At 39.6% G+C, this 128131-nt stretch overlaps 6 protein-coding genes across 9 annotated transcripts; 3 read left to right on the top strand and 3 right to left on the bottom strand.

The window, feature by feature from the left end:
* Positions 1-11875: 11875 nt before the first annotated feature.
* DYDC1 (DPY30 domain containing 1) lies at positions 11876-19803 on the bottom strand. Its single transcript, XM_014250536.2, has 7 exons — positions 19583-19803; positions 18514-18970; positions 17590-17742; positions 17375-17485; positions 16027-16107; positions 15073-15150; positions 11876-14042 (listed from the first exon to the last, which is right to left on the bottom strand). Exons 1-7 carry the CDS (start codon positions 19801-19803, stop codon positions 13995-13997), a joined length of 1149 nt encoding a protein of 382 aa, XP_014106011.2. The 3' UTR covers positions 11876-13994.
* Positions 19804-20208: 405 nt separating this feature from the next.
* EXOSC3 (exosome component 3) lies at positions 20209-23211 on the top strand. The gene is made up of 4 exons (XM_005520473.3): positions 20209-20475; positions 20608-20757; positions 21339-21490; positions 22902-23211. Exons 1-4 carry the CDS (start codon positions 20209-20211, stop codon positions 23101-23103), a joined length of 771 nt encoding a protein of 256 aa, XP_005520530.1. The 3' UTR covers positions 23104-23211.
* Positions 23212-30142: 6931 nt separating this feature from the next.
* Positions 30143-40378, top strand: PRXL2A (peroxiredoxin like 2A). Of its 2 annotated transcripts, none has more exons than XM_014250124.2 (6): positions 30143-30277; positions 36227-36406; positions 36770-36861; positions 38701-38841; positions 39601-39765; positions 39898-40378. In XM_014250124.2, exons 2-6 carry the CDS (start codon positions 36229-36231, stop codon positions 39994-39996), a joined length of 675 nt encoding a protein of 224 aa, XP_014105599.1. In that variant the 5' UTR covers positions 30143-30277; positions 36227-36228; the 3' UTR covers positions 39997-40378. The 2 variants fall into 2 exon arrangements, with proteins under 2 accessions (XP_014105599.1, XP_005520529.2); XM_005520472.3 differs by lacking the exon at positions 30143-30277 and adding an exon at positions 33435-33568.
* Positions 40379-44122: 3744 nt separating this feature from the next.
* Positions 44123-46104, bottom strand: LOC148183770 (uncharacterized). Its single transcript, XM_088059649.1, has 2 exons — positions 45533-46104; positions 44123-45086 (listed from the first exon to the last, which is right to left on the bottom strand). The coding sequence occupies exons 1-2, from the start codon at positions 46102-46104 to the stop codon at positions 45008-45010; spliced, it is 651 nt and encodes a 216-aa protein (XP_087915775.1). The 3' UTR covers positions 44123-45007.
* On the top strand, positions 45430-80773 carry TSPAN14 (tetraspanin 14). Of its 3 annotated transcripts, none has more exons than XM_088059648.1 (9): positions 45430-45547; positions 60013-60110; positions 67132-67182; positions 71760-71906; positions 72712-72882; positions 73439-73564; positions 74755-74799; positions 75310-75429; positions 77139-80773. In XM_088059648.1, the coding sequence occupies exons 2-9, from the start codon at positions 60030-60032 to the stop codon at positions 77208-77210; spliced, it is 813 nt and encodes a 270-aa protein (XP_087915774.1). In that variant the 5' UTR covers positions 45430-45547; positions 60013-60029; the 3' UTR covers positions 77211-80773. The 3 variants fall into 3 exon arrangements, with proteins under 3 accessions (XP_087915774.1, XP_005520528.1, XP_014105977.1); XM_005520471.3 differs by lacking the exon at positions 45430-45547 and adding an exon at positions 46041-46201; XM_014250502.2 differs by lacking the exon at positions 45430-45547 and adding an exon at positions 59890-59907.
* A 138-nt stretch (positions 80774-80911) lies between these two features.
* LOC102106979 (rap1 GTPase-GDP dissociation stimulator 1-like) lies at positions 80912-112107 on the bottom strand. Its single transcript, XM_014250168.2, has 13 exons — positions 111959-112107; positions 99746-99856; positions 98777-98899; positions 98493-98618; positions 96771-96899; positions 95501-95626; positions 94617-94760; positions 90867-91001; positions 89161-89286; positions 86047-86186; positions 85034-85160; positions 83874-84002; positions 80912-82650 (listed from the first exon to the last, which is right to left on the bottom strand). The coding sequence occupies exons 1-13, from the start codon at positions 111960-111962 to the stop codon at positions 82517-82519; spliced, it is 1554 nt and encodes a 517-aa protein (XP_014105643.2). The 5' UTR covers positions 111963-112107; the 3' UTR covers positions 80912-82516.
* Positions 112108-128131: the final 16024 nt, after the last annotated feature.

The raw sequence follows: 128131 nt of genomic DNA, 5'->3' as shown, positions 1-128131 counted from the left end.
TAGTTTACTTCAAAACCTTAGCCAATATTATTATTATTGTTGTTGCTGTTGTTTTGTTGTTATTGTTACTGTTGTTATTGTTGTTGTTGTTATATCCTCAAGATGGTTCCTTGCATTCAAATTTCTGCACTGCTACATATTTATGTAAGAATTCATTAGATTTTTCACTTTCTGCCTACATTCCTGAAAACAATAACCAATGCCTGTGAATGTTCACCAGTAATCTGCTGCAGCATTGGCTCCTCTCTAATTATCATCATCATGCAATCGTTCATTTCAAATACCCTCTCTTGCTCTTCTATTGTACAGAATTCATCTCATGGAATGATGAGCACTGGTTGCACCTAAAAAATTCCACAAATTCACACATCAGATACACACTACAAGGCACAGCATTACGAGGTGCCACATTACGAGGCACAGTAAACTGTGGTCACCCCACTGACATGAAGACAGTATCCCAGCTTGAATAAATTACACATTAACACCACCCAGAAAAATACAATTTGTAAAAAAAAAAAAAATATATAAAACCAAAGAGTAACTAACCATATTAAACCTAGTTAATATGTAACACTCAAAAATTATATTAACTTTTAAAGTAAAATAACACCAGTGATAAGCGCTCATTCTTAAATGTAAATGTTTTCTTCTTCCTTATGGAGGCACCAAAAGACACAATGGGAATGGATGAAACAAAAAGCGCTTTTTGTATGTATTTTCTTTCTGATTCTACAAACAAATCATACAACAAAAGCAAACAAGACTGCTTTTCATCAGCCTGTGTGTTCCACTCTCCCTTGCTTCTGGTTTTGCTTTTTCTTGGTTTTCCATGCCACTTAAGAGAGAAATTGTATTTTGGGAACCAGCACTCATGTTTTTAAGGTAACACTTCAGGAGAATGCAGGCCTCTCACATAATCCTCTTATCACATATAAAAATAAAAAACCCACAAGCTCTCAAAATGCTGAAGAGCACAAGTATTTGACATACATGAGGAATGAGTTTGCAGGACCATTGCTTATTTTGCTTTCACAGTTCTTTTTGGACTTGCTTCTGTCTAGTTAAATACACTGGGCCTTGTGACCTTTGGAGTCATTTTTATTTCATTAAAAACCTCCCTAGTACTAGTACTCCAGGATTGTTGCCCAGCTGCATTTCACATTAACTTGTGTAAAACCTCCAATTTGAACTTCTTCCAGCTGTGATTTTACTATCAAGAGCAGTACATTTGCTTTACGACCATGAAGCACCTCAGCATATTCTCTTCTGGGACATCTGTGACCAATGCTAAAGCATTGTAGGGTTATGTAATGTTTAATCTGGCTTCCCTTCCCAGACAATTTGACTTTTTAAATATTTGTAAAAAGGTAAGATAGTGCTTTACCATCATGGCTTTTTGGCATAGCACTTCTGTCTATGAAAAAAAAAAAAAAGGATGATACTTAGAGAATGAATGATATCAGCATTTTTCCTTATTCCATTTTATTGATGATGACTCATCACTCAGTGTAACAGGATTCCAAATTTTCTGTTAATTTTATTGCCATACTCACCTGGACTGAACCCTAATAAAGTTTCTCTGTAAATTTTTTTATAATTCATGTATTGTCCATCATTGTATCATCTTTTGACCATATTCTACAATCTTGAGCCAGAAGATACCTACTGATGAAATCTTCCAAATCAGTATGACTCCTGTGCTTTAAAATGAGGCTAAAGACAGAAAAAAACTTGATGTAAAAACAACACTGCCCCTCTGTACTTCTCTGTATTGTCCATAATGTCAATTGAAACCACTGTTTCAATTGGAATAGCAATGCAAATCTTTCTACTGACTGTAAGAGTCTTCGTGTTTGGCACCATCCGATAGTTTTGCTGCTTTTGCTCACAACAGTTCTGCAAGACCACCCTTCTTCTAGTTCATATAACGAAAATCAACAAGAAGGCAGAGATTTACTGTGGCCTTGAGAAAGCCCTGGAAATCAGTGAACAAGACTTAACTGACAAAAACTTTTATGAATTATTGCTATTGATGGTGCTGATTCTCTAGAAAGATGACTGATAAATTGTCTTGACCCTAGACCGATCATTCTCATCACATTGTTTTACCTGCTCATTTTCTCCTTTTCTACATTTATTTGCCTTTCTCCCCCTCCCTCATTTTGTCTCACTTATATTCATTTAGTTAAACACATTTCCTTTTCTTCCTTTTTTTTTCTTTTCTCCTTTTATTTGTGCATTTCCATCTCGCTTCTTGTCACTACTGCTATCCCATTCAGGTTATAAACCACTGAAAATGGAGCTTACATGGCTGAATGATATCTGTAGAAGTGAGAAAACAAGTTTGAGCTAATAAATTACAGACAAAACACTAGGACAGCAGAAGGGGAAAGAAGAAAGCAGGTATCTCTAAGACAGGCATCCTCACTTCAGCTGCAGGAGAATCAAGCTTTCCCCAGCAAGCAGTACAGGCTCCTTCACTCACACAGTTTCACCACCGTGGTAACTTTACTGTGACTTCTTTTGAGTGAGGATTCTATCAATAGAATCAGTTATGGGAAGACTATTTCTTAAGCTCTATTATCATATCTTTCAAATATTAAGGATAACGATATGTAGAGATCACACACTTTTACTACATTAGCTTAAAATTACAATTCCACTACATTAAAGAACCAAAACATGCTTAAGTGTAGTAATATACAGAAATACTTCATAAATACAAATAATATGTAGGAAGGTGTTTTCCTAAATGCTTCTGTTTTGTTCTCTCACCTTTATTTTCAGATATGATTTTACCAAGTTATCTGTTTAACAGGCAAATGGTTTATATTTCTTATTTGGCTATTTTATTCTCACTTCATGCAAGGAATTTACTCCTAATTAATGCCTGTGAAACAATTTTTCAGGTGTTTACAAAAACAACTTTAATACTAATTTCACTTTTGCTATTTACTATTAGTAGTTTGTATGATACAAATAATGTGTTTTCAAGGAGTTACTGCAGTCCATCTTTTTTTTCCTATTGGAAATGAGCAGTAAATTACGCAAGCCTCGTGGGAATATCCTTGAGAGCTTTTTGGTTGGTTGGTGAAAAGCCTTGACTGAGCCTGTACATTTTGGTTAGGGGGAGGTAGCTGTTTTGGTTTGTTTCTAGAGTTAACATAAGGAAGATTTGTTAAGATGTCTTTATTTCCTTTGCATGAAGAATGACAAACCTGATCAAAGCAAGAGTTTGAACATGGGGAATTCAAAACTCACTACCCACCTGCTTCAACAACACTCTCACCTCTATCTAGTATTATCTGAAAATGAGAGTGGCTCAAGGCCTCTCAAATGTGCAGGTGTAGATTTCACTGGTCCATAAACATTCAGGGTAAAATAAATATTGCAGAACAGTAAAAAAAGGTTGTGACTGTAGAAGGAAAGAAGGTAGTGTGTGCCCTGCCCAAATCATCCAGCATTTATTCTTTCATCTCATCTTTCACCTTCTCCAGACTGGACTATTGGACCTCCTGCACATGACCATGAGCAACTTTTTCATTCTGGAGGGCTTTTATGACTTTTTGAGTAAATACAAATTCCAGTCAGAGCAATTTCTTGGTGTGCATTCTGTGTAACTCATTCCACAGTAACTTCATCTTCAAAGAGATCCTCTGCTGCATCTCCCATCTGCTATCCCCACCATTTCCTAAGTAGTCTTTCCAGGTTCTTCCATTACTAATATCAGAGAAAATAATTAATTTTGCTTGTCTCCCCTGTGCCTGTCCTTTTTGCATCTGTTTGACTTCAAATTCTCTATTCCAATACCTCACTGAATCACAATGTTTGAAGCTGGACAATCTCTACTCTCCAACTTTCTGCTCAAAGCAGGACCACCTTGAACAGGTTGCTCATGGCCATGTTATAAAGGAATATGTGCCAGATCTTTATACATGAAGCATCAGCTTTTAGCTTCTTATGAAACAATTAAAGCTACCGTGGGACCAAATTAGACTTTCATTAAAATATATATTGGTGTTATTTTCACTGGGAGCACTATTTCTTTAAAACTAAGCAGAAATGAATATAAAATAATTTTTTTATTTATTCACTAGTATTAGCAGTTCATGCCTCAACCCTGAAATAATAATAAATTAAAAATTCCTTTTTTCTAATCAGTCTTCACAAATAAGCCTTGCTGTATCAGAAATGGTGCAAAAATAGATAGATTAGTTGAAGTTTAAAGTTTTCCACTGATTGGTTACTATTGCTTCATTTAAACAATATTAAACCATACTGGTATATAATTAGTTCTGCCTTTAGTTTTTGGCAGTTTTCCTGTTTAAGTTACAAGCTCTGTAGAGCAATGCACAAGTATTTGTTTGTGTTAGATACTTATGTGAAGTATTACAACAGAATCACAAGTTCTTTGTACCCTTCACAAATGATGAGAGGGTAGAAGGGAAATAATAGAGCCCTGTTCCATAGTCACCTCACAAATTAAAATTTTCAATTTGCAAAGGTAGCAGTGTACAACATAAAGATTTAGCATTTTACTCATAAGCCACCATAAGAAATTTAGTAAATTCATTGTTAAAATTATGCCTTAGAAAGGTATGGAAAAGTCTTCAATTAGAAAAGGTCTCCCTTTAACCTTACAAAAAAAAAAAATCTATATATTGTACTGGAAGCTTTTTTTCCAGCTGCTATGGTCAGTTGTTTGGCTAGGGAAAGATTGTCATCTGACATGTAACAAAGTACAACTCTTAATTTCAATTGCATGGGGTGTGACCACACACGAGGTCCACAGGCAGCCACCATTCCTTTCTGTGGGAGTAGTCACAGGGCTCTTTGCTGTGAATGACAGGTCTGATCACCTGCCCAGACTAAACCCCACTGCAGCCATAGATCTGTATCTCAGCTTGGCTAGGGAACTTCAGCTGGCTTCCAGCAGCTTGGGCTCTGTACGATCTTCTGCTTTCCCATGTCTTGTGACATTATTAGTGTATATATGTAAACCATTAGGATTTCCTCAGTACCTTAGGAAAGAGACTGATGCATTTAAACAGCTATTACCCAAGAGGTTTTGCCACAGTGTTTCACAGATGTTTAGAGTACAGGTGGTCTTTGGACTTTGAAACAAATATTGACTTTAGTACATGAAGTCAGATTTCAGAAACCTATCTGCAAGAACAGTTGTGGAATTCATTAATTCTGGCTTTCTGACAAGGAACATTAGGTTAAATTCAGACACATCTGACTTTTTCAAGATATAATGCCAGAAGATACTTCTCCTTCATCTGGTATAAAACTGTAGTTACTTCTCTGGACCAAAACCCTTTAAAAGTCTTCCCTTTATGTATAGTATATATGAAACAATAACCAATATTTGCAGATGTACCTCTTCTATGCTTGCAATGAAAATATTTACATACTTAAACTGCTTGATACAGGCAAACATCTACTCAAACACTCACTACTAATCTAGTAAATAATGCATAGCATAATTTTACATGCATTTTGCATGACTGAAAATAACTACATGATGCTGCGAGCTCAAGAATTAGGCTTGTATGGCTATCAGAAGAAAAAGATACTGCACACATCCAACATCCATTTTATCCATGATTCCCATCCATGGTTATTCACAGCCTTTTCAGAAATTCTCCCACTGTCACTGCTACAGAGCTCAAACGCTCTACTGGTGCTGTGAGGTCTGCAGGAAACTCTTAACTGAATCAACTGATTGGTGACATCTTTCAAAAATCCTCCAACCTGACCTTGTTACTACAGTAGATCCAGACTGGGAAGGTTGCCACTTAAGTAGCAATTTCACATACCTCACCCAGACAAATACATTAGCAAAGATTATTATCTTTCATCTCTGAAAGATTTCACTGCAGTTGGCCATTTAGCAGTTTCAGAGAGGCAGGTCTGAACTAAAACATGGCCAAAAATATTCATAGATCTCTGTCTAAACAGGGGATATTAAATAATGAATGAAGGGTATGTAGGATCAACTAACACAAGTATATAAACAGGACTACACAAAAATTCATACAGCAATCACAACACATCAATATTTTTAGATTCCTGTTAACAGGTTGAATATGGAATGGAAAACGGATCTCACCAAAAGATCCTTAGACTTATAAACATAATTACCCTCTCACAGTTTAATTATGATACTCTTCCTCTTTTTTTTTCTTCCAAGTCCTTTACCCTGAAACAAATTTAAAAGCTCTGCACTGTGTTACAATCTTGCTTTAACCCATAGCAACAAGAATACTTTTAGCAATGAGAAATATCAGTACCTGGAATGTTACATCTTACCTGCTGTACTAAAACATGCAAAATTATTCAAATGACCAAAAAAAGCCCCCAAAAAATCTCCTGAATATGATCATTGTTTGCAATGTGAATTAAGACCATAAACTTCAAAATTTTATTCTTAAGGTTTAACTTTTTCATTCTTGCAATGGAGAGTATTTAAGTTATGCACAAATCTCACTACTCCAGAAACTAAGCCAGCAACACTAAATCATCTCAAGGAAGAAGACAGTTTTAGTCCTTTAAGTGGAAACTGAAGCTCTACTAGGCAGGGAAAGAGAAGAACAAACCTATTCTCTTTACCATTTTAACCCTACCCTACATAGGTATATAGGCTCCCCACAGGTAAAGCTCATAGCTAAACATGTGGAAGAGCTGCTCTTAGGGTGTATCTCTAGCTTCTCCTCCAATATTTTCTTACCCTTGATTCTTCTTTTTTCCCTCTTCCAGGTTTTCCTACGAATTGATTTAAGGAGCACCTAAATTTCCTACATTTATACCAATCACTGATTCAACTTCTCTGCAGAGGATTCTTTCCTGTTTCTTGACAGAAGGTTGACAACTTACAGGTTTCCTGCTACTGCTTCTTTTTTATGTCCACAAATCTGTGTTGCTTGTAATTAAACACCAGTGTTGCCTTTGGCCTCTCAACAGTTTGATAAGTCAGCCAGAAAACAGAGATCAGAGCAGACCTACCACAATCAAAACCTATCAACTACTCCTATTGACTCTGAGAAGAAAAAATGTTTGACTCACACATATTAGAAGGTTTATCCAGTGAAGTGAAGCATCTCAATTCTCTGCTTTTGAAAACTGGTATTGAAATCGGCACCTAGCATAAGCCAGCTCCTCTCAGGTATCCTCTTTTCTGTGTTTTTAGAAATCCTGGCTAATGAGAAAACTAATGGCAAGTTTATACTGCAGCTTATTGTTAAATTCTTCCCAGTTGCTACTAATGGCTTAGAATCCCAAGAGCAGCAGTTGGAGGTTTTGGGTAGTCAGTTCTAGTTTGTTCCCTCTCCACCTCTGCATAAAACATGTCACTGGGATTTGTAAGTCTTTACAGGCAAGGTCAGCAAGGTGACTTCAATGTGTAATTATTTTTAAGACACATATAGATATTCCCACGCAGTTGACACCAGTGTTTTACTAGGACTCGAGTGGGATTCCTGCCAGCAAATTCAGTAAGCACAGACCTGATCTCCTTAGAAACTAAAATATGAAATTCATTACCAGATTTTGAGTTCAAAAATATGTGAACCTATTGAAAGCTGTAGGTTTCATTTTTATGGTGTTTATAACTATGAAATACTGTAAGCAATAAAAAATTATTTTACTTAACACTAGGAATTCACTTATCCTACCAAACAAAGCACAACTGAGGGAAGTCAGTGGACATTTCTCTCAAGGTTAGATGACCCTTTGATTTAAAGAAGTATGAAAAGGAATACTGTTGTATTGCTGCCAGCTGCATGTGCTTACCACACACAAAAGTGGTGACTTTCTTGTAGTCACAGAATAATGAAAGAGTTGTAGCTGCTGGAGAGACTTTTGAAGAAACTGCACCAAAACAAAGAAGCCTGCCTTTGTCAAGAGTATAAATGTATAAAAATAGAAATATATAGGTCTGGCTGTATTTCCTGATTTTTTGTGCCATGCAAAGCTTGGAAAAATTAATAGACAGATAAACACACTGTAGCTATGCTGAGTTTCTAAGTGATAGCTAAAAGAAAACAACCTAGAAAAGTCATATAAGGAGTGCAAGGGGAAAACATGCTACAGGTAACAGTGACCTACATGTGAGCAGTGGAAAAACCATTTATCCTAAAGATACTAAGAGGCAGGTGTCCATAAACACAAACTTTTGAGGTAAGAGAATACTTAGTGTTTTAGTATAGTGCTTTAATATATCATCAGTGGTAGTTTTTGTAGGGTTCATAATTCTTAACAATGAATCTGACTCAGTAGTTTTAAAATAAAAGCAAATACAATAACATTCAACCCAAGTTCAAGTGAGAAACAAAATACTGGTGCATTTTCACTAGAGGCTCCTCTTAGACACATATGCCCACAGGAAAAAATGTTGAAGAGCAGCTGTCTCAGAACTGCACCACAGTCCCAGCCCTAGAAATTTTCAGCTGTCAGGGCCTGAGGGTAACTTTTCAGTGCAGCCTGGCTTACAATGAAACAAACAGATCCTGTTTCCAGGGTTACAATTATCAGCTAAATAAATATAATTTTTTTAACTTATCTACTAAACACATCAGTGGCAAAACCGCAATTGCTTAAGATAATGAACCAAATACAGGTGTGTCAGTGTGCAGCCAGTCATTTCTGGAAGAAAGTATATCCAAGAGGTGGAGTAGAAATTAAGCAGAATGATTGGAGAAGCCTAACACGCTCCCAGGAATGTGACTTGAAACAGAGCAAAAGAGAGCTGCAGTGCCCCTCTGCTGAAATGGGAATGATTTATTATTTTATTATTTCCTGTCTCCAACCCTCCCCACAATTAAGCTATTTTATTTCTGTGGTATCTGCCTTGCATACAATTTGAGGCTATTAATTCTCTCCTGTTGCAATATTAAGTATGTTAAAAGTTTAATACCAAGAGATGGCTTCTCACAGGTAGAACGCCTTGTTAGTTGAGAGCTCAATCCTCTTACGGTTTCAACCACAACTTTTTCAGCAATGAGACCAAGACTCTCAGTCTTGGAATGCATCTTCAGTGCACCAAAAAAGGGTTTGCCACATTTTTTTTTTAAATAAAACAACAACAATCAGCTCTACAATAGAGCTGAAAATATGACTCAGCTCATTAAGAAAAATAGACTAACCAAAATACTGATCAAGTTCAAACACACATCCTCCTCCTCCACCAGGAAAAGCCAATTCCTTTATCTGGCATCTACTAGATAACATCTGAATTATGGAGGAACCACTGAATAAAAGAATTTACTGAACCCAAACACCAGTTGATTCTTGCATCAAACTAAATCACATTTTTCATGAGTACTTTCCCATGATTTTTGGAAGAAAAACCCAAAACTTTCATGATGTTGTCCTGGGGTGACCCCTAAACCAGGACAGATATCAACTTCTATTGAGATCCATGAATGACTACATAAAGAAAATAGCAGAATTCCCAAGGGGAGTTCATTGAAAAATTCCTAAACCTTCTAAATGCCCTTAGAGAAGCTAGGATTATTCAGATAACTTTGGTATGATATGCCTAAATATCAATTTTTATTTCTAAATCAAATCCAAGCTTCATATCATCATTTAAAGTACATTGAAATTTTAAATTGTCATGGATGAAAGTAATGGGGGAAATTTGGAATTTTTAGTGAAGCATATATTTCTGTAGCAGTATAGAAATGTCAATACAACCTTTGAAATAGGCAACTCAAAAAAGATGAATCAACAAGAACCAAATGGCAACCTTCTCTGCTCATTACATCACTTGACAGTATCAATGTGCATTTACTTTCAGGTGATAAAAAAAATGCCCAGTATTAATAATAAAATTATTTGAATTTTTGGGCATTGATTTTGGATGACCTACACCTAAAGAAAAAATGGAAACAATTTTCCAGTATCTTCAGACAGGCTCTAATGAATGTAATTTTTCATGATGTAGTATCTTCTAATATATTTAAAATAAAAAAACAGCATAGATTACAAAAATTCTTATCTAAGTTAGACACTGATTTTGGTTAATGATGATGATTCCATGATGTACAAGTTAACAGGGAAGACCCACAGGATTGAAGTTGCATATACATCAGAGAACTCTCAAATTCTGGGCATGAGTCTTCTGCTTAGCTTCCCAAAACTGCTACACTGACACAGCTCAAAAAAAGGGCACCTTCCTATACCCAGCCTTTCTTCCATTCCTATTAACCGAGTGCCTGTACAAATGCTTCTAACAGTGTAACTTATTCCATTGTATGAACTATAACAAATACACAAGTATAAAACACAATGCCTGCATGAAGGTTTATAATGGCAGTGCCAGAAAACAAACAAAAGCAACAAAACTAAGCAAACAAACTCCCCCACAAAAAAAAACCTCAAACAAAAACCCCCCAAAAAACAGCACCTCACAAACAAAACTGAAAAAGCAAACAAGTGTACTGGTAAGTTATTTTAAAAAGTACATCAGTCCTTATCAGCAAATAACAGGCTTAGACTCTTTTCTAGCTGTAGTCAATAGACAACACTGCTCTTTTTCTAACCTAAGTACAGGAAAGTCTTCAAAGAAGTAAAGCAATTAATAACTGACTTCAAACATGAGTAAGCTGTATTAGCAAACTTTAGAGGAATTAAATTTAACATTTAATCCAGACTAATTCATCTGGCTCCCATTACAATTAGCAAATTACTGTATAAAACTTTTGCTTACAAAAAGATAAGTTAGTTTCTTTAGACTATGAAGGAAAGCCATTCATCATAAAGGGGACTGTAAACTTAATAAAACTTATTTTATTAAAACTTTAAAAGGAAACTTTTAAAATGTGCCTTTTGCAACACATATTTCTCCATGCAAGAGAAGGTTCTCACACTGCAGAACTGTTTTCACCTCTGTGAGCAGACTGATAGTTAATCTGAATAATTTTGTCCTATTCTGGGCTTCCTATCTGTTTTCATCCTTGTGTTTCAGTATTGCTGGAATGAGAACAGCTGTGAATGGGCATGTTACTACCAGCATGTTTTCTGAAGGATCTGAACATGACCTGCTCACAGCCTAAAAAAGACTGCTCTTACTATGAAAAAAAGGAAAAATGACAATTTCGTAAGTATTCTGTCAGTATTTAGCACCTTATTTTCAGTGACAATTTTCATAATTTGTCTATGAATTTATCTTCTTCATTCCATGAAAGTTTATTCAAAGGGAGTGTAAACTGCAGATGAAGTTACATTTTATAATTGCTTTTTTTTCCTTCCAACGTACAATTTTACATTTTATGCAGAGGTTAAATTGTGTTAACACTTCTGAAATCACATCATGTGCAGTAACTAAAATAGCCATCTGTCCTCCTCCAGACTAGCTTGCTATACTCCAAAGAAGGTGAAAGTTCAGGAAGAGAAGGCAAAAATTATTTTAAGCTGTCTTAATTTCCTTCCAGGTTTAGACAACCAAGGAGAACTCATCTTTGTTGTGAACTATGTTTTTGAGTAACCTACAGGCAGGTTTGCATCTCAAGAAAGCACTGAGACAAAAACTGTTTACGTCTTGTCCCATATCCAAGATAAGAATTTCTATAAAGCTGTAGAAGGGGAATAATGCACCAGGTCTGTGCACATCAGATCCTGAAAAATATGGGCATTTCTATGGATAGCTTTTTAACAACAAATGTTTTCTGTACCTAACAATAAAGAAACAGGTAAATTGGAATCTACCACTATATTTTGACCTTTGTTCAGTAATTTTCTGATAAAATTTTCCATCCAAAACTTCCTACCTTGAAATAAATGAGGAATATAGACTGCAGCATCACAAAGAAAAAGTCATAGTTAAAAATAAGCTGAAACAAAATGACAAACAGAAGTTGTAGTTTTCATGGGCTATAATTGACAGTTTCCAGTGTGTTTATTTAGGATGCACTCTAGTGGACGCATGTATAACAAAATCAAACAAAGATACAAACAATATGAAATGATAAGAAAATGAAAGCAACACGTCCTTATAATTAATTTCTAGTATATTTTAAAATAGTATCTTACATTTTGAAGGCTCTATGAAAGTTAAAATTTTCATGGTTAACATGACTGGACATTAAGTGTAAATGGACAAAGAGTTACCAGTTTTTGGAAGTGTTAATCTAAATATTAAGAATCATATACATATTGGTTTAAAAGACAAACTCCATCTGTTTATCCATTTACTCCTTTGAGATTGGCCCAAGAGGCTGCTGGGAATGCAGTGTTAACAGGTGTAATTAGAACTGCGGTGTCAAAGTGTGTCCTTAAATTATTCCATTTTAACTGTTACTAACAAACATAATCGTAAACTGTCAAAATCTGTCTCCTAAAACATCAACCACAAAGGTGTATTCATGCCACTGGAAAGGTTCTGACGATCACAGAAACTGCAAACCAATCAGAATTATTGTAGATAACAAAGCCTGAATACTCAGACACAAAAGCAGTTCCATTTTTTCATGACGCCAAAAGTTACACAAACATTTCTAAGTATTTATACCTGGTGACATTTTCCTCTTTTGACTTTAAAGATGCTCATATAGATGTGGTTATTAGCATCCAAAAAACAATGTAGCAATAAAATGAGCACAGGATTCTTTTAATAAAGGTACTTCATCTTTAAGGAAAAAATAATATATTACTATATGAAAAATCAATAGTGCTCATGTTTTTAAAATTTGGTAAGATTATTCTTAGTCTGATCTACATGATCAAAACAAGTTATTCAGAGCAGGAAAATATTTATTATGTGATTGACCCTTGTCTGTTAGGTGAATAGATATTTTTAACAGTTTGCCAAGCACAGCAAACCCCTTAGACTAAGCTATACTATTAAAAAATTGAAGTGAAATTATCAGAAAAATCTCTTTCATCCCAAGACTGAAGAATGCAGTGAATACATTAACCATGTACTGATTTTGTAATGAAAGGTATTTTCAGTATTGGCCATGACCATCTAACCTGTAGCAGAAGACAGAGATGTAAAGGCACATGTTATTGAAGAAGCACAGGATTTCTTAATGTTGATGCTTTTTCCATTTGTCATGAAGAGACACAGAACATTCTTAATAACCTATACCAAGATATCAGTGATTACAAACATCTGTTCTTGTAAAAATGCATTTTTAAGGATTATAGAACTTATTTTTATGGATAACCATGGATTGAGCTAAATATTCTTCTAAATTTTTAGAAAATAAGTTTTGAGAAATTATAATGGTACTTAGTAGAGAACATAGATTTGATTTCTTGGTTTACAAATTCAAGGAAAATGCAGAAAAGATTAAAAATGTTACTAATCAAAACTAATATGCAGACACAGCTTACCTTGTACCACACAATACCCAAAAAGACTCTAATAATAACTATAATATTAAATATATTTATCTAATAATAAAACCTAGAGCAAACACCTCATGTTACAAAGACCACCTCACTTCTAGGAGACAAGATCTTCTAGTATATACTGAGTCAGAGTGAAATCTACATCTTTCAAATACATTTGGGAAATCTGATTGGATTTTTGCACCAAGTTTGATGTCCAGAACACTCTCTCCATCTTTTAATCTGTAGAGCATCCCCTTTTTCTATCAGAAACCATGCAAATTTTTGGAAAATCATTTTCAGTAAGATTTTATTCTTTTGATTCAAATTACCATATTGTAGCATCTATTCCTCAAATCATATTGACATATTAGTTATATTTATATTTATTACGGTTACTTCGATATGCAATAAGTAGAAAATATATTTGCTGCAGTTTTCTTCCTGCAAATCAGCCATGTTAGCTACAATGGTTTAAAAACAAAAAGAGTTAGTGTCAGAATTAAGAGACTTTATACAAACACCTTAGAAACAGACACTGGAAAAACAGGCATGTAAATCAGTTCTATTTATAAAATACATAAATCAAGATACTACACTTGAGGATCGGCAAGTAATGAGCAGAAAATATATTTACTGCTTTCAGGTCAGTTCTAACTTTCTTCTTCTTCTTCTGTTACTGTTGGGAGATCTGTTTGACTCTGAAAAACAACAACAAAAAAATTCTATCACTTACCAGCATTCACTGAACTTTGTAAAAAGGAAAATGGGAAAAACTGCCCATGATAGACAAGCTGTTACTTATCAATATAAGCATGTATTCTTCCATTCAATAGAATGAATAAAATGAATGTTATCACCAGATTTCTACTATAAAATCCAGCAAATTTGGATGAAGCATTGCGATTCTGAGGGCAGAATCAATAATACAGGCCTATATGTCTTATTTTATCAATCTGTTCTTAATTTGTAGCAAATGTATCACTGTAAAACCTGAAATAAAGGTTTTATAACCTGAAATAAACCCCAAAGGCCAATGTAATCTAATGCCTTTAGGCATGAAAACTTGGCACATGTAGGAAGCAGCAGGTACTACTGACGACTCATTTTCACTTCTGGTTTTGCAATTTTCTTAATAAGAACTCATAAAATAGGCCCAAAGCCTCAATAATATTTTAAAATATGTAATTATCAGAAAATTATAAAAAATTGGGCTATATGAGATATTGCATACACGTCTGATTTACCTCAGTGGAAAAAACACCTGTGAGAAGCTGACCCTAAGAACAGTGACAAGCATTTTCAAAAATCTATTGAGAGAACACTTCTAAAACAGGCTGCTATTAAAGCAACCTTAAGAATAAAACATATTAATAGAACAACATAAATTCTGAGCTAGAATTTCACAACTGATACCAGAAATGATTTAGTACTTGTTGTACATAACTGTTCACACAGCACAGAAAGGCTGCCTCCGCCTTAAATATATTCATGCTTTAGTCAGTAACACATTTGAATACAAAAGGGTGTTTTAAATCTTGAGGATTTAGTGAGGTAATACCACAGAGTCTTCTAGAATGGCTGAACTCCTTTACCAGAGTGCAGCTATGGGCAGTTTGGAGGTTGTAGCCAAAATACCATCCCTTAAACAGTTTTAACCTCTTGATAGGTCAGCAGAGAAAAGCAAATCTGTAACAATCAATCATTAATAATCTCTTTCTAAATACTGACCAGTTCACTTGCATCTGGCTCCTCAGAAGTAGGTGTTCCAGGTCTATCTGTAATTTCAGATATTGTGTTTTCATCTTCCTGTGGCAATGAAAACCAGTTTTCAGTTAAAACGTCCCATGTCATGAAATCACATTTCAGATGTGTTAAAATGACATTATGTATTAATATAAAGAGAATACTTTAGGTAAGTGCTATACAAATTTAGTAGTATGGGAATACGGTCTTTGTACGCTTAGCCCTATTTTTTATATATTTTTTTTAATTAACAGCAATTTAATTCTTTTCATATTCATTGTTTCTGTCGCATTCATACTCTCATCATCCTACAATAACATTCTGTCAGTATTATAAGAGTTTTCTAAAAACTTAGTATTTATAAAATACTCTGTGGTCCACAGAGTACTTGAAAGCTTTAGGGAGATAAACATGCCAATTATCCATGTATGTTTCTAAGGAAGCAGCATTTAAAGACCATAAACACAAATATCTGTATACGCACTCTTCTCTTAGTATAAATTCCCATACACCACTAAGATATATGAATCCAGAGGCACTGTAAACCCAAAGCACAGTTCTTTTTCCAGGTATAGTAAATGGATTTTGTGCTAACACCCTGTAAAACATTACTGTCTTGATACTTAAATTAGACATGCTTATTTTATAAAACTTTCTAATAAATACCATCAAGGAATGTGGAAGAATCAGCTAAGCTGACCTTATGCTGGATTTTTGCAATAAATTTATGTTTTTTTCTGACCAAAATTCAAGTATAAAACCCAGACTGCAAAAGCCAAGCATAAGACATTTCCCCCTATCTACACTCCTGTTTCTTTAATTATGTGTTAATTCAACACCCATGGGCTTCTGCTTTGTGTTTTGTAATTGATGCCTGCATCTGGAAAAAGTGGCTGATAAATGGCATTTTCAAACCAACAACTAAGCATTAGCTTAAACCTCTTGATCCTCCTGCTCCAACTGCTTTTCAGCTTCTATAATCTGTGCTTCCAGCTCTGCACGTTCTTTCTCCAACTGAGCCTGCAATCAGTTTAAGAATGGTCAAATTAGAAAGAAAAAAACCCCACATTTATCTTTTTCACCACTTTGTTTACGATGAATTTATTATTGAAATAATAAATAAAAAGTAAGCATAAAACATAGCTGCTATGTTAATAACAAAGTCCTTTCAGTATCATCTGGTTTAACATTTTCAAAGGTTTGAGACTCTTATGGATAAAAAGGCTTCATTACCAAGAGGAAGAATAAACAGTTAACTGAAGTTAGTGTACACCCTTCAGATCCTGTCTTATTACACATGCTCTTTATCAGTCTGTATCAGTTATCTCCTACGCTTTGGATTAAGCTCTTTGATACTTTGTGTAATACCTAGCACAGACGGATGAATCAATATGGAATCAAAACTATAGAAAAATTTGGCAAGCAGTGTCATTAATGTTAATCATGTCTATCAGCAACCTTTTCTATTTACAACAGGAAACATCTAACAGGAAGTGTTTATTAATTGTGAACATAAGTCCTATTACATCAAAACTTCAGAAACTGCATCATCTAAGTATTTACATTTACAACTCTAGAAAATACTGTTTGCTCTTGCATTTTGTGAGCAGTTACAAGTATGGTCATAGTTTTCTGTTCCTTTTTGGTACGTAAAAGCAAAACTTACCTCACTATTTGACTATAGCCAAAAAAGAGATTAAAAAAATATGCATCTGAGTATTGTTCAACATCTTTCCCACAGCTTACGTGATTTATTTAATTCTCAGTGAATTATCTCTACACACAATCTCTATTTTTATTTATTATTTTACATCACTCATGAAACCCTTAAGCACATTATGTTTTGTTTGCAAATAATTAAACTCCAAATGAAATAAAATGAATGCATCTTACACTAGAGCTGGGCATAATATGATCAGCATAAATTTAAAATTAAGCTTTTGATTTTAACATCGTGAAAGTCATCCATACAAAAAAATCCAGTTAGGTCACATCAATATCACCACAGCAACACTGAGTTCACATGTCTCTTTTATAAAGAATGGCTAGAAACATAGATACTGTATTTATTTCTCATACTATAAGCTCAAACAGTATTTTCAGTTACTTCTCACATAAGTCCTAAATTGGCTGCTTTTTACCTTAACAGTCATCATTTTTTAATAATATTTTACCACATAGGATGTAAGTTTTCCTACCCGTGTGCTGATTAATAATTTCAGTTACTCAGAAAAGTGAGATAAAAGTGAGCATTGCCTAGAATTATCTATTATTAAGTATTCATAACCTGACGTTGTTCTTCAAGTTTCCGCTGCTCTTCCTCCTGGATTCTCAACCTTTCAAGTTCTGCTAGGGCTGCCTCCCGTTCTTGTTCCAGCTCAGCTCTCTCCAGCACTCTCTATTTCAGAGGTAATATAGAATCAATTGAACATAAAAATGAAAGATATATTAAATAGCATCAACTATATTGCAGCAATCTTTTTTTGCCTAAGTTGGATCCACCTTTTTTTCTTCATCTAAGTTTCTTCTGTAATTGTAAATCCAGTGTGCAAGATACTCGATGGGATCTGCCGGCTGATGCTCTACAATCTCTGCCAGCCCCTTCTTCAAGCAACTTCCCAGGCATTGCTTCAGATACTGAGACTCCATCCAAATCTACAGACAATAAGCAGACAGATATTGGACATCAATTAAGTTAGGGGGTTTAAAAATTCTTGCTTCAGGCACCAAACACTGACTATGACATTACTTTTACTAAGCTTGCAATTTATACAGGTTATTTTAATAGTGGTTTAGTTCTTAAAAGCTCCAGTGACAGGTCAGTTATATCAATCACTGCAGAAAAAAAAATGCTCAAACCCCACCTTACAGTTTAGACATGTATAATTCATAAACTACTTGGAAACATGCTGCTAATTCTAGGTCTGCATGATAACAAAAACAAACAAATTGAAAACCACAACAGGACATAGAAAACTTATACACAGATACTCGGAGAACATGGGAGTAGTTCTAAAGACGATTAAAGGATAATTTTAGTTTGAACCGTCAAAGCACTTTTCAAGATGTGTCTGCAAGGCGAGGGCCTGAAGCACTCACTCTACAGTTACAAAAGGCACAGATCTCCGTGCACACACTTTACTAGCCCAGTTTAAGTAAACACGAGCCCTCCTTTGCTGTCAAGGGGGCTGAATCCGTGTGGGGCAGCCGTGGCCCGGCGGGGCAGAGCGCCCGGGCACTTGGCACAGCATCGGATCCTGTCCCATCCTCCACCTTCACGGCGGCTCCGGGTGACCTTAATGGTGCCCACCCCCTTAACCCGGACCCGCCACCCGCGCCCTCTTGCCCGGGCTCCACATGAGCACAGGCTGGGCCTCTCCCCTTCCCCTTCGCTCCGGGAAGGGCGGGCCCGCTCCTTATCCCTACGCCTGGTGTTGGGAATCCGGGGAGGATCTGCTCCTTATCCCTACGCCTGGTGTTGGGAATCCGGGCAGGGCCTGGCCGGTCAGCCCGTCTCGCCCCGTGCTCCGCGCCAGTCACTGGCAGCCGGTGCTGTCGCTGCCCTGCTTCTGGCGCCGCGGGGCTGCGCTGTAGCCGCTCGCCTTCCCTCGGAGAGCAGCCCCGCTCCGGCTCCTTGCTGGCAGCAGCTCCCAGAGCCCCGGGACGCAGCCCTCGGCACGGCCCGCTCCCAGCGCCCGGCCCCGGCCCCGAAGGCGCGGGGTTGCTCTGCAACAGCGCCGCGAGCGCAGCGGGCCCCAGCGCCGCCCGCGGGAGCTGATGGACGGGTGAAGGGCCTCTCGGAAAGGTCACCGATGGCACAGAACCGGGAGGAGGGGCCGAGACCCCAGAGGGTGTTGTGGCCCTTGAGAGAGACCTCGACAGGCTGGAGGGATGGGCAGAAGAAGAACCCGAAATTCAACAACGGCAGATGCAGGGCTCTGCACCTGGGGAGGAGTAACCCTGAGCACCGGGGGAAGCTGGGGACTCAGCTGCTGGAGAGCAGCTCTGTGGAGAGGAACCTGGGGTCCTGGTGGACAAGATCTCCATGAGCCAGCAGTGCCCTTGTGGCCAAGAAGGCCAGTGGTATCCTGAGGTGCATTAGGAAGAGCATTGCCAGCAGGTCAAGGGAAGTGATCCTGCCCCTCTGCTCAGCCCTGGTGAGGCTCCGCCTGGAGCGCTGTGTCCAGTTTTGCGCTCCCCAGTGAGAGAGAGAGATGGAGACATGGAGTGGGTCCAGCAGAGGGCTATGAAGATGATTAAGGGACTGGAGCATCTCTGGTACAAGGAAAGGCTGAGAGGGCTGAGCCTGTTCAGCCTGGAGAAGAGATGATTGATAGGGAGCCTCATTAATATGCATAAATATCTAGAGGGGAGGTGCTAAGCTCTGCTCCGAGGTACCCACCAGTAGGACATCAGGCAGTGGTCAGAAACCGATGCATAGGAAGTTCCATCTGAACAGGAGGCAGAACTTTATTTTGTGCAGATGACCACACACGCTGGGACAGATTGCCCAGAGAGGCTGTGGAATCTCTCTGGAGGTACTGAAAACTGTGTGGACGCAGTTGTGTGCATGTGCTTTAGAACGACTCTGCTTAAGCGGGGGGGACGGAGCAGATGACCCACTGTGATCCTTTCCACCTGTTTTAGTGCCATCTCTTCTGTGAGCAGATTCCCTTCACAACTGACGTGATCTTTTCTGCTCCCTGCCACACTCATCGGCTGACGTTCACCTCAAATTTGACCAGCTGTTTGTTTTACTGTCGACTTCTAATCGGGTATTAAAAAGCCCTGAAAACAACTGCAGCTGGAAGAATTAACTCCGTGTGTTTATTAATTGCGACGCATAGGTGCACCGGCATTATCTTGGCCTCTCCTTGGCAGAAAAGGAAGGGGGCTGCTTCCCTGAAGGAAAGGCAGCTGGCGGAGGTGCCGAGAGCGGTGTGGAGCCGGCTGCGGCAGCTCTGGGATCGAACGGGTTGGGCACGGCTGTTGCGGCCTGGGCCGTGCCGGCCGGGGGGTGTCGCTGGCGGCCCGCGAACGCTCCGCGCAGGCCGCAGAGCGCAGCCGCCCGCAGAGCGCAGCCGCCCGGCCGGGCCTGAGGGGCCCTGCGCCGGCGCGGCCATGGCGGCGGAGCGCGGCACGGCGGCCGAGGCCCTCGTGGGGCAGGTGGTGCTGCCCGGGGACCTGCTGCTGCTCCCCGCGCACTACGACGAGGACGCGGAGGGCGAGCGGCTGCGACTGAGCGCGGGCGCGGCGCCGCAGGGGCGGCTGCTGTGCGGGCCGGGGCTGCGGCGCAGCGGGGCCGGGCTACTGGTGACCAAGTGCGGGCTGCTGCGGCATCGGCCCGCGGGCGGCGGTGCCTACTGGGTGGACTCGCAGCAGAAGCGGGTAGGGGCGCGGTGGGACCCGGGTGTCCGTGTCCATGTCCATGTGTGTGTGTATGTGTGTGTGTGTGTGTGTGTGTTAGACCCGGTCTCGCCCGCGCTCCCCTGACCCCTCTGTCCCCCTCCCCCGCTGCAGTACGTGCCGGTGAAGGGCGACCACGTCATAGGGATCGTGACGGTCAAAGCGGGGGACGTCTTCAGACTGGACGTGGGCGGCAGCGAGCCGGCGTCCCTGTCCTACCTGGCCTTCGAAGGCGCCACGAAGAGGAACAGGCCGAACGTGCAGGTGGGTGCCCTGGGTAGCTGGCGGTAGCGCTCCAGCCGCGTCGTTTGGTGGCGCTTCTGTTGCGTTCCAGTAGCTTTTCTTAGGGGAAGTGTTTCCATAAGCCCACGTTACAGGAGGTGTGCGGGTCTAGTTGTAATGGTTTCGCCTTGGTCCTTTTCGGAGGGTTTTGCACCATTAGGCCGCGGCCTTTCTGGGGTTTCTTGGGAGGACAGACTAGCGTGGTGTGCCCTCTCTCAGGTGGCTGGGTGCTTCACTCTCATGTTTTCATTTGCTCATAGTGCTGCCAGGAGCAGCTCAGTTCACGAATAAGGTGCATCCGAAAGCACACTCCGATGTTAAGGTTTTAAAAGATGTGACGCTGGTAGAAAATGTTAGTTGTGTGAGTTTTTTAACAGCACTATTATGAATTGTAGTGTTGCGCATGCGTGCCATAGTTTCTGCTCTTGGATGAAATGCCTTTACCAGAATGGTAAAGGAACTGTAAAGAAAAACAAAATAGACCAGTGTGGTATTTGTTATTGATGTCCTGCTAAATGATTATAAGAGGTTATACTTTTGTTTTTTGATGCTGTTTTGTTTAGGTGGGAGATCTTATTTACGGTCAGTTTGTTGTAGCAAATAAAGACATGGAGCCAGAGATGGTCTGTATAGACAGCAGTGGAAAATCAAGTGGAATGGGAATAATTGGACAAGACGGCTTCCTCTTTAAAGTCTCCTTAGGTCTAATAAGAAAGTAAGTACTAAAAAACATCAGTGGTCGCTCTCATGTGTAAGATTGCCACAACTGTTTCTTCTGAGCAGTGGGGACAGTTTGGTAAATCAGACTGTGTAATTCTTGTAGTGCATTTAAACCACTTTTACTGAATAGAGTATGGATTGATCTAGAAGGAAAGTTTATTTTTCCTTTTAAGGGGCTTAGAAGGTCTTTTGTGTAGTGTTGCATGACTTTTTTAAAAAAAATGATGTGGTTGCCAAGGCAGTATAGGAAACAGAAGTAGTGACCTGGGGAAGTCAAACATTCAGGATAGTGTTTCAGGTGTATGTACGTAGTACCTTGGAGTTTAAAATTTGTCAATGCTTATTGCCCTTTTTCTGTTTAATGGGGTAGTGAAGGGTGTATGTTTTGCTGATAGCTGATTAAAGGGATCTTTACATGACTTTCTGATTTCCAAAGAAAAATAAATAGCATTGAAATAAGGATACAGATGAAAGTAAATGTAGGATTTTAGTTTAAAACTGACACATTAATCCAGGAACTGTTTCCTAAGATTTTAAATATATTATGAACTTGAGAGTTGCTTATGCTGATGCAAATGTAAGACTTTTTTTATGACTGTCAAAGAATACCAGACTAGTTGGATAAACAGCAGTCAAACTTTGTTGTTGCTTTTTGGGTGGAGTTTTTTGTTTTTTGTTCTTTGGATAAGCAATCAGGCAAAGCAGAGCAGCTTTTCCCTAATTGTAATTGTCTGATTTATATGTCCCGTCAGAAGTCAGTGTGAGTTGATACAAAAACTTTTTGCAGCCATTCTGTTTTCCAAATTTTGTCTGTATGAAAGTTAAAGAGTAACAGCATATTACAAGTAGACTGCTAAACCATGATATGCTTTTAGTTTTTGTGAATACTTGTTCAAGCTTGATTTAATCCTAGACATATTACAGTATTTAGTATGCTGTCATCTAATAAAAATGAAGTAGTCTGTTTATTGCTGTTAATATTGTTTCGTGAAGTAGAAGGGAAGTCCTGTTTTGAAAGACATATCTGGGGCATCACATTTATAAATAGCACTTAAAAATGCCATTTTGTTGAACAATGTACTTTTAGAATTTATTAGATCATAGAATTGTTGTAAAAGTATCAACTCACTTAAAACTTGCTAGGGATTGCTTCTGAATCTGGTGAGAAAAAAACCTAAATTTACAATGGTTTTATTTTTTAGGTGCATGTATTTTATATGATAGAAACCTTGAAAATCTGATACTGGATTGCTATTTTGGATGTATATACAGCTTAATCATCTTCCAGTGTTTCTTAAATATCTCCTATAATAGCAGTACTGCTGGAGTTACTGGTCAATAATAATGTGGTGTCTGTAAGTGTGAGCACTTCTTCCTCTGACTTTTTTTTTTGGTCTTGTTCACAGGCTCTTGGCTCCCAAATGTGAAATAATTCAAGAGTTGTCACAGTTGTACCCATTTGAGCTGGTGGTGGGAATGAATGGAAGAATATGGGTAAAAGCAAAAACAGTTCAACAGACTTTAATTATAGTAAATATTTTGGAAGCCTGTGAGTATATGACTGCAGAACAGAGAAAACAAGCGCTTGCCAAACTGTCAGGGAACTGATAAGAGAAAACCTTGGGGATTTGTTTGTGATTACTGTAGGGTGTTTTGGTTATTTTTGTATTCAGATTTATATTAAAAGCCTTTTTTTAAGTAAAGTACTAGACCTTGGTTGTTCTTCTTTCCCTTCTTTATCCATTCAACTTGTTTTTGTGTTAAGGAGTTTGTTTCAACTTATCTTTATAGTTTTGAAGCCCTGTTTATGTTCATGAATTTTCTGACTAATGGGAAGATGGTCTCTAGAAGCTTTCATTAGCTCTGAATTCTGAAGTGTAACAACTTAGGTCTTCTTTAAAAAACTGTTCATTTTTTTTGAGCTTGCATGTATTTTTTTTAATAGTTATTAAAATTTCAAACAATCCATGTTTACTTGGGGTAGCAAAAAGTATCCCATGAGTCATTAATTTTGGTTGGGTGCTCTATTTGTACAGTGACATGAAGTAATGATTAATATGTTATGAAATTTGGGAATAGAAATGCAGGTAGAGAATACCAGAAAATAATTGCAGGGTGTAGCATAAAAGAATCACAGGGTGGTTAAGGCAAGTGATCAGATAAGACCAAAAATACATTCAAAGGGACGTTATCACTTTCCCTAAGAGATGACCTGCCTAGTAGCATTAAGGACTTAGTGATTAGGATGTCACGGTAATAGCCATGTGTTTCTTGATTCAAGACACCGATTTGTTTAGTAATGGCATGAAGATACCATAGAGCTTTGCTAATATTTAACAAAACCAGCATTTCTGAGAAAAAGCTATGTTTGGCTTCTTTGTGTAACAGTCCCTCTGATGCATATAGAGGAGATGCTGTCCTAGGAAGGGTAAGCTCTAAGTGAATTTTAGTATGTGAGTAATTTGCTACTGTTCTGAGAGAGAAAAAGAGCCCTGGATTAATGTAAGGGTAGTTACTGATACCTTCCTCCTGTGGGAGAAAATCTTGATTGTAGGTACCTAATGAACTGCTTGCAGCTGTTAGGCAGTCATTTAAATCTGTGATGTTCTGTGGTTCTTAATTAGCTGAATGGCTTAATAGCAATAGTTAAAGGGAATTACTAAAAATGAACTAATTAGGGTAAGCCTGAATACCATCTTAATTAATTTTGAAACATATTTTTTCCTGATTATTCTTTATTTCATCCAAAGCTCAACCTATGGCATTTGATGATAGGGTTGTCTTTGGCATTTCTGTCATTTAGAAGTTGGCTTCAGTTCAGAGCCAACTCCTCTGAGTCATCTGTAATGTGCTTACCTAGGGCTTCCCCTAGTTCCACAAGAACACAACTCTGATGGTTTCCATGTGAGTCAAATGGCTACAATTCAGAGTTCTTTGTGAATTTCAGTGGTCTCCCTGTTGAGCATCTAGGGCGTTGCTCATCTGGCTTGGTAGGTCTTTATTAATCTTTTTTCACCTGTCATCTCCCAGGTGAAGTGACTTTCATTCCTATCCCATAAACCTTTCAGGGCAGTAGTCTATCTCTTGCTACACATGAGAAGCTGTAAATTAATCAGGTTTTCCATACCTGTTCTTCTCCAGAGTTTTTTCAATTTCAGCTAACCAGAGCCTCTCTAGGTTGTCTGTTATTGGAACAATAGCTGACATAGGCAAAAAAGCACTTGCCAAATTATCTCAGGGTGCTACCTTTTTTTTCTGTGAATTGTTCTTGGATCATAATAATGAAACCACAGGAATGCACAATGACATGGATCATTTAATGGATAGTTGTGGTTTGAAATGGAATTAACCTTACCACTGCCCTTTACCTAAGGAAACTCCTTTCCCTTCCAAAAGCCTGTGTTTCAAGCTTAACCTGCAAGATAGAAATGAACAATCCCTGTTAAAATGCCAGCTTGGTAGTGCAGCACACCAAATGGCAACCTTGAAAGTTCTCAACATAATCAGCACACTATTTCATATCACGCATCATGCTGTCCTACTTTCACCCACTTATCACCCAAATACAAATTTAGTTACATCAAGAACAGGATACAAAATGCATTAAAGTTATCCTTGTTATTAATTTAGCAAAATTAAATAACCAAAAAGCTATTGGGTTTTACCCCTTACACAATCATTTTTAGTATGTTCCATACTTAAGTTGGTTTGACAGTTTATACAGTGGAAAAAAATTACAGGGGATGTGACCAAAATGGGTGTGGGGAAAAACACTTGAAAGAAAGTACACTTAAACACATTAGTAACAGAAGATGATATTCACATTTTGCTTTTTTTTTAACTTGGACAAAAAAAAAGCATATCAAACCAATTACAATTTGACAGGCTTTATCTAACAAACCAAACATTCAGGCAAAATCTAAACCATATCTTTGCGAACTTGTAATCTTATGTTGGTGACTAAACCAGTCACGAGGAAAGGTTATGAAGTATAATTTGGTTCTAGGAAGAAAGGCTGATCGTGATTTAGTTACGTATTAGGCTGGAAGTCTTCCACATTCGATTAAAGGCACATAAACCCATATGTTCTTGGAAACGGGACTTGCGGGAGGGATGCTGTGGACTTGAAATGTACCTTGCTAAGTAAGTAGAATGTCTTTTCTGTTGCATTTCTCCATGATGTTCACCTTTATTAGGTTAAGTCAGTATTTAGAGTTGTTAATTTCAGATACTCAATGATTGTGCTTTGGATACTTTGTTATATTGCTTTTCTTTCAAGCTGTTGCAATCAAGTTAGGTAAAAATGGTAGATGTCAACATGAAAATTCTTCATATGCCCATGAAAGATGAGCATAACCTCTTAAAAAGGAAGTTCACCAAGAATTAAACAGAAACCATGCATTGAAAATATAAAATACGTAGTTTGTGGCCCTTCCTAGGTTGATGTAGAAAGACCAAGAACAAATAATATCACAAAGTACAGAAATGCGGTGTTGAAATTCAGTTTGATAGCAATGCATTTGTGTTTTGCTCTAGCAGAAGAAAGTTACACAGACAAATAGCTCTGTAATAAGAGGATTAAGAGCTCAACTCTAAGGCTGTGGTTAGAGTGTGGCTGTAACTCTGCTAGATTAGAAGTTTACCGTGGCTAGCTACTCATTACAACCTTGCCACCAGGAGCTGGAACTGAGGCTTGCAGGCATGTGTATTTGATTCCTAGCCAAGTTCTGTCAAAATGACCCACATTGGCATTACACTTCTAATACCAGGGTTATTTTGGTTTTATCACATGGATGTTCTTTAGCAAAAGAGGTCATATAATTTTTCTCACAGATTTTAAATATAAAAAGCAGTTCTACTGGAGAATGCCAAATTTGTTAGAGAAAGCCCAGTTTTCTGCCTTAGAACTTGGACAAATACCTCTGAGTAACAGCTAAATCAACAGGTTTCAAACCTTAAAATTGTTCACCTCCAATGCTTACCTGAAAAGTATTTACATCAGATTTTCTAGCTACATAAAACCACCCTGATGAGATATGTTATTTGACTGAGTACAGAAACTTGTCTTAAAGACAATGTAGCACATTCCACTTGTATTAACACAAGCAGTCTTGTCCTTACTCATGACTTCTATAGATTTTAAGATGCATAGCTACCCTTGAAGGCCATAGTAAGAAATTAAACATGCCAGTTTTATCTCAACAACTTGTAAGAGAAATAGCCTAGAAACATACTGAGTGCATGGATTTTAATAGAAACTACAGAGTAGTTGCAGGTTAACACCAGGATCACTGTAGAATGACTGTTTTCCTCTGATATCCTGATTTTACAGAAGTGCTATTACTGCCTCTTCAGTGCTATCTTTTTGGGTAATTAGAGCTTGATGATGAACTTGGTTCTTGATGTTCAAGAACCTGGTTTTGCTTGCAGAGCCTGAGGCTTGATCACTGTTCTAGTGGCTTGAATAGTCATTAAAAATACCTTTTTTTTTACTGGTCTTCAGTGTCCTACATAGTATGAGAATACTAAAAAAAAAATCAAAATACTTTATTTGTAACACTGCAGTGAACAGGAGACAAACTATAGACCACAGATTCTATTTTGCTTACACTTAGCAATTACACTCATCTGACACAAGGATATTTAAAGACTGAAGGACAGTGGGAGGACTAATGACCTCATCTGCACTTTCCAAATGCCTTGGTTATCTTTTGTCTTGTAAATGATAGGCTTTTCTGTGATTCAGTGTTTGTTAAGCTATTGCAAAAGAGATTTGTTGTAAGAAACTGTATACCCACTGAAAAGACTTACTAATTCTTTCTTCCTGTTCTTGTTCAGATGGAAGGTATTGCACCAATCTCTTCTTGGTGTCCCACTGTGAACTTATGTGAATGAACTCATTTCAAAAGACCTGTATTTCCTTTGTCTTCTTCTGTGACTACTGCAGTTTACTACTGTCATCTTAGCTAAGATAAATCTGAGATTCTGTGTCTAGGCTGACTGATGTGTTTATTTTCTGGGAATCAGGATGAGGTTGAGAACACCCCTACAAGGGTACATGTCACTGTACAGCCTCCAAGCAAGAGACAGCTTGTGCCTGGCCTAGTGAAGATCTACGTCAGTCTGCTTCTGTGTGGCTTTGCCTTTAGCAGCATGTAGGTGAAAAGCTGTATATTTTTTTTTATATCTACATCTGATCTTATTGGCTTGGTGTTGAAAGTCTTAGTCTGGATGTCCTTTTACAGACCTAGGGCCTAGACCCCACCACTGTCTTTCCTTGTTGCTTTAGAGGTCTCCTGTTCCCTCGTAGAAAAGACAGTTTCTTTAATAGAAGCCATTTGTCTAACAATGCCCTTGGTCTAAGGCTGATCTATAGAAGCATGATCCAACAAGAAGAAGAAAAAACTCTTGAAATAATGCACAGCTTTGTCATTCTGTACATGAATTGAAAGTTTCATAATAGTAGATCATGTTTTAGCATAGCTACTGATACAGTGCATTCTGACTTACAGGCATGCCAGGGAAATTTAATTAACTGATGTGCAAGCAATTTACAGACTGATTCTCCTCATTCACTGCTATGAAACTGAATTATGAAGGCAAGAAGAGAAGGGCTGAATGTGTTTTTTAAGAACACTGTTCAAAGCCTGGGAACTTGAAGATTAAATACTGGTGTCTGTTGCTTTGTGAAGTGTGTGTGTGTATATGTGTTAGAGAGTTTATTAGTCTCTTTTTTTAAGAGGAAATATATAGGAATGACATGTGAATAGGTGCATGGAAAAACTCAGCTATAATAGATCAATCTTAATAAGATTTTATCAAAAGGAAAAAGCAGAAAACCAAAGAAGTCAAATTTCCATTCAGCTTTCCTGCCAAAATTTCACTACTTTTCTGAAGCAATGAAGGCAAAGATATCCTAATAAAGACAAAGTAATTGTTGCTGCACCTCCACTTAATGCAAGGAAAGCAAGCTTTTGTGGAGGTGTGGGTAGGGAAGGTTAGATTCCACTATTTTCATGACACCGTATTTCTTTAAATTCTGTGTCTATTAGATATGTGCATACATTCAAAGGATTTTGCTGCTTTGTAAAGTTGGAGGGTATTCCTGGATGGAATCCAGATGTGTGGGCTGAGATTTTGCTGCATTTTTTTGCAACATTTTTTCAATAGGGACAGATAAAATCAGTATCAATTGTGAGATGAAGTGCTTGTTATTCTCACCTGGTGCCTTGTCATGGACTCCTTCCCAGGGCAAAGAATAAATATTTTCATTTTGTGATAGGTGGGGGTTTTTCCTCCTCAGCAATACTGGCTACCTTGGAATTGTGATAGGCCAGCTGCCAGGTTGTTAGAGGTGTAATGTGCAGAAGTATCATTAAGAAAAAGTTCATTTTGTGTGTTTACCATGGAAACAAAAATAATGGAGCTGCCATTTTACCATTGCCAAATATTGTCAGCTCGGTCCACAACTATGGTAAAATTCAGAAGAAAGGAATCTTGACAGCCTGCAGAAATTAGGGTTTTAATTATATAATGATGGTTGACAAAATTTGCCAATCTTTTTTTTTTTTCTCATAATGTTTTTCTAAAGATTGCTGTGTCAGCATGGCAGATACATATATTCTAATGCTGATTGAATTTTAAAAAAATTACAAAGTCACTTCAGCATATTATGTTTGGTGTTGACAGACAACTGAGCCATGCTGATTAAGGAGAAAAAACAGAGATACTGTTTCATGTAGTTCCCAGGAAAAAAGGAGCCACAAATTCTTAATAATTCCAAATTCCCCATCTCTTTCAGGCAGTCCAGTAACGCTGTTTCTGCTATGAGGTTTGCTTAGGTTATTTTTTTTATTGCTGCTAAGACTTTAGTGCTTTTTATAATCCATTTGATTTCTGTGCGTAGATAAAAACATAACTACCATAACAATTTTGGGCGAAAAGACTCAAAATCTTTTCTTTGCAACTCCCTGAGCCCATGCCATTCTGGCATGTGTAGTGCAACATGGTACACGAATGCAATAGGCTCTTTCTTGCAGAACTTGCTGCTCCATGTGGCTTTCTGGCAGCACACGGCTGCTGCTGTGCTCTGCTGTAGGACCAGAGTGATAAGAAAAGGCCATTTTGTGTAGTCAAGTTTGGAACGTGGTGAAAAACTGGTTGGTGGAATGTAGACATGCCAGTACCATGAAAAGGGTTATGTTCGTTCTCCTGAGTTACTGTTGTGTTACAGACCAGGCTGTTCTGAGACCTCAGGAAATAGTCCCAAGGTAGTAAAGACGAGTCCTCTGAGTTTGTGGTTGGAATGGTGCCTAAGGACCACAAGCATCTGAAGAGCGTGTTTGTTAAACGGTGTTGTGACATGTTATTGGCTGGCTTATCTGAGCAAGTATATTCTTGAATGCAATATATATGCAAACATTTTAAGTGCCCCATTAATCAGATTAGTTGAATGATAAACTCACTACATTCTTGGACTCAGGTCGTTGTGGGTTGGGTGCTTTTCTTGCCTTGCGTATTTAAGCACTGTATCCCATAATGTACTTAGTTTCTTTCTTTACTTAGCCAGAAGCAACACTAGCCCCCGAGAGGGGACAATGGGTTCCGAGAGGGAACGGAAGGCTTCCATCCGTTCCAGCGGCTAACGGCGGGGCTAATCCCGCTGGCCGCACCGGCGCAGAGCCGCCGGCCCGAAGGGCACCGAGCACTGCCGGCAGCGGTGCGTGCGCGGAGGGCGCCGGGGGCGGGCCCGGAGCGGCGGCGGGCCCGGAGCGGCGGCGCTGTGAGTGCGGGGCCGAGGGGCGAGTGCGGGGCCCAGGGGCTGTGGGGCGAGTGCGGGGTGCGGTGCGAGTGCTGGCTACGCTGTGAGTGCGGGTGCGGGGCCGCGCGTGCGTGCGGGGCGGGCGTGAGAGCGGCGCTGTGAGAGGGGTCGCAGAGCGCTCACCCGGCGGGTGTGAGGGCCACGGGCCCGCCTTGTGCCGCCCGGGGCCCGGCTGTCCCTCCCACGGGCTGTCCCCCCGCGGGGTGCTGCTCTCTCCCTCCCCGCTGGCTGTCCCCCCGCGGGGTGCTGCTCTCTCCCTCCCCGCTGGCTGTCCCCCCGCGGGGTGCTGCTCTCTCCCTCCCCGCTGGTCCCGCTCGCTGCCGGCTCGATCGCCGGCTGTTGAGCACCGAGGGGCGGCCGGGGACCCCCGCCGCTCTCGCCAGCGGACCTCTGCTGCCCATCCCGAGCTGTCGAGGTTTGAAAACCTGCTTCTGCCTGCCCTCGTGGTTTAACGCTTTGAGAGATCCCTGCTTGCTAGGCAAATTTACCCCGTATGTAAGTAGGCACAGCAGGATCCGTGAAGGGTGAAAAGACTCCGTGCTTCGTTTCTCATTTCATTCGCGATGCGCTGGTTGGGTCCTGGGTGCAATCGCTCAGCTCAGGAAATCCACCTTTGAGCTGCTCGAAGGACCAGCTTGGAGCCCTCCCAGCCTTTTCTTTTATAACCATAGGGGCACTGTTGCCATCAGACCTGGTTCATAGCAGGCGATGAAAGGGGAAACAAAGTTGTGGAGAAATTACTCTGCACTGGGTGGGTGCATGGCAATGTGTTACAGCCTTGTTTATGCATAGAGCTCCTCTGCCCTATGGGGTGGAGTTGAAATATGTCCCATTTTCTTGTGTCTTTGATCTTAGTATCAATTTTGCTGATAAGAAATGTACAGTGTGAGAAATGAGAAAATTAAAATATAAGCAAGGCCTAAGAACTCAAAAAGGCTGGAAAATCTTATTTTAGGCTTGAATCTGCAGGACTTAGAATTCTTGGATCTGCTGGGTGAGAACAGGAGGGATCACTTGCTGCCTAGCACCTGCTGTGCTTTCAGTAAATGCTGATTTGTATTATTAGTGGGTCTGCTGGTATTCCCTTTCTTCTGCCACCTCTGCAGACTGACACAGGCTGCAGCTTTCCTGCTCTGGATCACCAGCAGACCAAGCAGTGAGTTCATCCCATATTGTCTTCAGATAGGTACTTTTTGCAGTTTTGTGCTTCATGAAATACCTCACATCTCTGTAGTATCCATTCACTGACAGATCAGAAATCTGAATCTTTCCATACACAGTGTCTAGCTGCCTGTTCCCTCTCAATAAACCAAGAGAGCTGGAAGATTTCCAAGGTGATGTGCCAAAGCTCTTGGCTCTCCCTTGCTCAAAGTAAAAGGCTTGTTGAGATGTTCGGTTTCTTTAAAACAGTCTGGGAATGGGGGTAACAGCTAACTTCCTTTCAAAGGGAGGAGTATGGTTTGTTTGCTTGACACAGCAACCTTTTCTACAGCTTCCATGCCAAGAGCATGGAATTCAGTAGTGAACTGTGCACGGATTGGGAAGAAACCTAAAAAGATGATTGCTATTCTCGACACAATGTGTGGTTTGTTAGGTCTTTACAAATGGTATAAAGAAAGGAAAATAATCCCTTGTGTTGTGAAAATTACATTTATGCCACAAGAAATGCTAGGAGGTTTCTCTGTGCATTGATTTTGGTGTTTACAGGCCAATTTAAGTTGGAAGAGTCCTCCTAGGTTTCTCCAGTCAGATCCCTGCTTCAGGCAGGGTTAAGTTTGAAGGTCTGTCAGAATGCTGTATTTTGTAATCCTTAATGGTATTTAAACGCTCATGAAATTTTGATGAGCATGTTACCAGGTTATTGTGAATTGTAAATTTTCTTTATAGGAGTTAGCTTACAAAGGTATTTGTAATCATGACTCATTTTGGGGAGGGGGGAATGTCTCATAAAAAATCATCTCAACTTGTTTGGGATACGCAAGTTCTGACAAAGCTCTGAAACATTTTTAGGCTTGATATGGAATGTCTTGGGGAAGCTGGAGCGGGAGAGAAGTGTAGAACAAGCAATGGTCAAAGATGCTTTAGGCTATAGAGTATTTACTAGTGCAGTCCAACTTTGTTGCAAGACAGTTTTCTTTTTAGGAAAAGTATGTAAGGAAATCTGTTTGCTACTCTGAGTCTTATTGGCATCTTGAAAACAGCGGCTTTCTCCTATTTTTTAGGGTTTTTTTGGACACCGCTGTAATGAGTCCTGTTTACGCTGTTAAAATAAATGTTTAAGGATAGCTCTCTTCTGAATGACAAGTTTTTTTTTTGGTTGTGGGTGGGAGGGAAATGAGACATCTAGAAAACAACGGTTTTAACTGGTCTTGATAAAAGTGAAGGCCATCTATTACAACAGGATTAAGATTAAATTGGTTTAAATTCTGGTTAACTGAATACTGACAGGCCATAAAGTAACTCACTGTTATTTTGTAGATCTCTTGTGGTCACCACAAAAACATACACACAAAAAGATGTTTTTTTCCTTTTTTCTTTGGCCTGTACCGTTTAAAGAGGAGTGTTCATTATTTTCTGGAAACTTTTACGGAGTTGAGGGATTGAAGTCTCAGAGAAAATGATACTTTTTAGCAATGGGATGTTGCCACTCAAGCAGGTAGCTGAGCATAGAAACACTGGGTTAATTCTGTAGTACAGGCTCTATACTAATAATTTTTTTCCTAATATTGTGCATTGTTATGACTTTTACATTTTTTTCCAGGGTTATTTGTGTGTATATATATATACAAATATTTATACAGTATATATACGGTGTGCATGTGTGAAGGGGTTAGATGTAGAATAGGCTGATACACAGGGAAAACGTTACTTGTAAAAATGCCCAGCTCTACAGAAGAGCATGGCTCAGGATGCAGATCTAGAAGTTTTGTTCTGCTTTCCCAGCTTCAGAAAAGCTTTCTGTAATTCCTGTTCCCTGTGCCTACCCACCCCATAAAAAGGGTAACCGTGTGTTCAGTTTAAAAAAAGAAAAAACCGAAGGGTTGGGTGATTAAGATGCCTTTAAATGAGCCGTGCCCTGGATTGGCCAGGCGTGCTCGCTGTTATCGCTGCAGGGCGGCTGGGCCGGGATTGGCAGAGGCTGCAGCCGTGCGCTCCTCCCCAGCCCTGCCCCGGCCGTGCCGTGCTGGGCCGGGCCGGGCCGCGGCACTCCTCTCCCGGCTCTCCGGTGCTCAGCAGCCCGCATGGGTTCGGGTGAGTGCCGCGCCCCTGCTGAAGGCTTGCGGGATGCTCTCCTGTCTCTTCTCGTGCATTATGGCTTGTGGGATACTTTCTTCTGTCTTCTTATGCTGCTCGGTGCTTAAAAACTTGATCACAAGGCGGTTGTGTTTGTATTTTAGGGTTGGGGGGAGGGTTGTGAAGTCCTTTTGGGCTTCCGATGTCCTTCATAAACAGCAGCTAACCAGAAGTGAAGCTGCCAGCTGCAAATGCTCAGCTGTTTTCCAGTCAGTCTCGCCACTTGGGGTTCAATGACAGGGCTCAGCCTGTCTTGTTAGCAAATGCTTTAATAATCCTGCCTGCTGCTTCCCATGCATATTTTTTAAAGTGGCTCATTATGATGTTTGCTTAGCAGGGGAGGAATTTAGGTAGCGACCTGCAAAGCTGCATTTTCCTTTTTCCTATTTATATAAATATAAAAAAATTCCCATATTTGAATAAGGTTAGGTTTTTTGTCACTGTGTGGAGATCAGAGTCCAACTAAACTGAAAGGTGTGTTGACTACAGTTAATGATGTCCTAGATCAATAACTACTGATTGGAAGCTGAGCTTTAGAGATGCTGTTTGTGCTAATAAAAATGAAAAGCTATGTGAGAACTCATTAATCATTTGCCACAAATTTTATAACATTTTTGCACACAAATGATGTGCACAAGGGATTAAAACTTGGGTCCCTCTCCACTGTCCATAACTATAAGTTTAAAAAAAACCCAAAAAACACTTCTTGACCTGATTAGATTGAAATCCAAATAGTTGGGTAATCAAGCTCTGGGAGGGAGCAGGGCTTTAGCCTTTTGGCCACAAAAATTTTAAGTCATAGCAGAAGGATATTGCTGCATTACATATGTTTGGACTTATATTTGCATGAGTCCACAGGCTGGGGTCAGGATGGTCTCTGATAGGTGTCAGAGGCTGATAAAAAGAAATGTCATTACAATGTGACTTCATGTTTGAAAGATGTAAAGAAAGCAGATACGGTCAAGGAAGTTTTGCCATAGTTAGAAGTAAGTGGTGAATTAGGGTAGTATCTGTTCTCTTATCTGCATGATGTTTGTGTAAACTGGCCTTGTTTCTTGCTCAGGATCATGGATTACTTAAGTTTTTAGATACCATGGTACTGCCACCCTTGAAACTAAGTATGCTGTTAAAAGAACAATGTGATCTTTTTGTTTGTTTGTTTGTTTCCCAATGCTGGATTTGTTTCTCAGTAGTATTCTGGAGCTGGCTTTAAGGATGGAAAGGGGTTTTCTCACAGAAAATTCTGGTCACAAAAGTGAGGAGCTACTCCTAATTGTTTCTGAATTCTGGCAACAGCTAGCTGTGGGGATAAAGATGATGTGTATGTCTGGTTTATTGTCAGCCACAGTTCAAAAGAGTAATATTTTATTAGATTTATTGAGGTGGGAACCTCACCCACACAAAAGTATATACAGACAGCAATACTTACTAAAATATTCTATCAGGAAATGGGGTTTTTGTGAAAAAAACCTTGATTCTCCATAACGTGTAATGCTACAGTTGCGTGAGTACAAATATACTGCCCTTGTGATGTAAGTGTACAGTGACTTCTTATACTGCCAAAACTCCAGTGACTCTTGTACCACTTATTACTCAGAGCTGGATCTTGAACTTTGTCCATGAGGCAGGGCTGTTGTGATTTCCAGCATCCTCATTAACTGATACTGCATCACTGGAAGCCCTTTCCAGGCTTGTGAAATACTTGCAAGGGTCAGGACTGGGCTGTGGAGGGTTTGTGGATGGAAGGTGGTTGAACAAAATTGCCTCCTAACTTGAGCCACCAGTAACCACAAGCAGGGTTTGTATTTTAGCGCTGCAATATTTGTATGTAATGGTTCCCATTGCAATGCTGTCAGTCCCAGGTGGTGGGTGTGAGTTTAGGCTGTTTGTTCCTGCTGTCCTTTCTGCCTTAGCAAGAGTGGCAGTGAGCTAGCGTAGAGGAAGAAGGTGCTGTCCCGGGCATGTTTGTAGTGTTGGATCACTGGGTAATAAAATGGTTGCAAGTCTACATTTTTCTGTCTGCAGGCATGAGCTCTGAGTTTGGCTTTGTGCCTGCTTTGGTTCTCAGTGGGGAACTGTGAGGAATGTGAAAGGTTACCAGTTATGATGAACCAGATAAAGAAGGTTTAGATTTATTTTTTTTTCCCAAGTATTTTTGGAATATTTGTAAAGTTCACAGTTTAATATAGATTAGTGTGTATAAAACATTTAATTTACAAATGCTTCTTTTTTTTTGAAAAAAACTGCTGTCTTACTATAATAATTTAGGTTACTGGATAATGTATAGGTCATATTGTTAGAGGCTGTTCATTACACACATACACTTTGATCATCTTTCTCCTCATTGCATCTGAGCACTTAATTATTAATGTTTTTGTCTGGTGGCAGGGAAGGGTAAAAACATCTTGTTAATATCTAGTTTTGATGTGGGTCAAGCACAGCACTGGAATGTAATCACTATCTTTTAAAACCCATTTCAGTACATTAATAAATATACAGATTATCTTCATTAAACCAAAGATACCTGCATGAACTTTTAGTTGTTTTAACCCAATTCCTCCTCCTCTGGCATCATCCATGTCCAATGTCAGAGCTGTTCTTTCTTTCTCTTTCCAGAAATGTCCTTCCTGCCTGACTTGGGGGCCTTCACCATGGGCATGTGGTCTGTTGGCCTTGGAGCCATTGGTGCAGCTGTGACAGGGATTGTCCTTGCTAACACTGACTTATTTTTGTCCAAGCCAGAAAAGGCCACATTGGAGTTTTTAGAGGAGATACAGCTAAAAACTTTGGGACCAGGTAAGAATCTGGCTATTTCAGACCATGTTCTTCAAAAACTGGACTTTCATAAGAACCTTTCTAAGGCTAGGGCTGGAAGCAGTTTTCTCAGTCTTCCCTAATGTACTTGGGTGTCCTTGATATCCAATATTTGTGGTGAAGGAAAAGCAACCAAAGCTGTTATTTCTGGATGAAACAAGACACACTTCCAAAAATCAATAATGCACTGATCTCCTCTTATGCATACAGATTTTTATATTTTTTCTGTTAGAACTCTCTTTGAATGTGGAATTTTCTGTAGTGCTTTGTGTTGGTCCATAAAGTATTAATCGTTATAAACAAAAATGGCTGATATTGTTGGTGTTGTTTCTCCTGTACAAACAGAACAAAGGACATTCAAAGCAGGTGAACTATGGAAGGAGAATGGTGCAGTGATCATGGCTGTACGAAGACCTGGATGATTTTTGTGCAGAGAGGTACTTGCTGGGCTTGGGGATTAATTAAGAAGAGTTGAGGTCTGATTGCATAAGATAGTCTGTAAATAAAGGGAGGGGATGAACAGGACAGTCATCAAATACATCTGAAATACCTGCAAGGTTTTGTTTTATGGTTCAAACTGGTCACCAACTACCAGCATACTTAGTTTCCTTTGCAGCTGTTTTGTATGGTCCAGGTCCTGAGCATTTTCCTTCTGAAGGTGATAGTTACAAGATTTTTACATCTGCCAGGGACCTAGCCCATGGTAATTAGAAAGGGAGATTGCACAAGATTCAGTTGGTAATGAGTCTTATGAGCTATTTATATATATATAGTCCAAAATAAGTCTCTTTGAGCCAGGTAGTCTCTGGTCAAATGCAGCCCAAGACTGGACTGGCAGAAAGCCATCAGATAAAGCTCAGCTGCAAAAACAGAGGTGTGCATAGAGTGAGTATCTCTCTGTTCTGGGTGCTAAATGTGAGGCAGGAAGGTACAGACTCTGGAGATAAGGAGTTTCTGTTCCTTAACAAGGTGGGCTGGAAAACAAATTTTGATCCTTAACTTGACATTAGGCTCCTTGGGTGGAGCTCCTTGGAAGCAGACACCTAAAATATAATTTGAATGTACCAAGTGTCTGGGAACAGCTATAGCTTACACCTAGGACATTGTTTCTCATAGCTATAGGGAAAAATAGTTACTATATTGTTACTCACTGGTCTATAACATGGAGTAATTAAACTTATAACCTCTTCATTAAGGTATCTGCTCCCGTCCCAGTAGCAACTGCTTAACTAGGTGTAGCATTCATGGAAGGTTAAAGAGCTTTGCTCTCTGAACAGGTGTAGCGTAGGTGGGAGGAGAATGCACTTACATGCCTGACTCTGTAACTTTCACACAGTCAGGAATCCAAGAGTGATTTTTTTATTAGTAGTAGTAGTATTACTGAAAGTTTCTGTTTTTTTCTGTCTGTTCATCCCTGTTTCTCCTTGGTACTCAGTGTATATTCTAGATGTCCTGCAAGCCTTTCAGCTAAGGTATTTCACTTAGGTGACTGAGAGTGATCATGTAAAGTGTGTCCGTGTTTTTAAAGTGTAGAGTTGAGTGTTTTTGTGGGAATTCTGTCCAGTAGAAATGACCTTTCTCCATGGAAGATAGGAAACATATTTTCAGTGCACACTCTGATCAAAACCTCAGGGATCCTTGTACAAACTGTGGGAATTGGGATTCCTTTAGGAGAACAAAAAACCCAGCAGATGAGTGGTGGCACCTTGCACACCAGAAAAAGCAGTTTTGCATCTGGGATACTGAAAGTCTATGAAGAAACTCCCTGATTTTTTGTTACTGGGGGATTTAGGAAGGAGAGTCTATCTTCATTACTTACTTGAAGCTTGTATAGACTGCTCCTGCACAGAGCCTTCAAAATACTTTGCAGAAGGATTGATAATGATGGATGTTAACTTGGAAAAAGGATTGAAAATCTGAAAAAGTTAAATGATGTGCAGGCATTTAGAATGATATTTTTATATCATTCTAAAATACTTCAAAAGATAATTGAAGCCCTATTACAGGCAAGGTATATCTACAGCTCTAATTTAAAAATATGTTTTATCCAGTAAATGCTCAGAAGAACCTTCCTCCTCCATGTTTAACAAAGGAAATTGTAGTAAATCTGATGAAGAGCTGCCTAAGAGTACAGCTAGCTTAAATGTTACAAGTCTGTTTCTGGTCTGAATTCTCAAGCCAGAATTTGTGTGTTTCTGATGGTCTTGAAATTCAATGTGAAGCTTTCCAACCTCTATTTATTGACTGAAATGTCTGGGGCTTTTTCCTTTACTTAGGAGGCTTCTGAGCTCTCCTCTCTGAAACCCCAGCTGTCCAAGCTGGGTGTCCCTCTCTATGCTGTTGTGAAAGAGAAGATAGGGACTGAAGTGGAGGATTTTCAGCATTATTTCAAAGGAGAAATCTTTCTGGATGAAAAGGTATAGTGAAGTTGGTGTTCTTCTTTTGTTTAAAATCGAATCTATGAATGCCCTCTTTGAGGAGCTTGTATAAATAAGTAGAATGTAGTCTGAATAAAAAAGGATTTAGTAGCACTGTAGTTTAAGAAGTTAATTGGCTTTGTTTTTCTATATTTATACATCCTGCTGAGCTTACAAACTGCGGTGTAACTATGCACTGATAATGCACTCTTGCAGGATTATTCCTCCCCTTTAACAGGTAAACAATATGGCCTGTTAATATTGATTACTTTCTTTTACTGGCTGTGTGACTTGCTGATGTTTATGATGTGTGAATCAAGGTTTGAAGGTGACACATATAATTAATTCATGATGTACAGGCCAGATTACAGTGATATGGTTTATCCTGGGACACTGGCACATGCTGGATTGCCAATCTCATGTCCTGCAGAACCACCGCCCTGCTTTCTCCCTAAGCCAGGAGATACATTTAAAAATCATTTGAGTTCTGAAGAAAAAAGAATATGTAATAGTCAAAATCTACTAGACAATCTTTTATTTTCTCTCTCCCCACTGCCTGTGTGAAAGAATCAGGCTGAATTTAAAAAAAACCCAACAATCAACCAACCAAAAAGTATATTTATCACAAAGGACTGCTGTTGTTTGCACTATGGATGTAGGTGTACATGAGGCTTAAGCACTAGTGGATGAGCTTAAAATCCACATGAATGAAAGGTCCTTTTCCCTTTGTTTGCTGACATATTTTCTGTTCCCCTGCAGAAAGGCTTTTATGGTCCACGCAGACGAAAAATGATGTTGTCAGGCTTTTTCCGCTTGGGAGTTTGGCAAAATTTCTTCCGTGCTTGGAGAAGTGGATATAGTGGAAATCTGGAAGGAGAAGGATTCACACTGGGAGGTGTATATGTGATTGGAGCAGGAAGACAGGTACTGCAGGCCATCTAGGAAGCTTTTATCTCTCGTATCAGATCAGAAGTTTGTTTCCTGGAATTGTTTGGTTTGGCAGTGGATCTTTTGCAGAGAGACGTGTCTGAATTTGTCTTTTGTGTCTTTGACTAGGGTGTTTTACTGGAGCATCGTGAGAAAGAATTTGGAGACAAAGTCAGCCTTCCATCTGTCCTTGAAGCTGCTGAGAAGATAAAAACACAAGCTTCATAAGTGAAAAAACAGTTGCACATGTTTCTGATTAGAGCTTGAAATGTAGAATGTATCCATGTCTTGAATGTATGGTGTAATTGCTTAACTATTTAGGGATCAATGCACATGAAAGGCTCTCTATTCAAACACAGAAAATTATGAAAATCCTCTTGGATTGTTTTTGGTTCCTTTGCAGTCCTCCAGGTGGCCAGGATTTTGACTGGTCCTTTGTATCTGACTGTATTAATGAAAGGCTGGGTCTAAAATCTGACCTAGCCTAGATGTTTTCAGTCAGAGAAAGTCAGTTGAAAACCTGTCTACTAGGGAAGTAAAACTCTGCTAAGGCTGTAGTAATGGAGTACCAGCTGAGGGGAAAATATAATAAAACTTAATGTAAATGAAATGCCTTTGATTTTTGCTTTTTCATTAACATGTAAATACATCTGTGTTTCTAGAAGGCTATACCCTGTCAGCCTAACTCTGAGATATTGCATTCAAGGCATGCCACTATGTCTGCACAGTGAATTTCTTTTTAGTTCACTACTGGCTCTAGATCCTCTAAGTCCATGTGATTCCCTGCAAGGAAGATAATTGTAGCTCAAGGGCAAGTTCCTTTTTGTATTTAAGATTATTTTTAAAAAAATGTGCATCCTTATGGATGAAATTCTGACATTTTTTCGTAGTATTTATGTCCAGTTGAAACTGATTTTAACAAAAACATTTATATGTTCTTCAGAGTTTGTTCTTCACAGTTCTCAGAAACCACACTAGCAGTGAGGATTTTGAGTGATTTATAGGTTTCATTTGGAAACTAAATATAAATTGGTCTTGTATATGCTACTATCAGCTGAAATTTGTGTTTGACCATTTGGGGGGATGGAGAAAGGAACAGGATTTGAAGAGTACAGCAGCAAATTGACTCTGTGATATGGACTTCCTCTATAAAGACTCTCCTTGGATCTGTGGACAGGCACACAGAATCATGAAATAAAGAATTGTGCCTGAGGGATTCTTTTCCTGGGTTTTACCGCTGAAAGGCAGTACTGGTATCGTGTGCTGCCACAAGGGCCCTAAAAAGTTCAAAGCATTGTCTCAGTGTCCACTTGTCTGCAGTCAGCATATGGATACTTGGGAGTGCAAGTGGGAGGAAACACAAGAAATTCTAAAAACAATGGATGTGAGCTACAGTTTCCTACAGTTGCAAGAGATTATGAATAACAAAGATCTTATGGCAGGAGTATTCTGGCATCTGTAGAGTTGAGTTTTCTTTCTCATGGGAAATAGAAAGCTTTGCCATTTGCAGAGAATACATCTTGCACAAAGACCAGCAAAGGAGGTACTGATCTTAGACTTAGACCTGCATTTCAGGCCTTGTCCCAAGATCTGTTTGTGCATTTCACATAAACATGAAATGAGAAAGGCATAAACAGTCCTTGGAGTATGGGATGGAAGCCAGACGAATTCCAAGAAATTGAAGATAAAGTGGAGTGCCTGTAGAACCTGCAGAGTCTGGGAGTATCTTCTTAAAATTTTGTGTACAGGCAACTGCATTCTGCCCACTCTGTCAGACTGGCTGCCCAGTCAGATTGCAGGGAGCCTTAGATAACGACAAGGATGCCATGCGGCTCCAGCCCTGCTCTCAGCATACCCAAAGGGAGTGGAAACAGAAGCAGGAAGCTATGCTGTCCAGCATTTGGAGTGTTCATTTGAAGTGTAATGACTGCCAAACATATAAATCACTAACACTACAACATGCTAAAGTGTTCCTGTAGCGTAAAAACATTTTTAGACCCACAGATTTTCAAGTTTATTAAAGTACTCATGGAAACTGAAAGTGCTCTGCCCTGGTAGGTTCCCCAGAGGGATCTATACAGAAACCACATCAGACCAAGATATTTTCCTGCTCTAAACAGCTTTATTTCCCTTAAACAGTTAATGCACGTCTTGATTTGAAAGTTATATAAGCTTACCTGCATTTCAAAGTTTTATAACCCTGTCTTTCAGAAATCAAGTCAAAATTTGGAGCCCTAGAAGGTCAAAATGACATTTGAAATAGTTCTGAAAAATTGTTATTGATAAATCTGATTGTTTTTTCAAGCCAACCCTGGGATTATTTGGAGGTGACTCATCCTTTCTGAACCCCAGACTGACAAAATAAAAATGGGAAGGATAGAAAATAGGTGGTACATAGGAGCTAGAAACAGATAATTACCATTGGAAATGGGCTAACCCAAATAACTAAAATTAGAGCAAAATAGTAAAGTAGGAACAAATTAACTGAATTTCCAATACTGCAGTCTGAATTTAGAATATTTACTGAAAAAAAAATATTACAGTTGTTGATTTTTGTTGTGCTAACAGCTACCTCTGCTGGCCCAATTCCTTGTATGCATTTAATATTTTTTTTCCTTTAACACGACATGTACCCAAAATCTAAATCACTTCTCCGCACATCAAATACCTCATCATACTTCAACACTCATCTGGTTACTGGAAACTAATAACTAAAGGTTTGTTTGTTATTCTGAGATGTGCATTTTGCACCCATGCAGTATGATATTCTATTTATTTTCATCTTTAAGGCTGAAGATAGGTCAGTAGGAAAGTGCACAAAGTGCAAGGGTAGGCCTTGAGAAACAAAACATTGCTGTCTTAATTTCTCTTCAATCAACTTTTCCTTATTTGTCAGCCCATTTATCTTTTTTTTTTTTCAGCACATAATCGAGATTAATGAAAATATTTCAAGAATGAAAATGCTGTGAAGTCAACGATGTAGGTGTAATATAGGAAAGTGTGTTTTATTTCAACTTTAGGGATCAACAGTTGTGTTTTCTATTTGCAGTGTCCTTTTGGGGCCATGATAAAAATGGTCTGGCCCAGAGGATGTTTTTGGTTCTGCATTTTTGTTTCCCAGTGCAGATCTTCTGTTCCCACGGCTGTCAAATTGCCTGCCTTTTGTGCCATCCGCAAATATCCACAACGAGGCGGGCATGCTAAGGGTTCCCTGCCATTTTCTGATGCGCTTCCTGTGATGCACTGTGGTAAAAAAATAAAAAAAAATAAAAAAAAGAGCAGGTTTCTCTCCGCACCGCTGGATGTCACTGCTACCCAGCCAAAGTGCAGGTGAGCGGTGAACCCGAGGGGTTTTCTGCAGTAGATTTGCTTAACAGGTTCCAGGAACAGACCACTGTAGGGTCCGATGCGGCTGGAGGAAAGCTGTTGGAAAAGACATCTATTCTTGCCATCTTTTTCACTTGTATGGACGTCTTCCTTTTAAGAAGAAGAGATTTGGAAGAAGGATCGACTGCACTGACTGACACAGTCTGTGGTATATAGATATTTCTAAGTGGAGGGAATAAATTATTAACAGACTCACTGTAATACTTAGAAAATTTACCCTGTTGCTCTTTTGTGGTACTGATTTCGGCTCCTGCCGGGGTGTGTGTGGCACGGGCTGTCTGGGGCAGATCGAGGGGACAGGAGCAGAGAGGCACGACAGTCTCTGGGGAAATGCTGTGGGACTGAGAACAAATTTAAATCACCGATTCAGCCTGATCCCCTCGAATTTTATTTGGTATCTGACCAGTTCCATCCTAGTTTATTACTCTTCTAGTTGTTCTCAAATGTGTTATAAAGGCTTTCCCTAAAATATTTCTGCTTTCTCATTTAGATCCAGCTACTGATTTCTTTGTATTTGAAGTTGCTTAAGGTCTCTCAGTAGCTTCTGTGGGCTTTGTTTCCTTGCACATCCCTCTCTCTTAACCTCATAATTATCAAAACCACATGACAATTCCAACTCTAACTCTGGTTTCCAGATGCCTCCCTCCATAAATAGATTTTTTTTTTTTACACTAAAAAATGGTATTTGGTGATAATGTTGAACATACACCGTGGTAAACAGTTCTGGTCAGACCATTTTCCACCAGCTACTCCTCATGATGATTTCATTAATTTTAGAAAACGTTTTGCAGTAGTCAGAGGCAAACAGTATTGACAAAGCATACATTGGCCTGTACGCGTTAAAATCAGATTTCCTATTTTCATTCCTGCCAGATTATTACACCTCTTACTACTGAAGTGTCTGTCTTTTAAAAGTGTTCCAATTTGCCTTAGCACTTAGTTAATGGTTTCTGTGATGGATGAGATTTTTACTCCAATTTTCTTGGCAACACAGTGAAGCACTGTGCGGAGATAATGTCAAAGGCAAATAAATGGGGCACAGAGAGGCTGTTCGAACCAGCTCCATGCTAACAGTGAACACAGTCAATTCAACTATGCTGTGAACTGCTAACACTAACCATTTTACAAATGGCAAACTGCAAGAGAACCTTATTTTATTGACAAACGCCCTACCTAATTCCACAGTCCTTACATCCTAAAGCTGCTGAATTTCCCTGAAATTTCCCATTTTCCCTGTTGAATTTTAGCAGTTACTATTACACCATCTTCCTGTCTCTTACAGAATTGGCGTACTTGAGCTTTCTGCCTTGGCTCTGGACCTCCTGAAGATGTGACTCAATGCTCTGAGATTACTTGAGTACTTCTGAGGTGGAGAAAGGATCTCTTCTAGTTCTTCTTACCATCTGATAATCCAATGATCTTTCTCAGCTCCCCTTCCCCTCTTAGATTCTGCTCAAAATTCCAGTAGTTCTTCTACCATCTCCTGTCAGCTTTAACACTCAGTTCAATTTTGCTTTGGTTTCTAAGAAGTCTTGAGCAAGCTTGGGAGAGGCTGGCAAATACTCTCCCTCCCTTTAAAAAAACAACAATAAGCAAAAACCCAAACCAAACCCCCCATTTATTTAAATAACTGCATGTGGGAAATGAGAAGGAATCCTGATCATGTGAGCGGCAAGTGGGTGACACACTGGTGTCTGCTTTCTCAGACATCGGAAGAGCATGGGCGAGGGGAACTCTGCATTGACTATTAATTCCAGCACGCTTTTAGTTGTCAGCTTTGATGAGTGGAGAATTAGCACACTGGAGAAGTGCTAAGCTCACACCATTTGATTGCTCAACAGTTCCTTTCACTTCAGTGCGATTGCTGTTCCTTTGTGAACGGGTTTGTTCCTGATCCGGGGGGAATAAGGAATTCCTCAAAGTCCAAGGAGCTGGTGAAGAAAATGCAGACAATGTAAGGCAGCCTGTACGAACACGTGTGGTACTGCACTACCTCTCTTGGCCTTTCCTTCCTGCGCACCAATGTATTTTCATAGTACCGGAGACATTAGTTTTGCTTTCTATATGAGTAAGGGAATGAAGGTGACAGAAATGTTTCCTTCTGTCAAGAGGGATCACAAGGTGTGGAAAGGGAACAGAAGGAAAGCGTGAAGGTTGGGAGCCGAGCGAGACGGCAGGGGAGCATTTCCCACCTGCCAGGCGGTGGCTGCCTCAGCTGGGAGCTATCACTCGCTAACTACACGGGTTAAACAGCTCAGCTCCCCCTTCCCCTCCCCCCTCTCTTCTCAGCGTCTTTCCCGGGAGGTGTAAAAGCTCTGGGACACTTGAAGACTCGAAATGCTCTTCGGGGCCATTTTATTTCATGTCTTTCCTTCACCTTCCGGCTCTCCAGGTAGGCTCGACCGTGCCTTCAGTACCACTCAGCGTGTCCCTGCCACGCCAGCTCCTGTTCGGAAGCCCTGCGGGGCTGAGGCGCGCTGAGGGCTGTGCCGCGCTCCCGCAGCCGGGCCGGGCCGGGCTGAGCACCGTCCGCAGGGCCGGCCCGGGGGACGCGGCCTCCCCGGCCACGGAACGAGCCCAAGACAACAAAGCCGAGGGCCTCGCCGAGGGGCCGCGCTCCCCGGGCTGCGGGGTCGGCACCGTGAGGGGTGGGGTCAGCCTCCGCCCGGCCCCGGGCTGCTCGGGGGGAACGCCTGCCAGGGGGTTACAGCGGGCGAAGCCGGCGGCAGCGGCGGGGTCCGGAGCAGAGCTGGGCTTCCTGCACGCCCCCTTTGTGTGGAGCACGGCTGCGTGCGGAGCGGGCGTGGCCGGGACGTCCATTTCCGCGCTGCCTCGGCCCGGCGGGAGAGCGGCGGGGCGGCCCGGCACAAGGGCACGCCTGGCGGGCACGCCTGGCGCACCGGCCGAGCTGACGCGGGGAGGAGGCTCCGGGAGCGCCGCCGTGTCCATGGACTAGCCGAGGCACCGGAGGGATCCCCGCCTACGCCGACCGCCGCCTCGCCGTCCGCCCAGCTCGGCAAAACTTAGCGAGCAGGCTGCTGCCCCGGTGAGTCCCGGCCCAGGCGTCCGCCCGCCGTCTGCCCCGGGGGTCGCCTCGTCGGGAGTGCCCCTTTCTCCCTCCGTCTTGTAGCGCCGGCATTTCTATCCTGTCTCCCTGGAGCGGTCTGCTCCCTGCAGCATCCCGGGGGGCTGGCGGCCAGCGGGCCGGGCGGGGAGCAGCCCTCCGGCTGCCGAAGTTTCCCGGCAGCGCGGGGCTATGGCGAGCCCCTGCCATTGTCCTTGTCCATTAAAGGAAGCCGGAGAGGTCGGGTGAGGCTTCCTCTGGGAGTTCACGCTAGCTTGTCTCGTTGAGGTGCCACGAGGGAAAAAAAAATAATAGTAATAAAAAAAATTAATAGAAAAAGGCCTTTCGGAGTGCTGCAGCCAGAGTTTCCCCGCTCCGTTCTCCGCCGTCGCCCCGGCTGCTGCCAGACCCTGCCCTGAGCCCAGGCTGCTTAGGGAAAGCAGCGGCGCAGTGAGTGTCAGGATTGAGGCACCTAACTAATTTAAAAAATATTTTAACTTTAATTGCCTGTAGGCTGTGGTAGTGAGCGACCTCTCTTGACACCCTTTCAGCCTCCTGCCGTAACAGGCCCGTCCGTGGAGCGCGGGGGTACCAGAGGTGATGCTCCATGGTCAGATCTGTTTTGGCTCTTGTTTCACCTTCCGTGCTCTTTGTAGACTTAGCGGTTTCATTTTGAGACATTCCGAATTAAAAAAAAAGTAATAACTAAAATTCCCAAAGAAACCTTAACTCATGCTGTAAAATAAGCCGCTTGCTTGGGTGTTTTTTCCTTTTTTTAGTGGATCTTCCAAGGAGGTGAAGAATAATTTAAAATAACTGGCAGGACAAAATTCTTCCAGCACTGCTTTTTAGTTTAGTTGGGTTTTTGTTTGCTTGTTACAGTGACATAAGTCTTGTGACCTGGAACTCTGGATAAAATGGAAGGAAAGCAGTTCTTAGAGAATGGAAACAGGGTGTGTTGTTCCTAAGTGCTCTCTGTTGAGATGATCTATCTCTGGCTATCTCCATCAGGGAGTAAGGCATCAGTAATAAGACCCTTTATACTCACAATAAATGCGTGAAACTTGAAATGCTTTGGTGTGGACGGCTGAGGTATTAGCACTATCTCCTTGACAGAAGAATTGTGTGCAGAGAGAGTGGGAATTCAATCAGGTGGGAATTCAAGTCTCTAGTCACTGGTGTGAAGTAGGAATGAGCTGTAGCAGAAACTACTTTGTAGCGTTTGGTTTGTGTTTTTTGTTTTGTTTTTTTTTTAAAGGAATTCAGGACACTTGTGTTGGTAGAGTCGTGTTCTTTATCCTTTGGTTAATGACACTGGAAGAAAGTACTTTTAAGGTGTGATCTATATCCTTTTAGCTCTGCTCTTGGAGGATATACTATAGTGTTGTTGCCTGTCCTTAGAAGGTTGTCTTGTTCAAAACTATAATGCCACTGAAACAGGAATTTTTAGAAATAGCTTCCCAAAAGTCTGGAAAAGTGCAATTATATTGAAAAAAACAATGTGCATGTAAGTTACATGTTTGGCGCTTTATGTTTGTTGATCTTGTTCTCAGATGGACTTGCTGAAGGTGCAGTCTAGGTCTAAATTGCAATCATGGAAAGCTGATTTTCTGGGTGGTGTGTTCTCTGTGTGATTTTTTTTTTTTAATGTAAGTTGATCCAGTTAGCTTCCTTCGTATTTGTAGTATTATCTCCAGTCCCCAAGTCAGAAGAAAACTCAAGTCTTGCTCTTGTTTCTGGGCACATGCTTTGCCTGACAGTGCGCTGTAGACAAACTAATCTTACTGTTTCCTGTTTAAAGCCTCTTTCCTGTCATTCCTGCCTCCTTGTGGGGAGCAGGTGGCAGAAAAGAAGGAAAAAGTGTGATCTCCTGCTAGAAGCAGTGTCTGTGCTCACCTTCATATAGGTGACATACATAACAGGACTGCAAGGGGGTGTGTTCTGGGCTGCCTTTTACTAGCATTAGGCCTTGTAATACTTAGTGAAAGGACCATAAAAAGCCCTTGTTCTGAGCCCTAAGATGCTGTTTAATTGGGGTGCTTTCCTTGGTATTGAAGGCATAACTTTTTGCTCTTGGGTGCAGCAAGAAAATTGTTGCCACAGTGTCTTGTGAATTTGGTTATATCTGGATGATGAATGAGTTTATTGTATGCTTCTAATGAATAACTGAGGAATATTGGATTGCTTTGTTTTGAGGCTTGTTGCATATAGGTAAAACCTTACAAAAGAAAGGCCTTGTAAAACATGGTTTAGGCCTTGCTAAGCTAGCCTGATAAGTTCCCACGAGAATAGAATCCTGTAACAGTAGGAGTTAGCACAACAGTCTGTTCTTGTAAAATTACAGTTCGCACCTGTGAAGAGGAGGATCCTACCCTTGAGAATCCTTGAAGAAAATATGTAAACATCTGGGTAAAGAGAGAGCCTTAGCACATGCACACAGGCACCTTCTAACCAATAAATGGAGTGGCAAGAAACTTACTAACTAATTAGGATTAAACACGATGACTTTGAGAACTGTATAAAAATAGGCTGTAACATCAAAGTATGGCTTTTGCCGCTGAAATTTGAGTGTTGTGCCCATCATTGCCTGATTCTCACAGTGAGAGGCTGACCTCTGATTTTCTTAGAGGGAATTTTTATTTAGTTTATGAAGCTTTAGTGGGTGGCTATTAGTGTGCCACTACCTGTAAATGGGTGTTTGGAAAAAAGAGGAATTTTTCTGCTGATGAACTGCTACAATTGATTGTCATAGTCTATCAAGTTTCTCATTGTGGATTAGGTGTGGCACAGTTTGAGCACTGATTAGTGTGTTTTGATCTCCCTGTGTTAGTTCGGTATTCTCATTGGGGTGTACGTCAGGGGAAGTGGAGTTGACTGAGCGATTGTCAAAACTGTTCCACAGATCCTCCCTTTATTCTTTTTTGCTTTTACAAAAAGTTTCACCTGGGTGGGGTATGGAAAAATCTGTGGATTTCAGTCAAACTTTAGTTGTGAGCTCTCTGTGCCATGTTGCTTTGCGCTGTGGCTTCCTGTGTCAAAACTTCCTCTTTTTTGGTAGAACAGACTTTCATACTTTGCCACCTGTGGTGCTTTTCTAGGGCTAAGACGGTTGCAATTCACAAAATCCATGACCATGCTGTGGTTCTCATTTTGCTTCAAGCTGAAGTAGCTCAGATAAAGTAAATCAGACGCTCAAACAGTAAATGGTGCAGGCTGTTACTAAAGGGGCATTAAGCAGAAGTTATTTCTAGATACAGAGGTTATATTCTAGATCCAAAGGATGGTTGTGTGTCTTCCTCTCTGGTATTGCCTAAAGTCTCTGGCTCTTCCAAAGCTGTGCTGTTGGTGGTTTGGGTGGAGCTACTGATGCTGCCTTCAGCCCCCCCCAGCACAGGCTGAGCAGGAACAGGATCCTTCTCCTTGATCCTTTGGCTCAATCTCAGACAAAAGTGTCTTGTAAAGGTCGAGAATAATGTCAGAGATAAGCTTTAGACTATCAAGGTTAGAGATGTATGGATTTTAAAGAGTAATAGTTTGGATCTTCCCAAGAATACAGGAATCTGAATTTTGATTTAGCAATCTAAAAATAAGGGGTGGGGCTGAAATGTCTAAGCTCTGATGAATTAATTTGAAATGCAAATTTAACTACTTAACTGTAGCTGGATGTCGTATTTGAAATTGTATTGTAAAACAACTTTATTCTGGGTGAAATCTGCTTTCAGATGGTCAGTCAGCTGAAAAATCATGGTTGAGCAAATTCTTCTATTTTGGGAATGTCACACATGAGGATAGTAGCAAAGTGCAGGTGTTGAGGATCAACTGCAAAAGTGATCCTAAAAAATTGGATGTATAAGAGATTGTGGTGTTTGCAGTTAAAACCACTGCCTTGAATGGCCAGGCTTTTGCTAAATTTTTTCACCAATCTGACATAAAACTTGTAATTGAAGCCCTCGGAGAGAAGAACCACTCTGCTTGATTATTCACATGTGAATTCTGTTACCACTTGTGCAGAAAACCTTTAAGAAATTAAAATAAAATATGCTGGCCACAATAGGAACTGTATCCAAACCTAGGGTTCTTAACCAGGTTTAAAAATAAATTTATTTTTTTTTCTGATTCAAAGTGTGCCTCAGCCCATTTGGCAGGGGGGAAGGGATCAGCACTTGTTTTGCTTCAGTGTTTCCTGTCTTTCTTCAACTCTTTGGGAGCCAAACAGTGTTTTGTCCTTTTCATTGCAGCACAATTTAAGATACATGTGAGTGGAATTTCTGCTCTTATCTAGGGTGGATGTTTACCTGTGTTTCTTCTGAGAGCTCTTTCTATGTCATTGTCTTTAGAAGTTGTGTGAACTTCTAAAGAAGTTGGAAAATCTTAGGCCTGTCTTCATCCTTAATCCAAACCTGAGTGGGAAAGGCAAGCGTGTAATAAACACAGGACTCTGCTTCTCTTTGATCCTTGTAGTAAGCTTTGTTGAATGTTGTCTTGGTATTGTAAAAGAGCTTCTGTGGTATTAGAAAAGAGCTGCTCTCCATTTTATGCTACTGAGCTAGAGAACAGGCATTTATAAAAAAACTGATAAATTGATAAAGGTCTTCCATGGGAAGACCTGTCCTGAAACCCCCTGATGTAGTTGGGGCTCTTTGGCAGTAATTGGCTCAGGCATTTGATGAGCCTGTGTGTGCACATGAGCTTTTGGCTTTAGGGCTTGTTTTATTTTGGCATTCTTGTTCTATTTCAGGCAGGTTGTTAGTGTACAACCCCAAATATGTTCAATTGACCCAACAGCCCTTCCCAGAAAGCTCTTTTCCTCTTTTAGCAGTTTTTGTTTCCTGCTCAAAGACTAAATAATTGATACTTGAATGTCTCTGGAACGGAGCTTTAAATAATTGATGAACTTGAAGGTAACAAAGTCAGGTGTTTGAGTTGCTGCATTTGGAGCTACAGGATAAAGCAGATTATTTGGAGGCAGCTGAATGCTGTGAATCTTAATATTTTTAAAAAAACTTTCTTGTTCAGCTTGACAAGTTGTGTACTCTTGCTTTGGGGCATAAAATGGGCACTGAAATACCATTGACATCTAGAAACTTCTGGAATAGAAAACAAAGGGAATAACCTTGAGTAACTTGGATCTGGAGACGCCTGAGAGGCTGGACTTTGGTCTTTATGTGACAGCAGCCTTCTGACTGGCAGGGTATGGAGTTGATTCTTTTGATGCATATTCTTTTGATGCATATTAGGCTTCATGGGGCTGAAATACACGTGCAGTGGTGTGGCTGTATCTAATAAAGGGTAAAAACAGCAGAGCTTTCTACCCTGCCCTGGGTGCTAAGTTACTTCGGTTTGGCTGCATGGCAAGCCTGTGGAGCAGGAAGGTTTGTCAAAAAAACTGTCTGACTTGAAACTAATAGAAGGCAGCTGGTGAGGTGACTCTTGAAAAGCAACAAGGTGGCTTTCTTTGCTAGGTGTCCGCCGTGGTGAGCTTGCAAAGGATATGTGGACAAAGTGGTCATAGCAGTGATCTGCTCCTGCAAAAACAGCCTGTCCAGCTGGGGCAAGTGAGAAGGGAAGGTACAGTTCAGCTCTGTGGTGTTATTTTATCTGAGCTGTGCTGCTTGTGTGGCTAGTCTCACTGTACTGTCAGCCCATTCAGATGGCAGTTTCCTGTGTTGTCACGTTTTTTCCATCAGGAGGTGTATTTCTCGTTTTACTGAAGGCACGGGTTAGGAAATGTTTGTGTCTAAACTCTGCACCTTCTAATTCTGCTGGCGTGCTTGTAATGAGCTGTTGCAGAGACTGAGGTCTGAGTTGGAAGGAGCACTGACTGTGTCCCTTCACAGCCTTTGTTGCTGTGATCTCGAAATGGCACAGTGTTGTTCTTGGCATCATCTTGAGAGGTGGAAAGCCTGTTTCTCCTCCCTCCCCACGGGCGGATGCAGACTCTGGGCGAGACAGTCAAGGCTTTCTCACGACCTGCCGGAGAACTGGCTTTTGGGGGAAGGGCTGGAGCTGTTCAAGCACGGGCTTGTCCTGAAGCACCATTGGTTTTTGTCTTTTTAAATCTTTTTCCCTGTGATGTTGTAGCATGTGCAGTGTGCTCTGCGAACCTACTTGCTATAACTCCTGGAGCATTAACTTGTTTCCTGGGTGTTTGGGCTGAGACATTTATTCTGCTGAAGCGCTGTCAGTGCCTAGGATTGTGAGACATTTGCGAGGGCTGTTTTGTCACATCTTTAAGACTCTCCAGCGCTGCCTTAGAGGTTTATCTTTTAGTTGGGTTTTGCAAGTTTCACGAGTGTGTTTCTTTACCAGAAAGGAGGTAAAGAGATGAATTACATGGTGGTTGAGCTGTCTACGTGGCCACAAAGAGCCATTTTCTCTTGTGGCTTGTAAGCTGGTGATTGTCGTCCTTGGCAAGTAAAATGAGGCTGTCCTGGTTGTGTTCCGAATGCAGTTGCTGGAGGTGGAAGGCAGCAAAAGAAAGCTTTGAGAGCACTGTCCCCAAACCCTCCATGCCTTTCCCCAAAATGTAGTGTTCCCCGGTGCCTCATTTGAAATGAGTGTTCCTCTGGTGTTGAAAGCGGAGGTCCTGGTAATTGGAGTGGGAGGGGAGGAAAAAAAAAGAGGTTTCATGGATTGAACTCCACATCTTGTTTCCATGACATGGAGTCAGCATTGTTTAACCAGAATAAGTGGTGATTGTTACTACTATTATCCAGCTACTGCAGTAATTTCTTAGCATTTTTAATTTCTTTCTCATTACTGGAGATCAGGTTTCAACCCTGGAATTTTTCATTTTTTAACTAAGAAATACCTTGATCTGATTTAAACTGTTAAAATAAATGTCTCTTTTATTGTATGTAATATATATATGTTTATATAGATAAATTCATATATAGGAATATTCAGTATGAAGGCTAAGAAATATGGTGTGAATGTAGACAGACTGCACATAATATCCAAAGCAGGGAACATTTATAAGAAAGCAAACCACAAAACCCAAAGCAAATTATATGCTCATCACTTCTTTGTTGTATACTGCTATAATCAGTCTCAGGGGTTTTTTTCTCATGAAAAAGGAAAATGAAGGTATATTCTTTTAGACTGAAGTATAACCGGGGACCGAACAAGTGGCATTCCTGGAAAAGGAGAAAAATCACAATAGGTATAAAAGTTTAGGGTGTTCTCTGAAGAAAGAGCGTATTTGTTAGCAAAGTTGGTGACTTTCTGTCCTTTTTTTAATGATATGATATGAAGTGCTGTAGCAAATGGAGGGACTGTTTCCGTTTTTGAAATCTTTTGGTCTGTGTGGAGGTATGGGAGGGAGCAGAGAATAGGAAAAAAGTTCTGTTACTGTTGGATTACTAAATAGAAGTAAAAATATTCCCTGAACTGGAAGTTCTGGCTTCTCAGATAAGATATTTACTTTGTAAGTCTTCCAAAACCTTTTGTTAGAAGGGGAAAAAAATCAAATTACATGCTTCTTTTAAATAAAGACTTTGAGTTTTGCCGTGCAGCTGTTGATGTTGCAGAGAATGGGTGTGTATCTGCTCTCATGAAAGGTAGTAGAAAGCAACTGAGAATTTTGGGTCAGCTAAGATTGTTCTGGTTGCTTGTTTTGACAGGTTGTGCACCCTGGGGTGTATAAATTCCTGCTCAGAATGACTAATCGGCTTCTAGGTGTTTCCCAATACCTGAACTTTCTGTGAAGTAAAAGGAAAGCATGACTTGTAGCTTCCTGTGTATAGTGAATAAATTGCAGCACAGGCAAGATCCTATTCAGGTGAAACTGATCAATAGCTGTATTAAAGAAAGTTTTCATAGATACACAATATTTTTCTAAACTTTTCTAAGATGTTAACGAGGCATCTGTTGAGCTGTAGTGATGGTATCTAGTGTTGTTTTCACTTACTTTGGTGTAATCCAACTGAGTTTTAACTCCAGAGGTTTATTTAATAGTGCTTTTGACAAGATCAGTGAAGGCCCTACATCCTGTGCTCCTGCTCTTCTCTTTATTTCTTAAATATTAGTAAAGATCCTTACAAAATGATCTGTCTCTCTTCTACTTTGTTCTCCTTATGTTTGGAAAATTGCTGGCTTTTAGATGAAGTTTACATGTAATGTTTCCTTTTCTGTTTCCTGTGCTATCTCCTTAAGTCAGAATGTGGAGTATATGCTTTGTTTGCAGTCAGCTACTTCGAGCAGATTTTCCTTGAACTGGGTAAGAGATCCTTGCCTTTTAGTTGACACCTTTGTCAAGCGTCAAGCTCCTCTGTATGCTGAAGCAGAAACTACCTTATCTGTTCAGTTACTACTTCAATGATTCCAGGGTCAGTGGGGCAGAACTAGCATAAATGCACTAAAATTCTGTGGATAATTGAGTTGTGCCTCTCCTCTGTGTCAATAACTAAAAATACTAGTTTGAATGTATATTGTCAAGACTTCCATTCCACACTACAGTGTCCTCAGCTGGCATTCTGACTGGCTTGTGTAAATGAAAATACAGGATCTTTGGAACTTCTTTTATTTTGCGGATTATATTGTTAATATTAGTAGTAGCTTTTTTTTGCTGAATAGGAATAAATACTTCTTCACATGGAAGCAAGGCCAGCCAACTGTATCTTTTGTAGCTTCTGTATGAAAACAGTGAAAAGTGAAATTGATAGAACTGCTGTTGGTTGTCCTCTGTTACAACTTTTGAATTGCTGTGGGAGCAGTACTGAATTCTACTTGCCTTTTACAAGTCTTTAGTGTAGTTCTGTTAGTTTAAGAAATCAAATGACCCGAAAATATTCCATGAATCATAGCTTAAATAGCTCCTTGAATTACAGTTGTGCAGTGTAGAGCCTTTATGCCAAAGGATTAGTGATGTAAGTCAAGTGAGCAGTTCAGAAGAGGTTCTTGATGACCATGTAGCTTATTCCCAAAAATATGGAGTATCCACTTTATGAATGTTACTGAGTTCTGAGCACTTACATGGTATTTTGGATGCAACTCATCCCCACAGAAGTAGTGGCTTGGCCAAAAGTGCAGCATAACAAGCGTGAGGTATAGAGACCTGGAGTGGAGCTCTTTTGAATTCTGCTTCCTTGTTTGGGGTTTGGAAACACTGGTGTATGTTTCTGACAAGTTTTCCTAAGTTGTAGTTTGTGATGCAGTAATAGAATAAACCCTGGTCACTGAAACATGAAACCCTTCCCAATAGGTTTGGGGTTTGTTCTTCTCTGAGGGTTTGTTTTTTAGTGCTTACAGTGGAACAACTTCTGCTTGAAATATTCTTTGAGGTCTGAGTCTTCAGCACAGTACAAAATAAGGGTCTCAAAAAATGATGTCTTAAGAATTGTCTGGCTTTGGCCACATTTTCCATTGAGTTCTGAGATTTTTTACTTGCCATTATTTTTCTGGTGAAACAGGGATAACCTATTAATGATATGTCTTTCATAATAAGTCTTTCAGGTTAAAAAAACCTCAACTTTTTATTGATTAATCCCCAAGTTTCTTCTAAGAATGAGTGAATATTTCTCTGCTCATTCACACTGCAGCAGAACTAAATAAACTGTACTTGTATTCCTTAAGAGGTGATTGCCTGTTCTTTTTTGAGGCCCTAGTCTGAGTTCCTTGGAGACAGAATTGCAAAATGACACATTCACTTGGAGTTTGAGTCATCGGCAGGACTACTGTCTGTTTCCAGGAGCAGATTAGCCTGTAAGAGCATCAAATCCTGACAGTTTATCTTGCTTTTTTGCTGTACCAGCTCAGCCCCTTCACATGAAGATTTGATGACAGGCACCCAGATACTGTTCTGAACATTAGGACCCCTTTGGTGGTCAGCTTCTCTCTAGGATGTGGAAAGAGCAGTCTATAGGTGGCTCTTAACTGATCTGTTTTTAGAAGGCCCTAAGAACATCTCTGAATTTTGCCTGATTGGGGATTAGGCTGCCTTTTACCTTCACAAAAACCCCTAATGATTGAGCACCTTCAAAGAATGACAATTCTTTTTCATAGTATCATGTCTTGAATGGACTGATACTTTTTGATTTAGATTTGGTCTTGATGGAACGGAATTGAGTCATATCAACAAGTCTTAGACCTAAGTACATCTCTTGCTGTATTTTAAAAAGTTCTTGCTTCTCAGCATATTCTTCTTTGTCCATTTGCTTTCACATAGATGTAATGTTTTGTATTGATGAACAGTGGTGGAGAAGCCAATAGCTTGGCAAATGACATCTTTTTTTTCCTCTTGCCTCAGTTGTGCCCCTGTTCCCCCAGCTTCATATATTTCAGCATGTTGGCTTCAGGTGTGCTGCTGGTATAGGCTGGCACTAGAGGAGTGCTGTGTTTCCATGGACACACTCAAGTATCACTGCTTTTGCTTTCCCATCCTTGTTCTCCTGCCAGCTCCTGACTGCCCCCACACTGGCCTATGTACATGCTCCGGCAAGGTATTTTGGAAGGCTTAAAACTGTTTACTTCTTGGTGTATGATACAAGATTACAGGATTGACCTGAAGATTTGCTAGTGGTTTGCTGTGTGGCTGTTTGCACCACTGAGCAGGTGGATTAATGGTTGTGGATTTTAGGAGGAGCAGGGAAAGGGATCAGGACTTTCTCTACGGTGGCAGTATTGACTGAACTTGGAACTTCAGTGTGACTTAGGCATGTCCTGTAAAGTAAATGTCTCTGGAGGATTAAAAGACTTTTTGAACCTAAATCTAGAAACTTTGTTTCAGTTGTTCTAGACTTAACATCTTATCCATGAGGATTTCTCTGCATATCTACATTAGATTAGTTGATAGATCACATCATCTGCTTTATGAGAATTAGGAATATACATTAGGAATATCACTGCTGTAGCATTTTGAGGGTAAGAGTGAAATTGTGGGTGTCAAAAAGCTTGGGAAATCACAGTAGCCTCTTGATGAATGACTACATTTTTTCCCCCTCACTAAAGCTGTAAACACCAAGACAAAATTATATTCTACCAAAGCAGCAGTGCTCTGTATTTAATTTTTAGGAATTCCTTTTGCTGTGAGTGGGTGATAACTGTCAGCTGACAGAATGTGACTTGCTTTGTCTGAAACACAGTAGAGAACGTTATTAGTCTGTGCTGCCCACATACTGCTTTAATCTTCCAAGTGTTTTTAGTATTGCCTAACCGTAGCTATGCAGCCTGTGCTGTGAACAAAGTGAATTACTGACATAGCAGATTTCTAGACTGCTAACAGATGCCTTCTGTGTTAGGAAACATGACTGCTTTTAGTATAAACACAGGGAAGGTGGCTGTGTAATCTTGAGTGGACTGCTTCATTTGTTTGTAGTGTTAGGGGGAAAAAAATATCACATAACTGCACTTCAGATTTATTCAGATGAACATAAGCACAGAGCAAGCCAAATCAGATCTTAATATAGGCAGGTGCTTTGGAAGCTATTATCTGTCTGAGGAGCTGTGTGCTGTTACAGGACAGCTTCTTACTAGTAGTGGTAATACACCCCTCCACCCCCCTTCCCCCCCATCATCTCCGAGCATTTAGAGGTGTGTATGTTGAAAAAAGTATTTTGCTTTTTCATTCTGCTAAAATACTGGGATTGGTATTGACTGGGGCATCTTAGGAGTTGTGTGAAGCATGGAGGCATGTCTTGCAAGCTGGTGGTCAAAATGGTGAGGTAGGTGGGGAGTAGTGCTTATCAATAAGGATATTTTCAATGCTCTTGTTCCTATGAGTAGCTGGCGTGAAGCTGGGGCTGAACAGTTGAGAATAAGTCCAGTGCCAGGGAGGGTAACTGAACAAAAAGTAAATCTTCAGATGATGTTTGTACTTTAAGTCCTGAAATGATGTGCTTTCCTTTTTGCCTCGGGTTATATTTTAAGCCTCTTTGTCTAGCAGCACCTGATTTTTGTGAAATTTAATGATGTGCTAGCTAAATGCAACCTGCTGCTTTCTCTTTTGTAGATATAGCAGCACCAAAAGCAATGCTCCTTATGTGCATTTTGCAGCTGCTGCTCCGGTCTTTTATCAGGTTCCTGATTTTCAGAGGGAGGAGGCAGAACAGTGATGAAGGTCTCAGAGTGTCTGCATCTGGAGAATATATTTACACTGGCAGGCAGTGTATTGCTGTAAAATGGGATTACACTCATGCAAGTGGAGTCTTAGACTCTTGCTCAGATTAGTGGGCTTTTGTTCTTGCACCCCCTCTTGCCCAGGCACATCAGACTGACTGACTTGGACAAGTCTATGCATAGTGATTGTTGAAATATAAATTGCTGTTTGGAGCTAGAAACTGAAATTAATTTGGGAAAACCAAGCTTTGTTCCTTCTCTTATATTCACTCAGCTGTGGATTTAATAAACAGGAGAATAGTGCTTAAGCAAGAGTTCTTTGCTATGATTCATAACAGTTGTAAAAGTTCCTAAATTTTGTCTGTAACATTGGATGGGTTGCAAAGGTCAAACTAAATTACAAAACTCATTTTATGTGGTATTACTGGGCCACATACAGGAAGGTCCTTTGTATATTGCCATAAAGTACAATTTCCTTTGTTTCAGCAAAAGTTAAATGTTTTTTTCTATAAATGGACTGTGTGCATTAGAAGTTATAAGGTGAAGGAAGAAAACTTGTTTTCAGTGTTTGGTTAAAATTATATGGATGTCAACATCTGAACTCTAGAAAAACCAAGCTCAAGTATTAATTCACACTCTAGTCTGTATTGGATGGGTTTCTCAAAGCCAATTTCTGTTTCTTCTGTAAGTGGGAGTGTATTTTATACTCAGGTGCAGATTCCTTTCTAGGGAAAAAAACCACCAAAACAAACAACCCCAAAAAACCTAGTTTACCTTCTCATGGTTGTGGATGTGTTGCACTTCACTTCCCCATTCCATAGTCTGGATTTCAGACTTACTGGGTAGGCTTGGTTTTTGCATGCTGTGAATGACCAGGGTGGCACAGTACATTTTCTTAGCTAGGAGGTGCTTGAAAATTCTGCATTCTTGTTTCCTTGCCTTTGCAAACCTTCCACTGACATTTACCTCAAGGAAGTGGAGGATTGAAATGCTGCTCATCTGTCTTAGGCAGCACTCAGCTGTCCAGACTGTGAGGGCTGTGCAAGTGCTCACTCTTGCTCTGAATTTATTGCTTGTTCTCTGTTTTTCTTATTTCTGCATTTCTGCAGAGGTGGGAGTTGTGGTTGTACCTTATCTCTCTCTGGTGCATGTAAGGAAGCAAACCAAAATCCACAGAGCAGATGTGCTTGAAATGGGGGGGACTTTGGTTCTTGAGAATAAAACCCCTTACAGGAGATGATCTGGTAAAGGAACACACAAATATGGAAGAGCTGAGTACAACTACCTTTTGTATTTAGCAATCCATAGACACCGAGATATTCCGGGTAACCACTTGGATATCCTGCTAACTTGATTGCTGGATGTGCAATCCACAGGGTTTTGTGGATAAGTCCAAGCAGCCATCTGCAGAAGTAAAATAGTTTTGAAAGAGTGAGAGGGCAGATGAGTGTGAACTTGCTGATGTTGATCTTCCTAGACTAACTGTATAGTGAGTTCCCTTTGTGGGTGTGACCACCCAGTTACAACATTAGGGTTCTTACAGATAAGATTATTAAGCAACAGATACCGAAAGGAAGTGTAGGGTTGAAAAGAAGTTTGAGCTTGATTTTGAAAATACCTCTGGATGGCATATGGTACAGATTACTGTATTCCCTTTCTTAAGAGCAAGAGGGACCTCGGAAAAAACCTTTATTCATGAAATCTTTACCTAATCCTATTATTCTTTCTCTTCTTTGCAGACGCTGTGCTATAGAAGATGCACTATTACCGATATTCTAATGCAGAAGTCAGCTGTTGGTACAAATACTTGCTCTTCAGCTACAACATTGTCTTTTGGGTGAGTACAAAATTTAGAGGCTGAAATAGGTTAGGCATAGCTAAGTTTTATTAACTTCATTGCTCTGTTTAGAGAGTACAAGCTGAAATAGTTGCCTGAAAGCAGGAAACTGATGTATAGTATGCCCCAGGTGTTTTGTAATTGAAGCAGCTTATCCTATATGAGAAATTATTATTGAAAGTGTGAGGACTCAGTATCCATATTACCCATGTTAAGTTGCTTCCCTGTTAAAATAATCCTCTTATAATGTTTCCTTTCAGATCATCTTTGATCTTTGAGTGGTGTTGCTCTAAATACACTATGCAGGAAAGAAGCAAGATTCCTCAGAGATGTGTGGCAGCACATATCATGCTCTGTGGGCAGCCAAATTGTCTGATATACTCTTGAAATACTTAGCTATGGACTAACCAGCCTGTAATGTTTGTTTGGAATTGTGACTGGGAAAAGGTCCAATAGTAGATGAGTAGTTTTAGATGTGTATGATGGTTAATGAAGCACCTGCCTTGGAAAAGAAGGCCCTTTAAAGGTTAGTGCATGGTGTTGCTCTAGAAAGAGTTAAGATGCCTGTGAGGGGAAGGTGAGGAAGCAATTTGGATATACTGAGTAATTCCTTTTGGAACTTTCAGGTCAAATGTTAAGAGTTTGCACCTGAAGTCCTAGGAATTGCAGTCAGGGAAAGGCATGAGTAGTCCTGGAAAAATGCAGATCCATTGACTTGTCCAGTGCTAGCAGCAAAGTTGCTGAAAACCCCAGAATTTTTTGCTACTGTCACCACCATTTGTTTACTAGTGCAATGCTTTAATGTGATACTGTAGCATTAAGCCAGGGGAGTTATCCTTGTGTGGATACCACAAAAGATGTGTAGAAACTTTTGTTCCATTAATTGTTAATTTGCCACAATATTGCATAGTGCAAGTGTTCATTAGGGATGGTATTTTCTGTGTTGCAGCTGAAGATGCCTTCAACAGGTCAAAAATCGTGCTTACAAGCCATCAGCTCTACAGTTCCTTTCTTCTGTATTGTACAGTTTCCATATCCCTGTAGAGGAGTGTGGCATAGTGAGGAGTAAGACTTGCCAAACTGTTCTGGTTTTTAGAGAAATCACTTCATAACTATGTGGATGCTCTTCAGCAGCTCTTCATGGTGGGATATGTGAGAAATTGACACTCTTGTTCATGAACATATTAAGATTCTTCTAGATCTGTTTTTTTTCTAGTGAGTGTCTCATGAAGTGGGGTCTATGACTGACTGTTTCTGACAACCTTTTAAAAACAGATTTTTTTTTTTTGTCTTCACTGTAAGGGGAAGACTGTCAAGAATTTGCCTCTGTTTTTTCACAGGAATCAATTTTGTATCTTTTTTCTTCTCTGCAGTCATTAGACTTTTTTAAAAACTGTATTCTCTTGAGATGAATCATGAAGATCTAAAGATTTTTCAGTTCTTTAAAGAAAAGCTTTTTTTTAAAGAGATGCCAAAACGTTGAGGAGAATTCGTAATACACACTGTGTGTTTCAGCTGATCCGTTGGCTGGAGGAATTAGCTTTCTGTACAGGTACTTGTAGTCTTGGTAGCTTCCTCAACAAAGGGGTCTGATGCTTCTGTTGATGTTATCAGGCTGACCTAGTAAATGATTCGAAGCTACAGCTTTTCTGATAAGATTTTTGGCACCTTTAGTTGTAGAACAAGCTATGTAAATGTTGAAGGCAGACGCCCCTATAGGCAATCCATGAATCATTTAGCTGACACAAGGATTCAGGAGCCTGTGAAATCCCGCTGGCTGGGATGACTACAGATTCACCATCTGTGAAACAGAGTAAATTTGCTGTGTGCCTTAATCGAACTGAAGGACTATAAAGCCAGAAGGAGAAATGTAACTATAACAAGCAGCATTTAAGGAGGGAATGCTAGTTTTGATTCACTTTCCTTGGGTTGCAGGAGAGGTGCTTCTGGGAACTTGTTTGTGAACATTTGTTAGTGAGCGTGGTTTTAGAGGTGGACGAGGGAATGGGTTTAGCTAGATGTCAGAGGGCCTTTTGCCCATACCAGCTGTTAGACCTCTCCTGTGTTTCAACTCAGGACAGTTTATCCACAAACCACGTGCATGTAAATAGTTGCATTTGTTCTGTCATACTTATTAAAGGTAAATGTTGACTTTCCCATTGCAACTCTAAAGATATCATACAGTGTATAAACTTTAAAGCATGTGGTGATGTAAAATCCCAGAATTTTTGAACTTTTCACTGAGTGGTTACTGCAGTTTGTCATGCATCAAATACAGTTCATATTGATTGGGATGAAACAAAATACTGAACTCAAAGAGGGCAAATATGACTAATAATGGCAAGCTCAGTGTAATCACCCTTTAAAAATCTGTAAATCTTCATTCTTTGGAAGTCACTTTTTTTTCAGTTGAGTGACTTGGGAATAGAAAGTTCTGGCTTTCAGTTGTGCACTGCTGGCTTGTAATATCACTTCCCTGTTCTTTTAAGAAAGGGAATGGAGGCCATAGGAAGGCTCTGCCTAGGCATGATTTTGTTGTGTGATTACTTTGTTTCCATCTTGCTTTTTAAGCATGCTCACAAAACTTAGCTTGTCCAAGTACACTCTTGTTAACGAGTGGTGATAAGGCAGTACAGCCATTAAGATAGCCCTGCAGAGAGCAAGATAAGAAGGCTGGACCTTTTTGTGCTGGAAAGTTGTTTTTTTTGTGGGTTTTTTTTGTGTCAAATAACTTAAATAACTTTATTTGTCATGGTGCAATTTAAAGACTGCAACAATGCCAAGTGAAGAGCTTGGTTTTGGCACCTTTCTGTTCTGAGTCATTCTGCAGTTGAGTGAGCTCTTCTGTGAAAGCTCTGGTGCTTGCTGCTTTGCCTACAGTTGGAAGGTTTTTTTGGGGGTAGGCTGAGAATTACACCTCAGCTGGCCCATGGCTGTTTCAGTGAAGTGAAGGATTACATGTGGGTTCTACCAAAGCCTTTTAGGTTGCATATGAGCTTACTGTCTCTCAAATGAATTGAGAGGAGAGGGTAAAACAGCTTTTAGCTACTGTCATCTGGCTTTATCTTCTAAAGGTCTGTAGTTGTCTTTGACTCTTAAGGGTTATTGGAGACAAAACCAGAACTTGTCAGTCATCCTATAGGAGATGGGGCATTTTGCCCTGAACGTGGTGATGATGGGCAAAAATTCTCTTCAGCTCTGGAAGAGAATTCTGAGTTCATCTCTTTGAAAAATAAGAGAAGACCCAGGTTAGCATAAGATTTTCTTGGCTTTAGCTCTATGTATGTTGTTTTCCAGGAACTTCTGAAACAGCAGCAATGCTGTGCCAGGAAGAGGAGAGAATGTACCACCAGGTGGTTTCCTGACCCTGAGAGGAAGAGCCTCTGAAGAGACAAGGATAGGAAGGAAGGGCTGCAGGCTGCTGATTGCTCTAGCATGGTTGGAGCTGCAGTGTAAAATAGGATTATCCAAGGAGTGGGAAATTTATTCTCTGTAAGAGTATACAAAAACTGCATGCAATTCTTATTGCTGCTGATCAGACCTAGGGACAGACCGACCCACAATCAGTTTGTATGCAGAGTTGTCTTGCAAGAGTTACTTAACTGCTGCCTACAATTGAGAAACAAATTAGCTGTTTTCTCGGTTGATAGTGTGATTCTGACAGCATAGGAATCATAGGAATTAAAAGTGTGATTGGGAATGGATAAATGAGTAATGCTTAAAAGTGGTAATTTGGTCACAGTGTCTCTGAGCTGGCATCAGTTTTGTACATCTGAGCAGAGCCTAGTTTGATGCCCTGTGTTAAGAAAGTGGATTTATCAGTTCTAAAGCAGAAAATAAGCAAACACTGCTAATAGTGTTTCAGTTTCCTATTCAAAGGGGCACAATTCAGCTGCTTTGTGTATGTTTCCATCTAACCTTTCAGGCAGTATAGGGCTTAAAGGACTTTTAGCACAGTAGTGAATTGGGAAGTCAAGTTTGTTCTTGTTTACATGTCATTCAGATTCTAGTGTAAGGCAAATTTAAAATGCTGTGCTTTTCTTTGAAACAGCTAACTAGTTTACTCTCACCTTGGGAACACTTTTGATTGTCCTTGCTTTCTTCTCAGCTGCCTGTTGTCACATTCACTTGGCCATTTACTTCAGTGAGCTGAAGAAAGTTGAAACTTGGCCTTTAGTTTAGTTAGTTCCCTGGTCTGCCTAGTAGGCATCACATGGATGCCTCTGTGGAAATGTGTTAGAGAGGATATTTTCCTGGGGCTAATTCTCTGTAGAACTCTGGGCATGCTCAATCACACAACTTCTGAGCTAGTAAGATCACAGTGTATTTTACAATGGTTTTCAGTGAGATACTTCAAAGTATCTTGCACATGGTCTTTAAAGCAAAAGGGTTTAATTTCATTTTTCATTTCACTACTATTTTACTTTGTTGCAAATTGGTTATTTTGGTGATTGCACCTATCAATGTAGTGGCTGATGACTTTGTTTATTCTGCAAGTACATAGTACTTTAATGGATTTTTCCTAAAGGAACTCGATGTATCTGGTTTGGTTGCTTCTAGTGAAAAATATTAATTGCTTGTCTTAGTTGAATTAAGTTCTAGATTTATCTACATTGGTTTAATTAGAAAAAGTTGGGTTTTTTTCTGATAAACTCTATTTTCGTTTTAGATAGATGCTTATGGAAATAACTTTGCTAAAATAGTACAGTTTCTTGAAATGGAACATTTTATAAAAATATGAGAGCAAAGTTCATGTTCAAAGGTGAGAATAATGCATACTAGTGAAAAATCTACTTAATCAAAAATCCATTGCAATTTAATTAAGTAATTATAATGAAAGGCAGAGAATTTGAAGAGGTCATCCTATTTCCAAATTCAATAGAACAATATTAGTATTCCAGTATCCTTTATTTGTGTATACAGAGTGGAATATGTCTTCCCAATTATTTTTTCCACCTGATTTTCTGTAGAAAAAGTTTCCAAAGATCCAGCTTTCTGTGTAATTTACCTTGATTACCGCAAATTATACCAGCTGTCTTCATCTGTCTCCCAGCATTCCTACAGCATTTGGAGTGAAAAGGATGAAGGATGCATCAATTACATGCACTGTGCAACTTAATGACATACAAGTTTGATTACTGACTGTTTTCCCTGCTTTTTTTTGATCAGAAGATCACTGGGTTAAGATTTAGGGTTAATCTGGATCAATATTCTCTTTACATTGATGTGGTTTTTAATGGTATTTTTCAAGTTATGTTTTGATCCAGATGATCACTTTAGATGTTCTTAGCTGATTCAGAGTCTGAGGTGAGTAGTCATTGTGCTATTGCTTATCGAGCAACATCTGGGAATTTATTTAGCACTGCTTTGTCCAGTTGTACCTCCGTGTATCTCAGTGGTGGTTTTGGTTGCTTAATCTTTAAGACCCAGAATATGGCATATAATAATTCCTGCCTGGACAGAAGTGTTTAACATAATTTGACTAATTTTTACAGAGTAACGTGGGTGATGCTTGCAGCCCTTTCTGGCTTTGCTTCCCCCCAGGCTCCCCAGCGGAGTAAGTCCAGAACAACTTCACTTGCCCTGAGTGATCTTAAAGCAAGCAGCCCATGAGCCCAGCAGTATTTTACACTCTCACATCTGTTTTCTTGTGTGACTGTAAGAGGGTTCCATTCTTGCTTCTTGCCTGTGCTGTAGAAAATTGCCTGGGATTCCCATTTAGTTCATGGGGCTGCTGTATTTCCTAGAGAAAAGCATTCCTTTTCCAAAGTGTTTTTTCAGTTGTTGGGATTCACTCTTCAGTGCCTGTAAGACTTGGCACTGGGGAGGCAACTACAGTCCTTTTTACAGGATAATCAAATCCTTTAGGCTAGAAAAGATTTCTTAAGATTCAATTCAGCCATGCACAACAGCCAGGTAGTCCATGTCCCTAAGTGCAATGTCTATGCATCCTTTAAATATGTCTAGGAATGGTGACTAAGCCACTTGCTCCAATGCATGATAACCTTTTCAGGGAACAAGTATTTCCTAATATCCAATTTAAACTTCTGCTGGTGCAAGTTGAGGCCACTTCCTCTTGTGCTGTTGCTTGTTATGTGGGAGGAAAGACTGATATCCACCTCACTACACCCTCCTTTCAGGTAGTTGTAGAGAGCTGTAGGGGCCCCTTACAGAGTTGAATGCTTTTTAAGTAGTGAGGAAGAGCTGCCCTTTTGTTATGGAGAGGTAATTTTAGTTTGATTATTGAAATGGATATTAAAAACAAGATGCCTGTGCATTGAAGAAAGGGAATAAAATATTAGAACAATGAACTCTTGTTCTAATTGAACAAGATTTGAAATTCTAATTGAAGTTGCTTCATTTGAGTGACTATACAAGCATATGAATTAGTGGAGGGTTTGTAGCAAGTTAAATTTGGTGCTTGTGGAAAGTAGGCAAACGGACCATTAATCTAGCATGATTCAGATGGACTTCAATGAAGTAAGGATTCAGAAGATAAACTGTATCTAATCAGAGAAGAGGCTAATATAGAGAGCCTTGATGCTGAGAAGTTCCAGGGAGCAAGCATGGCTACTGTCATAGCCATAATATTGGTACTATTAAGTGACTAAACAAGGAATAACCTCAAAGGACGTTAAATATTCTGACATCTTCATTAGTGGGCAGGCAGACATTTTATAGCAAGTCACTGGGACAAGGATAACTCCCACTTGCATGCTGCTCTGTGGGATCATCTGTTAAGGACTATGTGCTTCTTGAGTAATCATGAAGAATCAAATTAAAATACTTTTTTTAAAAAGTAATTTATAAAATGCATTGATATTGTGGAATAAACGCCCTTCAAATAATCTTTGTAAGAGATTGACCTATGGGAAGGAAGGTCCCATTACTATTGTCTCAAATTACAGGCAATATTTGATTTATTTGACCAATAGTGCTACTAGCTGAAGTTTTTTGAGAATGTGGTTGATTAGTACATCTAATTAATTTTTCTTTTTTCTTTTTTCTTTTTTTTTTTTAGCTAGCTGGAGTGGCCTTCCTTGCAGCTGGTCTGTGGGCATGGAGTGAAAAGGTAAGGTATGACATGGTCTTACTTCAGTGGCTGCCCACTCCTGCTCCAGTAAAACTACTTCCTCAGGAACCAGCAAAAGTTAAATGCAGCATCTGAGCTCAGGAACATGTTCAAATAATCTAAACAGATTTTAGTTGGAATTTGCTTCTTGTCCCTGGTCAGGAGTTAAGCTGTGACCCTTGATATTCAGAGCTTTATTTATAAACTTGTTAGAGCAGGACACTAGGGAGAATTTAGTCTTTGTGACCAGGTTCTCTTTCAAAAGCATGTTTTCTAAAATCTATATTTCTCTACCTCTCCTCCTTTTATTGCAAACAAATATTTGTGAGGTGTATGAGCTGTCTTTATATTTGAAAAAGCACCACTAAATCTAAATGTGCATCTCTGAAATACTTCAGAAAGATGCTCCCAGTCTGTTTGCCATCTGTTATCCACTTTATTCCCTATGGAGTGCTTAAGTGATTGTGTTTCCATGTAGAGGAACAAAACTGGGCAACATAATTTAGCTGAATAACTCTTATTCTTAGCAAAGGTTTCTTGCAGCTAGGGAGCTTCCTCACCTGAGGGAAGTTAAATGCACGTGTACTCAGAGTTCTCCTGTTACAAGAGAACAGAATGATACAGGTATAGAAATGAATGGTTCCCCCATTGAATGGCTGTAAAAGTATGGGTTTAATGAATTCCAGCAGTAGGAGAAGGTGACCATCACTAGATTCGCTGACCTGCATCTCAATCAGGAGTGGAGAGCAGGTGCCCTCGCAGTTCAGTTGTGCCACTAAGTAGTAAGACTTCAATTACCATCATATGTTCACTTTTCCTTAATTGAAGTAGTTTACACACAGCAGCTATCCACATGCAGAGAGGTTCTGAGATTCCTCTGCTTTTTGTAAATGAGCTTAAGGGCAATTTTAATTCTGAGGTATTTATTCTCCTCTTTCCTGCTCCCTGTGTGCTTGTGCACATTCTCATAACTAGATTAGTCCTTCCACTGCTATATAGTGAGCAACCTATCTCAACACACAAATGCATTGCCTCCTGTTTTGTTGTTGCAACAGAATTTTCTTTCCAACCCTTTGAGAATGTTAAACTTGCCTTGAATTTGTGTTCTCTAGTGTTCATTCTTCTGTTTTGTAGACAAGCACATAGGATCTGTGTTGTTGGAGACTAGTATCTTCATTTGCCAAATTTGCTTTATGGTACATTGAAATTACTTAAAGGCAAAGGCATATTCTGTCTTTATTTTTTAAACTTTGCCTGAGCTCTTTCTGCTCTCTGTGCTATCTTGCAAATAAATGCTTCAAAGCCTTCCCTGTGGTTTTGAACTTCTGAATGGCTCATGGAATCTGTTGGTTATTTTTTATGTCAGCTGTTCTGTGCTATGTTTTCAGTCTTTCAGAGTAGTGCCATTCTTCAGCCAATAGTGCCTGTATTTTACAGATAAACATCTTGGTGAACAATAGATGGGAAGTAAGAGAAAAACATTGCAGAAACTGTGCTGCAGTGGTAAACCCAAAGATAAACTACAGGTGGGGGAAGAGTTCTGAACATCCTGTCTCTTACCACAACATGAAGTACATTAGGACCATTGCATGTCTCTGATTTTGTCTCTTTGTGCATTAGGATTACACTTTAGATTAATTCCTCAGCATTTTTTTTCTCTGTTTATAAATTCCATGCTTCTCTTTTGGCTGATAATATGTTGAAATGAGACTGCTGTTTTGTGAGAAGTGTTGAAAATACTACTTGGAAAAACATTACCATCCTTACTGCTGTTATTTGATTAAGATCCAGTGTCTCTAACTGGTGTATCTAATTGGCTTATCCTTATGATTTTGTAACTGGCTTCAGTTATCTTGAACAGTTATGTAAAAGTTAACTTGCATATAATTTTAAGATATCTGTCAAACAAAAAATACTGCAAAAATCATGACTAATGAATTGTTATAAAGTGTTGGTAGAAACAAGGTGATTAACACTGAGCCCTCTTATCAGGAAAACAGTTTTTTTTTTGATAGAATGGTTTCAAGGGGGACACAAAGGGAGGTCTGGGAAACTAGAGGCTAATCAGCCTAACTTCATTCCAGCAAGTTCATGGCCAATAAGAAATGGAGAGGAAACAGTCAGTTTTCATATCAAGACTCCTGCTTAGAGGGACTTGAAGAGCATAGAGAAATAAGTCACTGTTCCATGTAACTGAAAGAAAGATTTAAAGTGTGAGTTTTGTTTCAGAATGTCTGACACTGACTGCAGGTATCAGGCTGCACTCCTGTGTACCTGAGGAACTCTGTGTTGGAAAGGGCAGCCTGTTTGTACAGGAAAGGTGCAGATGGCACAGGCAGTAGTGTCTTTAGTGAAATGGGTGTGGTGGGATGAGAGTTTTCGGAATTAATTCCCTGTTTTCTTCCTTCAGGATTTTTGACTTAACATCTTTTCTTAGGCAAAATCCCTATAACCTTCTTTTTAAGAGCATGTAAACATTAAGCATGAACATGAAGAAAGTGTTGTGAACCAGTGACATCTGAGGGTAGCCCAGTTCCTGCCAACTTCTATTTGTAACATGGTTTGATCAGAGGAAATTGTCTTCCAAAAAATGTTGCTTGAGTAAGCAAGATTGTCTGAAAACAAAAAGCTTGAGTTTGGGTGTGGGAAGGAGGTGGCTGGCAATAGTTATGCATGTTTCAGCATCCTGGTCCCACAGTTTGTTTCACAGCATGCTGCTTCTATAAGGATGCTGCATTAGCCCATCTGATCTTGACATGTTTCTTGATTGTGGAGTCTGAGCCAAGGTTTGGTTAAGTGGGACTCTCATAATTAGCCAGGTAGACCAAGTTTGTTAGTTAGCTGTGAAATGTAACAGTTTTTAAAAATGAAATTGTGTGACTGGTAACACATTATCAACAAACTAGGACCATTTTCTAATAGCCTGTTTCAGCTGTTAGTCACCAGCTGTTGCAAGTCAATTCTGAATTCTACAACTCAATTATTTTTTTTTTTCTTTTCACCCCATCAGCAAGTTTTAATAAAAACAGCTCTGTCTTGTTGTTACCAAATTAAGAGCTCTGACAGAATCTGTTATGGAACATGCTATGAAAGAGGATGGAGCCCTGTGGATCACTGTAGTACTGTTAATCAATGTCTTCAGCTGATGGAGTTTCTCCAAGGGCACATTTTCTTCTAATGCTATATTTTGAAGGTTTTATTTTTGTTAAGTAATCAGTTGAATAAAAAACGATAGGGATTTTTCCAAGGTGTTGTCTTAGGATGTATATCCTTTGCACTTAACTCTAGAACAGAAACCTGGGTAGAAAGATGGGAATTTGCATTTTATTGAAAGAATTAGGCAGCTTATTTCTTGTCTCTGATATTTTTCTCTTACGCTAAATGTGGTTAGCTTGAGAATATACTTTATAAAAAAACAAATAGTGAACATGTGATAATGGGATATTTATTGTGCTGTGCTGATTTTTATTTCTTTGTTTCAAAAGTGAAAATATTTCCTTATTAAAATGTTCTGAGTGTTGTTGATGATTGTATGATGAACACTCAGATTTCTGCAAGTGTTGGGTGTCCCTACAAATCATTCTCATGAGGAGTTTCTGTTGTTTGTCCCTTCTGCTTCTGTGTGTTCCATCTGTGTGTTCTTGCACATCACATGAGAAACCTGTTATGTGTATTTGATGGAATTTTAATGGTAGCTGGTGTAGTAACTTTTTAAAACCTGATCTAGAAAGTTTAAGGAAGGTTTTCACTGTGCTAGCATTACATTCACACAGATTTAGCAATCTAGGCAGGCTTCATAGCAAAGATTGTCAAGATAAGTGGTTTCTGGATAGTGAACAAAAAAGAAAATATTACTTCTATGTTAGGCAAATTGAAAATATAGAGAATAGATAACTCCTTGTGATGTAAGAATTTTTACCAGGAGTGAAAAGGGAGTGTTTAGACTATAATTTTATATTTCTGAAAGAGTTTGGAGGAGCACTACTAAGACTCTTTGACACTAGAAGGGTTGTAACTAAATGAGAGGAAAAATCCTCTTCCCTTGAAAGCCAAAAAAAGATTATTTCCCTCTTTAAAATGTCATCCATAAGGTGCTTTGTCCTTGGAATGTCTTTCCCTTTCTTCCACTTAAACATTAGGATTAGAAAAATTTTCTTAATTTATTTTTTAGACCATGATATTGGGTTGCCCTTCTGATTGATGCATTTCAAGTTAATACAAAACATTAATTCTTTTGCCTTGAAACTAAACGAACATTCGGTAATAGAATTGTGCTTTTGGCACCATCTTGTGGAATTCTCTTTGGCAAATAGACCTAGGAGGATGTAATCTGAGAAACTGACTTATTAAGAGAATTGCTAGCTATAACTTTATTAATTCTTCTTCTGGGGTGAAGAAAGCTGGTACTGTCAATGACCATTTTACAACAAGACTTTTTTTTTGTTGGTGTCACTGTTGGCAAATTCAAGGGTTTGCAACCAGTTCATTCTGAATCATGTGGAAATCATCCAGAATGAATGCTGAGTGAAATAACATGCTTACAAGTAGTCACATTCTGTTCTTGCTTTTTCTTTCAGGGTGTATTGTCTGATCTGACAAAGGTGACTGGTCTTCACGGTCTGGACCCAGTGGTGCTTGTCTTAGTGGTGGGAATAGTGATGTTTACTTTGGGATTTGCTGGTTGTGTTGGAGCACTGAGAGAAAACATCTGCCTGCTGAAGTTTGTAAGTAACATCATGATATGAGGGAATTAATATATGTGTGAAGCTGGCAAATGATGAAGAACTGGGCGCAAACCCAGATAATTAATGATAGAATTTGGTTTGTGACAAAGTATATGGTAAGCTTGCTGCTTTGACAAACCTCTGAGTAACGGTACTGAAAGCAGGGGTGGTTCCAGCTTATCTGTTTTCCTCTTTGTGGAACATGTTCTTCCTTGTCTTTTTTAATTTGTTCTGCTCTGCAGTGATGTTATGGTAGGTATATCAGAATCTAATATTGTGACGTTATGGAACATGCTTGTCAGGAATTACTGAGAGAATATAGTACAGTGGAACAAAATCCCTTAAAAGCTTCAAAGTTTCTTGTAAGTGTTTCCAAAACTTTGGGACTTGAGTGACTGACGTAAAATTTCTGAAATGATTGTTTTTATGCTAAGGCTGCTTCTTTGCTTTAGATCTGAAAACAGCGAAGCTGGACAAAAAATTAAAAAGAAAAGTAATTATAAAATTAGAAACAATCCAAGAGGCAATATCAAGACTTCTTTAACCATGTTTTACAGATTCTCATTTATTATTGTTTTCACTGCTGTACATGATGACTGTGTGTGATGCTTTTTACTGTCAAGTTCAGGTGACAAAAACAAAAGGATAACTCTGCGTCCTGGGGGTTTATTTACCTTGTATTCTCACTGTGCTCAGTGTCTGTACTGAATCAAAATTTGAACCCAATTCTGTCTGTTTCTGGTGATATAGGGGTGCATTCAAAATTAATGCATATTTTCTAATTTAGGACTTTTTTTTTTTACAGTTCTGTGGAACAATTGTGTTTATATTCCTGTTGGAGCTGGCAGTAGCAGTTATGGCTTTCCTGTTCCAAGACTGGGTGAGGGACAGGGTGAAAGAATTCTTTGAGAATAACATTAAATCCTACCGAGATGACATTGATCTCCAGAACATCATTGATTCACTACAGAGAATTGTAAGTTCATATCCTGTCACTTTGATGCCTTCTAGGAGAATATAGATTTAGAAGTTGTCATTTTATTTAATAGAATTATAAGATTTTGTAGCTAATTGTACTGTGTTACAGATGTGACAGTTTTCTTCCTTCTGTGTTGAAAGCAGCAGGAAGGAAAGATATTCTGAGATCTAGGCTTGTTCTGATGTCCTTTGTGGAAGCTCTCTCAGACATGCATATGCCTTTGACTTTCTCATTTGCTCCTCTTTCCCTTGCTCCCTAAGAAAAATCTTCCTCTTAAAATAAATTTACAATGTAACTAATTGTATCTGACAATTACATCTAAAGTGATAATTTTTATGATTTTGCTTGACATGCTGACACCTGTTTGCAGGAGCAGTATTCCAGATGTATTGCTTTGATTTCACAGAGCCCTGTTAGTTTACTCTGCTATTGCATTAATTCTGCACAGACTTGGGGATGGCGAAGATTTGTAAGCAAACACTTACTGGCTGGAGGTATTTTAGAGATAATTTATCCACTGAACAAACTTCTGGCATATATTTATCTGTTGCAGAACCATTGCTGTGGTGCTCAAGGTCCAGAAGACTGGGATTTTAACATATATTTTGACTGCAAGAGTGAAAGCAAAAGTCGTGAGAAGTGCGGAGTTCCTTTTTCCTGTTGTATACCTGATCCTGCTGTAAGTTGTTTCCTGGCTTTGTTCTTGCTCTGAGACTGTAAAGTTATGACAGGAAGTACTTCCTGAATAAGGTGTTGAAGGGCTTTGAGGTATCCTAAATGACCAGAAATTACTGTTGTGCAGACAAACTTTTTTTCAATTTCTGTTGTATTCTTTTTAGAGTCTAAACGTGGCAACCTGGTAGCTGAAAATGTATTGTCACCAGGAATTCAAGCTATTTTAGTATGGTTTGGATCTGAAGCACTGGTGGCTGGCATTTTTTTATTCCCTGTGTGGTGTATCCTTGGGCTCCTGGCCTTTATACCTGGCTTGTAAGGAGCTGAGAGCTCTGTCTTAGCAGTGTGTTTGCCCCAGTAGAAATTAATGTTTCACCACCCCTCTGCCAGACAGACAGGAGGAACTCCATTTGCTGCTTTTTTTGTCAGTAATTAGTAAAGTATTCATGTATGAAGTTTAAAACTTCTGAGTCAGTCCTTGGTTTTGGCAAGGTTTAGGTGCTTACTGGTTAATTTGCTTTACTAAACTTTTTGTGAGCCTTACGGAAGATGCCAAAATGTGGAGGTAGGAGCTAACATATAGTACTTTATGGTATTACTGGGAATACTTACAGCTCAAAATCCATCCGGGAATCCTTGTGCAGAGAGTGAGCCACTGGTAAGTTATATTTAATACCTGGTAGGCTTCTGATTGTATTGGAAATCAGCCATGGAAAGCCTTTGTCAGGGACATATTCCATGTTTAGATTCCCCAGTAATTATTTTCTAGTTTAGTTTGGAGCGGTACTGTTTAACTGCACATTTTTCTGGTTTTGTATTTAAGGAGGCAGGAGGATGCTTAAATCTGTTTAATGTGAGATTCTATTATTAATATTTCAATATAACTTACTATGCATTTTGTAAATGCAAATGTCTTCCTTGTGTGCTGGCAGCTCAGTTTTCACGTTAAAAAGTTTCATGCCAAGTGATAGAAGCAGCTGAGATTTCTGCTGCAGGATATCATCTTGCTAGTACACACCTTTGCTTTGTCATTAGTTTTCTTGTATTTTGCTAGGGCATTGCTTGTTTTTTCTAAAAATACTTTTTAAAACAATTGGCTCTGACAATTCTGATACGTTTATGAATATAAAAGAAAAACTTGCTGTGAGCAGAAGTCAAATGATTGGTTTATTTAAAATCTCTTTTGCTTTGCAGCAAAAAGTTGTGAATACACAATGTGGCTATGATATCAGAAAGAAGGTAAGGTGCTGTCTGTTGTGTTCTGTGCTTGCATAGGCAAAACTGTAAAAATGGTGGGGTTGCTGATAGATTTGTCAGCTCAAAATTCCAGGAACTAATGACTGTGCTACATCATACTGCAGGTAGAGCAAGGTAGACCTTGTCCTTGGTTTAAAGTAACCTTCTATTGTTGGAGGGTAGAGAACATAAGTGGGAACAGGTAAGGGGAAAGGTGTGTTTCAAAAAGGGGTAGGACTTGGATTTCAAGTGTGTGTTTCAGTTATCTGTTGTAATAGTCTAACTCTGCTGCTCTATTGTCTGCTAATTCTATGCTGTTTCTAATAACAAGATTTTCAGGAAGATACAGATATCAATCTCTGGCAGTCCCTGATTCAGATGTGTATTTTTGAAGTGTGGTTAAAAATTTTACTGCAGAAGTGACAAAACATAAGCTTAGCTAGATCATATGATTTATCTTATAATAAACTTGTGCAGAAAACTAATATTCTTATTCTTCCTTTCTACATTCAGAGCAAAAGTCAATGGGATGATCAGATTTTTGTCAAAGGATGTATTCATGCACTTGAAGCTTGGTTACCCCGAAATATCTACATTGTTGCAGGTGTCTTCATAGCTATCTCACTGCTCCAGGTTAGTTGTTATTTTGATTATTTGAAAAAAATTCCATGTTTGTAGATAAAAGCCTGCTGAAGGTAAAAGTAGTTATGGACAGAGGTAAAATAAATATTTTGAATGTGGCTTGTTTAGGTATGATAAGAGGACAGCAGGAACACCAAGTATAGTAAAGGGGAGTTAGTGTGAAAATACCTGTTGCACAAAGCAATGAAAGTCATTCTAAAAGTACACTGCAGTAATAATAGTGTGTGATAATTAGGATATATATTGTAATATTAATATAGTCATATAAAATATGTAATTATTATCTAGAATATTCCTTGTGTTTCAATGCCATTAAGGAGGGGGGATCTGCTGTCTGCTCCAGTAGATCTGAGCTCCAGCCTTCCATCACAGACCTGAAATGACTAAGATAAAATCGTGTCCTTCATGCTTAGGTTGCCTCAGCCAGCTCTTAAGTGGGCATAGCGTGCTGCTCAAAAAGGTTGGGAACGTAAGAGCAGGGAAACAGGTGAACAGGTTGCAAATGTGATCTTAGCAGAATCAGATGGAAGATGCTGGCTTCTATTGCCTTATCAGTGCCTGATTCATCAAAGAGAGAGATGAAGTTCTCAATAAATCATATTAGATTGCTGCTTTCAAGGTGGATCCTGCTTTCATTGTGGCAGTTGTTTGTGCTGCGTTAATTTCTATGGTGTGAAATTCCTTCACTTCAATGGGAAATAATAAACTTTTAAATCTGCTACAGAAAGTATTTTCAGTGTAATTGACAATAGTTGAGTATTGAGTGCTAGCAAAAGACCTTTATTCAGCCCTGGTAATACTGTCTTCTGTAGCTTAGGATTTGATGCAGTTTTATTGCCATCTGGTGATGGTGCTTCCATGGGTTTGAGAAATGCTGTGCTAAGAACAGGACCTCTTGCTAGGAAGATGGTCAAGACACAAAGTTTAATCTTCTGGCAGTGCATTGATTGACAATAACTTGACAATGTTGTTCTTTATTCATGTCCCAAGGCTTTGTGAAACCACTTTGTTCTTTGTATTTTCCAATTGGGTCTTTCTTGTGCATTAAGCTGTTTCACAGTGAGACTGAGAATTAGATGTGACCTGACTACATTTAAATGAAATCTTTTAGCTTTCCAAAACTTCACCCCAGTTTTATGTTATTTCTAAGAATGTTTCAGGAAATTTGCTGAGTTACAAATTTATCCTCAATTTTTAAAAGAAGATTTCCCTGAGAACTTACATGGATATTAAAATTTCAAATGTCTCTGAATAATCTGGGACTACTCAAACTGTTGTCTGTGACAAGAATTTCATTTTAGTACAGATAATTGTACATTCTGTCTGTGTTTAAAAAATTGATCTGAAAACTGACTGGGCTGTTATTCAAAGTTGTGCAATGAATGAAAGTGTCTGCTTTGTAGTAGTAGGTAAGCATGGGTGTTTATGACTCTCAAACTTGGGTAAGTGGATTTCTTCTAGCTCTAAGGCATCTGGAAGCTTATTATTTTGAATGCTGTGGAAGTTTTACATGAAAGCAACTTTCTCATGAGTTTTATTACCTGCAGGATTCTGTTGCCTTTATTACTTTTTAGTAATAGCTATGCTTTGATGGATGATCCTGGCTATGAAATGGTATCTGAGCCTGCCACCAAGCATCTTGCAGACAGGTGCATTACAAGTGTTTTATCTCACAAATGGTATGTTTTTTATCTTTTTAGATTTTTGGGATTTTCCTTGCCAGGACATTGATTTCTGATATTGAAGCTGTAAAGGCAAGTAATGCCTTCTGAATATGAAAGCAGACGCATGTTGCAAGACAATATATGTTAAGATTATTGATTGGACACCAAAGTGGAAGAAATCCACGGGCCATGAAATACTTCTGTTGTTAAAAGCCTTATATGGATATTTTTTTCCCTGCTCATGCTTTTTGTTAGAAGCTGTTACAAAAAAAAAAAAACGCCAAACACGTATACTGTCTACCTTTTTTCTAACAAGACAACTTGGTGCACCAGTGTTGATCTCTGAGGAAGAAATGGAATTTCCCAAGACATCAGCAGAACAGATTTTAAAGACTGTAGCAGGGAGACATGAAACTGCTGTAAACACTTTCCTTGAAGGATTGCTATGAAAATTGTTCTGTCTTCACTCCTCTCTTCTGTCTTAAAATGTAATCTTTTCAAATGTTGCATGCTGATTTCTTTAGAACCTTGCAATTGTATTAATCTCTACAGTAGACTTATCCAGTCATTTTTGGCTACATATCCAGCAACCATAATTGGAAATTGGGGGGGGGGGGAATAAATCACAAACTCTCTAGATCTTGAATTGATTTTAGGCTGTGCAAACCCCACGCTGTTTTGAAAAATGCAAGCTGGTTCCCAGAATGGGAAAAATCTGAGTATCTTGTAGCATTCTTACAAATCTCCATTTCAGGCAAGAGGGTGTAAAGCCCTGATGCTTCCTGTCTGAGAAAAATGTAAATATTCTTTTTTTATAGAAGAAAAACCTCTTTGAAAATGCTTATCCTTTCAATGATCAATAATACCTTTACAAAGTGCTGTCTGCATACACTTCAGAATGCAGCTTGTTTCAGTAGGTAGCAAGCTTGCTGGGCTAGCTGTTGATGGCTTTTGTTATTCCTCTAGTTTCTCTCAACTGCTATGTTGATTTTCACAAGTCTGAACTGCCACTACCAGGACTGATGAAAGACTTACAAATTCAGTGTTAATCCTTATTGGAAAATGTTTTTAAATAAGGAAGCACAGATTTAGCAAAAGATTAAAGTTGTTGAACTTTTAAATCTTGTATAAAGCAATTGAGCCATCAGTTCTGCCTGGTTCATGGTTCAACTGTGAATCAAAATACAGTGAATCTGAATGATTTCTTCAGTCATTTTCTACATGAAACTGAACTAGTCCTTCTTATGTCAGGGTTTTTATTTTAATAAAGAGAAAAGTAAATTCTTCTTTCAGTCCTCCCTTTGCGGGGGTAGGGTTAGTAGATGGATCTGTAGTTCAGTAGGAGTTCCAGTCTCTTCTGTAAGACTTTGGTGTTGTATCCTTAGCTGTAAGGTAAAAGTATATGGCTGAAAAGTTCTTGGAAGTAGCTGTAGCTGTCAGTTTTACTGTGGGCCATATAACTAACATAATTTACTGCTTCCAGTGACACCAGGTTTTCAGGGAGAGCAGGTTCATTTACAGTGCCTAACAGTGTAAATTTTACTATCTATTTTTATAATGATATTTTACTATCTGTAGTGTGCCTGAAGGATTTAATACTTGTATTTCTAAAGTATATGGCTTTCCTTGGAAGCCAAACTTTTAAATATATTATGTCCTTTTTTTCTATTATGCATGTATTAACAAACATTTCACTGGCAAAAGTTTATCAACAGTTAGAATCCTTGTGTCTGGTTGATTGTCCAGACATCCTTCTAGCTTGTGATCTGTGAAGCACTTCAGACAGTGCTCAACTACTTCAGCCTTCATATAGTTCTTTTTCTGGCCAGTGATTGAGACACAACAGGAAAAGGAAGCTTGTCTAAGGATGGCTGATTTCCTTACAGTAGCAGAGAATAGTCTGCTATAAACTCATCTGAAAACCTGAAAGTAAAATGGCTAGAAGTACACCGTGGCTTTTTCAGATTTGGTGTACAAAGAAAGCAACAGCAGTAGATCACTGAGGGGAGAGCAAGAGGCATTTCTTCTGTAAAGCTGTGAATTTGAGGTCTGTATTACTAATTTGTTGAATCTGATCCACAAGGAGCAGCCAGAGATGTGTGATTGTACTACAGCTTGGCAAGCAGCAGAGCAGTGGCTAGCAAACTTTGCTTGAAATTCTGGTGCTTGAAACTTTGCAACACCCTTTCAACCACCTTACTTGGTTAAGGTTATGTGTGATAATCTGATATATGTAAAATTGGAGAAGGATGCTTCCTATTTGGAACTCCTTAGTCATAAAACATTGCATTGAAAATGCCAGGTAGGGAGTACATTTCCCTTTGCCAGTTTTTGACACAGCCAGCTCCTAATGCTGGGAAGGAATTTCAGCAGTTTGGTGAAAATCATTCTGGTGTCAAAGATGGCTGTGGAGTTCACGTACTGAAATTAGCTGCTGACAACAGCCAGCATTACAGATAAGAATTCCATGGTCTGTGAATCTTGCCAGGTTACCTGAAGACAAATTAATACTTGTGGGTTTTTTTTTTTAAGTACTGTTTGTATGCAAACCAGAGTTTAACTGAAGTATTGTATTTCTACAGTTTGTTCTTAATGGCTTTGGCCATATCAACAGCAGCCTTTGTACGAGTGTTTCAGTTATTTGGAACTGAATTTGAGAGAAGCTCAACCTATTTGAGGATCTTTAAATTCATGAAGTGATTTTTCATTTTTGCCACTGTGGATCAAACTTCTCTCTGCTTATTCAGTATCATTTTTAAAATTTTGGGGCTCTAGGTTGTTTTGCCCCTGTTCTGAAGTACATGCATACATGGTTAGTGTAATTTCTGACTTGTAATGGGAATACTTTCTACTTAGTTTTATTTAGCACCTTCTCTGTGGAGCTGCAGTGGCTTCATGGCTAAAGATTTAGGTTATGGCCTAAAAAAAGTCTTATCAGCAAAAGCAGCTGGGTGTGAGCCTGCCTCTAAAGCCTCAAAGGAAAAGTAATTCAGATCTCACAGAGAGGTTTGATACACTGTTGATGTTGAGATTTCAGAGGTTGCAACAGCTTCACAAACACTACAGTGGAACCAAGGTTTTTCATGAAGATGTCAAATGAGATCAGACTTGAAGAACTGGACTGAGAGAAGCAAACTTCAGTGTGGTCGCTTTTATTCCTCAGAAATGAGCACAGTTTATTTCCGTTAAGCAATGTATGTATTTGTCAGTCTGACAGTTCAACTGCCTCTGTTTTTATTAATAAAACTGCATTTGGACACTGTTTCCCTGTACATGAGGAGGAGGATGAATATAAGCACTGCAAAAAGTGCAGTGACCAAAGGACCCCGGGTTGCCCTGTGAAAACCTGAATGTTTCTTCCTAAGAGGTCTTTAGCTTTGGTGACCTCATTCAGTGCCATGTGGACAGACTCGTGCTTCCAGTCCATGGAGCTCAATGTGGCCATTGATTTATGTATAGAATTGCCTTGGGTTTTGTCTCCCCCTTTCCATCCTTCCTTCTTTCTTCCCCTTACTTCCTGTGCGTTGTCATGCAGCTTGAACATTGTTCAGCCACTGGAAGGGGAGCTCCTGTCTCCTATTCTGAGATGGTCTTTCTGAGTGACTTTCAATATATTTTTTTCTCAAGCCTCAAATTTGATTAAATAAAATTTAATGTTTTCTACTCCTGGAGTTTGATTCCTGGTATTTGTTGCTTCCAGTCACTAATATTCTGCTCTCGAAGGTTTAGACTGGCTACTGAGACTGCAGTTTGTGGATAACTCAGAAATGATGAAGGTCCAGGGGTGCTTGTTTTTGTATTTTGCTGAAACTAATTCGTGATAATTTTTCTTTTCAGTTTGGGCTGTTGAATAATAGATAAGACTGATGCTTTTCTCTGTATTGTTAATGGTAAGCCATGAACAAGTGAAGAGCTGCAGAATGATGCAGAGTAACTATTAAACCTCTGGACCCCCAAAAAAAGTTAAAAGTGCTGTTTTTCTTTTCTCCTATTATGTGGTAAAACTTGTTTGTGTGTTACTCAACAAGTGATAGTTCTCTGGGGTGGTTTTATGAAGTTTCTTTCTCAAGCCTACTCCTAAGAATGATATTTGATGATGAGAGTGGTAGGCTAAGTAGTGTTACTGGGTTTTGCAAGTGGGAAAGCTTTTGCAAGAACAAAGTTGTCATGTTTGTTTGCAGACATAAGCCAGTTGTTCTCAAATTGAGAACATGAGGCCTTGTTGACTTCTAAATGCAGACTTCTTTATAATGGGTTTCTGAAGATTAGTGCTTGTTTATTTTTTTCTCAATAGCTTTTCTGCTGGCTAAAAAAAAAAAATGTAATTGCTCCCAAGCATTTCAGTCTCTACCACTTCATGGTTTTGAATTTGATCTCCTAGGCCTGGAAAACACGACTGCAACATACCTTCAACTGCTTCAAAAAGTTCCCATAGGAGCAAGTTGTGGAATAGAATCTATTACCTTCCCATCTAGTGACCTTTTTAAATACAAAAGGATTCCACAGAAATTTTCAGGGGTGTTTTACTGTATTATTTTTCCATTATCTAAATCTATTAAACCCAGGTTCTCTTATGGGTGATAATGGAATGCTGGCTGCCTCTACATCCTTACCCCTGCTCACTTGTAATTTCTGCCTAATGTCAGAAATTTTCTGACTAGTTTTATTTCTGTGTCTTGTCCAAGCACTGTGTGTTCACTGTCGGTGGTTTCTTGTAAACTTTGCTTCTGCAGCGTCTCATTCCAGTTGGTGCAACTCTGAAATCAGGACAAGACTGTAGCCTCACATATTTGGGAATATAACATGTGGCAGGAGCAGGTACAGCTTCAGAGATGAGCTTTAAAATTGGAGATTGAAGGGGGAGTTAGCTTCAAGATAATTTTGGTTTTAACATGTTCACCTAACAGTTGGGTGCACAGTGTGATCCACAGTGTGCGGATGTTGAGTTGGTGCCAGTTAGCCCTTTGAATTGTTTAAGCTATAGCTTTAATCTAGCCTGTGTTTCAGGTTGTGTGATAAAAGCTTAAGACTTTTATATCATTATTTAAAAGTCCCATTGATACAAGAAAAATCGCAAGTGTGTATCCTAATCTCACAAAACCAAGCTGCTGAAAAATGTGTAATGAGTGGTAATTGCCTGATGTTTCTCCTGTGATGTTTCTTAACACCATTTGCTTGACGGGCATTTTTCCTGCTGCTGTGTGTTAGTGGTTCAGTGAAGAGCTGCATTGGTGCAAATATCAGGCCAAGGAGATGTGCTGATGAGGGGTTTTTTATACACAGCTTTCAAAGCAGGAGCTGCATCTGGGCTTCAGCAGTGTTGCTTGTGCAGCAGCATGACAAATGCAAGGGTTGCAAAGCTGGTGGTGTCTGCCTCGGCAGCGGTGCTGGTTTGGCACATGGGAGAAGGGAGCTTAGTGGGGTGTCTCTCCTCTCAAAACCTGTAATGTTGTGATGGCTTCCTGGACCACACTGGTATTGCTGTGGCTGCAGAGGTGCTCAAGGGTGTCCTTGATATTGTCCTCTTCTATCTCTTGTCTCAGATCACCTGAATGGGAGATGAAATGATGGCTTTTAGTTGCCTGTCATAGCATAGTGGCTCCCAACAATTGTTGTAAGATAAAAGTTTGGAGTATTTGCTGTTCATAATAAGGTGCTTCAATTAAAACATTTTTTTCAATAGATACCCTTTCAGCCATTGGAAGTATTAAGGACAGATTAAGGCTTTTTCCTCCTGCTTGACAGAAATAAAGCAAATTTTGAAATTCTAACATGGGACAATTTCTAGCACTTTTTTGCCTGTATGCTTTTTGCTACCTTCCATATTAGTAAGAGTCAACTCAGCCTTACTATTGTTAGTCTATAAAATGCTAAGTATATACATCTCTGGAAAAAAATCTTACAGATTGTATCTGTTATGTCAGTACTTCATAGTAGCACTGAAAGCTGCAAGTTCTTTATCCCTATTCCAGTATCCCTATTCCTTTAGCCGCACGTGTGTGGCTACAGGGATAAAACAGAGTATACTGCAAAACCCAGCTTCTCTGTCAATACAGGGTGGCTTCAGGATTTGAAAGGCAGCTCACCTTGTGATCCATCCTTGCCTGAGTACAATTGTTGTTTTCAATTTATGTAACTTTTGTGTTAAGATGTGAGAAACTGCCAAGAGATCTTTGGACTCCTGGTTTCAAGGTGCTCATTTTCATTTTGTGCTACACATCTAGGATAGTGCCATCCTGCTTGAAGCATTTTAAGTCTTTCCTGATCATGGAGTGAAACTGAAATCGTGCCCTTCACATGCTTTACTGACAGTCACTGTGTGAAGGCAGCATTGCTAAAATGATTGCTTTATCTCAGCTGCTAGTTTGCTCACAGCACAGGCAGAACAAATGTATGCCTGCCTATAAGCATAGTACAGACTGTTTCTTTGGACACAAAAATGCTCTGGGACTGCCAGGCATTTGTGCATGGTGAAGTTGGACAAAGATGTCTTTACTCCAAGACTCCAATTTTGCTATTTTGGGACCTGGTTATGCCACTGACTCACTGGAATAAGGCCTTCTCTTTTTTATTTTATTTAACTGATGGTTTCATCAGCTTTTCATAGAGAAGGAAACTACTATGATTTTTGGTGATCAATACAGAATGAATCTCTAATGTCCCTTACTCATTCACTAGAACATTGCAAGCAGCATATTTTGGTAACAGACACCACTTGTCTTCATCACAAATATTCATCCTTCTATCGCAGACAACTTAAAATGAAGTTACCTGAATTAAGAAGCCTGCACAAAAGGCCCATTGAATTGTATTTCACCTCAGGACTTGTGTTATCATCTCGCAAAAGTTTGTGTAAGCTTTGAACTAGCTGTGATTCTTTAAAAGATTCTTCAAGGGTTTCTGGAAAACAAGCAAACAAATAGTAACCCTGAGCTGTTAGCTGAAAAGAAATTATAAAGTGAATATGCTTGCTTTTTAAAAAGAAATTCTGGACTGGCTTCATTTCAAGCTGGCTATTCAGGGATGTCTTGGGCATCTGTCTTCTGCACTGAAGAATTTCTGTGCTCTTTTCTGTACAGAATTGCTTTACTGGCCTTATTCATGAAGACAGGACCAATCTTCTATTGGCTGTATATAGTTAACCTTATAGTAAATTAAAACCTGCAATGTTCAGTGCTAGATATGTTGATTCCCATTAGTTGCCCAAATGAGTTTGAGAGTTTTAATGGTAGACAAGCAGTAAAATGGGCTTTTCAGTCCTACTTGTTGGTATAGGACATTACAGATTTCAAGTTAATTTTTCTTTTCAATTTACCTTTTGGTGTACCACCCTGCAGATTTGTGGTGTCTCTTTATTGTAATAAACTGAGAGCCATTTTCGAGTTATATAGGAAAAATCTGAAAAAAATTTGTACCTAACTGAAAATTAGCTCAGGAAAAGTAGTCTGAATCTTTACAGTTTTCTTGCTTCGTTTGCAGTTTCTACAATGCCTTTTTATTTATACTTCTGCTTTTTTCTTTCCTCATGTCTGTCTGAGGATTATTTCTGCTACTTTTAGTCTTCAATGACCATTTGAGTATATAATTTGTCCTTCATTTAACCTTTATCATCTTTTATCTCCGTCACATTCACTTTCCCCCCTTTTTTGTATAGATTTCTAGCATCACATTATGCTACTCAAATAGTGCCTGTCCACACAGCATGATAATTTGACTCTATCCTAAATTAAAAAAAAGATAAAACTTCAGGCCATTCCCAAAGCTTATTGATTTTATGATTTGAATGGTGACAACCTTTATTTCATGCTGGAGAGTTAAATCTAGACAAGAAACGTGCTTTTTTTGTACACATTACCTAGAATTAACAGCATGACAATGTTTCTTAATCACTGAGGATCTTGCACAAATAAGTTCTTTTAGAAGGCAAATACCTAAATCGATGGCAGATGCTATTGCCAGGGCATTCAGAGCCTCATTCTGCATGGCAGCATGTTCGCTTGTTGTCATGGAAATGAGATGCTTCACTCCTTGTGCTGCCTGGATGGCTTTGACCACTTCCTGTGAAAGCAAAGGTAGAACAGATGGAAATCTGATGTACGAATACAGTAGAATGAAGAGAGAAATGAGATTGCACTCTTCAGCTTCTGAATAGAGAGAAATTATTTGTCTGGTGCAGTGCAAACTGCCAATATTCAAAGGCTAGAGATAACATTGCTTTTGGCACAGATCATAATTGCTTAGGGCTGGTCTAATATAGGTGGAATATCAATACTTAGAATTAACTATAGATGCATATCTGTAAGATAAATACATGTTTTGTGTTGCATCATTTGTCCTTATTCCACTCCTTCATTTCAAGCCATCAAACTAGCAAGGATTAGTTTTGCTTTATCAAAGCCTGTGCAGAGAGTACCTACTTTTTTAGTCACTACTTCATAGTAAAGCATGGCTGGGATGCCTGTGTGTAATAACACAATTTAGAAAAACCAGAAGCCTTTTAAAAAATGCCAGCACATAAAGATCATGCCAGATTAATCCATCATGGATAAGTGGGCTCTTTAGAGCTTCCAGAGGACAGCTCTGGGTTATTTTTACCATTTTAATTTGACATTTGAAACATAATTACCATTTTAATTTAAAACATACAATTTTAATTTAATTTGAAACATATTTGTGGCCCTAGAAGAGCTTTACCTGCTTACCATTTGTCAAGCCTTACTCAAGCAGGGTCAGTGTTGACAAGTGACAGTAAGAGACCATGGTGCTCGTTTCTGTGAGGCGTCTGTGCTTATGGAGTGCACAGGATTTCCCCTTTCTGGTATTGAGGCAGAGCACAGGGGTTTTCATTGCAAAGCTGTACTTGCTGTTTAATCCCTAGCTCTGTCTACAGGCTTTAGAAACGTTTGAGAAGGATGAGGTGGAAATCAATTGGCTGTTCTCGTACCTGGGATCTGTTGTGGTGCAGGATGGACGCCAGCAGCCGGTTTGCCTCTCCGCAGATGCCGCTGTGGTCGCTCACACTGCACCACTGCACCAGCCTGTTGAGCAGCATGGGGTCTTGGCCCAGGATTTCAGCTGCATCAGCTGAAGAGACAAGCATCACCAAAAGGCATTCAAAATCAGACCCCTCAGTCCGTCACAGGAATGTGAATGTAGAGGTAACTGGGGCTGTGGACCTGTGCTGTGCTCAGCAACCTTCAAGAACTCTAATTGAAGCATTTAGCTTTTAAAAGATCTTGGAAATATTTACCAAAGGAATCAGTCAGGGGAAGGACAAAATTAGCTGCTCCAGTAGACCTATCCCTTCAAAGGGGCTGCTGAAGTGGGGCTTAAAATAAGCAACTTTGTCTTTGAAAACAAATATTCTGTTGCAATACTTCAGGAGGCCCGTCCCTTTCCCACTTGGCTTTTGGTGCTTGGCCTTTGAGCCCTGCAGAAATGTGCCCATGGGCTTTTGGGAGCCTGTTTGTGCTCTTTTGGTGAGAATTCATTACTGTTGGTAGTGTGGGAAGCCAAGCCTTAGTACAGAATGGCAGCATGTTGGATGACCTGAGTCTTAGGAATGTGTGTTGAACTATGAATAAGACATTATCAGAAATTCCCCTTAATGTGGAAGAGCCTTTTAATTTGCATTCCTCTGTGTTTCAGGAACCCTGTCTCAAGACTTGCTAGAAATATTGGTGGCTGTGGTTGACATTTGAAAAAGACCTCACTAGGTAACTTTTCCTAGCAAGTGGAATTCTAATTATGTTAACATCTCTAACAGAAGGATAGGTTTGATAGAGGCATCACCCTGCTCCTGTTCCTTTACCTGTCCCTTACTCTGTGTGTTGCATTTCTTTTGAGATGTGCTGGAAGAATCCGATGGAGCATGCACCAGAAGGTCAGTGTCAATAAACCACATGATTGCTCTGGATATTTTCCAGAAGATGTAAGTCTTGTTTTGGGGGAGGGAGATGGGGAAGTACACACACTTGCTTTTTAATTTGTCCAGCATGCTAAGGAGCAATCCACAGGTCAAAAGCCCACAAGGAATTGGGAAGCTCATAGCCTAGCTGACAAACTTTGTTTTGGGGTAAGAGTTACTGGGCATTGCACAGCTACCTGCATGTTATCTGCTGTAACACCTGTCAGGAGTTCCTAGTTAGTCTGCGGAGAGTAATCCAGTTTAGTACAGAAAGCTGAAATAAGAGGCTGGAGGATGGAACCAGTTTAAGAGATTTGTTGTGAAGGCAGGTTCTTTACTCAGTTTGACATCTCTTGGAGCTAAAATTCAGTTAGTTATTCTTAGTGCGAAGACCTTTTAACTTATTCAAATTTGTCATTTTACAGGACTGAACTTCCAGTTGTGCTGGAAGTCCTTTGGCTACTGAAGTGCACAAGTTATTCTGCTCCTCTGGAGCCACATGGTGGAAGAACCAGGAGTTACCATCTCTTTAGAGTTAGGAAGCTGACAGGTCTGCCTGCAGTTTTCTGTGGTTAGTAAGAAACCTGCCTCTTCTGCTCTGTAAGCCTCAGCATGCCTGCTGATAGTCAGAGTAATGAATTTATACTAGATAAGGCAATTAACTAATTTTGTGTGGACTTCTTAGAGATGTGTGTTCATAAGAGTTTCAGGCTGAGTTAATTGAGGGCGATGTTAGCTCCTGGGTAAACAGAATAGAAGGTAATTAAAAGTGGGAGAATTGTGTTTTCGTAGTTGGGAATGGATAAACATTGAGTCTCCTACATATTTTATTCTACTTTACATTTTGATAATTATGTTGTTTCATAAGAATCCAGAAATTGTACCTTGTGCCAAATTCCAACTTTGTATTAGGGCTGGTAAATAAAATTAATAAAAGATAATTTGGTGTTTGATAGTTTAGATCTATGTTACTGTGATGTCTCAATTTTAAATGTGAAATGTCCTGTCACAATTGAGATATAACTTTGGAGAAATTACCTTGCAATGACTTCTTCAAAGCCTCAGAACAATAAGATGCTAGGTTTCTGTGTATCTTGCAATGTTCATTTCCTACCATGGTGAAATGTAAGTGAAAGGAGCTTTTCACTGGACTGGAAGTAGTGCAAATTAATATAAGGACTAGATCTAAGTTTTCTATCATGCATGTTAATTTGATAAAAGATGCAAATAGTTCTCATATTGAGTTGTGTCTGTGGTAGTACAATGGAGTGCAGCGTGGAATGTAGCAGAGTGATGTTTATCCCCTATGTAACTAATGAAGTGATGTCTGTAATTGTCCTATGTCAGTTATCACTTCCCATCACAAAATGGTCATAACTATTCTGGTTTTAACTTCTGTTATTCCTGCATGTCAAGGAATCACTACTGATTAGTGCTCTAGAGCAGCTCCTCTGGCAATGTGAAAGACAGTACCAAACCGCACAACACTTGTTTTTGTGTACAGTCTGGTAAGGGCTGAGTTAGCCTAAGGATAAAGTAAGATACTGAAGTATATCTTAATGTAATTCCAACATTGTGCATGTTTCTCAAAATGCAATGATGACAGAAAGATTATTGTTGCTTTTGCATATCCCCCCTCTGTTAAACTGAATGAAGTGCAAGTAGATAATCTGATACATTAACATGCAAAGTAAATTCAACGTTTGGGCCACATGAGCAAGATAAAACTTGCGACATGTATAGAAAGACTGGTGGAAATTAATTTCTCCTGCCTTGCTCCACCCCAGCTCCCTTTATTCCTTTTATGTTCTCTGGTTCTTTATTGATTTGCTGTCCTGTGATTTGACACTAAAACCTGGCTCTTTTTCACCACACTCATGCCTTGCTGCTGTATCTCTGGTGAAAAATATCTTTTTAGGCTTTTGCCCGTTCTCACTGACTGCTGTGGATTCATTCCATGTGGTTTGTTGCTCAGCTACCTCTGAGGCTGGCTGGGGCAGGCTGGAAAGCGAGCAGCCTCTGGCAATCATCTCTGCTGGAAGCTCTCCAGACTGAGTGGAATTGGGTTAGCAGGACACTCAGCCCAAGACTTTGTTTTGCAGGGTGAGGGAGGAGGGGAGTTCACAGCTGACCTCAGTGAGCATTGCCTACCTTGACCATCTGCTAACATCCGTAATGTTCCAAGGAGTTTAAACTGCACAGGGGGACTCTCTGACCTCAGGAGCGCCTCGATCCGCTCTGCGACACCTTCCTCCAGCATCTGAACCTTGCTGACCACTAGAAAATGGAAAAGAGATGTTGACACAAGGCTCAGTAATGGCACAAACATCTGAAAATGTAGATATGACTGTTGTGAGTTGTGTGCTGTGTTAGGCTTCTAGTGAAAAGCCCAACTTGTTAGAGAGCTCAGAAATTAAGTCACGTTTAGATTGTTTAGACTTCTCTTTTGGGCTAAAGCTTTCATAGGAACTGCTCTTGGGTGGTTTTGGTTAATTTTGATTTTAGCTGTCTCCAGAACAAAGTACATAAAACACAGCATTGTTGTTTCTCTTCCTTTTTCTAGTTGTAATAGATTATCCATCCACTTGCCCAGTCACATGAGGAAGCCTGTTCTGTGCTAGCTCATCTTAACTGGGGAGCAGAAGTGATTTACTCAGCCATACTTCTTGAAAATTAATTTTCTTTTTTTTTTTATTTGAGCTCACTGATCCCCTTTCATTCTTGCCTTTGCTTCTGTGCTTTCCTGTCCTCATTTCTGTGTCTTTGCTCCAGTGGTTGGTGCAGTAAATCCCTTGTAACAATCAGAAGCTTGTCTGGAAGGACTCTTAATACTGCTTAACTGTGCTACCAAAAGCTGCTTCCTCCAGAGCAATTTTTTTCCTATATTCTGCATATATTTCTGGGAGAGTGCTGAGGAAGATGGGACAGTGAAATGAGGGAGATAACTGATACATCCCTTCATCCTTTTATTGGGCAAATTGGGAAGCGCACCCTATTAAGTAACTTGCTCTCAATGTCCTTGTTTTTCAGTGGCACAGACTGACTCCTTTTACTAGATCATAATGACTTTTTCAATTTTTTATAAACATTTGTTCTCTTTCAAGATCAATACTTGAATTGAAGAGTTCCTCTGTGTCTATTTCCAAGTGTGGACCCATATTTAATTCATGTTTATGGATTTCTACTCAGAGTCTTGTATTTTTCTTTTTCAGGTAGCATATTATATTGTTGAAAGTGATATAATTTGTGTTTCTAGAAGTGTTGTATTTCTGTTAGAGAATACTTAACAGATACTACAGATGAAGTACAGATATTTTTATGAATTCATAAGGAAAAGTACATTGTAGGAATAGCATTTTAAATGTACACACACTTGGAAACATCTAAAATGGTATGTAATAGACTTGAACAGAACACATAATCAAAATGCTCTATATTGATATTTTATGATTGAGTTGAGCTTTTTAAAGTGCAGCTTCAAAAAACATTAAGATGGTGATATTCATATGAATAAATATGCTTTATACAAGAGAAAGTTTGACATCCCTACCAGGTGTCTGCACCCCATACTCTGTATTTTAAGTTATGAACCCTGTTCTGATTTTTTTGACTCGAGCTGCTGTGTGCTATTAATACAAAACTATTTCAGCAGCTGGTAACGAGATTACACTTGATGATATTTGAACTCTTTATGTAGATGAGGAAGTCCTGATGAATTATTCAAATGTATGTTCCTGCAGGGGAGGGGGGAAAGGTGGATTGCCCCTCAGAACACAGGGGACTGGTGTTGGTGACTTGGGCAGAGCTGCAGGGATGAGCCATGTGTACAGAGAGTGGCAGATGTGTTCAGACTGTGCCTGGAACAGCGAGGCTCTGCAGCGCGCTGAGCGCAGCCTGTTGAACAGAGGTGTCCCCGCTCCGGACGTGTTTCTCCAGGACATCCAGGAGCTGGTGAATGACTCCCAGCTGGAATATCCGCAGGCAGTTGCCATCTGAAGAGAGAGGCAGAACCAACAGAGAGGTAAGAAACACAGTGATAGAAACGAATGATGTAAATTCAGAATTCAGGGAGTCCTTGCCTTGACTATTTTCATGTCTTGCTGAGAGCAAGGCTATAGCTTTTGCACTGTGTTTTGCAACATTCAGGTTGTTAGAGAGGTGAGCATCAGCTACCTGTAAACTGATGCTGAGAGAGACTCCAATGGAGCTTAGTTTGAGAGAGCTTTCAAGGGACAATCACTGTCAAATTCAAAACCAGAGGTTCTCCAGTCCCTTTTTCTCCCCCCTCAGTGCTGCTGTATTTTCCACTACACATGTAGTAGAATACCAGTGGAATTTTTGATTTCTCACCAGGATAGGTTTAACACTCCTTTAATTTTGCAATTCTACTGATTTAAGATGCTTGTGAAACCAGGGATATTACCCAGCAGTGGCAAATCTGATTACTTGTTCTGTACTGCTGTTATTCTTTGTTTTCTATGAAATAAATTGTCATTAACTACTCCTTGAAAGAGTTGGAACAAGGTTTTTCTTGCCTCTTGGGAAACCCACTTTCTGAAATGAGAAGTCTATTTGCGTTGCACTCACATGAAGCTCGGAAAATATGAGTTGACCTGGAGAGATCTGGTTTATTAAATCCCAGTGAAAGAGCAGACTTATACATTCCAAAAAACTACCACTTTTCCCAGCAGTGCTCTGCAGTGTTTTGACAGTGCATGTCTGGATCTCTCCTGTCTTTGAGAACTTGCTCTGTACAGGTGGCAGCTTTGTTTTCAGAAGCTGCTTAGCTCACCTTGTTAGGAAATGAGAAAGTTCTGCTAAAGAGTAAAAGGAAACTTTCTATGCTACAGATGGCATCCTTTCTGAAGGAAGTGTTTTGAAGATGCCATTTGGAAAATAATTTTCTGTCTTTTGCTTTATGCAGTTCATTATATCTCAAGAGAAGTATATGCCTGACACACATGAACATCTCCTTATTCCTGTTTTCTTACATTGTGAAACCTGTTTGTTAAAGGTGGCAAAACAGTGTGCACACTAAATAAAAATACGTATTCACCTGGAATAAAGAGTTATCCATGGAACTATACACACCTCATACATGGTCTGGCCAAAAGTAGCTTTAGTACTTATGGTTCTAACTGAATTTACAGATAGAGGTGTACATACTTCTAATTTTTGTATGTATAGCATGTAAAAATGGCCTTAGTAATTTTAACACCTTTGCTGGTCTTGGTGTTATTTCCACATCAAAGCCATAGACACTCCTGTTGTCTTTTGAGTGAGTGCCTATTATTCTTTTCATCTCCTAACATTTCATTTAGTAACCTGGATTTCCCCTGTATTCTTACATATGTTAGATAAGAATTTGTCAAATGCTTGTAAAATGTAATTGGATATTTTCATGAGAGAACTGTCAGTCTGTGAAATAGTTGGAATTTGACTCACACAAAAATCTTTTGATACTATTTTATGCATACATTCTCTAAAGCTAATGGTTCTGCTTGTCATTCTTCAAGTGTTCTCTTGCCTAGTCCTAATCTTTGGAGATCAGAGTGTATGAGGAAAATTGTCCAGTCCCCTGTAGGAACAAGTTCCATAGAAATAGGTCACCTCTTTTGGTCTGATAAAATTCTACAGGGAAAATATTTTGATCTTCATATAGACTAACCTTAATTGAACTTAATTTCTCTCCTCCCCCCACCTCTCAAACTGAAGAATGTCAGAGAACTTTTTTTTTCCTCATGTAGTAAAGTGCAAATAGGCAGAGCCCATTAGTGGTTGCCTTGCTTTGATTGTCACAGAGCTCCAAATTGCTTTTCTCTCCTATGGAGTTTTTGCTTGGATAGCAGCAGAACATTCAATTTAATGGCTCATAGTTAAAGTCTGATAGGAACAGCCACTTTTCATAGCTGCAAAAGCTGTCTGTCATCTTTTCAGTGCCTACAAGTCATTTGATGCTGAGAACAGATTTCCATGGGATTTTTTTTCTCTCAGATTAAAAGCTGTGCATACATCAGTGGCACATAGTGCGGCATGAGAGGGATTATTCACTTCTTCCACATGAAACATCTAACACTGTTGTGGGGAGGATGGGGGGAGAAGAGGGAGTGACAAAGCAAGCCATTCAGCTGAGTAAATTGAAATAGCCAGTTAAAGGCACCAGAAGCACTTGTGTGGCCTTTGTAGAGCCATGAGGCACAATGGCTGATTCAGAACAAGGTACGAGGCAAGGAAGAAAGGGACTCTAGAAAGGTTGTGAGGTGGAGGTGAGGAGATATATGGATGATAGCCTGCTTTAAAAAATCCCAAAAACCAACATTCAGACAGATGTGAGGGAAATTTCTAGTAATTAAGCGCCTATTAAAGCAGGAAGTTGAGCAATTTTGTTAATTGAGTTTGAAGCCAGTACAGTAGCCATCAGTGAGAAAGGACAGGAAGGTGCTGGGGATCTTCTGCTGATTGATTGAGCACAGCATGCTTTCCAGGAGTCTGCTCATAAGAATCTCTTTCTCTCTGCAGAGTATAAAGGCTCATTGCTTTCTATAATAGGAACTGAAAGATAGAATGGCTCATCTTTTTCTCCCCCCCTCCATATCTGAGCAACCCTCAATTCCTGAAAGCAATTTAATTTGTGGAGTTACTTTGTTTGTTGTTGTTTTTTTGTTTTGCTTTTTTTGTTTAGGGGTATTTCTGTGTGATTTTTTTTTTTTAGTGTGTGTTTTGCTGTTGGTTTCTTTTTTTGGTTTGTTGTCTTTTATTTTTTTATTTCTAAAAGATATATTTGCCATTAAGTATTTCTAGAGTCTGCCCTCTAATAAGGTGTAGTTCAGGAAAAAGAAAAGTGCAAAAGGTTGCATACCTGGATCACTCCTTTCTTCAGGATTATGCCCCCCAAATTATTTTGTTATCACTAGCATCTGTAACTTAAAAGCACACAAGTCTCTAGTCTGCAGACAAGAAAGTTTCAGAACCAGGGAACAGTGAAATCTGATAGTGTTGGTTTTCTTTGCACTCACAAACATCTTTCCATCTTTGAAGGGTAGAGAATAACCAACCTTACCATTTCTTTTGTAAAATTAGCAATAAGCCTTGCCCCTGTCTTGGCACCTGCAAGTGCCTGGATGTGGTGCAAGTATCTGCTCTAAGAGACAATGCCACAGGCTGTAGCAAAAACCTTCTGCATGTACTTATTTGTGTTGTGAGAAATAGAGAATATCTCATATCTGGTTATAACTAGCCCCAAACGGAACTGTTCTGTCAGTCAGTGATGACTTTGTTGTTAAGGGTAATAATTAAAGACCTTTGTGTTGATTGCTTTGGGGTGAGAGTGGTGGGATACAGTGTAAATGGCCAGTTGTTGACAGTTTATTTTTTAATCTGTAATACCCAAAATACAGCATAGCAGTAATATAATCCAGGCTGCTGTTAGGCACAAGCACTGGGCTATAGGCTGTAGAAATGAAAAAGAATTCCTTCAAGGATCATAAAAGATTGTGCATGGGTCCCTGATAAGTAAAAGAAACCAACAGAGATGGCAACTCCTCTGCTAAAGACACTTCTGGATGTTGATTCTTTATGTACCTGGCCTGTAATATTTCCTTTTTTACCTCCAAGAAGCAGAGAGACAATGAGATCCGATGCAGCCTTGACAATGCACGTATCTTCAGCTTGTGAACTGCCTTGGAGCTTCAGCAGGATCTCGGACAGCACCTCTGGCACACCTGCATCCACCAACTGCACTTTCAGAGCATCTGTAGAGATGACAGTAAAAGCACATTAAAAGTGTCTTGGCTCTTTGTGGAAGCATTTCAAACTAGAAAGCTAAATCCTTGAACTTTAGCCAGTTGTTTTTCAGGTGCAGTCACTGTTCTGGTTTTGTTTGTAACAGCTATCTGGAGCTAGGATGACACCAAGGCAGAATGAGCAAAGCTTTTTGCATTGCTCTTTGACATTTCTTGTGTTGCCAGTCATGAGCTTTCACGTCTTTAAAATCTGTGTCAGATATCTAGATATTTTTAGTGGGGCAGTGTTTGTTGCACTGCTGCTAAGAGTATGTGTCTTCACAGATTCGCAGAATATTCTGAGCTGGAAGGGATCCTCAATCTGCAGCGAGCCCAGCTCTTAAGTAAATGGTCCAAAATGGGATTTAACTGGTTTTTCTGATTTTTTTTTTTTTTTTACCCAGTTTTTCTGATTTTTAAAATTAAAAAAAGGATCTGTGTTTCTGCTTTCCTCCTACCCACTGTGGAGTGAAAGTTTGAATCTGCTGTCTTTTGGATCTACTGAAATGCAGTGGAATGGTACTCTCTCCTTCCTTTCTTTGTTGTCTCACCTGTCCAGGTGTTACTTGGGCCAGGATCTCACGTGTTCTTGGGGCTTATTTCTCCTGAAAGGGTTGCTGGTTCTGTTAGCAGGGTCCCATGGCAAACTTGGAACCCAGAGCTTAAACCAGTATAATACCCAGTTCCACCCAGACCAAAAGGAGCCTTACCATTTTCTGCAAGTGCTTGCAGGACCTCAAAGACCATTTCTAACCTCTCATGGCTCTCTGCTCTCCTCAGTTGTTTCACCAGCTGTTCAGCAACTTTTGTCATGCTTAGAGCTTCCTTGGCTGAATCTGTGTGTGTGATAAAGTCAGGATTTTTAATTTTTTTTTTTATTTGATTAAATGTTTAAAGATACCTCTCTATGATCTGAAGTAATTAGACACTGTTTTTGAAGGCTTTCTGTTCTTGTAGAATCTTCTGTTTCTTTGGACAGCACTGAGACAGCAGAACTCTATCCCTTCTCCCCGCAAGTTATCTGTTTTTCTGTAATTTCTGTAGATCTCATAGGTGTCAAATTAATCCTGGTTTCATTTCACTGACTTGTGCAAGTCCGTCTGTAGTATGATTATTTAATATAACAATTGGTACATGTCTGTTTGCTGTAGTAGTCTATTTTTGGCCTTGCTTAGGTGCTTCTAGTCTTGCTGGGATCATAAACATCTGCAAGATGTATGTTGGCAAAGCTTGACAGTGTTTCACAGAATTCACAATATTTCAGTTGAGTATGGTATAGAACAATATAAAACAATATAACAATATAATAATACAATAAAATAATATAACAGATATAATAAGGAGAATAATGTGACAGTGTGATATCATGTCCCCTGTCCTGCATCTCCCCCTAAATGCAGGAAGAAGTAGATCAAATTTTAGCCAGACCATATATAAAAGAGTGGTAATAATTTTGCATTTGGTCTTTTTCTTCCATTACTACTCACAACTTGTGTAAAGTAGGTAAAAAACATTTTAAATTAGTGGAGATGCTTTTGATTTGAAATTTGTGTAAATTGAAATGGAAGCTGTTTCAGTAAGGTATAGAAACTTAATAATTAAGTAGAAATGAAATTTTAATAAACAAGCTTTTAATGTACCAAATCTGCAGTAGATGAAACTGTCTATTTATCATATGAAGTTATGCTATCTCTTTATTTGGAGTCAAAATCTGACTGTTAAAACTTAATTGTTTTAATGTAGTATAAGTGACAGCTGGTATTCCATAAAAGAGTAGTTATTTCTCCAGTCCAGACACTGTGGCCAGTTCCTGATTAGATATCAGTAGTGTTTTAAAAACAAAGCCCAAACACCCCCCCACCCCACCCCAAAAACAAAGGAGAAAGCAAGCAAAGCCCACAAACCTCTGGGCATGGAAAGGCAGTGACAGTGTGGAGATGATATTTTGCTCTAAGATGCAAAAACTTTAAAAAAACTTACCAAGGTCTGCCAGGTTGTACAAGGCCAATAGAGCAACGTGGACAAGTGGTTCACTCTCTGCATAGTCAGTTAATATCCGGACCAGTGATGGGATTACTCCAACCTTCACCAGCTCTTCCTGAAGGCCACCTGCTCAGCAAAGCAGAGCTGTTAAAGGTGGTTAAATCAGGAGCTAATTAAATCAAGGGTCCAACTGAGATGCTTATAGCAGCAAGGTAGCCTGGTTCTTTCTCACACTATTAGAATTTGTAGAGCTTTTAGTGTGGTGGCTTTGGGCTAATGTGTGCGTGGAGGAAATGCGAGTTTGGAGCAGATTTTTCCTAAATCTGGTTCAGCTTTGACTTAAGGTATTAAGCCACTGTGTCCAACCACATGTGCTTGCTGAGGAAAACCCTGATAACTGTTTTCTTGTTTTTTGTGGTTTGTTTTGTAATGAATGAGAGCTTAATAGCTGAAATGATTTAGAGGATGCCAAGAACTATAAGATACAAAGTTGGACCGTGATGGTTGCTTGAGAGTACAATGGCACTTGCTTTTGCGGCAGTGTCTTTCTGGGAGCTGGGCTGCTGCTTGGGTGACAGAGTGCATGGCAGACACCAGGAAGGGTCTGGTGCTATTGTAGCACAGGCAATTGGAATTCAGACAGGGAACTGGTGAAGTTAATTTTTCTTCTCTTTGATGCATTTATTGCTGTGTTAGTAATAGGATTTATTAAAGCATGTCACCATCATCTTGGCAAAGCTGTGCTGGGGCTGTGCTCTGCCAGAAGGGAAGCAGATGTGCAGGAGGGCCATATGCTGCAGAAATGCTGTGTACAGGAGCTGCATGAGCCGGGAATGTAATTGTAGGGAAAAGCTTTTTTAAACTGTTGTGTCATTCCCTGGTGAATACACACAACTCGCAGGGAGCTTGGTGGAATCTATACCAGGTACCTATCATGCCTGGATTTCATAAGAACACTGAAGGAGGCAAACCTACAGCTTTCTAAGTAAAGTTGTGCAGATCCACACCAGAAGGATTACAGAAGGTAGGCTGGAGGCAGAGGGTAATGGGTACAAGATACTGGGTGAAAATTTCCATATTACTTTCAGTATACAGTAAATATTTTGATCGGTCTGGGAGTTAAAGATAAAAAAAAAATCTTTAACTCTTCTGGGCAAGTAAATGAAAATTGTTTAATTTTTGAGACCAGCAAGCAAGTTGGTGTCCAGGCAATTTGGAGCACAAAAATCTCCTGCATGCAAGCAGTGGTCCTCAGAGGAAGACCATTCCTTGCATAGATAAATGTCTCATGGTTTTTTGTTGTTTTTTTTTTTTTAATTTCTATTTTTTTCTAACTCACTTTTTAAACAAGTGCCTTGCTTTATAGATGTCCTTATTATTATGGAAGAAGTCCAAGCCATTCAGGATTTGGAAGCAAGGCAAGTCTACAAAATTGGTTAAGATATGTGTGAGGCTCTGCTCTTGTAATTTCAAAGCAGTTGTGACAGAGATGTGCCACCTTGAAGTCAAAAATGTAGGGGAGAAGCCCAGAGTTCAGGCAGTGTTTGGGGTGCATTCAGCCAGGTGACTGTGAGCTCTGTGAATTGTACACCTAACTGGAGGCTGAAGTGCACGATGTGCTCAGGTCTCATAAAGTTATTTTGAGTTACAGGTTACAATGCCTTTTAAAAGAGTGCCTTAGAGGCAGGGAAAAGCAGATTCTCTTCAGTGGATACCTACGATTATCGTAGCAGATACGGCCAATGGCCCTCCCAGTGTGAAGCAGCATTTCTTGGTCTGTGCTCTCCAGCAAAGGTATCAATGTTGGAACCAAATCTGCTTCAATACATGGTTTCTTCATTTCCTCTGCATAGATAAAAGAGAGGGAATTCCAGGCTTTTGCCATTTAGGAATAAAACAACTGCAATAGCAGTAGCTGGTAGCTGTGAAACAAAATCCAAGAGTGGAAACATGAAGCTAATGTGCTGTAAAATGCCTTGTAGTAATATTGGAGCACAACTTACCATTTTTGGCTATCTCTGAAAGCACGTGGGCTGCTCTCACTGCACATGGTGGATTGCCCTTCAGGATTTTTGCCAAAGTTGGGAAGATCCCACTCCCTCTGAGTAGGTGGAAGGATCTCTGCTCTGCAATGATAAGAGTGTTAGCAATACCTGCCGTAGGTTTGCAGCTGCTTTATTCACGTGCTCCTTTGTTTCCCAGGGTTCTGAGTGGGTATCTGTGGGATCCAAGCTTCTCTGGTTTAAGAAGGTTCTTAGAGGCTGTTTGAGTCTGAATATATGGACACAGTCATCTGCTTGAATTGCAGCATGTGTGGTTCCAGCTGATTACTCTGCTTTATGCTGAATTGAAGCAGGGGTGGCAAAGCAAAGAGGAAAAGAGTTTCATCTTCTCTGACTATAAAAGGATGCCTGCATAAGACAGGGGAAGTCAGGGATTAAGATGCTATTCCTGAGGTATGGCCTAGCAATTAATTCTGTAGGTAGGCACAGCATCTTTTATTAGACTGGCAATTAGAGCAGGCAATTCCCTTAGCCTTTTTCCATCAAAAATACGGCCAGCTGCCTGAAGGCAGTAAATCACCATCTGCCAGGAGACTCAAATAAATGCAGGTTTATGTCATTTTAGGAGAATGTGTGAAGGCTTTAGGGACTTTTGAATAAGTAGATTAGAAACTACTTTTAAAATGTCCGACCTGATGGGGTCACCCTAAATTAATCCTAGGAGTTTGTAGTAAATAGAATATTAAACCTGGAATTTCTCTGGAGCTTTTGGTATTTTAGTAACTTTATCTGGTCACAGGTAATTTTGTGAGTTTTATACAGAAAGAAAAGAAAGCATCACAGCCTGAAAACAGCTGTAATTCCAGCAGCAATCACTTTTTGAAATACAGATTATCAGTAAGCAAAACCTGCCATGAATTCTTTTGAATTGTGCAAATGTTTAATTGGTAATCCAGAGTGATACTTAACTATCTTCAGTGATAGCCAGGAGAATCCCATTCAAACTCTCAAGGATCTGATCTTCAGCTTCTGTATCATCTCCACATAGCCCAAGGTATTCCAGGTGCTTGCTCAGGGTTTCTAAACAGAATGGGATAGAAAACTTTGGTGAGCCAGCATGGAAAATGTTGAGTTCCTTGTGGTAGCTCTTTTCAGTGCTGATATCTTATTATAAAATAATTTCCTGAAGGGTCATGATCTAAATATGCTCATTTATTCCAAGAACATGAGGTCAAAGGCTTGGTCACTTCTCAGACAGCACATAGCTCTTGTGCAGGCATAAACATGCAGGGATGAATTCTATCTGGAAACAGAAATTAACATATAATAATTGTGCCAGAGTTTGAGGTGGGGAGGAGAGAGGAATAATTACAGGGCCCAAATCAAGCCTGTCATTTCTAAATACCTGTTTGTGATAAAGACAGTACTTGCAGCTTAACAACTGAGTATCTACCGTGGCAGTGGCCAGGAGCAGGCCCTGAAAGAAGAAGAGATGAGGTAAAACACTTCTCTCTTTTTTTCTGGCAACTTTGGCCTTTAGAAACATACCTAGTATTTACATCAATGTATATCTAATACATGTTGATCAACTTTTATTTGGAATTTTTTTACCTATATAAGTTAATTTCGAATTTTTATCTCCACATCACACAGTAACATTTAGTTCCACAGTTTCACTGTTGTAAGAGGAAAATGCTTCCCTTTATTTTAAAATAATTACCAAAAAGGTCAAATTTGACGGCCTTTGAGTTGCTGTAGTACGAGAAAGGAATCATCCTTCACTATTTCCTCTTCCATGTCTGTCATGATCAGGTGGATTTTCATTATAGTCCTCCTTTGTTATTCCTCTGCCAATTTGCTTAGTAGTTACAGAAACGCTGATAACTTGCCTGAATATTTTTCTGGCTCACTTTCATTCTTTATGAAGATCTAGAATTTGAAAGTGTTCTCAAGACTCAGGTGGACAGGGATTCAGACAGAGATTGTCATGTTTTGTTTTCCAGTCTGGTAATTCTGTGTCTATTTGAGAATGGCTTTTGTGCAGTTAATCAAAATTATCTCTTCCAGGCTGCAGGAGTTAACTCAAACCCCACCATCATTTATATTTTGGCCATCTTTTCCCCATGTAGGTTGTTTAGCATTTGCAGACAAGTGAGCTTGATGTGCCTCTTTATCCCAAGTCACACAGGATGATACAATTTTCCTGCAGTTCTCTACAGTCAATTTTGAATACTCCAAACAATAAAAAAACTCCTTAGCATTCTGCTATTTCTAGGTCATTTATGAATATATTGAATTACACAGGTTCCAGCAAAGGTAACCTCTAATAATTTTGGGTTTCTATTGTAAAAGCAGCCTTTATTCAGCTCTTCAGGCTTCATCAGATAATCATCTCTCATATCCCAAGACAACTTAGACAAAGATTATTGAAAGGTTTGTAGAAATTGAAATGCATTAACAGTATCTCCTTTATTTACCTTCTTACCAGCTCCTTAAAAATGTGTTTAGAGACAGGTTGAGCATTACTTACCTCCACAGAAGCCAGACTATCCTTTTTCATCATGTCTGTGTTTAGTATCTCTGTGCTTTACTATAATCCTACGATTTACCTGTGCAGACTTCTGCACTTCAATTTCCCACATTCCTTGCAGCTATTTTTGTAAACTCATCCCACTCTTACTGTCTCCAACTTTATTAATGCTATTGTTGATCTCAGTGATATTCTGTGTCTCATAGTTAATGATTTGATGAATCATCTTTTAATCTCTTATAAACTCTGTAGTATAGCATCCAATTCTGACAGGTGGTGACCACTTATTTTATTGATTTGTTCAAAATCTTCTGTCCTTTCAATATGAGGATTCCTCCATCTACTTTCCAAAACCAAAAAGACCTAAAGTGGCTGAAGTTAATGTAAGAAATATTGCTGGAAAACTGATGTCTGAAGTAGTTAATATTTAGTAGGATATAATGCAGGATGTTTCCAAAACTGTAGTAAAATAGCATTTCTGCTTTCCAAACGGTTTCATTGAAAATGCTGACTCATGGGTCATGCCTCAGAAATTATTTGATGAGGATTAATAATTGATCACTTATCTTTCTTTGGTGGACTAACTGTATTCTCTGTCCCCAATGTATCCATTAATTAATATGAGACTTTTTAAAAATGAAAATGCATTAATTTAGTGCATACACGAATTTACCTCTGAGGAACAGAAGTGTCCTGAGCAGTTTTGGAAAGAGGGTGAGTAAAGGGAGTTGAAGTTGAACATAATTAAAAGCTGCCTATTGAGAAGAAAAATTATTTGGCTTAAAAAAATTAAAAGCAGTTATTTAAAAATAGTTTTGCTTTTGTGCTTTGAAGAAACTAGTATCTCTAGAAAAATGGCTGGGTTCATCAGGTCCAGTTCTCCTGCCAAAATCTGCTGAATAAATAATTTTGTGTAAATGAAGTACAGTAGAATGCAGCTTCTTTTACACAAAAAGCAGAAACTAAACAAACTACCTGAGCAACCTGACAATTGAATCAGGTTTGATCTTAAACGAAGATTTAGTGGGAGTGGACAGAAGGCTACAACTGCTGATTGAGCAACATGAAATAAATTAGGAGCCTGTGAGACTGAATTATCTACTGAACTCTGCTTTCATCTTATCAAGATCCAAAATGTGTTGGCATTTGACTTCTAGTACTGTGTGTTCTCTAACTAGAGCAACAGTGATGTTTGCAAATATATTTCTAATATGTTTCTAATTAGGTTCTATAAAGCTATGGAAAGAAAACTGGATTTCTTAAAAGGAGGAGGTTGTTTTACAAATGACAGGGGACATGTACTGGTGACTGGTTGGGTCAGTGCAGTGATAACTAGAAATCCAGATGCTTTGTCATTTCTCCAGGGAATAGATCAGTAGAATAACACCATATGCATGATGACAAAGTCCTTGTAAATCACCCTTCTGGCTGTAGTATTTTGAAATGAGAAGTATGAGCAGTAGCTGACTGAAGAGTTACTCAATAAAAGCCTCACAGAAAGCGGCATTTAACTAAAACAGAAAAGGGCTCAGCATTTTAACACTAAGGAACTCAGAATTCTATCCTGCTTGTTATTCATAAAATCTTGATTAACTTAACCAGCTTGGGACTGATTCCTCAATACTCCTTGTGTTTAAGTCCATGCTTCTGCAGGGACAGTGAAGCTGACACTTAATACAGTTATTTATGACAGTGAAAAAGCAGTAGAGCTTATGCAGATTGTGACTAAAACAGACCAGAAAAGTGTGTTTATTTCTCTTTTGTGGAAAATTCTGGGGTGTTGACATTTGTTTCATCCCGTGCTGGACTAGACTGTTGACACGGTGGAACTGGAGGCAAAGCAGAAGGATTTGTTCAGGCTTTTTGCAGAAGTGGTTCTTTGCCAGCCAGGGGCTGGAAGGGTGCCAGCCAGGCCAGCCAGCTGGTCAGCCAGCAGGGAGTGCCTGCCTGCCTGGCCTCTGAGCAGCCTTTTAGCAGAATAAACATCTTCCAAAGGAATACTGCTTGTTCTCTTGAATCAGCGTTTTTTGCTAGACCATTGCTCTCCAGCTTTAGTAATTCACCATAGAAGAGAGGGAAATAGGCACTCACTGCCTGCAGGGCCTGAGTTTAGAAATCTCTTGAGGCTGAGGTACAAAAGGCTTTTTTCCTGAGCTGAAGGCATAGATTATTAATTCACGTAGATCTGTACATAAGATACTGAGTAAGGCATAGGAACTGGACTTTTGCTGTGGGAGTTGGTTTTTGATCATCCTAATGAGAGCAGAAACAACAGTGTAGAAAACGTGCTGTAGCACAGCAATTTCAGCTGGCTTCTGCTGTGGGGAAAGAGCCACGAGGAGTGAGCTCTTTGGAACCCTTGAATCACTGCTGTGTCAGTTCTCAGTGCTACTTTTGACCTATAAAGTCCTCAGGGAGCGAGAGAATCCCACACATCTCCCTCTTTCAGCAACTGATTTTGCCCCCTTCTAAAACAGCAATGACTTCTGATCTTTTTCCTTTTTATAGCTGCTCACATACGTGGAAACTATTTTCTCTTTTTTTCTGGAGGAACTATGGACTCTATCCTTCAATATGAATGCTACTCTTGATATTGCTTATTGTTGTTTGGGTCCTGAGCAGCGTGAGGTCTGTATGAGCCAAGTTGAGGGCTTGAAACAACTTAATCCAGTCAAATGCCTTTTATTTTGCTGCCTCTTCCTCCAGTAATTTCACATACTGAACTTGTTCTTCTGTCACTTTTCTTTAATATACTTTAGAAGGGTCTTCCATGGATAATTATCATCATCATGATTATTCAAAGCAGAAAAACAAGGTAATGTGTTTTTCCAGAGTATAAAGGTGTGGTAGCTGCTCACAATGGAGGTCTATTTAGCACTGTCTAATGTCTCTGGTAATAGACAATTAAAGAAAAGTAAAAGAAGACACTATACAGACTTCCCCACGTATGCTTTCTTAACTTCTAGTAATCAACTCCACAAGGATTTTCTTTGGTGGAAGTTTCATCTTGTTTAATTGCACTTAAATTCAGTGAAGAATTTATGTTGAATTTGTTTGTAATTTAGCTCATAGAACATGGAGATAAGTGCCACAAAATAAGTTTGGACTGAGAAAAAATAACTCAGTCTTGTTTTTTCTTGTTGAAATTGTCATCTGGCCTTCTCTTGACTATAGTATTCTATAAATGTATTGTATCAGCAGGACAGGAAACACAAGTCTCTATTTTGACATATCCTGTGTAACAGCTGAGGGATGAGGGTTAGGGTTGAAAAACTCGTAGTCTTCTGCAGGTCAGGAGTAGCTGAAAAGCATCAGATGTAGCCTGAAGAAACTAAAATTCCAACTCATAATACTGCAAAATAGCTGTTGTGTCTGTCTAGCAATGTAACTAAGAACAAAGCAAAAAGAAAAGGTGACCTGCATTCATGTTAGTGTGGCAGCCTGCAAAATCATGGACCTGTAAGTCTTCATTCTCTCACAGCATTTTTTAATGCTCTTCCCTAAAACAGATAAAACAATTCCTGGTTTGTTGGGGTATGTCCTAAATAAACCTATGGTAATGAGTGTACCTGTATGCTGAGTAGAAGTATTATTGTATCATAGTCAAAATAAAGCTCCAGGTCTCCTTGTCTGGGAATGTGATATTAAATTTGTTTCATATGAAACATAAAGGCGTAAATTGGAGATGGAGAAGTCCAGGAGAGCTGGCAAATGTGTGTGTGTTAAGACCAAATAAAGCCTGTAAGGTCAAATACATTCCTGCTGGCTGTGAGCGGTGCAGCTACATGATTATAGCATTTTACTGTAACCGAGGGTAGCAAAAGCTGCTGCTTTTGATTTTGTTACCAGGGAAGGGAGGAGAAAGGTGCAATTCAATTCAAGGAAATATTATTTTTTTTTTTAATTTCTCCAGTGGTGAATTATTGTATTTCATCTCTAGAAAGTCATGCAGCTGTTTTGGGACTGGGCTGACTTATATTCTTTCTGATAGAACTATCTTATCTTGGTGCATGAAGTAAAGTATTGGAGGAACAGATCCTCCATCTCTTCAGACTTTCAAACCCATGGCAAGAAAATTGTCCTATAAATCAGATAAGCTATTATCTGTGTCTCCATGGAAAGCCACTTACGGCCATGTTAAAAGATACATTTTGTGTCTTTGTCACTACACTCAAGGGTGATGAGATGTAGGAGAAAAATCATGAGATTAAAAAGGACCCAGGGAGAGAATTTAAAACTAATATCCTGAGGATGAAAGGGATATAATTTTGAACGAATCCTGACCTGGCTGTTTTTTAACTCTTGCTCCTCTGCATTCTTCAGCAACTCTCTTCAAGGAGGAAAGGAGTAGAAATGTATGAGTATAGATTTTCCTAGAAGGCTGGAGCCCTGCCATTATCTGGGAACTGAAATATCTCCTTCCACTCACTTTTGGAATCTGAAAGGCCCATGTTTTCCCCAATATTCTTTCCTCCTGGTCTAGACTATGTGTAATTTTTCTCAGTGTTAATGGCCCAAATACATAAGTGTGCACTAAAAATATGTCTTGCCTAGAACTGGAAACCAGAGGAAAGCCCACTGTGTTGTTCCCAAAATATAGACTTTTCTCATTGTTTTTGCAGCCTTTCTGCACTGCACTGGCCCATCCTGAGCTCCTTAAAGTATTCAATATCTATGGTCCTGTGGGATTGACCTTTGAACCTTTTACTGTTCAAGGAACATGAGAAAGCAACAGGTTTTAAAGGAGATTTTCACTGTTTAGTCTGACCCACAGGTGGAAGGGCTGATGAAGACAGGAATTTAAGCCTGGCTGGCTAGTACTTACATTATAAGATATATATATAATAGATTATAGATAGATTAATATATATATATATATATATATATATAATAGATTATAATAGATTAATTTTATCTATTAATCACAAGGATTTAAAAAAGACTTTCTATAATCCATGTCTACAATTCTCTTAAATGTCACAAATCAGGTAGGACAGCCACAAATGGTCTTTGATGTGGTGTCAAGCATGGCTTTTATTTTTTTTTTTTAAATGAGGTAAAGAAATCACTTAGTGGCAAAGTAGAAGAGAAAACTGAGATGAACAGAAGAAGTTTTCAGAAAACTAGCAGAGAAATGCAGGCTCAGAAGAGGCCCTGGTAAAAGGAGATACTGATATTATTGTGGTAACCCAAATTGATGTATTGTTATGGTGAGAAAAAAAATGGCAATTGATTGTGAAATGGAGATTGTTTGGGAGGGGAAAAGCAACTCTGTATTTTTATAATTTTTGGCTTTGTTCTTGTATAATTGAATCCCACCAAGGAGGAGTACAGAAAAAGCGTGTGTGAGGAAAGCTGTGGGTAGAAAGCAGATCCTACAGGCTTGTGGCTGATATTATGCCCTGTGGAGTCAACAAGAAAAATAGCTTCAAAACCCTGACTGAAAACAGATAAGAGGAAAAATATGATAGCCTGCAACAGGTCAGTGAGATAAGTCAAAATAAAGCCAGCCAAGTGCAGTCAGAGTGAACATATGTCCTGAAGAGCATGAAAAGCTGCTTAATTGTGTTCTGTTAAACTTACTCCTTTTTTTGAAGGCTGGAGAATATGGATAAAATTCACCTTAGTGTAAAGGTACCAAAAGTCTGATCATTTAGCTGACTTAGTGCTTAGGGAATAGGTCTGTTGGACACACACCAGCTTCACAGGCTGATGCTGAGCCTGGGCTCCCAGATGCTCCAATTCATGATGCAAGGTAAGGGAATTCTAGATCCAGAGGCTGGACAGGAATAGCCACAAATGTGCTGCACTCAAAAGCAATGAGTAAAGCACCATCAGCACAATTTGTGTTTGGGTAGTCTTTTCAGGTAGGTTTTTTTTTTTTTTTTTTAATAAACAAGGGGTCAGGAAACTTGATGGTTTAAATCAGAGTTCCACTTCTTTCAAACAACTTCAGTTGTTTGGTCCCAGGAGGTGTTGATTTCTTCATGTATTGTGAAAGAGGAGTAAATTGTCAGTGCAGCAAAGGTACATGTGAGCAGATAAGCAATCAGACCAATTGTGGCAGCTGGGGATAAATTGGCTTCATTTATGGAAATGAATAAAATTTCTGTCTTGCTCACTGGAGATCTGGTTTTCTGCATTTGTTGAGTGATGTTGGTCTCTAAATATACCTTTGATCATGCAGTTAATATACATCTTAAGTTTTGTGGCATAAAGTGAATTAAAGGGACCCTTCCCTATGGTTATCATGTATGTATGGGAAGTAGGCCATAGTCTCAGCCGAACAGCATTCAGCCTAATTTTCCTGGCTCCCTAAATTTAGCTTGAAGAGCTGTCAGTGGAGAAAAAACCAATTAGACTCCATGGCAGAGAAAACACTAATTTCCTTTGGCTGACAGCTCCTACAAGGGGCTTTTTAGCCAAGCAGAAGAACAGCTGTGAAAAAAATGAACCTTTTTGCTGATATGAAAGCATCAGCCCAGTCCTCAGCTCTCCCTGCTAAACACAATCTGTTGGGAGTGTGAGTGGATGTTGGGCACGGCTGGCAGAGCAAGGGGGCCCCACCAGGGTGCCCAGTGGCAGGAGAGCTACGTGGAGAGATGACAAATAACAGAGCAAATGCAATTATTGACTCCACCTAAACAGGCACAGCACAAAGGTCCCGCTGTCCAGATTAAAGTTCCTGGACTTCTAGTGTTTAATTAATGATTGATTCCATGCAAATAAACTCACAGGCCTGAGCATTTGTCTGTTCTGCTTGTGTGTGACAAATGATGTTTGAAGAGCTGTAGTGCAAAGATACATTGCCAGCCTTGAAAGGGCATTCATTTCTCTTTTGCTTCTCTGGTACAATGCCAAAAAAGTATATTTTGTCTGCAACTTGTCCTCCACCTGCACCTGCCTTGTTCTTGCTAACTGCTTGTATGACTCCACTCAAGATCTGGAAAAAAAACATGGAGAGAGGAGGATTTTGTTCCTGCACTGTTGAAGATAAGGGTATTGCATGACCTATGGGGTGAGGTACCTTATTAATCTCAGAGATCTCCAGAATGAAGTGGACAGTAGTGGGAATTTGCCTAAATTCTGTTAAACGTAAATATTTTTTGTGGCACAGTCTGAAATTTTGTAGTGCTGAGCATTACGATTCTGACCCTGACATGTGTGTTTGACCCATTTTATAGTGAGAGAGATGAGAAGATGATCCTTGGAAGACAGTATTGAAGTTGGCTGCATAATGGACATGCCAGGAATATTTTTTTCTTGCTTAGTGGGTGTGTTTGGCTATTTTTATGTAGCATAAGAGACTTTGTACTGTAATAAAAGACCATTCTGAATTCTGACACACATTTTAAAAGCTCTGGCCTTATAAGCTCTGTTGGTGCTAAATGCAAGTAACATTCTGCTGTAAGGCATGACCTACAATTTAGCTCTGCTCCAAACCTGAGTTGCTCAGCAGAATCTGCTTATTGGTGCATCACATTATCAATATCTATAAAGTTATAGTTAAAGCTTGTTCCCAGCAGAGCAAGAAGGATCAGATTTTAAATGTATGCAGATGGACACAGGTGTCTTAACAATTTTGAAAATATGTAATTTTTGCTGGGTAATTTCTTGTTTGCTTTAACTTAATTCATTATGTTGACCTGGTTACCTGTGCTGTATGAGTAGGTTTGAGCTCTGCTTTACAAGTGGGTTGGTGTTGCCTGGGCACTGAAGTTTGCAATAAGATTTTCCTGGACAAATTAGTGTTTTCATGATGCTGTGCAAGCTTTTTGGACATTACCTAGAACTATCAGGTTCAAAAATCTTGGCAGGTTTCTCTCACTTTTATTTGTCCAGAAGAAATGATTGCAAGAATTAGAAATTATCGAAATAATTTTATTAATATAAAAATTATCAAAGTTTGTGCAAGAGGCTTTTCTAATGTTTCTAAAAAGAAACATTTAATAAAGGGAGACAGGGACTGTCTGAGCAAGTCATGAGATTCTTCTGCTGAGCTTGTCTTGGCTGAACTACTTTGTGACTAGGTTTCTTCTTATTGCTCTACTCTTTTGCACAAACAAGTTAAAAAATGATAAAATTACTTGGATAAAATAGTTTTGGGATGCTAGATATTTCAACATCTGCATTGAACAGCACTGATTCCAAATACTTCTGATATTTCTTATAGTCTTAATATATTCTCTGATTTATAACATGGGCTAATTTCTTTTAAATGGGTATTTGTTTTTTCTTGTCTAGAATTGGTGTTTTTGAAGGAGTTTCTACAGATCTTTCAGTAAAGCTGAGCTGCTTTTATTCACAGATGTTTTTTAGACTGGAAAGGACATAGTTTTGTACTCTTAACTGCAAAGGACCATAGTAAAGTTTCCAGTTTATTATTCCAGTTTATAAACAATACACTGTCACTGTCCTTCCCTAGACTGTGCCCTGAATGAAGCACTTTTTCTTTATAGATTTAATTTAAATTGTCTCTCCATTAGAAAACAGCTCCCCCTGAAAATTGGATTTTGATATTAGAATAGTGAAAAGATAATTTAGCTCTTTCCAAGCAGCACTGTATTTTATTCACTTAATTTAGGTTTTCTAATGCATGTGAAAGGATCCCAAAGCACAAGAATGATAGGTTTAGGTGAATGGATATAAGAAGTTATTTGGATTGCAACGGAGCGAGAAGAGGGGGATTGATTTTTACTTTTTGTTATTTTTTTCAGATTGTTGGTGACCCTGTGGTACAAACAGGTCCTCAGAAATAGAGAAGATGGCAGCACATACAGGATATGAGCCTTCAGACACAACCTCATCCCTCCTCAAGTGCCAGAGCTTTGTTTCACAAAGCACCTCAGAAAAGAGGCTGAGAGCCTTTGATGTGTTGGTTCAAAACTGCTTTTGGGACCCTGTCTCCCCTCCTGCAGCCTCGACAGGTCAGGATGGCTTTACTGGCTCTGCTGCAATCTATTTCTAGTTCTACAGAATAAGAGTGGCTGAATTTTCACTAGGTGCTGGACAGCAATAAGTTTGTTGACTCTGATTTATTTAAGTGCATCTGATACAATGCTTTAAAATCTACAAGGAAAACCAACTTGAATTAAAAGCAGCAGCTGTGGGATTTCCCTATGGTTCTGATGTATTATGGGTTTATAATGCTGTTGAAGCAAGTGGCAGGGTGCTGGGGAATGCTGAAAACTGCACACACACAAGGAATTTGTAATACTGTCAAGGCTGGCTTTAGTATTTTTGGTTGTAAGGAAGGTAACAGAACCTACATCTAAAAGTTGCCTGAATTGTTGCATGATTTTACATAAATGGATTTTTTTTTGTTGTTCTTGTTGTTTTTAAAGATTGACAAACCTGTAATTAGAAGTGTGTGGGTTTCTGTTTGTCATTTCTTATTATCCTGACCAGAGTTTTGTACTTGGGCAACAGAAACAGTGCTGTGTGAGCAAAAGCAGGCTGGAAAGAGCAGGAACAAAAGTGGGAATAAAAACTTTGAGCCACTACCAGCAAATATATCAAAAGGATAAGCCTTCTGAGCAGAACATCCAGAAAGTAGGACAGGCACACATAAATGATGTAGGAGTAGAAGAAACAAGCTACCTAGTTCAGCCATCTCCACCTGCATTGCAATAGGAAGTCAGTCCTACAGAAATGACCTGTACAAATAGAGTAGTTTAGCCAGAAGCAATACCTGTCTAATACTGGTTTAGTCCACTTACATTTTGTGCCCATCTCTCTGACTGTTTAAAGTGCTTTTAAATTAAATTTTGACCTGCTTTTTTATCAGTGTCCCAAAACTACTGAGGTGTGTTAAACTTGACTTGAATAATCATTTAATTGACTAGGCAATTACCCTAAATGGCAGCTCAGTTGTCATACTGCTCTTAGAGAGAGATTATTTCACCCTTAAACATATTGAGTATACTCAATACATACTAAGATTAGTTCTGCTGATGTCACAAGGTCCAGCTGTGATGTGAGTTGCCATCATGTGAATGAAGGGGGAAGACTGAACCCTTTGATCCAGTTAACCAATACCTTGGAATGATCTGGAGACTAATGGAAATTAAGGTCTCAAAGGTATATTTTAAATCCAGTATGAAAGGCATTATTTCAAGTGGAAAGGTCATAGCTAAGGGCTTGTACTCCAGCTTTACCTGTGCTGAGGGTTGAGTCATAAAGAAGCACATTCAAAGGCTGGGCCATCTAAATGCAGCTGCAGTCCTCCCAGCAGTGCCTGGCAAAGTGCACTATGTGTGCAGAGGCACATGTGAGCATATTTGCTTTCGTGGGTCTTATATTGTCAATAGAGACGAATTAATTTCAGTTTTCTTTCAAATACTTAAATTTCGTAAGAACTCAGCATTTTCCAGTGCTTTAAGTTCCCTTTTCATTGCTGTTCTCATGATTTGCTAGTTTTCTTTAAACCAGTCTTAATTTTCATCTGACTGTGTTAAGTATTGTTTTGAAAAGACACAAGAATTTTAGCTCACCTATAGTATTGCACTTATCATAGAACTATACTTGCATATTTAAATGATCCCAAATTAGTTTTCTATTTCTGTCACATACATCTGCAATTTCTAGATGAGAGAAAATTAATCACAGACTAGAGATTGTATCTATCTATAGTTAACAAGAGCTTTACTTACCCATAAAAGCTGTAGCTCTCCAGAATGGGGACAATAAAGAACAGCTGATCTGTACTGTGAGCCTGTGTCCTTTACAGCTACCACGCTGTGAATAAGGGGGAATATTTTATAGCTTTCAAGCTGATGAGCAGCCCACAGCATGCTCACTCTTTCCTCCTCCTGCCTTTTTCTGTGACCCTGCTCTTCAAGTGCATCTAATACTCCATAATTACTTAATCCTCCACCACTACTTTTGTTTCCAGTTCTTAGATGTCATTAACAGAAATGGAAACATAGTAATTATCACTCTGGGAGAGATCCTTTCAGATCTTCAAAACAGTTTTTATTTAATGAATTTCCTTCTGCTGTCATTCAGAAGAGTGATTATTGAATCTGATAAGGGACGGAGTTCTAAGAGAGACTAGATTACAATTGGCATCTACTTACAGCCAGATTTAAGAGTGCTCCTAGAAGCTGATTCTACAGTCTAGCCAAATTTTATCCATACCTGGACCTCACCTGGCAAGTGCTAAGTGCTTGAGAAATGGTCCAAGCCCTTCACGCTCATCTTTCAAGTCTGTGGCTAAAATATAAAAGAAGATTTCTTTTTTTTTTTTATGTAAATTAAACTTTACAGCCTGAAAGTGCCATCTCTGACTTACTGTTTTTTGATCAAGTAGAATGCTTTCTGAAATATACTCAATTATTATTTTGTAATGGTTATAAAAAAAAATGCATGGCTTTTAAAAAAAAAAGCTATCCAAAAATTGCTGGTTTTGAAGCAATAGTTTGAAAATAATGTACAGATTTTTTTTTTTTTTTCTGTTGCCTTCCTAAGCCCACTTTCTGGGAGAGTTGAATCTCTAATAAATAAGAGCCAGTTATAGGACAGCTTACGAAGCATGTGCTGTGCTCTATTCAGAATGCATTACAACCCCCTAGTGTTACTGCAGCCTGAGCTAGAGGAAATGCTGTCTGCCAGTTAATACTATTTAAAGATTGTTCCAGTAAGCAGATTGAGCTTGCCAGCGTGGTGCTGCTTGGTGGGGGCTGCGTGTTGCAGTCTGTGGTTGTAACAGTGGCTCCGAGTCTGTAGCGTCCTAAAACTTCACTGCGCCACGGAATTATAATCACTGTGGTGATTATAATGCTGGAGGGAGTTTAATTTGCTGACTCTTAAAAAGCAATCTGATAATGAGTTTGGAGCCTGAGGATCCTGTAAAGGAGGTGGAGATGTTTTACTGGCTCTCTTGCTCGATAATTAAAAAGCCAGTCCCTTTGGCTGGGCTTATGGAGAGGGAGGATGAGCTGAATTCTTTCTGGCATTATTTGTTTTTCCCAGTTGAAATGACATGTGCTGCAAATTGCATATGAATTGGGAAATAAAAGTCCTAAGGTAAAGATTGCTACCTGGAATGGGGAAAATTCTTGTGTGTAATGCATTATGTTTGCATTGTCACATCCAGAAAAAAACAAACGTTTTTTACAGATGATGCAGAAATAGAGCACATATGCTTGACTGCTTAAAAGGGACTAAGATCAGTCATGGATTAAGCTGCATGTCACAAAATGATGAGACCTTGCTGCTGGTTCAGAGATTGACAAGATGAGCTGGTTCTTGTTGGCTTTTGGGTATCAAAGGTACGGCTGTTTATTGAGGTCAGAGTGCAGACTGAGGCTTAGGCAGGACTGCCACACGCTGTCAGCAGGGCCAGAGATTGGGATATTTATGAAATGCAAGCAAGGGGGGTAAATGTTAGCATTTTCTTGGCAGATCTGGTAAAGTGTGAAGTCCCAAAAGAGACAAGAACCAGAGAGGATGAGTAGGTGGTGGTACTGCAGCATTAGGCATGCCAGACACATTCATCCTCCACAGGGGCCAGTTCCAGTGTGTTCTTCAACAGGAATTTTTTCAAAGAAGCTGGATCAGAGTCACTGATATGTAGAAAATGGTAATCATGAAAAAAAATTAGCAGTTTTCCTTGGTAAAAGACTGAAGACAACAAAGGAAACAAAATGAGGTACATAGTAAATGGTTGAAGACAAGTAAGGAATCACATCAGATAAACACATCTTCAGTGTCATTCATCATCTTGCTGCAGTGAATACTAATGGTGGAACAGAGGTTCATAACACTGCACAAAGCACTGACAAGCAGCCAGGTATGGAAATCCTGTGCCAAATGAACTGTGATTTTATATGCAAACTAATCAGTTTCAAAGATTATGACAAAATAAGATGGTTTGGGAATCCAAATTTACAGAACACCACTATCAAGCTGAAATGCTCTTTTTATTTGCACATAATCCCACAAATCTGTTGTAAGAGACATTGCACAAGGTTCTTGTGATTCTGTTCCTGTGATTGTGCTGGGTGTGACTGTGTTCTGCTCGTGCTGCTTGTGCTGGGTGCTGTACAAATGCACAGGGAGCAATTTTTGCACTGGGAAAGAAAGTTTACACCAAACTGAAAAATCAAAAGATGTCAGTAACCTGGTAGAGGGGGAGAGGCAGTGAGAGGAGCCAGCAGTGAGGAACAAGCTCAGCTCTGGTGAAGTATTAACTGGTCAGCACTGCTGAGAGAGATGTGCTCAGGTCTCAGGCAGACCCTGTGCCTCTACAGCTTCTGAGGTAAAGCTGGGCCTCCATCTGGAGGGCCTGAGCTGTATTTATGCCTCCTATTCTAGGTACATCCCAGGACTGATAGACAGGGAGAAGCTATTTTCTCTGCAGATAGCAGTGAAAAAACTTCCTTTCAGCAATAGAAATTATCTAGAATAAATGGATGAGTCTTTCTTCCTTTGTTACTTGATGGATTGCTTGAAATTAAGTTAATCTAATATTCTGCAGTGTGATGTATCTCTCATCTGAGGGTTAATTTGATGCTTTAATTTTTTACAAGGTGGAAATGTGATTCATTTGATTGTGGCTTCAAGTAAACTGTCCTCTTCCCAGGGGAAAAAAAAAGGGGGCGGTGTGTATCTGTGTTGATCTGAGCAGTAAAATACCAGAAAAAGATTTATTGGAAAGGACTGCCTGCACTGGGGAACATACTCTGATTTCATATATAGTACTGTTTATCTTCTGTGCCTTTGAATACTAGTGAAAGTCTGGTTCACAGGTCTGGTAGATGCAGTTATTTTGGGAAACATCAAAAGATTTTTAGAAAAGGACCGATAAATTTACTTGCTCAGCACGAAACTTCTGTAGCTGTGATGAAAATAAACTTAACGGAACAGAAGGGAGAGTGGAGGAGTTAGAGCAGAGGGTGAGCGTAGCTGAGAGGAGAAGCAAGCTGGAGCCTGTGGTCGTGCTTCAGTAAACTGCTTTGGGGGGAGAACTGGGGATGGGCTGATCTACAGCAGCACATTAAGGTGCAGAGTGAGTGCCACCCTTTCCATGGGGACACATCAGCACACAGGGAGCAGTGCCCAACGTCAGATGTGCCTGCACCTCCCTGCGGGCTGCACTGCTGCTCCAGCTGTGTGCAGTCACACATCCCGGGTTTATTGCTCCCTGAAATTCACGTTACTCTGAAGTACTCTGATGGGGAATCCATTTTAGCAAATTCCATTGTTTACTTTAGAGGAACACTTCTGATTTATTATGAAAATCATTATATATTCTTACAGGTAATTACCTGTAATTACAGCTACCAGAGTTCTGACCAAGATTTCCTGAAAAGAAGCACATCTAATGTGCACTGGATTTACTCTACACATTCTTGTGCATGTTGGGTGTGATCTGAGCATGCTGTTTTTCCTGTATTTCTTGGTGTTTTATGATGCTCTTGTAACTCCAGGTCTGAGTAGGCTATAGATATCACCAAATCTAGGACAAATTGCCACTGTGAACATGAGCACTCTGTCCCTATGTACTTGCTAGAGACAGAATTCGTGCATATCCAGGGACCATGTTTGGAGTTCTGGCAGTTTGGTCAGGGCTTTTTGTAATGGGATGTACCTAATGGTATTCCCGTGGTATTCATATTCCCAAGTTGAACATTTCTTGATGGTGAAAAAAGACTTGTTCTCAAGAATTGCTACTGTCACTCTCACTTCCAGGCTGCTTTAGCTTGGTATTCCTAATGAATTAAAAGCGGGGACACTCATAGTGACAGTCAGTAGTACTTCAGGTGTCCTTTTCTACACACCCATAAAGTATCTAGATCCTGCAAATCCATTTATTTTTCAATAGTTTTGCCTGTCTCTGCTCTCCCCTACTGCAATTTTTATGCACTACTTCTTGCTTTCTGTTTTGTGTGGTGCTGGTGCAATAAAAATATACATACACCCACAGATTTTTATGCTTTTTAGTACAGAATAAAAATACTACATGGAAAGCATCAGATGCCTGTCAGCCTGAGTACCTTCAGCTGGGGGAAAAAGCCACCAGTCTATGCTGCCTTTCCCTTGACTCACATTCCAAAGAAGCTTATCTGGAGATCCCCGTGATGGACAGAGACTTGATGGAATTGAAGTCTGTGGTTTTAGGAACCAGAAAGAAGCCACCCTTTCTAAGAAAAGGGGAAGGTTGAAAACATCAGTCATTTCAGTCCCCATTGCTAAGAGATGCTTCTGGAAAGTGAAGAAATGACTAACAGGAATAGATGTGACAGTTTGTGATCCTGGCAGGATTTAACTTTAGTCTCGAAGCCTGCATGTAAAGATTCAAGTTGTTGGTAACGATGCAATGCTCTGGTTTCTACTTTGTGTGAGTCACTTTTATGAGTCCCACGTGGTGATGCTTCTCAGAGTTTTCAAAACACTATTCTTAATCTTGTTTGGTGCTGGAAAGGTGTCACAGAAATTCAGCTTAGCACCATTAATGTGAGGAGGATGACCAGATCGCTTCATGTTGAGGAGTAAGAGTTCTGTGGGCAATGGATTTGGATTTACTATCCTTCACTTCTGCAACACTTTAAGGAGCGCTGTTGGGACAATGGTTTCTGTGAGCTTGGTCCAGAAGGTCATTCCCACTCCTGAGTTTCACCTCTACTTTTCCAGTGTTGCACTTCAGCCCAAGAGGAGCACCACACGCCTCTGTAGTGGTGCCGTCTGCGCCTGTGGCAGCTCCTGGCTCCAGGCAGATGCTGCTGCCCCTGCAGTGCTCAGGCTGTGTCAAAGGCCAGGCACAAACTTGCACAGGTGCAGCTGGGGCTGAGCTACCACGTGTGAAGGGCTCTTTCTTTGCAGGTTTTCATTAAAGGGGTTGAAGCAGGGTTAATACTTCCCTTTCTCCCTGGAGTACTGTAGTAATTAGGTGGCAGTCCTTGCAGTGAATTGGAAATCTGTGAATTGCATTGAAGCCTAAGCAATCTCAGTGCACACTCCTGAGCTTGGCTCTGTGGGGCAGGAGCTGGGGATCTGTGTCACCAAAGGACAGTGTACTTACAAACCATTGCAGCCCTCTTGTACTGGGAATCCTTTATTATCATGGGTACAGGGCAGATTTCCACTCCTTGTTTCTCTGGCTGTAGTGTTTAGCCTAATAGAAATCCTGGGCTGTCAGAGCTTAACTCTTGAGAGTTTATTCATGTGGAAAAAGAAAGGGGGGAAGAAAAGAGAGAGAAGGGATAGGAACTTTTCTAAAGGTTCCCTAATTTTGTTCAGCCTGGGAGATGTCATGTCCTTTCATGTAACTTACTTTCAAATACTTTTTTTTTTTTACCTCAGGACCTTGGTAAGAAACGTTCTGAAAGAAAATTAATGAACTTTTTTAGAGACTAAGCAACAGTTAAGGGAGTATCAATGATGATTTGGAGGGCAACTGAGCAAATCCCTTGTTTAGGAGAACTGTTCTGCCACTATGCATTTGGAAAATATTTTAGATATTGTGTGTAGCAGGCAGATTTTAAATTAGCTATAGATTTTTCATTCTTCCTGTCTGGTTCAGCAAAAAGACAATTTACTTCATAGCGTGTCACAATAGAGGCTGGCTACACAACAGAAATTTGGTTTCAGGAAAGTTTTTTGAGGTTTTGACATTTCATTTTCTTCTACACTGGAAGATTTCAGCTTCATTTTTATGCTTCCACAACCAGAGCTGTACTGGGGTGTCATCTCTGGAACTGAAACCTTGGTATTTCAATTAGAAGGCTGCAGAGATACCCAGCTAGGCTCGTAAAGCTGGTTTGGGAATGGGCTACAATGCACACACCTCTGTTCTGCTTGCTGAGAGCAGGTTTAGATGGGAATTCATTCAGGTACATCCAAGATTTTAGCATGACAGCCAAAGCAATGAGAACATGTCATAGATGGACCTAGCCCCAACCAGCCTTTCTTAATAAATGCTTATTGATATGTCTCCAAAAGACTTAGGCTTTCACAGAACTTTTTTGAGCCAAAATCCTTCTGCTAATTATGCTAATTATTTCCATCCATGTGTGACAACATGTAGAGCACAAAAGGAAAGCTAGATCCTGCTTTCTGCAATTAGTGCATTTATTGCTCAGGGAAAAGGCTTAGAAGCAGGAATTAGATTCAGTTATTTGTGCTTTATCTCTGTCAGGCTCAGAGAACTCATGCATTTGACTGCAGAATTCAAACAACACTCTAAGAACTAACATGAGTGAAATACTCAGTATCTTCTATGCCACTTTTTAATTATGTATTGTTATATAAATCCTGCTGTTCTTTTTCAGTTTATAATGGAGATCAGAGGAACTTCTTCACTGCTGAGATTAATTTTTGGTATCAATTCTTTCCAAGGCTCTCTGAGTATTTGAGGGTTTGCTTCCAATAGTTTTCACTAATAGCTGGAGGTTTTTTCAGGCTGGTTCTCCTTTAGCTGCGCATGCTGAGGCTCAAGAGACAGATTCAAAGCCCAGTGAACGAATTCTGACTTGAGGTGCTTTATTTCCAGCTCTCTGTCTCCTGAGGCAGTGAAAATTGTAATATCAGGAGAAAGAAGCAGGTAGATCCTCCATCTCAGCTGTATAAAACATGACTGGAGTCCTCAGGGATATTGGAAGATCATTCCAGCCGACCTTTGGAGGGACTCTAGAAGATACAGAGAACCCAGCCATGCTTGTTCCTTGTGACAGATTCCTGAAATGAAATGCCTTCTTTCTTCAGAGAAAAGGGCTTGTGTATTTTGCTTATGGTATTAAAAAAAATTGCTTGGAAGGTAAAAAAATTGCTTCCATTTTTTTTTCCCTAAGAAAACCAGAAATGATTGAAACTACCTGAACTTCTGACTTTATAGGGGAGAGAAGAGCCTGTAAAATCCACAGAAAAGATTTGTTGCTGATACACGTGAACTTAAAAAGAGAAATGGCAAGGGAAGGATATGTGCAAGTATTTATGACACTCAGAACTGAGTGTGCTCTTCTGAGATTGTTGTGGATTTTCTTAATCTCATTCCATTTTGGTGATGACAATATATAATTAGAAATAAAAAGTTATGAAATTAGGGTTGTTCTTTTGAGTGGAGTTGCATATATAATTTTTTACAATCCTTGTGTGATAAAGGAGTGTGTAAATACAGAAACATATCCTGCCATATGATTTTGTTTATTGAATATTTAGAAAAAAATTACGAATCTTTGTTCACTAGATCACATACCGTTAATGGTACAAACTATTTTCTTGATGTATAAGAGCTGCAAGATACAGTGATATACCAGTAGCAGAGAACCACCTTTGTGTTCAGCCTACTACTCAATTTAAAAACAAAAAGGGAATTTGTTCATAATGAAAAACACATCATAGTAAGTCCAGAAGCTGATGAATTTCTGGGAGGCAAACATCATGGAAATCTGGACTTGGTTGCAATGTCACAATCTCTACCTGTCCAGCATAGTTTCTGATTGAAGATCTAGATTACAATGAAATATTAATGGTTAAAATATGGGCTCTTGCTTTATTGAGATAGTTTAGTTAGTTTATTTTATTTTTAGTTCATAACAGTTTTCCTTTCTTCTTCTATTTTAAATTCAGCTCTGACCTCAAATTCAGCTGTGACCTTATACTGACTTCCTCTATCAACCATCTGCATCCTCCTGCAGCTTGTTTTTTTTTTCCTGTTCTACATACTGAATGTCTGCAGTATCCCTCCTAAAGAATGCAAATATTGACCATCTTGCTTTACAGTGGATTTTATTTCCAGAAAATGAGTTTTAATGCAGCATTTTTGTAATGGAACAGCAACAACAGCCAAAGAAATACGGTCTCTGAGGATTTATGTAGAGTCATAGGAAGAGAGGCTAAATAGGAAGGGAGAAAATGCAGTAAAATACAGTCTCCAGGACCAGTTTTCTGTTTAGTTGAGCTAAACTTTGCACAGCTTTGGGGTCTGTGGGAAGGGCCTGGAGTGGAGTTGGGGCAGTTCAAACTCCTGTGCAGCCCAGAGAAGTCTCAGGGTTGTTACAGTGCTCTACCTACTTTTTCTTGGCCCAAAGGGACCTGCATGTGTGCATCTTTTCTCCAAACAATCCCCCTGTTCTAGAGGGTCTTTTTAGCTTTTTGGCCTTTCAGCTGAATGTTTACTTGGTTTTGTGAGCTTCCCTGTGGCTTTCCAAGGGTTCTTTCTGGGATGAGAATTAGGCCTGTATTACCCTATTCCCACGTATATCACACAGTAGTCCCTGGTAGTTACTGTGCTTTATCAGGGAAAATGCAATGTCTGAACCCATTTCTTCAGTGATCTACAAAGCCCTTTAATACTGCACAGTCTAGATAATTCCATTTTTTATTTTTGATTTTACTGAAGTTGACTATACAGCATAAAGTTAAATGCTTACTTCAGTCTGTATTTTCTTTAACAGCTGGGCCAACAAAGTAGGATCTCTGCTGGTGACAAATCTGCAGGCAATTCCAATAAAAATTAGAGAAGGATAGACAACTCTCTTGTTTCATTTTCTGTGATAATTATGCTTTTAAGGATTATTACTTCAAATGAATAAATTAAAGACAAAAAAAAACCACTTTTCAGTAGAAGTCCAGCATCACTCCAATGCATTGTGGCATTTTCAAGTGCTGACTTTTTTGGTCTGCTTGATGACACTTAGGAGCAGTCTGTCTCACTCTTGGGTGAGTTTATAGATAAATAGCAGTAAATAAGCCAGCAGGGACTATTGGGTCATTCTGATAATCACAATACCTTCACCCAGTTATCCCTGTAGCTTTTGCTCTTAAGGCTGAACATAACAGACCTGTGACCTTTCTGAATTTCATAGGAGAAAATGGGGAGGCCTCATGTGGTTCTCTGGAGCACTCTAGGGCTCAGAATTGATGGTTAATTTAGTTGGCAAAGAACTGTTTGTGGTGAAGCGGTGCAGTGAAAAATTTAGAAGTTCTCACTAACCTGTTTCATGTCAGTGTATGACTCATCTCACTGAGATACTGATGATCATCAGTTTAATTTAATCAAAGAAACTGCTTGTATCCAGCACATGTAACCTACCGGATGAGTGAGTTGAAACTCCTGAGAGTGTTAATGCAAAAACTCCCACCTCTGCTGAATAAATCACATTTTACCAGTCAAATCAGAGGGACCAGGTTTTCCCCACTGTTCACACTTGGAGCCACAGTGCAGTTTATGGTGACTGTGAGATGGATTCCCTGAGCCTCACCTTTACTTTCAGAAGCTGACCTGCTTGCTGGCCCTCATGAGGAATAAATGATCTTTTCTTGCTGCAGGTCTAGCAGGGAGGTAGCAGCACCCTCCAGGGCACCAGCTCCTCTGGAAGATTTGTGAGGAGCACGGAGAGCTGGGCCACAGACAGTGCCCATGGGATTGTGTGCCAGCCTGGCCTGGCTCTGGGGGTGTGAGGACTGTGAGAAGGCTGAGGACAAGGAACAGTGAGCTGCTCTGAATCTGAACCCTGCTACAGGTTTCTGAGGGCAGCTGACAGCAGTTTCTGTCTTCCAGTGCTTTGCAGGGAATGGAAGAGATCCCTGCTGCTGATGATCCATATGGGTAGCAGTGAGAGAGTAGAAAAATTGCAAAACAGTGGTAGTGGTCCAACACCTGTCCCCTGGGCTGCTCACTCATTGCACCATGGTAAAATAAGGAGGTACTTAGAGAATCCTGAGATGAACACACGAAAATGATGCCTGTTTGGCAATTAGAAATACTATTTTTTTTAAACTGAAGGCATGGAGGTGGCTTTAGATGACTTACTAAAAGGATAGAAAGACCTGGAGCAGTAGCCATAACCTGATTGAATCCATTGTTACTCAGGAGTGGCTGGGATATTTATTTGCCCAATTCATGTAATGTCTCTTTGCATGAACTAGCTTGTATGGTGCCGTGCCTGTTACACCAAAGCAAGACTTTCTGTAGGAAGAAATTCCTCCATGAACTCTGAGTAGGACCATTTTGTGGTCATACTGTATAATATATTTAATATAATGGAGTTTATTGCCTCTGCACATCTGGGTCATGGGGAATGGGGAAGGGCTCATCTTCCTGTTGGGAGAGGGGAAAGTTGGGATTCCACAAAACCACTGCAGTCCTCTGTTCAGTGAGAGGAGCAGGGATGAAATTGCTTGAGCTGGTCATCCTTCTCAGGCAGGAGCTGCTGATGGTGGGCAGAGGCTTAGTGCAGGAAACAACAGGAGAAATCTATAAAGAAGAGACCTAGGAGAAAATGAAAGCCTGGAGAAGTGCAGTGTGTGGCACTGTCGGAAAAGAGTGAGGAGATGAGGACTCTCATGGCTGAGGATATGAGAAGGGCAGAGAGAATGATATAGAGCTGCTCTTACCTCATAAGTCTGCCCTAAGGGATTGACAGCGACACATCCCTATTGTGAAACTTGGATCTGCCATAATTTTGCAAATAGCATTGAAGAGGGTATTTTCTGTCAGGTGAATGGAGTGCAGACATGAATGCCAAAGATATGCAGGCTTGTATTGTGAAAATGAGCCAGTGGGCTTAATCCAGGTTTTGTGGTTTGAAACTGTGAAGATGATTAGAGTTTTTTTTAAAAAAAACAAGTAAGTTTCAGGAATGTCCTGAGCTGCTCTTTGTTCCATGGAATGTGACAGCAGTGGAGAAGGTCTTAATAAGACTTCAAGTAAAAGGGAAGGATTTTCAGAATCCTTTAGGTACTGCTTTTTAAACTTTTGAACAGCACCTCAGTGTCAAGACATGGAAATTGCTGAATGTGCTCTGCAGCAGTAAGTTAGGCACTTTTTTTTGCAGCAGAGGTTTTGCTACCTTAGCAGATGGGCAGCAAGTGCAGATGAAAATAAAAGAACAATATGATACCAAAAGTGTTTGTGGATCTTTCCATCTGACTCTTGAATATAAAGAAAAGACTGGCTTCTTATGGTGAGTTTAAATTAAAGTTTAAAAAAGAAGAGCAGACCCACAAAAACTCCCATCAGAAAGAAAGCTACTTTTGTCTAGATGGATTTTGATTAGGTACTGCAAACAGGAGTCTGATAGTCAAAAGAAATCCTTTGTAGTCAACATTCAGTTTATGCTCTGCCTTTTGTATATCTGTAGGATTGTACTGCCAATGAAGATGAAAACTAAAAAGTGGCTTAAGTGGGCAAAAATGCTATGGCCTGAGAGTAAGTCACTTGCACGGTGCCACTAAAGCAAGACATTTTCTATATAAAGCTGATTAGTCACTAAAATGATTAAAAATTTTCCTATTGGTGCCCTTCAATTACACAAGCAATCAATTCAGCTGCCATAATGCAGTGTCTGATATGATGTGAAGTTGATATGCTACGACTGCTGCATTATGTGTAATGCAGCTGAATGGTACCAGGGAGTATATTAAAGAAAATTAGCTCTTACATGATATGTTCTGATGCACTTATGGTGAGATGGAAAAAAGTGAGCTTACTGAGCATTTTCATAAGTTAATATATATCTGAGAAAATAAACTCATATAATGTAGAGCATGATATCTCTTGGGTAGCTTGTTGTAATGAACTTCACCGAAAACATACCAAATGCTGGAATAATTTCATGTAGCAATTAGGTCATGGAATTCAAAGGTCCCTTTGGGCTTTGCTGATGCACAAAGCAAGTAATTTGTGTGAAGGAGAACACTGAATTCTTGCTTGAAGTGTCCTGTTATGCAGACAGCTGGCTCTGGAAAGGTGTGTGCTGAGGGGCAGGGAAAGAAGAGCAGACCACTGCAATATTCCTTAGGCAGCTGTCTGCACTTAGAGTTTCCTCCTTGGTTAACAGATCATTATAAAGATCAGATAGAGGTTAATTAATAAAAAAGAAAAGGTATATAGATCCTTAAGAAAAGCCTATCGCTCCAGAGTTGAAAGGCAACGATTTCTGCCTTGAAGGGTCATGGATGGCCTCCTTCAGTCTCCACTGGAGACTTCTGCTGAGAGACAGATGGACTGATGTATTTTGTACTTAGCCAGCAGAAAGCTGGCCAGCAGTGTGCAGTGTAAGCTGTGTTTTGTGCAGTGCAATATAACATCCTGATGTGAGCAAGGAAGTGTAAACAGGAGAGCAGGAGACAGGGCATTCTGTCTATCTTTTTGAGAAAATAAAGGCTGTTACCAGTGTGCCTTTAATCTGATCAGGTTAGATCCCTACAGACATTTAGTGAGCTGTCATTGCTTCCTAAGCAGAGCCTGCTGACTGCCAACCAAGTGCACCCCATTTGTAGCTGAGGGCCCAGCCTGAAGAGCTTGATTACTCTTTTGTAAATGAGATATACACCAATTGAATTAGACAGCACAATCCCAGTGAGAGGTTGGTGAAGTACCAAGAACTCTGTTCTAGTTAACTGCGGTGTATGGCAGTATTCTGTCATCATCTTCTGCCCTTCCTCTGCAGTCTCTCTCTTCAGTACCTGGCCTAGGAACACTAATTGTAGCCTTTTTACCACGTTTTCTCAGATGAATTGTGTCAAGGAACCTTGGCCTTTTTTTCTGTTTTTTTTTTTTTTTTTCCATTTTATTCGCCTTTGCTCTGAATTATTTTAATAGTGGATGCTTTATTCTTCATTTGTAAAACTATGGTGGGACTTGCCAGTTCTTTGTTGTGCCTTACACAGTGTATTAGCAACAAACATCAGGTATATGTTGTTCTACATACTTCTCAGATCTTTCTAATGCAGGTCAGAATTTGGAATATCTATTATCAACTTGAAGAAAACTCAAAGGGCTGCCCTTTCCACTCAGCTCCCCAAATCTCTAATAAATTGTGCTGAACCTTGAAGGCATCACAGGCTCCAGTGTAATTGTGTGTATGACAGCTGTGGCACGGAACACAAAGGGATAGCCCTAAAGTAATCTTGCTGGGTAGGATTGCCACAGTGCCAGGCAAAAATAATCACTGATGGGACTTCTTCTGAAGGGCAGGTAGTGTTGCAGAGTACAGAGCTAACCTTGGGAGACTGGAGTAATGACAGATGGCTCTACTCTCTGCAGCCCTGGACTACACATACTGCTCCAATCTCTTTGCTTTCCCTACTGTCAGTGCTCTCTCTATTTGTGATTGTCTGATTTCTGTGTGGGACTGAGGAATAACAGATTCAAATTAAAATAAAACGAGGCAAAACCCATCTATCTGATGAGACTCCTGCCACTGTAAATCTTCATTGCACCATTAAAACCCCCAGTTAGAATCGTTTCACTTGCAGCTGTAAGACTGACATATTTTGTATAAGACATATTTTCTCATGGATTGGTTTGTAGCATTCTTGCTGCATTTCATTTCATTGAGATTTTAATCGATTTAATTCTTATTTTGATATACATATCTCAGTTTTTTTAAAATTTTCCTTTTCTTTGTAGTTAACACAGTGCCTTGTAGAAATAGCAATCTTGAACGAGTACAGACAAGATGATGAGCATGCCAAGCCTGCCCATGTTCCAAAACATGCTGCAGTCTGATTTACTGATGCTAGAGCTCTATGGAAAAGGAAGGTCTGGAAAAACATACCCTCATTTTTCCTTTATGTAGTGCTTTGTAATGGAATAGCAGCTTCAGGGAAGCAATTGTTCCGACCCAGCTGCAGATTGTGCTGCTGAGAAACTCATTTCAGCCCTTAGAGGGAGCCACAGACTTGACTATGGAAATGGAGTAAAACCAGGCAGGTTTTGTTGCACCCATCTGTGAAAGAGGAGGTGGGGAAGTGATGGCTCTCAATTGGTTTTGTTTTTTTCTAGCTTTTAATTAACAGCAACTTGCAAATCAGACATAAGGCTAGTTCATGGGGAGTGCCAAAGCACATTTGTTTTTGTAGTGACATATTTGTAGGGTTTTGGAGACCTCAACCAAATGTTAATTTTACCTTTCCCCTTTTACATGGTCAGCTCCCTCCTGCACCATTCAGTTCCAGGTTCTACTGTTTTCCTTTTGATGCTGACATAGCAGGACTTGAAAAATTAAGATACTGCATGCTGCTTCCTCTTAAAAAATGAAAAATATAAAGACACAAACCACAAGAAATTGATTAAGACCGTGGAGTTCACAGTCTGGAAAACACGATTACCACTTTTTTTTTTTTCTGAGTTTTTTTTCTTGATCATATCCCTTTCTTTAAGGAGAGAGATGCATTACAGCCCTCTCTTCTCCTGTAATGTGTAGGTTATAGCACAATATTTTTATGTAAATTACGTGGCTAAAGTAGATTATATGGCTGTGTCATAAAATGCAAATGCTGCTCTCCTGGCTCAGCAATAATCAGCATTGCCAGTGAGCTGTTCAGTTCGGGGAATGGAAGATGCACGTGCTCAGAGGAGAAATGGATGAAGAGATTTGCAGCCTTTAGCCAATAAAGGACTTGCCCTTTCTTAAAAAATGAAATGAAAATGTTTTTCTGTACCTTTTTCCTCTCCCTCCCTCCCTCCCTCCCCTCCCCAGCAGATGGATTCTAGTGGCACAGTTGAGGAGTGCTTAGCCAGAAAGATGCTACATCAGAGGTGGGACAGAATGTGTCTAGTCCCAGAAGATGCTATTTAAGATTAAAGAAACTCCAAGCTTAAATTTTAAACAGCTCTGGGCTCCTTGCAGAGACTGCTACTAATTAGAGCATCAAGTTGTACAGCAATTATTGTAAGGTAATGACTGCCAACAAAGAACTCCATTAATAGTCACTTTTATTTTGTGTATAGGCGGTTGAGTTGTAATGTTTCCGTAATGATTTTAGCTTAGCCTGGACTGTTGAACTAGGGGTAACCAAGGTAGAAAAGCAATGGAGAGTTCATTGTCCTTCTAAACTCTTCAAAATGCTTCCCAGGAAGGCTGGAAAGATGATGGATGACCACAGCCAGGAAGTAGGCATCCTTACTAAAAATTTCCCTGCTCTTCTGAGTCATTAATTTATCCATATATTAATTTGGCCTAGGAAAGGAAGGGAAAAGAGAGAATAATTATATTGCAATAAAAGTTTTATTTTTCATTTTGCCCAAGTTACTTGCTATCCCTCAGTTTTCTGACTCTGTGTTTGTTGGAGCTGCAAAGCTCATCACAAAATATGAGCTAATCCTAGAAATATCAAGAGTTGTTATAGTAGGTTTACTGTTCCTTCAGAGTTCTTTTGGATCTCACAGATTTGCTTAATTTTCTGAGCAATCAGGAGAGATCATGGTAATTTGTGCTAATTCCATTTATGTATTTGGAATATTTGTGGAAACATGAACTGCAATGAGAATCAGTATCCAATAGGTTAAAAATTAATGGCAAAATTTATGTTTGTTTCTACTTCTGTTAGATGTTGGCTTATGTCAGATGGGATGTTTCTTTATCTCTTTACTTCTCCTCCTTACTTCTTTCCAGTTTTTTATTTTGGGATTGCTGCAACCTGAAGAGGATCTACAACATGGAAGTTGGTCAGATTTTGCTGCTGTGATTAGATGATAACTCTTTCACACATGACTTTTTATTTTGTTAAAGAAAAAAATAATTCCCACACAGATTAATTCCACTTGGTCATTTGGTTGCCATCCTCAAATATTTTTAGTGAATAATCAGGCAATGAGTTGTTCATGAAATGTCATTTCATCTCTTTGCTCTTGCTGTTTTTCTTGTGTGGTTGCCCACTGAGCATTACCAGCAGTTGCCTGAATATTTGTTTGCATTCTGTCTTGTATCTCCATCCTGAGCTACTTCTGCAGCTGAATGCTGTTCAGAAATGGTGCTACTTATTGTGCTCAAATACACATAACCCATGATGAAGAGTTTGTTCTTTGCACTGTGATAGCTTCTGATCAGGATTTAATTTCTGGTCTGTGAAGTCAAGCAAAATAAAACAGGAAT

This window comes from Pseudopodoces humilis, chromosome 9 (genome assembly GCF_049639895.1).
Source record: "Pseudopodoces humilis isolate 2021_Gansu_Grassland_sample_001 chromosome 9, ASM4963989v1, whole genome shotgun sequence".
In the NCBI taxonomy this organism is placed as follows: domain Eukaryota; kingdom Metazoa; phylum Chordata; class Aves; order Passeriformes; family Paridae; genus Pseudopodoces; species Pseudopodoces humilis.
Note: the sequence above shows the minus strand (reverse complement) of the source record. Positions and strands in the feature narration are given on the sequence as shown.

What these genes read in the sequence shown, in the direction of transcription:
- DYDC1 (XM_014250536.2), bottom strand. Translation starts at nt 19,803, where the DNA reads ATGAGTGTGGCAGGGAGCAGAAAAGATCACGTCAGTTGTGAAGGGAAT. An exon ending in AACTTGAAGAACAACGTCAG is followed by an intron (nt 16,108 to 17,374) that starts GTTATGAATACT and finishes AACTGATTGCAG; the next exon opens with GCTCAGTTGGAGAAAGAACG. An exon ending in TGGAGCAGGAGGATCAAGAG is followed by an intron (nt 15,151 to 16,026) that starts GTTTAAGCTAAT and finishes TCATTGCCACAG; the next exon opens with GAAGATGAAAACACAATATC.
- EXOSC3 (XM_005520473.3), top strand. Translation starts at nt 20,209, where the DNA reads ATGGCGGCGGAGCGCGGCACGGCGGCCGAGGCCCTCGTGGGGCAGGTG. An exon ending in GGAACAGGCCGAACGTGCAG is followed by an intron (nt 20,758 to 21,338) that starts GTGGGTGCCCTG and finishes TGTTTTGTTTAG; the next exon opens with GTGGGAGATCTTATTTACGG. An exon ending in TCCTTAGGTCTAATAAGAAA is followed by an intron (nt 21,491 to 22,901) that starts GTAAGTACTAAA and finishes TCTTGTTCACAG; the next exon opens with GCTCTTGGCTCCCAAATGTG.
- LOC148183770 (XM_088059649.1), bottom strand. Translation starts at nt 46,104, where the DNA reads ATGGACACGGCGGCGCTCCCGGAGCCTCCTCCCCGCGTCAGCTCGGCC. An exon ending in CCTACCTGGAGAGCCGGAAG is followed by an intron (nt 45,087 to 45,532) that starts GTGAAGGAAAGA and finishes TTTCTTCACCAG; the next exon opens with CTCCTTGGACTTTGAGGAAT.
- TSPAN14 (XM_088059648.1), top strand. Translation starts at nt 60,030, where the DNA reads ATGCACTATTACCGATATTCTAATGCAGAAGTCAGCTGTTGGTACAAA. An exon ending in TTGATTCACTACAGAGAATT is followed by an intron (nt 72,883 to 73,438) that starts GTAAGTTCATAT and finishes TATCTGTTGCAG; the next exon opens with AACCATTGCTGTGGTGCTCA. An exon ending in TAGCTATCTCACTGCTCCAG is followed by an intron (nt 75,430 to 77,138) that starts GTTAGTTGTTAT and finishes TTATCTTTTTAG; the next exon opens with ATTTTTGGGATTTTCCTTGC.
- LOC102106979 (XM_014250168.2), bottom strand. An exon ending in GTACAACCTGGCAGACCTTG is followed by an intron (nt 95,627 to 96,770) that starts GTAAGTTTTTTT and finishes TCACACACACAG; the next exon opens with ATTCAGCCAAGGAAGCTCTA. An exon ending in AGCATCTGCCATCGATTTAG is followed by an intron (nt 84,003 to 85,033) that starts GTATTTGCCTTC and finishes CTTGTTTTCCAG; the next exon opens with AAACCCTTGAAGAATCTTTT.